Source organism: Urocitellus parryii, chromosome 1 (assembly GCF_045843805.1).
Source record: "Urocitellus parryii isolate mUroPar1 chromosome 1, mUroPar1.hap1, whole genome shotgun sequence".
NCBI classification, from domain to species: Eukaryota; Metazoa; Chordata; class Mammalia; order Rodentia; family Sciuridae; genus Urocitellus; species Urocitellus parryii.
The window spans coordinates 218,934,515-219,078,693 of NC_135531.1; the positions used below are offsets into that span (position 1 = coordinate 218,934,515).

Below are 144,179 nucleotides of genomic sequence, written 5' to 3' on the forward strand. Positions count from 1 at the left end.
CTCACGCAGGAGATGCAAGGGCTCTACCACTGAGCTACAACCCCAGGCCTAATTGCTGTTTTATACAGGTTTTTATTTTTAATCTTGTACTATTTACTTTATTTTCACTTTTTTTCCCCCACACAAACTTTACTTTCCACCTTTATTTGAAATTCCTTCTTTTTCCTTTCTTCCAAAGTGGTCTGGGACAGTCACTTCAAGTGCACAGATAATCCTCATTGGGCAGCACAAGAACTCATCCTGACAATCTTCATTATGGGGAAAAACAACAACAAAAATAATAATAATAATAATAGCCAAAGCATTCATCATCCAGGAATCTGAATGATGAATGCTTTCTTTTTACCTTTTACTTGAATTATTTATATTGATTGAATGACTTCCTGCCTTTGCAAATAAAAAACATGAACAGAAGCACTATCAATTTTTAAATTTTTTTTCTAGTTGTAGATGGACACAATATCTTTATTTTTATTTATTTATTTTTATATGATTTTAGGATACTTGCTTAAAAGATATTTTTAAAATGAAATCACTGAAATTTGCAAAGTTTTAATGTTTAGTGCTTCTTTGCTGGAAGCTTCAGGCTCCCTCGCTGAACATTGCTGAAAGCTTCATCTGTGTATACACTGGAGGTTTTCCCCCTTCATAGTTCCCAGCCCTCTAGTGGTAGTTATACTAATGTCACTTTGTAGTCCCTGAACAGGAAATGCCTGTTTTTACTTCAGTTACCAGAATCCTTTCACAGGAAGTTAGGTGTGGTCTTTGAAGGAGAATTTGAAAAAAAAAAAAAATCTTTTTTTTTCTTTTCTTTTTTTTTTTTTTAAGCATGATGGAATTTTAGCTGCAGTCTCCTTGGTTCCAGCTTATCAGTCCCAAACTCTGAGTATAAAAGATTCTTCAGGGGTAATGTTTTAAATTCTTATTATGCTTATTCTCTACAATGCTTCTCTACCTTTACAGGAGAATCCTTGGGGAAATTTGCAGGGAGACCACTTTCATTTTTAAGCTTTTGGCAGCATGTTTTAGCATGTCTTTTCTATTAGAGCATCCAGGCATGAGAGTTTTCTCCCTTGAGTGTGCAAGGACCAGCTTATTGCCTATACCTATTGGTAGGCATAAGGGTCTCCGGTGATAAGTGAGGAAAATGAGGGATGTTTTGGAGGTACTGTGATACTGGGAGGGCAGTCTGATAGTTGGTGCCTGAAAGGTTCTTGTCAACTTCAAAAAAATATATGACAACTATATAGTAGCTTATGATCAGCAGTCCCTCTTTTCTCTGGCATATACTGGAGAAATGAATTGAATTGATATATTTTACTCTTAGAAAATGCATCTCATGTGTTTCAGTGGAGACTTTCATTTGTATAGTATTATGGTTAAAATGGTTTTATATTTTTAAAAAGGAGAAAAATAGTTTAAGTGATTTTTTTTTTCTGTACAGTTGGCATTCATAAGCCAAGGTTTGGGTTGTATTGTTTAAATAGCATAGAAACTCTTGTCTTTGGTTAAAGAAATTTCATTTGGAATGATTGCTGTGTTCTGCTGAGTAGTCTATTTTAGTCTAGTAAAAGATGGTTTGAATCCCAGTAAAACTCCATTTATCTTATCACAAAGACCATATAACAGGAGTTTGCTTAAAAGATATTTTCAACTTATTATTTTTTTCAATTCCAAATTCTGAAATGGATAGTCAGACCACTATGCTAGATTTTTGTAAAATGGGATCTATTTGAAAAAAAAAAGGGGGGGGGGGGTTACCTTTACCATATTTCCTAAGGTACTGCATATTTGTTAATTTAAAAAAAGAATCACACTAGCTAGCAGCAGGTTGCTAAGCCAGGGGGCCAAGCTACAGACCTCTGAGGTGTGTGACTTCCTGCCAGGTTTGGCAGGAACTGGGTCCCTTCCTGTGCAGCTTGCTAGCAGTTCCAAACACAATCGGGCATCCCCATTCCCTTGCTCTCAGGCAGTATCTGTGTTTCCACAGCCTGGCATTTCAGGATTTTTAGATTTTTTTTTTTAACCTGATGTAATGATTTTGAATAAACTCTCAAAGGTGCAAAAGTGGGCCAAAATAAAAGTGGAAAAATTTAAGAGGGACATTCAGGATCCTCACACAGCTCCATTTCTACAATTCTGTGGTTTTTCCTCTCTTATTTTGTTCCTGACATATTTTCAAAAAAAAAAAAAATTGAAAAAGATGGCTGCCAAAATATTCACACAAGTGAAAAAGCAAGCACAAACCAGTATCCTCCATTTCCAAGCTCTGAATTGGGGTTTTCCCCCCAAGTAGTGTAATCACTTAAAACATTTCGGGAATGAAAGATTAGATGACTTCATAGACACCTACTGAATGTGCATGACAGATCTCTGTGTAAGCAAATGAACGCATGCATAAGGTTCCCTGAATGCTAAACACAGCTCCCTTTGTAAAGTACTATGGCTTTTGGTTTGCATACTTGATATCAGTGCTCAGTGTCATATAACTGCCACAATAACCTTTTATCCTAATGGTCATTGCTTTTTTCCCTCCCTGTTTCTATAGCACTTTCTCATGCAAGGAGCTAAACAGTGATTAAAGAAGCAGGATGAAAAGATGGCACAGTCAGTGCTGGTACCACCAGGACCTGACAGCTTCCGCTTCTTTACCAGGGAATCCCTTGCTGCCATTGAACAACGAATTGCAGAAGAGAAAGCTAAGAGACCCAAACAGGAGCGCAAGGATGAGGATGATGAAAATGGCCCAAAGCCAAATAGTGACTTGGAAGCAGGAAAATCCCTTCCATTTATTTATGGAGACATTCCTCCAGAGATGGTGTCAGTGCCTCTGGAGGACTTGGACCCCTACTATATCAATAAGAAAGTGAGTTTCTAGTCCAGTTGTCTTTATTGCCCTATTGCCTGTTTCTGGGCTGGTCCCATGGATTATGGCAAACATTGTTTGACCTCCTCCTGTCTGTCTAAAGTATTTGTAAGTTGCTGGGTGGGCCTGATCCAGTAATGGACCAAGTATCCCAGAAATCTTTGGGAAACATTCATGTGAACCTGCATTCTGGGGACAGGCAGAGAACTGAAGAGGCATTGGGGGAATTGAGGAAGAGCAAATGCCAAATCACCTTCATGAATGCTAATTATATGTAAAATTGAGTGCAAATCAACCCTGGTTCTCTGGCAATGTGATATCAGCTTGATGTGAAAAGTGGCAAGTAGGAGTATATTTTAAATACATTTTTTTTATATTTCCAAGAACAGTATCTAAATTCCCTTTTATGATCTTCAGCTCTACACAAGGCACTTCAGTCTTCCGCAGGTTTAATTATGATTTCATGCCATAGACATTCTCCTTTCCATGCTTCTCCACAGAAGAAATAATCACAGGTGATATATAAGTGCCAGAAAGTGTTAGCCAAGAACATGGCCTGGAAAAACCTTGAAGTCCTCATAAGAAAATTATCTAAACCAAAGTAATTAAACCCTTTTTTTCTGTTTCCTGTGAATTTTACATGCAGTTTTAAAATACTGATGTTAAAACTTAATAAAGATGCCAAGAATTCCTATGGCACTGACAACAAATTTACTGCACATTCTTTAAATTATCATGCCACTTATTAAATTAGGAGAGTTTATAGTGCTCAGAAAAGAAAAACTCTATCATCTTGCCACATGTTGGCAATTAGTGTACTAGTACATTATTTTGTTGGGCAATGTTTTCACATATGGTTTCACCTTTCCCTTAAAATATCCTTAATATATATTCTAATTTTTTTTTCTGTGTGTATGTGTGTGTCTTCTTTTGCAGACATTTATAGTATTGAATAAAGGGAAAGCAATCTCTCGATTCAGTGCCACCCCAGCCCTGTACATTTTAACTCCCTTCAACCCCATTAGAAAACTAGCAATTAAGATTTTGGTACATTCATATCCTTTTAATAATGGTTGCTTATTATGGTATTTTTTCTTTTCCAAATTATTGAGCTATGAATTTTCTAACTGTATGTGGTTGGCTAGATGCTAGATGCTCTTTCTTTTTCTTTCCTCATACTTGACATCTAGCATGTTGCAAAATGGATTCAGAGGTAAGTAAAGCCCTGTTCCTCAACCTGGGTATTTCTCCTCCCACTTACTACTCCCTTCATTTCTCCTTCACTCCCTTCTGAATTGCTTGCTACATCAAGACTTCAGGCGTTTTTTTTGTTTTTTTTTTAACATATTACCAGGTTCTCCTTTTTGTCTTCACATTTTACAGTGTTATATAATAACTTTCATGCACTAATTTTCTTCACTACTTATACATTTGGAAAATCTAGATACATAATCTGAACTATACAATTTTGCGTCTTTTGATCTGAAGTCTACTGCTTTCTGCTTTTTATTTTGGAATTTGAAAACTTTAAGTTAATAAGGGTTTACAATTTTCTCTATATGCACACTAGCCTTACCAATATTTGTCAAAGTTATTTTCCCAGAAGTATTCCCATTAGTTTCCTCTCTCTCTCATATATATATATATATATATATATATATATATATATTTGTATATTTATATATATACAACTAATATATACATATATATACACTATAACTAATATGCATATATTAGTTGTATTTTCCATTCTTTATATATGTACATATATATATATATATATATATATATATATATAAAGAATATAACTAATATATATATACACATACATATGTATGTATTGTATTCTTCATTTTTTTATTGAAGTATTTACTTCCTAGAAATGGAATTGATAACACCCTGATGACAGACAGAAATGCATTTACTCCTTGAAGTCAAATGTAGTAGTTAGGAATAAAAGGTTTTTTTTTATTCTAGGCCAGGGGCAATTGTCTGGCTGAAAGCAGCCCTGGAAAAGCCCATGGAGCAAAAGCTTAGAAGACTGGGGCTATACCAGGCAGTGCCATTGACAGGAAGCACACAGAAGCCTTGGGATGAGTGGTTTGTGTCAGAACCAGAGGTGAGGCAGGGGAAACTCTTTTCCTCAGATAGGGCAATTGTTGGTATTCTTTCTTCTTTAGAAAGAGTCATGGCTTGGGAATCCCAGGACCTGGTCAGCTCAGAGCCTAGTTATAAGGCTTGCAGCATAAAAACCTACTATCATTATCAGGCACAGAAAATATTTTGAGTCAGATAGGTAGGAAACTTACAACATGGGATAAGTCACATATGGGATACTTTCACAGTACTGGATGGAGAGGATATAAAACATATCCCAGGCTCGCCTGAGCGCAAAGCAAACAATAGATTTAAAAGAAGGACATAAAGAAAGGCTGCGTTTTGCTCTACTGCAGCCCTATCTCCAAGTTTTGTAGAAGCATCAACACATTTTCATTTGGTATTTTAGATTGAAAATTTATGGTGTGTTACCTTAAGCAATAATGTTTCTTTATCTCTGTTTTAAGAGAATCCAGTTAGAAAACAGTGTCCATTAGAAATGAAAGATAAAGTTGGGATTTATATTTGGGTCTCCTGAATTATAAATGATGATCTCTTATTATATCTCAAGTGCAATGAAGAATTCTATCCATAAATTAGTCATTATACTTTGAATAGTTATATTTTAATTATTATTATGTACTTATAATGAATATGCAAAACTATATGGAAAACTCAGATTCAGCCCACAGCCCTGTTCATATGGTAGGTACTGGGAGAATATGTATTCAATAAATAAATGACTAATAAATTAGAGGTTAGAGAACACAAAAACATGTGGAGGAAAAAAGCAGAAGACTTGAATGGATCAGAAAAATTCCTTTTGTCCTCTACCAATGATGAAATGGAATTAAGAAAGCCCATACAAATGAAAAATAGAGACTTTTTTGAAAGATGCTTATAGAGATATCATGTATTTCTTTGAAAATCTCATAAAAACTCAAAAGAAAATATTCCTAGGATATTATGAATCCTAACTTAAGACCCTCTGGAACACAGGGCTTCATGGTAGAGGGCACAGACAGCTTTAGAAGTTCTGATGGAACAAGCTGGGCACTGAGGACAAAGTTTCTGCCAGGAGCACTCTAAAATGCTAGGTACAATTTTAATTTGAATGTTTTCCATAAGGAAGCATTCAATCTTTCATGGTAAATTTGGTAAGAGGTCTGTAGAGATGCAAGTTGAATTGTGAAAGTAACCAGGTAAATCTGTTAGATGGGTTAGGCTGTGATGTTTATTCTCCTAGAGACTGTGTGGTATATAACCACAGTTTCTTCCAAGGTAGACATTTAGACTTTCTCAAATCTCTAATTGCCTGAATGAAACTATTATATTTCAGATGTCTCACCTTGGAGTACAGATAAAAGAAAAGGCAGGTGGGCTAACAGTCTTAGACAGACAAATTCATCAGTTAGCTAGTGAACTCAGATATATATAACATTGAAGTTTTTGACCGATTTTCACAATTACATTGTTATCTATGCCTCACAATGCAAACCCTAGATTCAAACCTTGGTTTTCCGACTTCAAGTACAGCATTTTTTTTTTTTTTTGCTGTATTTTAAAAATGCTTGTAAATGGTTGCAGGAATCTGTGGTGGACTTTGGTGGAGACAATAACAGTGGCAAAATGTCAGAAATTTTAGATTTATTTTTCAAGAAAGGCTGACAGGATTTGCTAAGCAATTGAATGTGGAGAATAATGGAATAAGACTATTTAAGGGTTACACTAAGTGTTTAGTCTGGTCAAGAAGGAAAAATGGATTTACTGTTGATTGAGCTTGGGACAGCTTTGGAGTTGGAGTAATTTGGTGGGTAAAATCAAGAACTTGGTTTTGAACATCTTATTTTTGAGACACTTGCTAGACATTTAGTGGAAGAGTTGAAGAGTTAGACGTGTTTGCAAATCTGGAGCTCAGGAAATTGTTAAGCAGGAGTTAAAACTTTGGAAGATGTCAGTTTATGAATATTTCTTTAAAGTCACTGCACTGGATTAGGTCACAAAAGATCTGAGACACTTCAAATCACATGATTAACATAAAATTGCCTATCATTCACCAAATGTTAGAAAAATGAAAATCAAATGTTAGAAAAATGAAAATCATTGAAAACCTACATTCAGATCCTTCTGAGATTTACTTATCAGTTCTATGATGTTGAGCATTACTGTTTGCTTGCTTGCTTGCTTGCTTTCTTCTTCTTCTTTTTTTTTTTTTTTTTTTTTTGTACCAGTGATTGAACCCAGGGCACTTAACCACTGAGCCACATTTGCAGCTCTTTTTATTTTATTTTGAGATAGGACCTCATTAAGTAGCTGAGACTAGCTTTGAATTTGTGATCCTCCTGCCTCAGGCTCCCAAGCTGCTGGATTACAGTCATGTGCCACCACACCTGGCAAGCATTACTCTTTTTAATCTCTGTTTTCCATCTATAAATGATGATCATAGTTTATAAATCAATAATAATAAAATGTATGACAAATACCTCAACCTAGGATCCATGACTAGCACTCAGCACTTAGTGGATACTTGACAAAGGGTAACTATGACCACCACTGTTAGTAGTAGTAATAATTCTAGAAGTAACTTTTGTAAAGATTAGCAAGAAATCTTTCATATTGCTTAAGGAATTCCATACAGAATTCTATACAAATTACTGCTCAGCTCCACCTTATCCTTGCAAATGAAAAGCTCTTATAGCACCAAAAGTGGGAGCTTTACATGACCAAAACGCTCTGTAAGCATCCTCAACTCTCATTCTTCAGATGAGAGATGAGGCCCAGAGATGTTTAGTTCCTCCCTAAGTCTACATTATCCATCAGTAGCAGGGCTAAAACTTCAGACCCAATCCTCTGACTCTCAGCCCTTTGCATTCTTTATTCATCAGAAGAAAACTACTTTTTAATCTGTTAAACATAATATATCAAGGACATTGCAAAGTGTATATCTGCACATTTCAAAGGTTCTTTTCAGTGGCTCCAACTTACTAAACTTAGATGATACTTATAAAAAAATATTTCAACTGATAAATTTCCAAACAAATAACTATACAGGTCTATAGGAAAGGAAATGTTACAACTTAATGATTTTTCCTTCTTTTTGTTTTCAATATTCAAAGGTTCTCCTAGTTTTCTACCAGCAAAGAGGCATTTGCTAATATTAAAATTAAACAACTCAAGAGTGAACTGTATATATGTGAGATCTATTCAGTATTTTTCCTGGTTCATAAATAGGTACAGATATCTAGAAAAACACCTATCCTAATTCTGCTTAATTCTCCATTTTTAGTTCAGAAAAACTCTCATATAAATCTACTCTCTATGTCTTGTTTATATATAAATTAAAGATTTCTATGGATAATATTCATCATTACAAAGTTCTTATACAGATGAGCTGGGGATATAGCTCAGTTGGTAGAGTGCTTGTCTCTCATGCACAAAGCCCTGGGTTCAATCTGTAGCACCACAAACAAACAAACAACAACAACAACAAAGAAAAAACAATTCTTGTACAGAGCAGCACTCTGCCCTTCCTTAAGAATAACAGAAATATTCTATATTTTATGTCCAATAAACGAATGATTATTGGTAATAAAAATAGTTATTATCTTAGCAGACAATGACCATATCCCATAAGAAGAGTAATAGTGCTGTTATTCATATTTACTTATGAAAACTGAGCCTCCAAAAACTAAGCAGCTTGCTGAAGCCCTCCTGGCTGCTAAGAGCTGTCTGTGACCAACAGAGTTCACGCTGCCTCACAGACAGAGGGCAGGCCTGCCAGCGGTCCACATCAAAGCTCACAATCACTTTCAGCATAAACACAAAGGTCTTCCTCATTATATGCACACAGAAAAAATTTCACATTTTCAACTGGAAAGTTAGTATTCATCAGTAGGGTAACATGCTTTTACTAATACCTAGTATACAGAAATTAGTAGAAAAAAAGACTTTTTTTCTAATGTTTTTATAGGGTTAATCTGCCTGCTTTATTTTATAAAGCCAAGCTCTTAAGAAAGTATTATTCCAAGATAAATTGCTCTTTTGAAAAATGCACTCCAGCTTATGGCGGTGGCTTTAGATTTGGAAAATAATATAGGATTATGCATTTTTCTACCCATTGTAGCCCTTTGAAGTCTGCCTTTCCGGTGCAGTTTCTATATTAACATGGTATCACCACTACTAAATTCATACCTATATTTTTGCATTTGAATAACTGTGTGTCTAACTAAAACTATACTTTTTTCAGTCACCCATCAAAATTCAGGAGAAAGTATGTGACTGGTGAAATAAGTAATAATAAATTAACAATTATTAATAAAGTTAATGAATTTAGAAACTTTCTATTTAGATATACTTATGATACCCAAGGTGTACATACTTGACTCTAGCTCTCTCCTCTCTTATTTTAAGAGGAAGGAAGATACTCAAGTCCCGCAGCCTGCTGGGCTGATGAGATAAGCTGGGTTTAAAGGAGCTGGCTACAGCAATAACTAAGAAAACAGAGAAGAGACTACATAAAACACGATCATGAATTTCTAAGAATAAGAGCAGGACAGCTCTGCGACCTTAAGGGTCAACTCCACACTGGACAGCACTGGAAAATGAGCAAGAGAGCAAGCGCACCCACAACCCCTCTATTTATTAGGGAAAAGACATTCGATAGAATATTCCACCCAAATAAGGCAAGGGATAGGGTTTCGAAAGGTGGAGTCTTGCTTTGTAATGTCTTGTAGTCAGCAGATGGATGGACATCTTGGCAAGTCACACCCACCTCAGGTGCTGTGTGGGATCACAGGCAGAGCAAGAGGAAAGGCATACTTAAGTCACACCTCCCAATCAGTGTGCAATGCCCGACCAGTCCCCTCACATCATGCTCAAATTCGCATAGCTCATACACACAACCCATGGATGGCTCATGACACGCAAGTTCATTTTTGAGTGTGGGTCAGAATTTTTAAACTAAAGTGTTTATTTACCTCTTGCATTTATAATGATGCAATGTGAAAAATAACTGGTTTAGAGCATAATACCCTATTATCTATGACTTCCTAAAAATAATCATTATTCAATTAGTAATTAGTATTGAAATATACTTTAACTTATTAAATGCAATTAAATTCTACTCTTATGAATAGTATTTATAAGAAACAAAGCTATAGTTGAGTCCATATGTAATATAAATCTCATGAGAATGTCCACCTTATGTTTATTTCTATGTCCTACCTTTTTATAAAAATCAGACACCTTTATGTACAAAATATGTGAGATTTGTCATGAGGGGTATATTTTAAGGTACTACAGGGATATGTAACTAGTAGATATAAACAAAAGAGGCATTATTGTGAACAACTTTCTACTGAAAGTGTCTTTTTATCTCAGTGCTAAAGCAAAAACATGGATTGGCCAGAGTGAAGCAGAGACCATTTCCAGGGAGTGGAAATAGCGAGACCTTAGTATGCAAAGGGCCAAACAAAAACAAACAAACAAAATAACCTCATAACATTTATACACAAATTACAAAATAATTGGGATTAAGATAATACAATTAAGAGAAAAGAAGTTGAAAATGAAGTCTACAGGGAACAGAATTCTTAGAATCTTGACTATATGTGAGGATATTTGATCCTCATTCTAAGAATAGTGTAGAGCTATGAAAATGATCCAGATTACATTTCCAAAGGTCATTTGGGGATAATGTGCAGAATAGATTAAAAGGAGCCAAATATAGATTCATTGTAGAGTAAACTACTATAATGTAGATGGACTATTAGACTTGATTTTAGTCTTGATGGACACTTGGAACATGCAGTGATGTGGGGATGGACAATAGTGAACTAACTAGGGAGACAGCAGGCAGAATTGACAATATTGGGTTGGATGCATAGTCTTAAGGAGAGAGAAAGATCCAAGACTGCTCCTAGGTGCCTGGCTAGATCATGAGACATTTTGTAATATCCATAGTACCCAAGGTATTTAGAGGTATTTAGTCAGAGCAAAGGGATAAGATGAAAATATTTTTAGTTCCATTTTAGACCTTGGGTAAAAGTGCAATTGTCATGTAGACAACTGAGACAAATGAAGTGTCACGTGGAAAGAAGTCTTTCATATTGGTAGGCATGTGAATGGTACCTGAAGCTATGTTTGCTGAGGAGCTCTACTAGGATGGGGATGGCAGGATAGGAAAGATGGCTTGGATATTCTGTTTTGTTGTTTTTTTTTTTTTTTTTCAGAAAGGGAAATGCAACTTTCATGTTTTTCCTGTAGCATGAAGAAACTTAGGAACTTGAAAGCAAAGGGAAGAAAACTTAATGAAAATGGGAGGGATGATCCTTATTGAGTATCACTGGAAACCAAGTCCAATAAAAACTCAAAATTATCCTTTGTTTTTTAGTGACAAAACATGGAGATGTTTTTCATCTTTAGAAAAAAAAAAGCTGGCAGGCTGAGTATGTGATAGATACATATGGAAAAGAAAGATCAACAGCTCTTTTAAGAAGTGTGGCTGTGAAAAGGAGAAGAGTGGCTGGCATGTAAGCAGTTGAAGAGGGTTGTGGATTATAGGGATGATCTCCCTCTCCTCCAGGATAGGAGGGACATAAGCAAATTTGTGTTGGTAGGAAGAGGCCAATAAAGTGGTAGCCACTAAAGGTAACAGAAGGAAGAAGTAAGAGGTTGCTGACATAGTCTGGAAAGGTGGAAGGTGTTCAGGGTATGGATGGGGGGATAGAAAACTTCCCCACTGTACCCGGAAGGAGCTGAGGATACCCAGTGTACAGAGGTTTATCAGTTTGGGGATGGGAAATGGAGTTCTATGCCAGATTTTATCTCTGTAAAGTAAGAAATGAGACCTTGAGCTTGCAATGCAGAGGAAAGCAAGAAGAGGGTTGCTGATTGAAGAAAAGTGTAGAATGCTCAAAATTATCTCTGTAGGTAGTAAGAGGTAGGGCCCAGTAGTGGAATACATGGCTGCTGAGGACCCCCTAAAGCTAGTGACTATGCATTTAGAATGGTGACCATCTGCCAAGGAGGATTATATGTTTCCTGGCAGGGCCAGTCAAGCCAGCAGGCACAGAGGAACCTCTGGTTTTACCTACTAATAGTAAAGCATCTTTAATTTTATCGTATCTTTTGTTCATTTTTAGCAATAAAGGAAAACTGTGTTTCTTCTTTGAAATGGTGTTTTCTGTGTTCTCTAGATTGTAGTGCCCTCACGTGGCTGATCCACATCAATCAGTTATAACCATTTTCATGTGGATGCCTTTGAACAAGCTGAGAATTAAGCAAGGCCTTATAACAGTGTTACTGAAAACAAAAATCAATTATTAGTTTGAAGAAAGTTGCAAAGAAACTTTCTTTCTATATTAATACAGCACTGCCTACTAACTGTCCTATTGTGTCGCAAGTGGATGTTGTTGATATTTTGTGATGTTTAAGCAACATGATGATTTACAATAAGAACAGGGTGATGGGCTGGGGATATAGCTCAGTTGGTAGAATACTTGCTTTGCCTGCACAAAACCCTGGGTTTGATCTTGATCCTCAGCCTCCCCCCCCCCAAAAAAAAAAAAGAAACAGAGTGAGGAGGGATGTGAATAGTATTTAGTCCTTCCCTGGGATTTTTATAATTGTGTCAAAATTCACACTAATATAGTTTGCTGTATTATATAATTGAAAATGATTTTTTGTGCTTTATATAAAAGTCTTTTCACTTATGGGACTACTGAATATTTTCTTACTTTTTTTGCTGTTTTATTAATATAAAGAAAAGTGAAGAGCATTGGCTATACCAACATAGGCAAAGTGGGATAAAATGAAACAAACCATATATTATAAGCAGTATTCTCTATTATCCAGGAAATGAGGAAAGCAAAATGTTGAGCATCTACTATGTATCAGGTGCATGAAATATTAGAAAATTTGACATATTTTTACTAATTTGATTCTTGTAACAATCTTGTGAAATGGTTATTATTATTTTTTTTTACTTTCAACAATATCATATGTCAGTTAAGACTCAGGGAACTTCATAAGTAATTTCTCCTTAGTTACAAACTCAAGTAATGCACACTAATAACAGCCACTTTCACACACAATTTGGAATATTATGAGCAATTTCAGTATATTAGCATTCAGCAAGTACCTTATTATAACACATTTTTTTTCAGTATGACCCTTAGAATCAAGTTATAACACATTTAATTCATTACTTGAATACTTTTGTTGAATTTTTTCCAAGGTTTACTTACATGCTAAACTTGCAATTCTATTATTTAGTTGAGTCTGTTTCTTTGAAAACTTATATTGATGAATAAGTCACCAATGGACTCATTTCTCAACATTTAATCTTTTTAATATCTAAATTCATATACATAGTACCAAGTAAGTTGATGGTTTGGGCTAAAGTGCTCTACAAATGGATTACAGAATGAATTACAGAAATGTAAAAAAAAAATGATAGAATAATGAGTATAAAAAATAAGCATGGAAACTTTATCCTTCATGTGGTGAGGACATGATAATGCATGAAATTGAAATGTTTCTATCAGTCTTTATCTTCCTTGACAATTTTCTACTTTTTTCAATGTGCTCATTATGTGCACAATTCTTACCAACTGTGTATTTATGACCATGAGTAACCCTCCAGACTGGACAAAGAATGTGGAGTAAGTAGAAATTTTTAAAATATCTTTCAATGTTGACAACTCTTTGTTTCATGTTGTGGCTTTAATATCTTTTGACATTTTCAGTTTCTTTAACAAATCATGCCAACTACTCTAAATCAGACACAAACTCAAGTTCATTTCAATCATCAATTCTCTCTAGGACAAAGATTGCAGAGGCTTTTACAGTTACTCAAACTACTGCACTGGGTTGACTGTTAATATTTGTAGCCATTTATCTTCCTTGTGAGTTTTATATTCTGTTAAACATTACCAAATATTACTAGTATCTACTAATAAAAATTATGTTTAGCTTATATATTTCTTTTCTCATGCTTTACAGTTTTATGTTTTAGTAATATATATTTTGTGGTCCTTAATGGTGCATATTCTATGAAACACATATGTTCCATTTATTTTGGGAATAATATATATTTGCTTATATCAGATTGAAAGTCAGTATATTTCTGGTAACATCATCATATAATATGATTTTTTTGATTCTTAATATTAATTAATATAAAAAGAATGATATTCATTTAGTTATAGTCAATAAGAATGTCTTTCAGAATTTAATGCTACTTTTTGCCTTAAGCCCTAACAAAGCTCCATATCAGAGGGAGACCAATGTGAAAGCCTCTGTTTTATTTGTTGGTTAAGTCAGCTTTAAGATATGTACACATTGAGTGTGGCATGTAGCTCAGATCTCATAGAGAATATGCTTAGCATGCATGAAGCCCCAAATCCAATCCCTATCACCTAAAAAATTTTTTTTTAAAAAAGTATATTCATGTAAATTGCATAAGATCAAAAGACATTTAATGCAAGTTTGACGATTTTCTCTCAGGTACACCTTTACAGGAATTTATACTTTTGAGTCACTTATTAAAATACTCGCGAGGGGCTTTTGTTTAGAAGATTTTACATTTCTCCGGGATCCATGGAATTGGTTGGATTTCACAGTCATTACTTTTGCGTAAGTATCTTCATATATTTTCTTTCCTGGAAGAGTAAATCACTGGTGGGAGTTTACATTTTATTTCTGCTTACTGGCATCCCCTAGAAAATTGAAATTGTCCTTAGTTACCTTATGATTTTAGAATATTTTTCTTCCAATCAAATTATTCAGTTTGGAGAAATTAGGAACCATCATAATAAATTCTGTGGCTTTGGTTTCACTGAGCACTGTAAAAAAAAAATGATGTTACATCTCCCAAATAATAGAGATTAGGATCAATGACAATGCCATTTCTCTCTTAATTGGGAAATTTTATGGCAACAATCATCGAAGTTGAAAATGGTCTTGATTGAAGACCAAGGTAGACTTAGATTTCCCGAAATTCTGAATAACTCTGATTTAATTCTACAGGTATGTAACAGAATTTGTAAACCTAGGCAATGTTTCAGCTCTTCGAACTTTCAGAGTCTTGAGAGCTTTGAAAACTATTTCTGTAATCCCAGGTAAGAAGAAACTGGTATAAGGTGGTAGGCTCCTTATATCTCCAACTGTTTCTTGTGTTCTGTCATTGTGTTTGTGTGTGAACTCCCTATTGCAGATATGTGACAGAGTTTGTGGACCTGGGCAATGTCTCAGCGTTGAGAACATTCAGAGTTCTCCGAGCATTGAAAACTATTTCAGTCATTCCAGGTGAGAGCTAGGTTAAACACTGAGGCTGACTTTAGCTGCACTGGTGCTACCATCACTGCTTTCCTTCAGCAGGAGCCTTGTTGCTTGGTGCATATGGCAAATAACTTTGTAAAAAGCAAGAATTGGTACATCATGGTTTGGATGGATTTGATTCTGTGCTTTTTACTAGTTGCTTTCTTTTCAACTATTCTAAATCAGCCTTTGAGTTTAACAAGTTTTGCATGAGGCATTTGCAGTATCAGGCTACCTGGTTTGCATTATGTAACATCAAGCTTTTCGCAATAGAAGCTAAACTACGAGAATTCAGACTGATGCAAATTTGACCATGTAGGCCCCAAACTGGCAATATTTTTAAGTGCAGATAAATGAAAGAGCAAGGGATAGCATGAGTGCTGCATGGGGCTCAGTTTTCAGATGTCTTCCTTTTTTTTAAACCCACATTCAAGTTTTCAGATTCACAAATTTACAATCTCATAATTCAGTGACATCAAGATTTCTCACTATTCTATTCCTATAGACGTTTTCAAACCAATAATGGGTTAGAGAGTAAGACATCTGCAAATAAAAAGCAAAATATTTACATAAGGTTGAGTTTAAGCATGAATAACAAATTCATTTCTTTTGCTCTAAGAAGTGTTTGGAAACACACATTTGGTTCGTTTCCATTCACAGTTCTCTAATGAACATACAAGTTCTGCTTTCATTCATTTTCACCAGCTAGCAGGCTTTTCATGAAATGTTATTCAGTCACAAGCATTACACTAATATTGTTGGCATTCTGCATGACATTTTTATTTTCCAGGACAAGCTCATGATATTTTTATTGGTAAAATAGCTATTGAATAGTGCATTAAAATTCCTCCCTCTGGCTTTATTTGTAGGCCTGAAGACCATTGTGGGAGCCCTGATCCAGTCGGTGAAGAAGCTCTCAGATGTCATGATCCTGACTGTGTTCTGCCTCAGCGTGTTTGCACTGATAGGCCTGCAGCTCTTCATGGGCAACCTGAGGAATAAATGTTTGCAATGGCCCCCAGATAATTCTTCCTTTGAAATAAATATCACTTCCTTCTTTAATAACTCATTGGATGGGAATGGTACCATTTTCAATAGGACAGTGAGCATGTTTAACTGGGATGAATATATTGAGGATAAAAGTAAGATATACTCTCTTACCATTAAGTTGTTTAGTTCTTGAAATATTAAATACCATGTATGGTGGGAATTATCTCACATTTGATGGGAACAATGTGACTTTGACTAATTTAAGACAATTTACTTCATGTAGTAGGGAAATCCAATCCTTTTTCTATAAGAAAATTGCATTTGAAAATGTGTTGTCTTTTTCTAAACCACTGTGGTAAACAGTTCCATACTATGCTAAAAAAAAGGTCTGGAGTTTCAGACATCTTAATAAATGAGTAATATGAACCATTCAGTGTATTATGCTAATATGGATTATTAAGATCACTGGGGAAAATAATTTGGACCTATTTGATTGACTCAACACATACATTGAGAACATATGATGTAACTGGAAGTAGAGAAACCACTCACCAAGAAGAAGCCAGAACTTGTACACAAATTCAAAAGTTAAGCAACCTGGTTCAGTCATTCACTTATTGATATTTCATTACATTCCTTTGGTGTCAATCATTGTATTATAGTTGTTTAATCAGTGTAATTTATTTTAAGCACAGACATCAGAATAATCTTAAGATGCCATATAGTTCAGCATTTTTTCTTATGATTGAGACCATCCTCTCTGTCCTTTGGTAGGCCTTGCCCCTTCCTCTCCATGTAATATTAGGCCAGCCAAATTCCACTGGTCTCTTGATTATCCATACTCCACTGAGATATTTATTCTGAGATATCCTACATGGTATACATGTATAGTAGGATCATAAGAAATTATATCCCTTCTCACATTATAGTGCTGTTTTAAAAGTTAACATTCTTATAAAGATTTATATTTGAGAGAAAAAAATTATTGGATAAATGAATAAATCTAAAAACCATCAATTAATTATGAGATTTCCCATTTATTAATATATAATAATAGAATAATGACAAGATTTGCCCATAAATCTTTTCTTTATTTCTGGTTGTTTCCCTTAGATGAATTTCTATTAATAATATTTTGGAAGGGTGACAGGATATAACCAGATTAAGACTATACACATATAGCATCAAGTTGCTTTTCTGAGAGATCATACCATACTATATCCTCAACAGAAGTATCCATCTTACAGAATTCTCACTACTATTAATTATTATTGTATTTTAAAATCATTGGGTAGAAGGAAAAATGGACAATACTACTCTTTTGTTGTTGTTATTCCTCAATTATTAATTTAGAGAATTAAAATATGTTTAATAGTATCAATAAGAATTTAAATATTTCCTATAATGTGAATCATCTGTTGATTTTTTTATCAAGTATTTTTGGGAAATTCATATGGGATTTTTAATTTACCCAGTATATTAAAATTTTATGTTTTATTTTGACAAGTGTATTCTTAACTTGTTTTCCATCTCATGGGTTGTTTTTGTTGTTGTTGTTTTGGTTTGGTTTGGATTTTTTTTTTTTTTTTTTGGAGTACCAGGGATTGAACACAGGGCACTCAACCACTAAGCCACATCCCCAGCCCTATTTTGTATTTTATTTAGAGACAGAGTCTCACTGAGTTGCTTAGCTCCTCACTTTTGCTGAGGCTGGTTTTAAACTCACAATCCTCCTGCCTCTGGCTCCTGAGCCACCGGGATTACAGGTGTGTGCCACTGCGCCCAGGACTTATAGCTTTCTTTTTTTTTTTTTCATATGTCATTAGTTGTTGATGGACCTTTATTTTATTCATTTATTTATTATGTGATGCTGAGAATCAAACACAGTGCCTCACACATGCTAGGAAAGTGCTCTACCACTGAACCACAACCATAGCCCCTGTAGCTTATTTTTGATGCCTAAGTGATATTACATTTTAAAAGGCAGTCAAATAAACAAATTATTGTCATTTTTTTCTGTTTTGTATTTAGAAAATACCTGTTGATTAAGACATGAAAATAATCACCTAAATATTATACAAATAAAAGTCATGTATATTTTTGCTATCATATTTAGTGAACTTATCTTTAAATCTATAAACACCTAGAATTATTTTTAATATTTATTTTGATGTGAGAGTCTAATTTTTTTTTACAAAATATGACACAGATCTACCTACATCATCTATTAGAATAATCCTTGAATAAAGGACCTAAATATTAATATAACGAATTTGGGAAGTTCATATATGTATGTGTTTGTTTATATACATGTTTTCATGTTTTTATTTGTGAATATATAAATCATTTTCATATGTATGTTTGCTGAGCTCATCTCTTATAAAAATATTTTCATTTCTTAAAAAATAAAAATTAGATACGATAGACATGTATTTCAAAAGATAAAACCTTTGCTTTATACATTTGAAAGACAGAAATCAAGCAAAAACCCAGAACAGAATATTTTGAGAAGGAACAAATACTAAGCCCATTTCTCACAAGAAATTAAGTAAAACTGGGTGGGCGAAAAAAGTTTGAAGCTATTTTGTGTCCAGGCAAAAAGTATCCTAAAGTAAAGATTTATTTGCTTGTAAACACTTAGAAGCAGGGTTTCCCTCTCTCTCATTTTGTAACAAAAATCAACCTAACTTCTCAGTTTTGTTTTCCAGTGCCCCAAATAGTTTGAGTTTCCATTTACAATAAATAATGACATGAGAATGCTATCAGAGTTATTCCTTTGGAAAAGTTTCTTTCTAAAATAAGTTTTCTAAACACATATTTGATCAAAAATGTTATATAATTACGTTTGTTTAGTTCTTTCGAAAATCTTTTATTATTTTATCTACCTTGTTGTGATTGAAAACATTTGTAGGCTTTGTTACCTACGTACAATGTAATACTAAAGTGTTCTAAAGTCTTTTTAATGATTCTCTCTATTCTTTACTCTTCAAATAGGTCACTTTTATTTTCTGGAAGGGCAAAATGATGCGCTGCTGTGTGGCAATAGCTCAGATGCGGGGTAAGTTGTGCTTCCTATTGATTCTCAGCCCTCGCTGCTCCTTCAGCCTCAATAACCTATCACCTCCCACCATCCAGCCCCACACACTCCTCATTCAAAGCACTGCATAAATTCCACTTCACGCTGGCTCTCAGAATAGCCAAGATAAGTGTGGATTCTCACCTCCTTCACACACTCATATACAACAATTATTTTTCCATACTAGGTCACATCTAATCTTCCAAGTTAGCTCAATTGAAAATAGAGAGAAAAGGAGTGCATATACATAAGCGGCTTAAGTTAATAGAATTCATAAGCACATACTTGTAGACGTGTGACATTTTATTTATGCTAATGTGCTCTCCATGGCTTAAAATGCAAAATCTCTGAAGATAATGTCAATATCTGAGACTTGGTAACTAAATGTCTAGCATATTTTAACAAAGTGCAAAAAAAACAAAGACCACAGTGTGGAGTTTCCTCATAGATTTGTGCCTCCTCTAATCTTCTTTTTTTTTTTCTTATGATAAATGGGCATAATTATATACCCCACACTCACTTCTGCCTCAAGACATTTTTGGTGAATGTCAACTTTCCCTGTAGACTTTTTTTTTTTAATCTGGTCCTGACTTCTAGTTGCAGAAGATTAATTAATCAGGATATGATTGCTTTTATATGGAGATGTGATAAATATAACTTGACAGTTATGAATCACAACAGAACCCACAAAATAAACTTAACAGATTGTTATGATAAATCAGTTTGCATGATGAAGGGTCGAGTGCTGGGTAAGGTTAGAGGAACAGGCTTTCTCTAGAGTCTATCGAATAGACTGGCATCCCTAGGAACAGAAAAATCATTCAGTGGGCTTGCAGCTGCTGACCTCTTCTCCTTGCTCTAACCTAACTATAGCCAGTGTCCCGAAGGATACATCTGTGTGAAGGCTGGCCGGAACCCCAACTATGGCTATACAAGCTTTGACACCTTCAGCTGGGCCTTCTTGTCCCTATTCCGTCTTATGACTCAAGACTTCTGGGAAAATCTTTATCAACTGGTGAGAACAGACATAATGATTCTTCTGGGAAGCATGAAGCATGAAATACAGAGATTAAGAGAATCGCTGTGTAATGTTTTATTGCTTCAGAGTGAGAATTTGTAACATCCTATAAAAAATTTATTAAAATGTCTCTTCCCTTTTTGCAGACACTGCGTGCTGCTGGGAAAACATACATGATATTTTTTGTGCTGGTCATTTTCTTGGGCTCATTCTACCTAATAAATTTGATCCTGGCTGTGGTGGCCATGGCCTACGAGGAACAGAATCAGGCCACAATGGAAGAAGCAGAACAGAAGGAGGCAGAATTTCAGCAGATGCTTGAACAGTTAAAAAAGCAGCAAGAAGAAGCTCAGGTATAGTTAGCAAGCATGGGGACCTTCTGTTTCCATCTCAATTCTCTGACCTAAGTGTTAGTTAAAGTCAGTGGCATGATGGTTGACATTAGAGACCTGTCATGTGGCTATTAGCTTAGCCCTTTGTTTTGGTGATTACTGGCAATACTGAAGGCAGAAAACCATAAAGAAGTATAACTAAACACTTTTTTGCCTCACCATGAGAAAATTATCAAAACCCTCATTAACTCAAGCTCATAAAGTAGGTGGACCTACATACCCTCAATCAGACTATTTTCTTAACCTTCCAGGGAAGAACTCAGTTTCAGTCATTTCTTCTTGATAGTGTCACTACAATTGGGAAGTTCAGAAAATAATAGTCAAACTAAGAAGAGTAAATTGGGAAGTTCAGAAAATAAAAGTCAAACTAAGAAGAGTATTTCATAGAGACTGGAAAGCAAAGATTATTCAATGTTTGTTCTCCTGCACATGAAGTGTGTAAATACAGGTTTATGGGTTAATAAGAAATTGCTAAAACACTAACATTTTTATATCATACATCCTTTAACTTGGAAATGAGTCTTCAAAATGAGGCAAGTATTTCTCCTAAGTATTATTTGCCTGACTAATGGCATCAACCCATCCAGTTGCCTTATTTTGCTTTTCTTGAATATTGACTGCAATTGCCTTTTGTCTCCAATTATCCTTAAATATGCCCTAAAAGCCACAGAAGGAAGGTATGCTGAGGCAGTAGCAACCACCTCAGTTGTATATTTTTCAGAAACTGTACTATGAGAATTTATAGATAAACACAGACACCAAAATCCAGGACTCCCTAATACCTAATCTGTAATATACCTGTGTTGTTCATTTCCTACTGAAATTCTCAATACAAACAGAAAGTAAAAAGTTCATTAAAATTAAATACTCAACTGAGTTAAATTCAATAATTCAGTCTAGCACTAAAGTCCTTGCCAAGTCGAGGTGTGATGCAAGGCAAATGATTATCGGGCTTAAACAGGAAAACTTACACTTAATTCTTCCTTCTTATAATATTGCTTAAATCAAAAAAAAAGATGGGATGCCATATGAGTGTCTTGTTCATTTTGTAGGTAACTGGTTCACCTAGTGTGCAGCCAGAGCTGGAAGGCTGTCCTCATCCATGCTCATAACTTTCATGTGTATGCCAATTTTGTTCTTTGATCTAATGCACAAGGACTGTTTTTCAAAAGAGCAAGTGGAGAACTGTTTTTAAGGACCATATTCACTGTATTAAAGACAAATGAAGCAGCCGATTATTTAAATGTTCATCTGCTCTGGCCATTTGCTTTGTGCCCTTCTAGGCAGCAGCTGTAGCCGCATCTGCTGAATCCAGAGACTTCAGTGGTGCAGGTGGGATTGGAGTTTTCTCCGAGAGTTCTTCCGTGGCATCGAAGTTGAGCTCCAAGAGTGAAAAAGAGCTGAAAAACAGAAGAAAGAAAAAGAAGCAGAAGGAACAGTCTGGAGAAGAAGAGAAGGAAGATGGAGTCCGAAAGTCAGAATCTGAAGACAGCATAAGAAGAAAAGGCTTCCGGTTTTCCTTGGAAGGAAGTAGGCTGACATATGAAAAGAGATTTTCTTCTCCACACCAGGTAAAACATATTAGATGATATCAATCGCACTTTCATAATAAGACTTTTCAAAGAATATGCCAAGATTTGGTGGAGAAAAAGCTGCCTTTCCTCTGGATGGCACAAATGCTTTCAGAATGGTAATGACTATCAAGTGTTTTGGCTGTTGCCTCACAGATGTGAGTTTTACCACATTTTTGGAATCCCAGGAAGGGATTTTTAGATCCCACTGGGTTGGGAAGGTTTATGGTTTTGAGGTTTGTTGAAGACTTAAACATCTCTGGGCAGTTTTCCACAGAGGAATTATCAGCAGATGGTTCCCCTGCCTCTTGTGCCTGGACTCAGTGAACTGTGGGTTTTATGAGTGGCAGGGCCTCAGAAGTGTACCAGGGATACTTTCAGACCATCTGTGCAGTTTGTCTCATCCATGTGCAAACTTGACATGCTGGGTGCATTCTTCATGACCTTGTTTCAAAGGGAACTGAAGCCCACTTTTGCTAGAAGTGTAGTCAGAATTCTTAGGCAGAAATGCACAGAGGAAGGTTTATGACACTAAATAAACAGTGATGCTTAATTGTACTTGATTTTCCATGTCTGATGTTAAACATAAGACTTGCATTCAAAGAACATGCAGATTTATGTACTGCAGCATATACATCACCAGATGCCTCAGGCTTATGCACCCACACAGGCTCTTGAAAACTTAAAATTTAGGATCCTTTAAAATTACCGAGAGAATTCCCAGGAACACACAATTCCTCAGATGACAATTTCACCAGAAGTAAAACCTTAATGTCCATATAGTAACAATAAAAATTACAGCAACATTGATGATGATTCTAATGTTACTATTTGCCCATAGTATTGCTACTTGCAATATAACTTTGTTTGAATCTCCTTATGACAACCCAGGCAGGTACTGAATTAATTTTCATGCCAAAATTTCAGATACAAAGAGAACGAGAGGGTGTGTGCTTTGTTAAGTGCCTATTTTAAGTGCGCATTCTTTTTACACTATTCTAATGCTAACTGCTCTGGTGCTTTGTATTATTATTAGTATTGTTATTATTTTTACTTTTTTTCTTTTCTTTTTTCCAGTCTGGGGATAGAACCTGGGGCCTTGTGCATGTAGGCCCTACCTCTGAACTACAATCCCAATCTGCATGGTATTTTTTCACTGTAGTTTTGGTTCAATGAAGTTAAATAGCTGCCCAATGTCATATAGTTATGAAGGGTTGAGGTACTATTCAAACTTGGCCTGACTCTGAAAGCCTTGAATGTTCCACTTTATCAGGCAGCCTATAACAAATATTTTTTAAAATTTTTTTTTATTGGTTGTTCAAAACATTACAAAGCTCTTGACATATCATATTTCATACATTAGATTCAAGTGATTCTGCAATCTGTATTGGGGTAAAAATGGGAGTTCATGACCCACTTGAACAAATATTTTTAAACTGATAAGGATATTTATAATCTAATTTCATTCAAAAGATACACATACCTAGCATTACACTTGCATTTTGTATGGTTTTAAAATAAATACATCCTTTGTAGGTCAGCTTCATTCGTTCCAAATCCAATTAGCATTATGGGGTGAGGTAAATAGGGTTTAATTAAAATTTAAAATAGAATGTATTTTTAATTATACTGAAACATTCACTAGTTCTCTGTCATTGCCTTTTCTCAACCGTTGTCATTCTATTAGAAGAAATATTAATCAATAAATATGAATCCCTTAAAATTAAAAATCTCTTTTTTGAAGCACTGGTTATTTTGTAAAAAAAAAAAAAAGGATAAGGGGGAACAAAAGGAAGAATAGAAGGTAGAGAAAAAAGAAGAGAGGAAGGGAGAGAGGAAAGGCAGATTATTTTGGCCTGGGTTTAATCATAACCTAAATTTGTCTAAATTATATCCTAAGTTAGCCTAAATTAGAAACTTAATAATTGATAATATAAATAGTTGCCCAGAGATTCTCTTCAATTTTCAGTATTTCAAATGCAATGGAACTAATTCCAGGAAAAATCGTGAAGCCTGAGAAGGATAGTCTCTGTTCCTCCCCTTTCTGCAAATGTCGCTCTCTAAGATAATCTTTCCCCAATACTGTCTTTTCCATACTGTGGCATGCCTACTTCCCAGCTACTTTGTCATTACAAGTGATCACCAACTTATAAAACATGACATTTATTTCTTAAGCAGTCTCACAAACAACTGGCTAAGAAAAGGAAGATAGAGAGAAAAGGTCAAAGGGATGGGGTAATGAGAAGAAGACAGAAAGAAAACCTCAAAATAACACTAACCCTACTTTGCATGCCTGAAGGCAATATTTAAACGATCAAGCCAGGTAGAGGTGCTTAACCTAGGTACAGCAATGAAGGGCCCTTAGCTTTAATTAAGCTTTTCAAAGGTCTAAGACTCGAAAATATCAAGAACTACCATTTTGTCATGACATGATGGAAAAGAGATGATGTTCATAATCATTTCTGCTTTCATACTGAAAAAAAAATACCCAATGTAGGCTTTTACTGCAAGATTACAATTTTCTCACTAGAGTAGGTGGAAATATGAAATATTTCTTATGCTTCAATTTGATTTGTTCATGTGGGAGTGGGGGGAAAAGAAAGTCAAGAGTGCACATTCTAATCAAGTCTCACAATAATCTGAATAATTTTTTCAAAGCCTTTTAAAGATAGAGGCTTTGAAGTTATTATTTCCTTCCCTATTTGTGATAAATCGGGCATTTTGCTTTCTAGAGATTCATTGGTACAGAGAGTTTTTCTTACTGGTCATCTTTTACTTGTGGAACAGCATTTGATTACATTTACGAAATTAATGTAAGAATTAGAAATTGATGCTAACAGAAGGAGTGCAACCATTTAGCATATCTGTTGCATGTAAATATGCTCTTGTACAATTTAAATAACCTTTGAATCTTGAGAAATATTGTGTGCACTTTAATAATGTATTTATTTCCAAACTTCTGTAATTCTCATTGTTTGGAGTACTTGTAGTTAAAATATAATCTCTTACTAAAGTGATACCTATAAATAATTTCTTTTTTATTTGTAATTGCCAAGCATTTCTTCTGCTGTTGATTTGAGCTAACATGACCATTAGGTCACAAATCGTGTCACTATAATATCCTCACAGCTAATTCAAATACCTGTGAAGAGAGAGAAAAAAGACATGCAAGAAATTATGTGGTCTAGGAGATTCTTTAAAATAGCCACTTGTATAAAAGCAATAAAGGAAAAAATGATTCTTAACAATAAAGTTGATAATAGGATGAAAAAACATAGGAACAAGAAAAGGAAAAAAAAAACTTCTGTAGGGGGAAAAGGTACATCTTCATAGATGTGCTTCTTTCTGTAAATAATGAGTAAGATCTCATAAGGAAGCTTCTAGCATTTATAGACTTTGTTGAGAAATAAATGATTGCCTAAAAAGAAAATTTAAAGCATATTCATTGGTCAGGGAATGTAAAAATGACAGTAGTTATGATTTTAATAACAAAACTAAATGATCATTTTAGTTGTCTATATCCTGTGGAGAGGAAAAGATTGAGCTAATCATTTTTACTGATGACATTAATATTCTTTCTATCAATATTCACAGAAACCCAACTCAATTTGGCTTAGGCAAAAAAAAGACAATTTTTAGATCATGTAAATAGTCCATGAGTATCTCTAGGCATCCAGGATCTCCAAACCATATTGAGACCAAGATTTTTCCCCATATCTCAATCCTGGTCCCTCCCGGATGGTGCCAAGAAAACACCCTTTAGCACCAATTATATCCCATATTTTTGGCAACTTCAGTTGAAAAGGCACCTCTTTCCTAACAGTTGTAAAAGAAAGGAATGGCTGTTAACAGGTCAAGCAGGACCTGGTGCTCCTCTTTAAACCACTCTGTGTACAAGGTATACAAAATGTACTAATTGGCAAAGCCGGGATACTGTCCTACTACTGGATCAAGAAACTGGGATTAGTGTCTCCCAAGTTAAATGGTTTGAGAGTTGAGCATTTTTTGAGACAGGCGGGGCACTGTCAACAAAAGAGAAGAGTATATTGGCAAAGAAAAATTAGTGTTTCATAGAGTGAGGTTACAAAAGGTAGACAAGTAAATACAGGAAGTAGTTCATTCTCCTTAATGTGGCTATAACTAAGAAACAAAATAAACGTTGTGATGAAATTGACAAGGTCACCATTTAGAATATTGTAAGTGATTGTTATCAGATTCTTAGTGAAAACCAGGTTTTTGTAAATATGGTGCTCTTCAGATTTCTTGAGACAGGAGAGTGAAAATCAGGGAATGAATCATACAGTTATTTCAGCTTGATTTGTTTAATTTATTCATGAAGATCATTATAAAATATGCAAAGGGAAGGGAAGAAGCTGCTCCTTGTACTATATTTAAACAGATCTACTAGCAAGATGGATTTTATTTTCCTCTGTGGGAAGATCTGCATCAGGGTGTGGTCACTTGTGAGTTCTTACTGAATATATTTTTGGCTTCAAAATCTCTCGATGTAGGTGCATATTTAGTTGCTTTTCACTCAATTGTTAAGTGAAATTAGCATCTAGAAGAGAGTCTAGCAAAAATTGCTGTTCTGAGTGTTGATAATAACACTAGACATTATCAGGGCAATACTTTCAATATACTAAAATACAGGAAAAGTAGAAGAAAATGAGAAAGCTTAGGAAAAAATAAAGGAAAGGAGAAAGAGCAAAACAAAAGTGAACCTAGCAGAAAGTGCTGGAATGCTACTAGCAGTTACCATAGGAGCCTGTGGTTACATCTGTCCAGTAACTCAGATAGGTCAGCGTCCACAAAAGAATGAGGCAAGTCATGTTTTCAGGATGCCAGCTCTTGATTTTACTCATCTGCTTTTATCTCTTTGCTTATTGTTCACAGTCGTTATTGAGCATCCGAGGCTCCCTTTTCTCTCCAAGACGCAACAGCAGGGCAAGCCTTTTCAGCTTCAGAGGTCGCACTAAGGATGTTGGCTCTGAGAATGACTTTGCTGATGATGAGCACAGCACCTTTGAGGACAATGACAGCAGAAGAGACTCTCTGTTTGTGCCACATAGGCATGGAGAGCGGCGCCACAGCAATGTCAGCCAGGCCAGCCGTGCCTCCAGGGTGCTCCCCATCCTGCCCATGAATGGGAAGATGCACAGTGCAGTGGACTGCAATGGAGTGGTCTCTCTGGTGGGGGGCCCTTCTGCCCTCACTTCTCCAGCTGGGCAGCTTCTGCCGGAGGTGAGGCCAACTAAATCTGCAACTGATGGGAGCAATGCAGTGGGCTGGTGCAGGCAGGAGTGTTGTTGTTGTTGTTTTTAAAGAGAGAGAGAGAGAGAGAGAGAGAGAGAATTTTAATATTTATTTTTTAGTTTTCAGCGGACACAACATCTTTGTATGTGGTGCTGAGGATGGAACCCAGGCCGCACGCATGCCAGGCGAGCGCGCTACAGCTTGAGCCACATCCCCAGGCCTGTTTTTTTTTTTTTGTTTTGTTTTGTTTTGTTTTTTGGTTTTTTTTAGATCTAAGAATTTTCCTGAATCTAATGTTCACAAGCCAGGAGTTGGTTTTATCAAGCTGAGAACTTTTCTTATCAAGTTGTCCTACACATACTTTTTTTTTTTTAACACATTAACTAGAAACATAAAACAGGTCTATGGACTTAATTTTGAAGTGTTTCTTCATCTTGATTATAATTTGAAACTTACCAAAAAGTGAAACAACAATTTATCAAGCAAAATGTTTCATTGATATAATTGAATTGATTGCAAGAAAGTTAATATGGACAACTTACATAAATATTTTTCTCAGGGATTTTGCCATCATTGTGAAGAAGAGAATTTGAAATTTTTGCTTGAAGCAAATACTAGTACTAAATAGATCAGTATATCCTAGAGCAGCTTTCTCTCTCTTTGTAGGTCAAAGTGGTAACATCTTAGCATCTGCTCAAATGGCCTTGGCCATTGTAAATTTGCTTCAGTAAAAGTAGTTCCTCAAAAAGTACTTGGTTATGAATCATATAATATAATTTTTAGACCAGATATTACTGTCATGAATTACTTTGGTAAACAAAGTGACTCTAAATCTAATGCATGGAAAAGTATTTCAGCTAAATACTAGACAGTTATCAGGATATTACTAGCATTTCCTTCATAAAACATCACACTTTTAATGCTGGTATTACCTGAAATTTCATTTACAAGCAGGAGCTCCTGGGTTAAATCCCCAGCACTTCAAAAATCAAACATACACTCTGGCAATATCATTTGATTATATTTTCCAGTTCTCAGAATCATATTAAAAATCTTTGCATGATTTTTTAATATAACTTCATTTATTATATTAGATTAGCTCTTTGAAGCCACTTTAAAACAATATGAAGTTAGTTTTCAGTTACCTCTTAGATGAGTTTCTTGCTTTGAATTATAAAAATAGCCACTGATCTTCACTTTTTATGTGTGGCTTTTCCCTGCCCCTTTCTCCCAGGGAAATTGTTCAAGCAACCAGGAGTAAGAGCAAACCATGAGAAAAGTAGATATTTGTAGTGAAGGGAAGAGGAAATGTCAGCTTTTGCTAAAAAATAGCTGTCACCAACAATGTGCCAGACACGGTCCCAAACACTTTACACATGTGAATTCATTTGATGCTTCACGATAGTTATTAATATCATCCCCATTATACAGAGGAGGAAAACAAGGCCTGTGCATGGTGGAACTAAGATTTCACCCCAAGTATGCTGGTTACTGAATCTACATTCTATCCAGATTAAAATATTACCTTCCATTGAATTTTCTTAATGGAAAAAAAATGGCCAAGTATACAAACACTTTCTTTCAACTAGAGTTTCTCAAAATATACTTCACTCTCAGACTAGTTAGAGATGAATCTTTTAAGATGCTCCTTAAAAATGGACATTCCTGGACCCACCCAGACCTACTCAGATTGAAACACTGAGGTGAACAAGGTTTGACTATCTTTCTCCCAATAAGGATCCCACATGGCTCTTATGCATAACAAACCTGACCATCACTGATCTTCATAAATATTTATTGAGAAAAAAGCCTTCACAATTTCTCTCCACAAAGGAGGATGTCAGTTTGTTGGAACCAGCTGGTATTCATCAGTAATCATCATAAATCTCCTGTCCTATCAGAGACGATGGAGTCAATCTCTGAAGGCAGAGTTGGGGCCAGTTTGAAGCAAAGCCTACCGCAATCCCTGTGCTGCCCGCCTCCTCCTCCATCATTCACTTCTGCAGTCAGGTGTTCAGGGTAGGAACTGCACTGCTGCACAAGATAATCTGAGTATGCCCACAAATGAAGCAGGCCCTGGGGCTGCAGAGGGAAGGGGAGGGCAGAAAATAAACAGCTGTGGTCAAATGGCACCTTCCAGAGGACAGGCTTCCCTGATCTTCACACATAAATTCAATTGAGACAATTTAACTAAAGAATTACCTCAGTGATGTCATTAAAGGTTTTGAATATATCATTAAATCCTAGACAGGGAGCTAGGGTGGTGGCTCAGGGGTAGAGTGCTTGCCTAGCATGTGTGAGGCACTGGGTACAATTCTCAACAATGCATATAATAAATAAAGGTCCATTGACAACTAAATATATATATATTTTTTAAAAAACCAAACAGATTTTGAGTTCTATATATGATTTTGTTTTGTTTTTGTTTGGTACAACAGATTTAAATCAGGGTCACTAGGCCATTGAGCCACATCCCTAGCCTTATTTGTATTTTATTTAGAGACAGGGTCTCACTGAGTTGATTAGTGCCTCTCGGTTGCTTCAGGTTTAGGAGATGCTGGAATTACAGGCATGCACCACCATAGCCAGCTACATATGGTTTTGAGTAGAGTAAAAAAGAACAAATAACCTTCATATGACCATTTTTTAAAAAACTTTCTCTGACAGTGCAAAATACTTTAAATTCTGAGAATCTCCCTTTTGATTTGAAACTTAGTATTTTCATAGAGGGTATATGTCTTTTTTCATTAGTTTCACTTATTTTTTTACCTTAAAATTAATTTTAGAGTAACCTGTGTGGATAATTATTGCCATTAGTGACAATCATATCAGTTGGGAAACTTTGGTTTTGAATATACGTGAACTAGAGGTGTTCAGGTTAATAAAGATAAAAAATAAAGTTAATTGTTCTTATCAAAATAAGGCCAAAATAGATGAATAACACTCAAATTTCTCTTTTAGAAATATTAGAAATATTAAAAATACTCAGAGAACTGAAAATGACTCCTTTATTATTAATACACCCTGAAATGTATTTGAAATGCTTAAGTTTTGCCTTTTGTCCTGTGATAGTTAATTTCATTGTTTGAACTCCTGAATTAGAAATTAATTTCTGCCCTTTTTGAAATCCCAGTGAGCTTATTTTATAATAGGAAAGTTTGAAATTATTACATCATTTCTATAAAAATAATAAAAATTCAAGGTTCCCAAACTGATGCCATTTTTTAATAAAAGGGATGGGTCATTTGTGGATTCAGTTGATTTGTAAATGTATCACCAAAGTTATAGACAAGTTAAAATTTAATGTTCCTATATTGGGAAATATTACCTATTTCTAATAAACAAAAGCATTTTACTTCTGGAATGTTTTTTTTTCCTCACACATTAAACCAAATGAAAATATGTCTATAAAGAAGTAATGACTAGACCTGGGAATAAATTAAAGAAAAACATGTTTCAGACTGAACTCCTCAGTTGAATTAGTTGGAAGTACCAAAAGATTATCTACCCAAAAGAAAACATCATACTTCTAGGAGAATATTCCAGAATGGAGGAACAGAAAAATTCACCTAAATATCCCAGAAAGCTTAGCATCTGGTGAACCTTCAAACACTCCCTAAGAATGATAATTCAAGCAATATCATCATGAGCTATTTATGACTGAGAAAACATGGTGAAAATTTAATTAAGTAGCATCTGTTATAAGAATGTGTTAGTTTTTGCTACCCTCAATAATAATTGTGGGTTGAGAATATAGCTCAATTGGCAGAGTTCTTGCCTTGAATGCATAAAGCACTGGGTTCAATACCTAGCACCACAAAAAAAAAAAAAAGGTGATTTTGTCTGAAATTTTATTTTTAGGGCACGACTACTGAAACAGAAATAAGGAAGAGACGATCCAGTTCTTACCATGTTTCCATGGATTTGTTGGAAGATCCTAATTCAAGACAAAGAGCAATGAGTTTAGCCAGTATTTTGACCAATACCATGGAAGGTATGTCAGAAGTCTTACACCATAGCTATGTGGTGGTATTTTAACAATGATGAAAAACCACTTCCTTAAATTCCAAGAAAATACTCCCCAACTTGTTTTCCATATCATCACTATTTCTTTTGCTAAGTAAAAGTAAAATCCATGAGCAACACATGGATTCTACTATCTCATAGATTTTTACATTTAGCCTCTAAGAAGCTGCTGCAAATTCAAGGTATATTTGGAATGCTACTTTCAAAGATTAAACTCTAAACTCTTGAAACATGTTGTGTGCATGACATTGAAATGAGTATAATGATAAATGGGTATCATTATGATGATGCTAACCTGCTGAAATTGTATTAACTTCTTAACACAGTTATAAAATCCATTGATCTAACCAGAAATATAAATGAAAAAAATGCAAATTAAGGTTTGACATTAACCTCATTGAAGGAAAGCATTCAAAATTTTGTAATCCTGCTTTTACAAAACTCTCTTTGACCAGAGCATAAAAATGCATTAGCATTTTCTTTAGTTACAGATTTTATCTAGGTAGTTAAAATAATGTTTAGATATCTGGATTGCATAATACCACATGAAGGGGAGCAACACAATTTGTAATTAATTCTTGGCTCTGCCACATGTTAAATGTGTTACTTTATGACTCAAATTATGATTTCCTCATTAGTGAAATGTAGATAATGATGGTTAGGCATAAAGTTATAGTAGGATTAAGTAAGGCACCCTATATAAAGCACCTATGTACTTGGCATGTGGAAGAAAGTCAATAAATATCATTGCTATTCGTTGTTATATTGTGTTGTTTTTGCTAATTCACATGTCTTTGCCTTTCCATATTACAAATGAATTCAAACAGTGACTGTCAACTTCAACTACTTGGAAAATAGTTTCATATAAAATAAGTTCTGTCCTTTCACTTTTCCCGCCTTTTCCCTTCCCTCCTTATTTTCCCTCCCTACTGTGATGTAAAATATATTCTATCCCTCCTTCTTTTGAACTCCCCTTGCACCCCTTCTCACATGTGTGAAAGTATATTTGTGATGTGTGTGTGTGTGTGTGTGTGTGTGTGTGTGTATAAAAAGAGAAAAAGAAAAGGAGAAAGAGACTGAGAGAGTTCCAAATGCACACGCATTTCTTGTTTATTACACTTTCTCTTGAGATTGGGTAGATCCCTGGAATAATTCTCTTCCAGTCTGAATGCAAAGATCCCATGATATCAGTACCTAAAACCTAAAAGTTACAGCCACAAAACCTCACAGTGTAGATGACTGTACACCTCACAGACAAAACATTAATACAAGACCCAGTTTTCATAATGTCCTAATGCAGTAGCAGAAATCTTTTCTCTGATTTCAATGGAATATTAAACTCTAGTCATTCTTCCCCAACCTCGCCTGCGTTAGCTTGCACTCCCTCTTCCCCCCCAGCTGCCAGTAGCTTGCTCCTCCCTATCCCTCCAGGTAAATCTTTTGAAGATTCTCTGGTCTTCTGCTCCTTGCCATAGCAAAACCACTGAGAGGAAGCTGCCAGTGGTTCTGCTACAGATGTCAGCAGCATGTCTGCTCCCTAAAGCAGGAAGTAGAGAAGGAGACAGGGTAAGTCTAAATCAACAGTCATACTTTGCACTTATCATAGCATTAAGTTTGAGCTAACATAAGAAATTATTCAGAAAGCATCAAACCACCACAAGATTGGACTTATCCATTCATTAAAGTACTAAGTTCCAAATGATCATACCCACATCCTTCTCCAAGGAAATGTGTCTCAGGGCTTGGTGTTTCTCAGGATGGAAAGAATGTTCCAGGAACAAGTATAACTTAGGAAGGAACAGAGTGAGACTCTTTAGGTTTGATTATCTACAGATCTTCTGACTTTGTGTTTTTGTGAGACAGTGGCTACATTTTACTCTGTTTTCTTCAGTTTCATACAATGAAAGGATGACTTTTCTTTACTCAATTATACCTAAGGAATGTGGCATTGGTCAAGGTTGGCAGTAGCAATACTTAGCACAGAATGCATTCTAGAGCTGACATAAATATGGTACGTTTTTGTTGCTAATAATGATAAGGAGGTTTCTTGGTTGATACAGTCTGTTTATTTGATGATTGCTTCTTCTAAGATTTAGTTCACCTTTCCTTCTTACAAACCAGGCTTACTGATCACGTGGCAACTTTTGTTTTCCTTATTTTTAACTACAGCCAAATCTTCATTGTCCAGGGTAATAAACAACCTCATGGTAAATGAAGCTGTGCAGGATGAGCAAAAATGACTTATTTGCTTTTTAAGCTTCATTTTTTTCTTCTTTTTTTTTTGCTTTTTAAAAAAATTTGTTCTTATTAGTTATACATGACAGAAAAATGTACTTCAATACATCATACATAGATGGAGTATAATTTCTCATTCTTCTGGTTGTACATGATGTGGAATCCCATCATTGTATAGTTATGTATCCACATAGGGCAATAATGTCTGATTAATTCAACTATCCTTCCTACCACCATACCCTTCCCCTCCTTTCACTCTCCTCTACCTAATCTAAAGGTTAGATTATTATTCTAACTATTCTTCACAAGCCTCAACTCCCTTATTGTGAATTAGCATCCACATATCAGAGAAACATTTGGCCTTTTTTTTTTTTTTTGAGATTGGCTTATTTCGCTTAGCATGATATTCTCCAACTTTATCCATTTACCAGCAAATGCCATAATTTCATTCTTCTTTAAGACTGACTCTATATATATATATATATATATATATATATATATATCACATTTTCTTTATTTCTTTTTTTAAAAATGCAAAACCACATAGAAAAATTTCCTGGTCACACCTTTGTGAAGGATTTATGAGGGTGAATTAGAAGCACCAGAGGAATGAAATCGAGCCAGCAAAAGGTACAAATTTAGCTGTAGATGATTCTCAGTGTGGTAACCCACACAGGAATAATGGAGAGGTGGCTGTAGTTGTCTCCTGAGTACTTTGCTTTTTTTCAAAATGTAAAATTCTTTTTTTTTTGGAATGAATAATTGAATGATTTTATTTTAGTGCTCACACAACTTTGCTCCAGTTTCTCCTAGTGTCACGATGAATAATACTGGCTGAATTTTTCTTTTTGAAATTTTCTCTGATTCATTTCATTTTTCTGTGCTATTCCTGTTTGCTTCTCTTTTTCTACTAAGTGGCAGCTAGCATATAAAAGTAACTTATTCTGATGGTACAGAGGCAAAGTGAGATTTTTGTAATTTTCCTTTTATTATTTATCATAAATTATTTTCATGTTACCTTTGGTGTAAACACAAGGTTTGGGGGGAGTCTTCAAATCATCTACAATTTAATTAATGCATAGCAATTATATGTATATTTTTCTCTGATTTAAAACTCAAATACTCTTTATTATTTTCCAAATTACACATAAAAAGAAACAGAAATAAACTGTTCACTTGAAGAATGTCAGTATCCAAAGAGACAATTTTTACTTTAGGGACATGGTAGTATTAATTAGTAGCAAATGTTTGTCATCAAGATAAGAAAATAATTACTGTAGTGATGATTCTCTATTTCACATATTGGTTCCTTCCTTACAAAATGTAGTCCATAGTAAACTGTGGCAGGATGGAGGTCTAGATGCCATAACAGTGACACTAAAGGTTAAAAACAAGAGTTAACTGGATGGAAAAAGAAGAAATCTTCACAATATCAGTGTGGGAACTGATGGTCCCATGTTTGGCAGAGCAAGTAATGGGGTATGCAACAGTGAAATTGGCAGAGGGCAAATCCCCCACCCACTGGTTAGTTCATTAAGAGATCATCTTATCAAAGGAAGACAGTATATATTGTTCCACTTTCTAATTCTCCAAAGTTATTTGCCATTGTTTACCAAAATTTACAATTTTGAGAATTCCTTAAAGATCTGTGCATTTCTTCCTTCTCCCTCCTATTATTTAGTTAAAATTCTTCTTGAGAACGTAGTTTTTTCCCCTAAAATTTTACTATGAAATTTCATGTCACAGGTTTGATATATAGTTTCAATACAATAAAATAAAAGCATACCATAAAACTTTATGAATTCTATGTATATTCTTTCTAAAATCCTGTTGTAATTTTTGACAGTACACAAATCCCACTTTGTGAAATGTTGATTTAAACTAACAATGGGGATGGCAGTTTCTTAGATTCCATATTTCCTCTTCTTTTGTGTCCTCTAGTTAAATTGAGAATTGTGGAAAGAAGAAATCTTGCTGAGTTTAATATGACAGCTGCATCAAATGAGTTTTTGTGAGACACTTTAACAGAGAATAAAGACACTGACAAAATCATCTCAATAGAAACCCCTAAAATATGTCTAATCCAAGAAACTGAGATTCAGCATGACTGAGTAAGGTTTATAGGACATCGACTGAAAAGAAGTTTCAATAACATATATGCCTCTTGATCTGTCTGGTACACGATGAACTTTAAGTGTAGTTAACGTAAGTCATACTGTTCTGGAAGACTTGAAGACAGTTGCCAAGCAGTTTAATGTTGCAAATGGAATCTTGAAAACTATGGTTAGCCATAAAAACTTTGGAAAACTGATTAGCCCTTCTCTGCCCACTCTTGTTAGATTGCAAACCCATTATAAATTTTTTCTTGCTTCACCATGAGATTAACCAATTAAACATTTCAACACCTTTGAATTTCTCAAAAAGTTATTTCAAGTTTAACCCAAAGACTATTTAATAAAAAGTAAACACTTTTCATGAGAATTTTAACTTTTTTTCTTCCAGAACTTGAAGAATCCAGACAGAAATGCCCACCCTGCTGGTATAAATTTGCTAACATGTGTTTGATTTGGGACTGCTGTAAACCATGGTTAAAGGTGAAACACCTCGTCAACCTCGTTGTGATGGACCCATTTGTAGACCTGGCAATCACCATTTGCATTGTCTTAAACACGCTCTTCATGGCCATGGAGCACTATCCCATGACGGAGCAGTTCAGCAGCGTGCTATCTGTCGGGAACCTGGTAAGACACTGAGGGTTCCTCTTCACACTGAAATAGTTCATGGCTGCCTTGGTGGATGTAGGTTCTTGGTAAAGAATGCTAGACTTTTGTTACTCAGTTAACTCAAATCAAATATCCACTTACTGGCCACATTTATCTGCACAACAAAAGTTTAACATTCTTTCTTTTAATAATAAAAATATATTATTATAGGTAAACATAATGCAAAAGATTCAGAGATTTTGTGAACAGTTTTGATTTAAAATTTAAGTTATGAATTCATTAGGTAATTGTGAATTATGGAGGCCATTGATCTATGATGATAGAATCCTGACACATTTCTCGGGTTTTAAGAACAAAAACTTTGCAAAACAAATATAATAATAATTTTGAAATAATTATGAAACATCATTTTTAAATACCTGAAGAGGAAATCTCTCATGGTGGTTGCTATTTCCATTTTAGTTTCTGCTATAATTCTAGAATTTGTAAATGATAGGTTTTACATTAGCTTTCACTTAGCAATAGAAATGAAAGTAGAAAGGTCTTATACAAAGAAATCAAAGAAGTAAAAACATAAAGCAAAAGTATATTGGTACTACTATAAAGTGATTATTACCTTCTCATCACCACACAGCATGATAATGAGCATTTAGACAGGTTGTATGTAAATAGTGAACAATGTAATCTAAGTTAGAGTATATAGCATTTGAGTTAAACACTATGCATTTTAATAATTTAAATTTCATTCTTTTTTGAGCTAGGTCTTCACTAATGATAAAGTTAACGTATGTTGGCCACTTACTTTTTATCAGGCACTACATTCCCACAAAGCCAGTCCTAAGGTAGCAGATACTATGATTGATTGTCTATATTTTTCAATCAAGAAAACTGTGCCGATGATAAATTACTAGAGCATCGGACAGTCTGAAGGCTCTACAGAGATCCCAAAGGCTATTTCAGAGCATACTGTAAGCTATGGCCACAAATCATAGAAACTTAAAGTAGGAAAGGACAGTCATGTTATTTAGTTCAAATTTTCACCTATATAGGAATCTAAAAAATGGGAATGTGATATGAAAAAGGTTTATGGAGGTGAATATCAGAACACAAATGAGTTAAGCACAAATAAGGGAATTCATTACCTTAAGTAACTGAAGTTTATTTGGAATTAACTCCAGATTCTAACCTGACTAGATTCCAGTTCTTTATCACTGCCATTGGGAATCTGCTTCTTGACCCATCTCTTCCCAGATGTTTCTTTTATCTTTGCCTGGATATCTCCTACTGTATTCAAGATGCTACTGAGTTTATTGTACCCATACAAGTCCCTGAACAGGAAGATTGTAGCTCCCAACTAGCAACTTTAACTAAGATCCAAGAAGTAAATATCATCAACCATGTGATAGTTACATGACCATTTCTAAGCCAATCAATTGCTCTAATTGTAGGATTAAAATGTCATATCTGGACAAATCAGAATAACTTCTTATCACTGAATAGTAAATGAGTGGCACTATCAGGCAGAAAATTGGGATACGATTATGAGAAGAAAGAAAGGTGGGTGCTGGAAAGACATAAACAATAGATGGGAAGTTAAAATTAGAACTTCTCAGAAATATTAAGAATGGCAGGATTTGCATTTGAGGTGAATCATGGAATACTAGAAAATATAAACACAGGATGCAATTTCTTCTGAAGTGCACATGGAAGCTTCCCTTGTATGTTAGGTGACAAAATAAACATCAATAAACTTAAAAAGCTATAAAACTATTGAAAAGTACTTTTTGATAAATAAATGAAATAAAATGTTAGAAATCAATAACAAAAATAATGGCAGAAAATTTATTATTATTTTTGGTGGTGGTGCTGGAGATTGAACCCAGGATCTGTGTATGGGTGGTAAGCATTCTACCAACTGAGCTATATCCTAGCCCCAAATACAATTTATTCTTAAGTGACCAATGGATTAAAAAATTCATCATAAAAGAAATAAGAAAACACTTTAAGATAGAGGAAAATGAAAACACGTCAAACTGAAATTAATCGGGCAACTAAACAGTGTTTCAAAAGATATATACTGTAAATGTCCATGGTAAAAAAGATGATTTCTTAAATCATAAATATATCCTTTCCCCTGAAGTGATTAGACTATGGATTAGAAGAATCACCTTTTACCATGGACATTTTGAGCATAAATGAAGAGCAAAGTGAACCCAAAATTTGCATAGAGATTAAAACAATAAATAGAAAAAAAACAGAGGAAATGAACAAACTGAAAGGTTAGTTCTTTGAAATGATGAGCAGAATTCATAAGTCTTTATCTAGACTAACCAGAAAAAAAAGGAAACTCAAATACTAAATCAGGAATAAAGACAGTATATCAGCATAGACCATATGGAAATCAAAAGAAGAATAAGGAAAAGTGTAAACTACTGTAGGCCAACAAATTAGATACCAAGACAAAATGAGTTGTTCCAGTTCCTTACATATTCTGGATATTAACCACTAAAAGATGTGTACATTATGCAGAGTTTCCCCCATCTTCTAAGTTGTCTCTTGACTGTGTGATTGTTTTATTGCTGTGCAGACATCTTGTAGTTTGATGTATCTCACCTCTTTTCACTTTTGTTTCCTGTGCTTTTGAGGTCTTATTCAAAAAATCCTTGCCCATTCCAATGCCCTTAAATATTTGTTTATGCTTCTTTATAGTGGTTTTATGATTTCTGGTCTTAAATTAAGTCTTTAAATTTTAAATTCATCTGGAGTTGTTTTGTGTATGATTAAAAACTAACTAGTGGTTCAATTTCATTCTTCATTCTTTTGCATGTGGATACTCAATTGTCTAATCACTATGTTTTTGTTTTTTTTTTTTTTTTGGTCCTAGGGGTTGAACTCAGGGACACTCAACCACTGAGCCACATCTCCGCCCTCCCCCTTTTTTGTATGTTTGTGTGTATTTTTATTTAGAAACAGGATCTCAGTGAGTTGCTTAGTTGCTTAGTGCCTTTCTCTTGCTGAGGTTTTGAACTGGAATTTCCTCTTGTTTCAACCTCACAAGCTGTTGGGATTACAGGCGTGTGCCACCGTGCCCAGCTTCAAAATTGTCATATTTGAAGAGACTGTTATTTACCCAGCATTTCTCAAAACAACACTCAAATGCCCAACAAGTATATGAAAAATGTTCAACATCATTAATAATCAGGGAAATGCAATTCAAAACCACAATGAGATATCATCTTACTGAAAGTAGAATGATTATTACCAAAGAGACAAAAGACAAAAACTGCTGTCAAGGATATGCAGAAAAGGAATCTTTATAGACTGCTGGCAGTAATAGAAATTAGGATAGTGATTATGGAAAATATTATGGAAGTTCCTCTAAAAAATAACAATCCCACTACTGTACATTTATCCAAACACTTTGAAAATAGTATAAATAGTATGTCAAATAAACATCTGTACTCTCATGTTTATTGTAGCATTATTCTAAGTAGTTGAGAAAAGGAAACCAAAATTTCCATCAAATTATCATGAGATAAAGAGAATATTGTACATATACATAGTGAAATGCTACTCATCCATTAAAAAGAACAAAATTCTGTCATTTCCAACAGCATGGATGGAACTTGAAGTCATTAAAGTAAGTGAAATTAGCTGAGCCCAAAAAGACAATACTATAGCATCTTATTCATATACACAATCTAAAAAATTGATCTTACAGAAATTGAGAGTAGAATGGAAGTTCCAAGAAACTGAGGAAAGGTGAAAGGAGAGAGAGTTATAGGGTGGTCAATAGTTACTAAATTATAGATTTTTTAAAAACCTAGAATAAAGAATTTTAAGTATTTTCATCACATAATAAATGTTGAAGAAGATAGCTATGCTTACCTTGAATTAAATATTATACAATACACAGAAATTGAAATGTCATGTACTACATAAAAACATACAATTTCCTATGTCAATTAAAAAGATATTTTTATTAAAAGCATAATATATTTGGAAATAAAGTCCTAAAAAGAAAATATGAATAGATATTTAACATGTAAAAATTGAATTAATAACCAAAGGAAAGTCTGAGCCAATATAGTTTCACTGGTGAATTGTAGCAAATGTTTAATGAAGACTTAAAATCAAAATCAATTTTTAAAAAACTGTCCAAAACCCAGCTACCTGTGAGGCTGAGGCAGTAGGATCACAAGTTCAAAGCCAGCCTCAGCAACTTATTGACACCCTGTCTCAAAATAAAATATAAAAAGGGCGGAGATGTGGGTCAGTGGTTAAGGGTCCTTAAGTTCAATCCTTGGTACAAAAAAAAAACTGTTCATAAAACAAAAGAAAAGTAATATTTATCAACTCATTTTATGAAGCTCAAATAACCTGATATAAAAACCTGACAAAAAAAAATTGAAAAGAAAGAAAGCTATTGACCAGTCTTACCCAATTGAACATAGATAGAAAGATCCTCAAAAAAATTCTAGGACAGCAATCACACAATGTATTTGGGTTGTTGGAGTGAACCAAGTGGAATTTATCTCAGAAATGCAAAATTGGAGCAACACAGAAATTGTTAATAAAATGTACCTTATTACTTCTTTTAAAAAATGCAATCATTTCAACAGAAGCAGAAATCACATTTAATAAAATGTCAGTTGCATGATAAAAAAAAATACTCAACAAAATTAACATATAAGGGAACTTTACCAATTTGACAAAAGCCATCTAAAAAGACCCCACACTTAGCATCAGAGTAAATAGTAAAACTGAAAAATACTTTCACTTTGAGATCAGGAACAAGACAAGTATGTCTCCTCTAGTCATTTCTCTTCAACACTGTACTGAAGGTTTATTTATTTATTTATTTATTTATTTATTTATTTATTTTACTTGGTGCGGGGTTTGAACCCAGGGCCTTGTGTATGCAATGTAAGCACTCTACTAACTGAGCTATATCCCCAGCCCTACTAAAAGTTTTAATCAGGGGGAAAAAAATTAAAGAATGACATCCAGATTGGAAAGAAAGATGTAAAACCATTTGCAACCTTCTCTTTTATTGAAAAAAATCTTCCTGACAATACACACAAACACAAATATAACTAAAAAAAACTAATAAATGAATCTAGCAGAGTTGCAAAATAGGAATAAAATCAAGAGACAAAATCCAATTATGTTTCTATACAGCAGTAATGAATAATCTGAAAATGAAATTAACAAAATTCTATTTATAATAGCATCAAAAACAATAAAATGCCTAGGAATTAATTCAACAAAATAAGTACAAGACTTGTACATTAAAACTACAAAATATTGTTGAAAGAAATTTTAAAAATACAAATAAATGGAAAGATGTTGCATATTCATCAATTAGGAGACAGTACTGTTAAGATAGTCATGTTCACTAAATCTACCTGGAAATTTAATGCAATCCTCAAAATCCTAGCTACTTAATTTGCAGAAGTTGACAAAGTGATTGCAAATCTCATATGGAAATGCCAATGGGTCATGTGCCAAAACAATCAACACAGAAGGGCCAAGTTGGAGAATTCAAACTTAAAAACATTAAAACTTACTCCAAAGCTAATGTTAAAACTTATTCCTACCTTTTCTTCTATTGGGCACAGGATCTCTGCTCTAATGCCTAAGTCCTTGATGCAGTTTGAATTGGATTTTGTGCAGGGTGAGAGATAGGGTTTAATTTCAAAGCTAAATTAAGCAAGAAAATTTGGTACTGGCATAAAAATAGATGTAGAGTTCAGTGGAATAGAATTGAGATTTCATTAGAAACTCCCTTACATTTTTTTGCATTAGAAACTCCCTTACATTTTTGTTCAATTTGTTTTCAACAAGGGTGCCAAAGCAATACAATTGAACAAAGAAGTGTTAAGTAATTGATGTGGAGTGAGTTAATATCCATACACAAAGTAATGGAATTGAACTCTTACCTAAGAACATACACAAAAATGGACAGTGAATGAGTCATTGACCTAAATGTAAATGCTAAAACTCTAAACAATGAGGAGGAAATTTAAAATTAAATCTTCATGACCTATGATTAATGAATTCTTAGTTTTGATATCAAAAACATAAGCAACAAAATAAAATTAATAAAATGGACTTCATCAAAATCAGTAATGTTTGTTCTGCTAATAAAATTATCAATAGAATAAAAAGATAGAACATGGAATAGGATATATTTGCAAATAATGTATCTGATAAGAATTTGTACACATATTTGTATAACTCAGAAAAAGGTATATAATTCAATTTAAGAATAAACAAAAGGATTTGAATAGACATTTTGGCAAAAAATAAGACATATACAAATGCCCAATAAACACACAAAATATAGTCAACACCATTATTCCTTAGGCAAAGGCAAATCAAAATCACAAGGAAAACCATGTGCAGTGGCGCACACCTGTAATCCTATCTGTTTGGGAGGCCAACGCAAAAGGATCAGAAGTGTAAAGTCAGCCTGCAAAATGTGGGAGATCCTGCTCAAAAAGAAAAAAATAATTTGTGCCTGGGGTTATGGCTCAGCGGTAGAGCACTTGCCTCGCATATATGAGGCACTGGATTTGATTCTTAGCACAGCATAAAAATAAATAAAATAAAGATAGATAGAACACAGATAGATAGATATAAAAGAAACAACAATTTGTAGTCCCATCAGCAATGTATGAGTGAACCTTTCCCCACATCCTAGCCAACATTTTTTGTTGCTTGTATTCTTGATAATTGCCATTCTGACTGAAGTGAGATGAAATTTCAATGTACTTTTGATTTGCATTTTCCTAATTGCTAGAGATGTTGAACATTTTTTTCATATATTTGTTGATCAAACGTATTTCGTCTTCTGTAAAGTGTCTGTTCAGGACCTTAGCCCATTTATTGACTGGGTTACTTGTTTTTGTTTTTTTTTTAAGTATTAATCCTGGAGATTAATGCTCCAAGGTGCAGCTGGCAAAGATTTTCTCCCACTCTGTAGGCACTCTCTTCACATTCTTGATTGTTTCCTTTGCTGTGAAGAAGCTTTTCAGTTTGATTCCATCCCACTATTGATTCTTGATTTTATTTTTTGTGCTTTAGGAATCTTGTTAAAGAAGTCTTGTTATAGAAGTTGACATGATGTAGATTTGGGCATACCTTTTCTTCTATTGGGCACAAGATCTCTGTTCTAATGCCAAAGTTCTTGATCCACTTTGAATTAGGTTTTGTGCAGGGTGAGAGACAGGGGTTTAATTTCATTTTGCTACTAAAGAATTTCTGGTTTTTCCAGCACCATTTGTTGAAGAGGTGATCTTTTCTCCAGTATATGTTTTTGGTGCCTCTGTCTAGTATGAGATAACTGTATTTATTTGGGTTTGTCTCTATGTCTTCTATTTTGTATCATTGGTCTATATGTATGTTTTGGTGTCAATACTATGCTGTTTTTGTTTCTATAGCTCTGTAGTATAATTTAAGGTCCTCGGTTTATACCCAAAGGACTTAAAATCAGCATACTACAGAGACACAGCCACATCAATGTTTATAGTAGCTCAATTCACAATAGCTAAACTATGGAACCAATCTAGGTGTCCTTCAACAAATGACTGGATAAAGAATATGTGGTATATATACACAATGGAATCTTATTGAGCCATACAGAAGAATGAAATTATGGTATTTGCTGATAAATGGATGGAGTTGGAGAATATCATGCTAAATGAAATAAGCTAATCCCCCAAAACCAAAGGCTGAATGTTTTCTTTGATATGTAAATGCTAATTCACAATAAGGAGGGGTAGTTTAGGGAAAAATAGAAGTACTTTGGATTAGATAAAGGGGAATAAAGGGAAGGGAGGTTATTGGGAATAGGAAAGATAGTAGAATGAATTGGACATTACTATCCTATGTGCATATATGATTACATAACTGATGTAATTCCACATCAGGTACAAACAGAAGAATGAGAGCTTATATTCCATATATGTATAATATGTCAAAATATATTCTATCTACTATCATATATAACTAATTATAACAAATGAAAATATTTTTTTAAAAAAAAGGAAACATCAGATACCCACTATGAGATCTCACCTCATCCCCTAGGAAGGTGATTTTCAGAAAAATACACTAGAACTATTATTAGCAAGGATGTATAAAAAATGAAATGCTCATAAATTTCTCTTGGAAACATAAAAATGATATATCCACTTTAAAAAACAATATAACTGTTTCCTACAATGTGAGAAAAAGAGTTACCCTATGACCCAGAGATTACACTTGTGGGTATACAAGTGAATTAAAAACATTTCTACATGAATAATTTTTTGTGAACAGATAATAAAAATAGTAATAATAAAACTTAGAAGCAACTCAAATGTTCATAATAATAGAAATGACTCAGATGTCAATCAACTAAGAAATGGATAAACAATACATGGTATTTTCTTGTGATGGAAAACTTTTCAACATAAAAAAGAATTAACTATTGCTATCTACTACAACATGGATGAATCTTGAATACATTACAATAAGTGTACAAACTCAGTTGCAGGATGTCACATATTTTGCCACTGCATTCATATACAATGTCCAAAGCAAGCAGATCCATAGAGACAAGGTATATTAGTGGTTACCAGGTGGTCATGATTGGGGTTATTGGAACTAAATGCTGATGGTATGGTATGTGATTTATTTTTGAGATGATAAAAATCAGTCTTAAATTCAACAATTTTCATGGCTGTACAACTCTGTGAACATCCTACAAGTCACTGAATTATAAACTACCTAATATCCACCATTTATTCTTCTAATGACCAGTTAATGGATGCTCAAGTTCATTCCAGAATTTATGTTCCTGTTACAGTAAACATTCTTGTACATATCACCCGTCCTAACATCACATCAATTTCTTTAGTATGAATTCCCTACATTGAAGTATTCTTGGTATTGAACATATTCATGCCACATAAAAATTAGATGGTATGTGAATAAATAGAAAAATGTAACTCATGGTTGAGACAAAAAAAGCAGTCAATAGAAATAGGTGTGGAAGTAACTTGTTAGAATAAGCAAAAGGATTCTGGAGGCGCTATTGGAAATATGTTGAACAATTTAAAAGAAAATATGGTCATAAAGAATTAATAGAGAATATAAACAGAAAAATGAAAACTAAAAAGGATACTCTAGACATTTTTTAATTAATAAGTTCAAATTTTAAGATTAAAAAAATCATGGGATGGATGTGGCTGAGGTTGTGGCTCAGTGGTAGAGCACTTGCCTTGCATGTGTGAGGCACTGGGTTCAATTCTCTGCACGGCATATAAGTAAATGAATAAAATAAAGGTCTATCAACAACTAGAAATTACATATAGAAAAATACGGGATGGGTTTGAAATAAAAATACAGATTTCAGAAGAAAATTTTTGGTAGGCATGGTAGTGCCCACCCATAATCCGAATGACTCAAGAGACTAATGCAGGAGGTTGCAAGTTTGAGGACAGCCTCAGCATCTTAGTGAGACTCTGTCTAAAGATAAAAAATAGACAATGGGATAGGGATATAGCTGGGGATTTAGATCAGCTGTAAAGTGTCCTTGGGATTGAGAAGAAGAAATGGTTGTTAAATTTAAAGCAAATCAACAGAAACTCAATTTAATGATTATTAGAAATGAATAAACTTGATGGCCATTAGAAATGAATGAATATTGGGAAATATAAAAGAGTGTCTTTTTATAAATTTCTTCATAAGACAACTTATTGTTGCAAAGTTAAAACATATGTAAGTGTAAAACATGAAAAAACGAGAACATTTCATATAAAATGGCACAACATTAACGTTACAGAGAAAATTACAGGACAGCATCCCTTATAAACATAGAGGGAAAAATCATTAGCAAAATATTAATACAATCTAACAATAAATAGAAAGTTTATTAATTATGAAAAGTGAGGTTTATCTCAGAAAAACAATATTTATTGAACATTTGAAAAGTGATTAATTGACTATGTTAAGAGAACAAAGCCACACAAGTTTGCACATACTTATAATCCCAGCTACCTGGAAAGCTGAGACAGGAAAAAGGGCTGGGGGTATAACTGTGAAAGAGAGAGGGGGAAAAAAGAAGGAAAGAAAGAAAGAGAGGGAGGGAGAAGGTGGGGACTAGTAGGGGAAGGAAAAATATAACAGAATATTGATAGTTGCAGAAAAGGCATTTGAAAAAATTAGACATTTGTGATAAAAAATAAACTTCAGTAAATTAGGAGTAGAAAGTACCTTTCTTAAATTAATAAAAGACATATAAGAAAACCTACAGCTACAATGTAATTCTGCAACCTGTACACTCAAAAAATGTGAAATTATATCCCATCTGATTCAAATGTATCATATGTCAAGATCATTATACTGTCATGTGTAACTAATTAAAGCAAATTTAAAAAATGGAAAAAAAAGAAAATCCACAGCTAACATTTTGCTTATTATTAAAATGTTGAATAGAAACCCTAAGAAAATTTGGATACTTGATCCAAAAAGGGGCCAATTTTTGAGGCAGGACATCAATTTTGGCTATTTCTAGTCAACATTGCACTAGAAGTCCTGCAGAGTATACTAGAGCGTAATACTAGATACTAGAGTGTAATAGGGGAGAAAACACAAACAAAATATATAAAAGTTGAAATGTGAGAAGATATTTTTATTTCATCAACATGATTATGTGTGTACAAAAGTTGCAATGAATCTGCAAAACAATTATGGTGTCTAAACAGCAAATTTAAATATTTATTTAAAATGTCAAATCTACTTAGTAATAATCTTGCAAGTCATTTCAAGACATCTGCACTAAAAACTACAAGAAATAACTGAAAGTAATTTTTAAAGATTTAAATAAGCAGAACATATATGCTGTGTTCACGAAATAGATTAAATATTGCTGGGTGCAGTGGTGGACGCCTATAATCCCAGCAGCTCAGGAGGCTGAAGCAGGGATCATGAGTTCAAAGACAGCCCCAGCAAAAGTGAGGCACTAAGCAACTCAGTGAGACCCTGTCCTTAATAAAATACAAAAATGGGCTGGAGATGTGGCTCAGTGGTTAAACACCCCTAGGTTCAATTCCTGGTACCCCCCCAAAAAAAAAGATTAAATATTAAATTCAAAATTGTTGATATCATATTATTAAGAAATCAGTTCTACTCAAATTTGTCTATCAATTCAACCTGATCATAATTAAAATCTTGGCAGGTTCTTTTTGTACAAGTTGATGGACTGAATTTAAATTTTATATGGAAATGCATAGGACTTTAAATTGCCAAAATAATGCTGACAAAAGAATAACAAAGACTTAACAAACATGACTCAAAGCCTTATTATGAAGCTACATTAATTTAGAATATTTGGTATTGACATACTCTAATATATCAATGAAACATACATTTATAAATAGATTCAAACTCTATCTCAGTTTTGAGTAAAACACCAAAGATATTAAAATAGAAAAAAAAAGAGGTTTTAGCAAAAAATTTCTGGAACACTTAGATAAATATATAATATTTTTATAATAAAAATAAACCTCATTTCCAATCTCACATAATATACAAAAATTGATAATGGATGGTAGCCTAAGCATAAAATTTAAAACAACAGAGTTTCTAAAATAAAACACAAGAGAACATTTAGAGAAGTTGAGATAGGCCAATATTTATGGAAAAGAGACCAAAAATTGCTATATATTATCTAAGTGAATATTCAAATATAAAATATCCAAACAATGAGGTTCTATTGAACAACAAAGAAGAGTAAATTATCAATATATACATAGTTATGTATTTATGTACCCATGGGTGCATTTCAATTTGAAGTATTCAAGGGTATTTTGGAAAAAAAATACTAAAACTCTTGGATTTCTGAGTTTTCCATCTAAGTACAAAGAGATTCATTTACTGATTTAGAAAATAATCAGAAGAGAAGCAAGGATGTGCATACAAAGCAATAAGGTGAATTTTGGACTTGTTGAATTTGAGCTATCTGTGAGATAGTCATCCAAATGGAAGTATTGAATAATCAGAGAAGTGTCACCTGCAGCTTTGGAGATATTCTTGAAGAGAATAATAGACCTCAAAATGCAAGCTTATTATAAAAATGTAATTTATTATAAAAGGTACAATTAGAGTAAAATTGTCTTGAGATCTTTGAAGAATTTCAATATTAAATAATTTGTTCCAGGAAAAAAAAAAAGCAACTGAGAAGCATCCAGGAAGGAATAGATTAAGGGTACCAAGGACAGAAAAATATTTCAAGGAACAAGAAACAGAAAACAATGTCAAAAGCTTCTAAAAGAACAAGTTAAACTATTAAAATTTCCATTAGATTTGTGGCAATGAGTTTATGTTGGTGAAGTTAGTTAAAGCAATTTATGTTCATTGGTAGATTGTTACAGGGGAAAGCAGACTACTTCAATTTAACAAAGTTTAGCCAAGCACAAATAGAGAGGTTCTAGAAATGAGAAGCATTCCAGATGGGCGATGTTATGGAACTCACCACCCAGCCACATGCCGTTTATATTTAAAGCCAGAGAAAAGAAAGTGGCACACAGAAACAACCTGTTTGTCTACAGCAGGCATTTGCCTTATATGATAATGTTTTGGCAGCTTTTAGCCTCTGATGGGTTGGAAGTCAGCTGCTATGACTGGTAAGATGCTGGTAGCTTGGTTACAAGGGTATATTCTTAGGTGAAGTTACCTTTGTTTAAAAATCAAGCTATCCAGTTTAGAATTCATTAGGTATGGAGGACCACTTTGAGCCAAACTCTTGAGTTAGTTAAGTGTAAGCTGAAGAGTCCAACTAATGAGTTTAGACAAGAACATTTGGCTATTAGAAGATGATAGTTGGCATCAACTGGAAAGGGAAATGGAGTACAAGTAGAATTTATCTGATGACAATGATGATATTTTTAAGGTGAGGAAGGACTGAGAAGCTGTGCTTCCACAAAGTCCCAACAGGAAGCAGCCAGTAGCAGGAAGAGGTTGAAACTATCCCTCAATTGAGAAACTGGATTCTCTGGGAAGTCTGAAGAGGCACATAGCACAATTGGGAAAAATAGTTCAGAACAGGGGCACTTCTTTCACTTTAACAAGGAGGAAAAAGCATGGATATGCATGTAATCAGTTTTATAGATAAAGGGAAATGAAAATTTCAGGTTGTCCAACTTCCATTAGTTCTAAGAAGCAAACACAGAGTGTGGAATAAGAACATTGTTGAAAATAAATGGAGGAGAAAGAAGGCTTGAAATAAATGTACATTCTGGAAATAGAGAGTGGAAAATGCTGTCACCCTTTTGCCAGCTAAAGGAACTTTTAAAACATCTTTAACATGTATTGGGTTAGTAATGCCCATGTTTATTACAGTTTACATGAATCCTCCATAGGACCAGCTTAATCTGCAGGGCCAAGAGAGAGGACCAATCCATTGTGCTTGGTGCCTAAAATCTGCACTGCTAGGTAAACATCTGGTGAGTTTTTGGAAGACTGGAGAGATCACAGGCAGAGCCAAGCAGTGGATCACAATAAATCAACTGCACCTTCTATTTGCAAAGAAGAGTATTAATTGTATCTTTATCCATGTACACTTTATCACTTGATAAACCTTAACTATAATCAACAATTAAATACTCATTTGAACACAAATCATTTGAAAGTACCAATTTGTTGGTCCCAAACCAAGTTTTAAAATTCAGAATTTAATTTTGATGTGTTGGGAGTAAATGAAATTGCTCAAGAATAATTTGTGTGTCAAGAGTATACAGTTCTGTAATCAACTACATTTCTCATTCAGGTCTTCACTGGGATCTTCACAGCAGAAATGTTTCTCAAGATCATTGCTATGGATCCATATTATTACTTTCAAGAAGGCTGGAATATTTTTGATGGTTTTATTGTGAGCCTTAGTTTAATGGAACTTGGTTTGGCAAATGTGGAAGGATTGTCAGTTCTCCGATCATTCCGACTGGTAAACTAACTCAGAAGGGTTGATAATTTTTATTTCTCTAAATAATTAGTCTTCATTCTTATTTACTAATAATTTTAGGATTTGTACAATTCTAATATTTTAATACACTCATGAAAAACCAAATTGCCTCATCACCAGATTGGAATTTCTTCTTCGTTGAAGTTTTGATAAGTAAATTTTATTTACTTATTTATTTATTTTTAACACAATACCTTTATTTTATTTATTTTTATGTGGTGCTGAGGATCGAACCCAGGGCCTCGCACATGATAGACCAGTGCTCTAATGCTGAGCCACAACCCCAGCCCCAAATTTTATTTATTTTTGAGAAATAGATTCTGTTTAGTTTATTCAAGTCAACAGTCAACAGTTCCCCCCTTCATAATCAAATGGCAAGTCTAACTGGGAGGTAGAAAGAGGAAGTTGCCATAATCCCAAGTCACAATTAAATACCACTGTTGTCAACTCAGTTATCTGAGGTTTGTGTACAGGTATAAGTCTTCATTTAGATACAGGATGAGTTCCCCTTTCTGCAGGCCTCAGCAATTACAGAGCAACTCATAGCCAAGAGTTGGAACAAGGAACAGTGCATAAAGGAGAGGATTACAGAATTAGCTCTGTACCTTTGTTCCTTCAGCCATATCAGAAAATTATCAAATCCACTCTTTGCTAATTTTAAAGATGCATCTTTTATTTGGTCCTTGCTATTCAAAGATATTTTTTGATCTTTTAAAATCAAGAGACTTATTTCCATCAAAAGTTTGATATGTTTTATTGTGCTATTGTTTTGAGTTGGTTTTAACTTTTTGTGATTTATTTTCAGATAACAGAGATTATATATAGTTACTAAAGACAAGTTCTAGATGATTTATCTTATGCTTATTATCCTCAAGACATTGTTGTGAAATTTTTAGAATTTTATTATATGATAAATAATATGAGCAACTACTTTAAAAAGATGTTTAGTAAACCTTCATGATAATGTGATGCAGTTTAGGGGAAAAGGGAGTGTATGTCATTACCACATCTTACTTAGTATGTTAGGCTCTTTTGCATAAATTTATTCTCTGGGAATAAATTAAACACTTTGGTGCTTATATTTGCTCCTTTGGGTCACTTAGATGCCATTAAATAATGCACTACTCTCAGCCTGACATTTATTGAAGCATCAGAAATAAAATACTGCTGTTGTTTAAATGGTACTTGAGAGGCCACTGCATGCTAATACAACCAAAGTGTCAAGCACAGTGGCAGAGAGACACACTACAATGAGTTGATTAATTAAGTCACTGAAGACATCAGATTGAAAACTGCAACTTTTTACTAAGTCCATGTATTTCTCCTTTAAATATAATATATCTTAAAAAATATTGCCTAATATTACAACAAACTAAAGGTATAGTTAGATTAAAATAATGTTAATACTCAAAAGATCAGTTGATTTTTCTCTCACCATATGCAATTTAAGCGTTAATATTATTTGCACTTGTGCACTTCAGTATAATATTTTAAGTATACTGAAAACTATATTGACTTTGAGCTTTTAAACAATTGGAGCTCCTACTTCCCTGAAATTGAATCTCTGCTATTTAGCCACCATTAATCTTAAATATCTTAGTTCCTTTAAGAAAAAGATATATTTCATATGCTCATGTAGGATTCTTATTATTAAAATGCTGATTCAAAAGCCATGTAACATAATTATTTTATTTACAACATGTATATTTCAGAATTAAAAATATCCCTATGGTATCAAATACCTGCTACATTTGCTAGATAATACTTTGACACTTAAATAATCCATCAATCTACAATTGAGACAGTCACCCTGTAGATTTCAGCTGGAAACAAAACCACAGATGCTTCAGAAATGTAGGTCATTCAAAGTTATGCAATGTACTATATAAATATTACACAGTGCATTCCATCTTTATGCATATCTATAAAGCATTCATTAAAAATGAGTAAATAAATAAATAAAGGTAAGACCAGTAGAATAGAGGAAAGGAAAGAGGGAGATGCAGGAGGGAAGGGAAAGAGGAGGCAGTGGGGACTGAAATGAACAAATTAAATTCTATGCTTGTATAATTATGTCAAAATGAACCCAACTATTATGAAAAAATAAAATGCACTAATAAAAGCACTTTTAGAAAAAAAGATAAAAGACAAATTTTGTGGCTTTTGTATCATTTTCTGTAAATTGTAGTGTGAACCAAAACCAAAAAAATAAAATTACAATCTGAATTTCTTGCTGTAAAAAGAAAAAGGGGGAAAAAAAGAAGCAAATAAATAAATGTAGGTCATTAACAGCCCTTTTTTCTTTTTTTCCAGCTCAGAGTTTTCAAGTTGGCAAAGTCTTGGCCAACTTTGAATATGCTTATAAAGATCATTGGCAATTCTGTGGGGGCACTGGGAAACCTCACCTTGGTGTTGGCCATTATTGTTTTCATTTTTGCTGTGGTCGGCATGCAGCTCTTTGGAAAGAGCTACAAAGAATGTGTCTGCAAGATTTCCAATGATTGTGAACTCCCACGCTGGCACATGCACGATTTCTTCCACTCTTTCCTGATTGTGTTCCGTGTGCTGTGTGGAGAGTGGATAGAGACCATGTGGGACTGTATGGAGGTTGCTGGCCAAACCATGTGCCTTACTGTCTTCATGATGGTCATGGTAATTGGAAACCTCGTGGTATGTACTAAAAACGTTTTCCTTACTTTCAGTATAAGATTATGTAATCATGAAAAAGTACACTAAACTGGTGAACATTTTGCATTATCTTTGTGAATTGTTTCTGTGTCAAAGTTATTTCCTATTTTCTATTATTCATGATTGCAAGAGCCATGCATTATTTAGATGTCTTTAATTCACACAGACCCTCAAAATGCCTCTTGAACCAACATTGGTCTTCCTCGCTGTTCCTCTTACTATTGGAAGGGAAGGTCTAGGGCTTTTATCTTTCAGTTCTTGTACTAAAGTATAGAAGTGTCATTATGAATTCATTTTATTTCTAAGTAGGAACAAAAATATCTTTTGAACATGTTTAAATTCAAGTTTCCTACAAATTAAAATTTTAAAAAATATTAATCATATCAGTTTTTTAAAGTATACAGGTTATTTGGAATGTAGAAATTGTAGTTTGAATCAGTAACATTGAACCAAGAAACATAGATTGTCACTTCTATACAAAATTGACCATGCCCAGCACCACTGACCCATCTTGGACATGTGAGAAAGGTAAAAGGAAGATCAATATGACACAGTATTATGACATTTACTCTAACAGGAATTAAAAATAGAAATTTATCTTTGATGTTTGAAATGTGGAAATGAAAGCTGTCTACCAGATTCACAAAGTGGAAACATTGCTTAATATTAGCATGGAACTCCATCAAAGAGTTTGGACCTGAAATATCTTTAATTATGATGTAAAGTTGGTTTGGTAGGGAGAAAGGTGATCACTCTAAACCAGGGAAAAGTATACCTAGTGGTTTGGGACAGGATAGTATACATGTGGGAAGGAGCCTTTCTTAGGCTTTAAGTAAAGGAATCATGCTGCTTTGCTTGAGGAGGAGTCAAACCAATGTAACAGGAAAAGAACTATATGACCATTATTTTAACCTATAGACTTATTTTCATTCAAATAAAAAAAAACAACTTTCAATTCCCCAAAGGAAAATATACGAATAGGGTAAAAATGCAAAATATTAATTTCTATTCATTGCCATATTTCAGAATCTTTATCTTAAATAATCCTGATTTTTGTTTTGTTTTTTTCGTTTTTTGAGGATCAAATCTAGGGCCTCATGTATGTTAGATGAGTTCTCAATCACTGAGTTAATCCCGGGCCCTGATCTGTGTATGAAATATCAAGAAACATGCACAGTGTATAATTCAGAAATATGAATGGTGGTTTAAAACATCAAATATTGTTTCTGTGGGTTGGGAATTTAGGAGCAATTTATCTATATGATTCTGGCTCACAATCAATTATGAGGTTGCTGTGAAGGTGTTGACTGAGGCTATCATCATCTTGACTGGAGCTTCTGGGTCAGCTTGTAAGAAGGCTCAGTCTTATGGCTAGGGGCAGGTGGTCTCAGTTCATTGTTGGCTGTTGATTGAAGATCTCAGTTACTCTCTACATGGGCCTCTTGATAGGAATGTTGAATATTCTTACAACATCACCACTGGTTTCTCCCAAAGCAGACAGAAGAGAGAAGGCAAAGTGTAGGTCTTCTTTGTGTTCTAATCTTGAAAGTCATTCTCCATAACCTCTGCTGTGCTCTGTTCGTTAGAAGAAGCTCACACTTCAGAAGAAATTAGTCTCCATTTTTTGAAGAGAAGAGTATCAGGTAATTTGTAGATACATTTTAAAGCCACAGCCATCCCCCAAACAACAAACATTTTGCTTTTAGGAAAGTATAAAATTCTATAGAGCAGAAATAAATGGTTAAATGGAACAGAAACAAATCAAAAGTCATAGCTGTGTTATGGATTTGATTTCATTTCTTCTATGTATCTGGCATACATTGGAGAAGAGAAGGAAAAGGCAGAACAGAGTCCTTTATGACAGCAAGGAACTATTGGACTGCAACAGGGAATTCGGAGTGGGAATAGTAAAAAATAAGCTAGGGCCAGATTGTGTAGAGTCTAATTTACGAAATGGCTGACTGTGCATAATAAAGTGGATTTTCCTTTAGGCAATTCAAAACTACAGATGGCTTTTTATCAGGAATTGAAAATGAGCTAAGATATTTTGATAAGAATAATGTAGCTAGAGAATGCAGAGTGGGTTTAAAGAGAAAGAAACTTACCATATCACATATCATCTATTAGTTTACTGAAATAAAACATCTCTCTAATATGTAATTGAATAGAGAATTCAAGTACATAAATAATTTCAGAAAGTATCAAGTGTTTATATATATAGATGACATTTAATATTAATTTGTATTGCTGTAACACATAAAAATAATTATTTTTATGTAGTCACAAAAATTTAAATTTTATGCCTCTAAGAGAAAAAATTAAAGACTCTCCTTTCTTTTCCATTATCAGTTTTAAAATGTTATTGTGATGTTCTGGATACATTTATGGAGTAGCTATTATGCCTCTAAGAGAAAAAATTAAAGACTCTCCTTTCTTTTCCATTATCAGTTTTAAAATGTTATTGTGATGTTCTGGATACATTTATGGAGTAGCTAAGATGATAATGTCCAACCTGTTTACCACTGTTAACGATTTTTTTCATATCATACTTCCTTAAGTAAGATGGAATAAACTGATACACTGCCTCTTACAATTCTTCCCATTTTTACTGGAAAGAGGGAAAGGTCACTCAAAAAGAAGCTGGTGTAACTTCTTTTTAACATGTCAACTGCCTGACAAGGTTCCACCACAGTATCTGTGAATAATCAATGCCAGGCCTCCTCTACAGGCAAGAGAGAGGTGGGGCCACAGTCTGCACTTCCCCAGGATTTTTAGGAGCCATTCTTTGTTTCCTGGCACTGTGGCTAGAGATCCTTTGATAGATGAAAGGCAAGTGCTATAGAGAGAGAAGGTGACTTTTTGAAGGCTGCTAGTTCTAGAAGTAGTGGATAGTATTTTCTCTAAGTGAAGATGGAGCAATAGCAGGCAGGCAGGATTAAGGTCAGGAGCTACTCTCAAAAGGTGGGAGTCAGAATGGAGAAATCAGCGGGTGGGGATGTGGCTCAAGCGGTAGCGCGCTTGCCTGGCATGCGCTCGGCGGGTGCTGGGTTCAATCCTCAGTGCCGCATACAAATAAAATAAAGATGTTGTGTCCGCCAAAAACTATAAAATAAATATTAAAAAATTCTCTCTCTCAATCTCTCTCTCTCTCTCTCTCTCTCTTAAAAAAATGGAGAAATCATTAATATGTGTAATACATTTCAATCTGGCAGCAGTGGAAACATTTTCCTTCTGAGAGACTAAATTGGGGGAACATATGAGAAAGTTCATTCCACTCAGTGATTAGTCCTCTATCCATGCACCTTTGTGAAACAGAATTCAGGATTTCAATTCCTGAGTGAGCTTGTCTAACTCTGTTCCCTTAGGTTACTGTTGATCACACCAAACTCCTGGGCCAGCTGTTACATATATAGCTTTCAATAATGAAGGAGGTCTAAACAAAGAGAGTAGCTTGACTCACACAAAATTTTATTTTTAAGAAAATAAGGTAGATAATTGTAGAGAGTCTGTTGGATAATAGTAACAATGATAGTAATAGCTAAACTTTCCCATGTATTCACTGTGAGCTAGAAACTGTGCTGAGAGCCATAGGGATTATTTCTTTGAATTCTTATATCAATCCCATAAACAGGTGTTGAGACAATTATAATATTTATTTTACAGGTAAAGAAACTGTCCTTAGATGGCTTATGTTACTTTTCTAGCAGTAGAAATTTGATTGTTACTCAGCATCCTAAATCTAAAAGATGTGTTCCACTGTTATATCAAGTAAAACTGTGGTTAAATCAAGTAAATTTGTGGAACTAATGGTGTCAAGAAGGTGTTTGCAAGAAAAATTTTAGGACAACATCAATGCAGATGGACTGCTTTTCAAAGGAGGGAGGGAACTTTCTTAAATATGTGAAAGAAAAGTTGTAGGTTGGAGGAACTTTTATTTTTTCCTGACAATGAAATAACATTAAATTATCAATTTATAACAGATCATAGAAGCAATTAGAAAATTGATGGCAAGCTTTATGATAGTGACATAAGTGTGGTAGGAGTTCAGAGAAAGTAAATATCAAGGGATAGGGATGTAACTCTGTGGTAGAGCAATTGCTGAGCATGCATGAGGTCTGGGTTTTATCTCCAGCATTGAAAGGGAAAGGGTGGGGTGGAATAGCATTGAGTGCACATGGAATATTGTTTCCTTGTTGATTTTGCAAACACAGCAATTAAGAATGAAGATTTCAGAATTAGATTATCAAATCCTTTTCACAGACCAGATCCCAAAACTCAGGGAGATAAGGATAATTTTTCTAACTATAAAAAACTACTTATTTATTCCTCCCGTGCTCCCCCTCCCTACCCCACTATGAGTCAGCCTCTTTATATCAGAGAAAACATTTGGCATTGTTTTGGGGGGATTGGCTATCTTCACTTAGCATTATCTTCTCCAATGCCATCCATTTACCTGCAAATGCCATGATTTTATTCTCTTTTATAGCAAGGATGGTGGAATGTGTTAGACATCATTATCCAAAGTACAAGACATGAATTGGTGTCAACATACTTTATAAACAACCACAGATATGAAAAATTGTGCTGTATATGTGTAATAAGAATTGTAATGCATTCTGCTGTCATTTTTTTTAAATCAATTAAAAAAAGAACACCTTTAACGCAATTTAAAAAATCTACTTATTAACTGTGATCTTGGACAAGTCACCTAAAGTAGACAGAAGCCTCAGTTTTCTCATCTATAAAACAGTGATAATAATAATTACTAATTCATGAGACTGTTGTGAGAAATAAATCATAGGAAAATAAAAATGCCTAGCACAAGGACTGGTACTTATTAAGATCTCAGTAAAAAGCAGCTTTTACAAAACACTCTTATGTGCTCTAGAACCTAACTCTAAGACACATTTACATGTATAGATGTATCAAAGCATCATAACTTTACCCTAAAAATGTTACAGGTCTGGGGTCTTCTAGGAAACTAAGGCAATTTGAAACCCTTCCCTCTTCAAACCCTGAATCTTACAGTCAAGTCAGAAAGATTTCAGACATGTTGCTCAAGAGTAGCAAGCATGAGTTTACTGAAGGAATAGGGAAAGGGTACACTCTCAAGGGAGACAGTAGGTCTTCTCAGAGAGGAGGGGGACAATTTTATTGGGGGTCCTAGAGAAGTTTCCAGTGAGTTCTGCCCAGTTCTTGACTTTTTACTGACAGCAAGATGACATCAGATGTTAAGTCCCCACTCCCTTTACAACTTTAGGTCATGTGGCCCATACTGACCGGTTCTAATTGGATATTTAATTATAAATTCTTACAGATTTTATCCTTAGAAAAATTATCCTTATCTCCCTGAGATCTGGTCTGTGAAAAGGATCAGAAAAGTCTTCTTCTTCAGGGTAACTTGGGTTCCTTCTTTTTGAAACATTATTTTGGGCCTGCATTTCTCCTGGATATAACTACTTTGCTGAGAAATGTGACATATCCTGTCCACTTAAGCCAGGCAGGGTTGTGATTAAATTGCTTCTTGGAAAAGAAAGCATGCGGGGGTCAGCACAGTTGGCCTACTTTATGGAATTATTCCCTTAACCTGTGTTCTCATCATTCACATCTGTCTGTCCCCTATCATAAATATGTACAACAATTGCATATTAATCAAAATAAAATAAAACATAAAAAAAGAACCCACTGTTGGACATCAGTGTAGAATGATTGATTGATATGGATCAATACCTAATAGACAAGGACAGTATATTAACAAACCTTTGAAAATTAAATCTAGAAAATACTTATGGCACCACATTTCAGTGTTCTAATGAATAAAAGTAAAAATTTAGCATTTAGTTTTATTTTTCTTCTCTCTCTCTTTTTTTTTTTTTTTTTTTTTTTGGTCCAACTAAGAGATTCAAAGACAAGTCATGGTAAAACATAATTTTATTGGCAAATTCCAGAAGTAAAGGAGCAAGTTTTAGTATAATTATCAGGAGCCATTGAATAGCAATTGACAGATGGCTTAGTATAGACTCTAAAAGTTGCACGTAGTTCTTATGAGATCTTACACACTTTGACATACATTTTCATTGGAATTTCACTGAAACCTTTCTCAGGATTTCTATTTTGTACTGCTAATTTCTGCATTTGGTCCCCTTACTGCTCCATGTTCCATTTTTTCTGTATGGTTAAATACATACAGGACTCATGGGCATTGCCAATCAAATCCTGACTGGAGGGGAAAAAAAAGATATATATATGTATGTCAGGCTCGTGCCCCTGGAAATGCCTGATTCCTTAGTAAATTCTCTCATTTTGAGTTTACACAGTGGATTTATTCCCACTAATATTTTAATTTGCCAGGCACAGTGGTGCATGCCTGTAATCCCAGTGGCTCAGGAGGCTGAGGCAGAAGGCTTGTGTGTTCAAGGCCAGCCTCAGCAACAGTGGGGCACTAAATAACTCAGTGAGACCCTGTCTCTAAATAAAATACAAAATAGTGCTGGGTATGTGGCTCAGTGGCTAGGTGTCCCTGAGTTCAATCCCAGGCACCCCTTACCCCAGCCATTTATTTTTTCATTTACTCAAGTCAGTGCTGTTTATTTTGGAGTTACATAACAACACTTCAACTCCACAATCCTTAATTCATTATTACCATCATTATTATAATCATTTCTTTTTTTTTCTTCTTTTTTTGGTTTTAAGTATTGAACTAGGCACTTGCACATGCCTGGCAAGTTCTCTACCAACTGAGCTACATCCCATTTCTTTATAGTATTCCTAACTGTGTTATAAATATTTTGGCTATGATTTCCTAAATCAAAAATTAGGACTTTTGATCTAGCCATAAATACATTTTTTTCTAATTTAGCAACTTATCTAGGTGAAAAAAATGGTACAAAGTCACAAAAAAACAAATCATATTTAAGTACATTGGAATAGTTTTTGGTTTTAGGGATACATTTTATATTAAATTATCAATGTCCTAGGAAATCCAGCTGACATGGTCAAAATACCTACCGTCCCTAATAAATCTAGACACTGTGTTGTTGCCTAGATTTCTCCTTGGGAACTGAATTGAATATAGAAGTTTCATGCAAGAATGGCTTCTGTGATTTTCAACTACTCAAAAGGAAATAGTACTAATGGTATTATTTTATAATGGCCAGGTATTTTTTATTACATTTACTATTTTTCATAGTTTATCATAAACTAGATTAAATGCCTAACATAAAATAAGGTGGAAGAACAATCTGAAAAACTTAAAATGTTGAAGCAGCAGAGTCTTGTGATCACCTCTTTTCCTGCTATTTCAGGTTCTGAATCTCTTCCTGGCCTTGCTCCTGAGCTCCTTCAGTTCTGACAATCTTGCAGCCACTGATGATGATAACGAAATGAACAACCTCCAGATTGCTGTGGGAAGAATGCAGAAAGGAATTGATTTTGTTAAAAGAAAAATACGTGAATTCATTGAGAAAGCCTTTGTTAGGAAGCAGAAAGCTTTAGATGAAATTAAACCTCTTGAAGATCTAAATAACAAAAAAGACAGCTGTATTTCCAACCATACCACTATAGAAATAGGCAAAGACCTCAATTATCTCAAAGACGGAAACGGAACAACTAGTGGCATAGGCAGCAGTGTAGAAAAGTATGTCGTTGATGAGAGTGACTACATGTCATTCATAAACAATCCCAGCCTCACTGTGACAGTGCCCATTGCTGTTGGAGAATCTGACTTTGAAAATTTAAATACTGAGGAGTTCAGCAGTGAGTCAGATATGGAGGAAAGCAAAGAGGTAGGAATTTTTAAATATGGGGATATTTTGGTATTAAGCATTTCTTTTTCATTAAAACCATTAGATATTTTTAATTGTGTGTTCCTTCTTACAAGAAAACATAAACTATGTATTGGTACATTTCCTATGGCAAAATGACAATTGATAAATTAATGATAGATTAAAATATAGCTAAAGAAATGATAGACTGCCTCGGTTTCTCAAATACTCAATTTTTTGAATACTTGATAATATGTGAATAATACCAATTTCTATTTTAAGATAAATTTAGATTCATAAAAATGTTTCAATTTATGTGTGTTCTTCCTTATAACTCACCCACATTAGTAGTTTTTGTATATACTGGAAAAATACTTGATGAAAGATAGTTCCAGTTCTCATCTTGTTATATTTTTGCCTCTGTTGAAATATGCCTTTCATGGAAAACTGCCTGGGATCTTGACTTGATATTTACTCATAGTTTTCTGTTTCCTGAAGCAAATGATTTTTTTTCTTTTTAAGGAAAAGAAGTTTGTGATAAGGAATCATGGTAAACATATTTTAACCCTACTGAATCCAGTGCATGCTGTTTAAACAAACAAGTATTGATGCATTATAAAATGTAGAATTCTGAATTTACTCTCAGTAAAAGTCTTCGTAGTTTAAAGTATTCCTTGATTTACAAGAGTGTTAATACCAGAATATGTTTTGATTTGCTTTGCTTTGTTATTCACCTACAGGTTTGTAAGAGTAGGAGATAAATATAAGAAAGAATTTAAAATCTTAATATTTAATTGTTTAATTATACCAAAATGAAGATAAGATTCCCAGTAATTAACATAGACCTACAAAAATAATAGGTCAAGACCAAAGATTGGCTTCTTCCTTATTTTAATTGTTTATCAAGGAAGCAAGCTAAAGGCTTCTCTTACTATTCTTATTCTAAGAAAGAAAATGTGTCTCAGAGCCTGAGACACTGAAACATAAAATTTAAGTAGTTTAGCACAGTCATGATAATTATGAAGCATTAATAGTATGAAGAAAACTATATTTCAAAGAAGAGAATTTTAGATATTTTAGTCTACATTTCTGTATTTATTTGATAAAATTGCTGAGTATATGGTATTTTCCATTCTTGTTTATAAAGTTGATAGTATTGCTAATTCAAGAGTTAGGTGGAAGTAGATGTTCAGCATGAAATTCTGGCAATGTTTAAATATAAGTACTGAAAACTAAGGAATAAATAACAGAGCCATAGTTATCAGTTTCACAAAATAACTGATGAGATTTAAGAGGGAAGGGGTAAAACCTTAGAGCCCAGAGAAAAGAATTGCTATAATTCGATGAAATAAGATTTTTACTAATTAGACTATTATTTAAATAGTAATATCTTAAACCTTTTTAATAAAATTTCAGGCTGGGAATATAGCTCAGTTGGTAGACTGCTTGCCTTGCATGCACAAGGCCCTTGGTTCAATTCCCAGCACCACAAAAAAAAAAAAAAAAAGGATGAACATAACTAGTTGAGTTATATTGAAAGTATGGTGCCTAATTTCTCATACTGTGTACTTCTAGAAGTGGAAGTCAGCAATTAGAAAAGAGAATTGGGTTATTCAAATTTTAATGTAGCTCTTTATCATTATTTTGCTGTTGTATCTAATAGTGGATAGTCCCTTGTACTAGAGAAATTATATTTTTATTTACACATGTGTGTAAGTTTAGGGTGTCACATAAAGTAAGATTAAATTATAAAGAGTCAAATGTTGAGGCCATAATTTAGTTTTATCTTTTAGCTAAGTTTTCGTGCCTTTTGGAGTATAGTTAACTTATATCCAGTATCCCTAATTTTTAAAGAATTTTGAAGTTTTATACTCTGAAGTAGCATGCATTTGGCCTCACCTCAAACCATTAAGTTTGACACAGGAATGTCCAATACAGTGGGGGTTATAATAGGAAAATCCATTCTCTTTCTAGTTTTTCTGTTGACTATTAAGCTGTTTGTATTGTTTTCTGTTTGATTGGCACTAACTCTGTTTCAGTTAAGTACTCCAAAATAGTATCATGGACTCGGAGTTTTGGAAAGAACTGATCTGCCCATTGGAAGTAAAGGAAACTATTTAACTGGGTTCTGAAGTCCTTTCAATATCTTCCCATAACAGAGATTGTCATTTTAGTGTTGAAGTTTATTATTTGAAGAATAGTCACTTTAATCAAATTTTCTAGATATAAATTCATAAATGAATAAGAATTAGGATCAGTCTGTAAAGAGAATATACAGAGGTTTTGATCTTTCAGAATTTTATCTGGTAGCTGTACTAGAAAGCAAAAGAGAATTGAAATGATTTTCCAAGAATTTTGAACACTCATTCTGAAATACCTTCTTAGCGTCTATCTTCTAGTCATTTTTGTTTGTTCATTTTTTTAAATTGGTGAGTTGGGATTGGGTTGTTTAGTATCATACATAGAATAGTTTTTAAAAAATGGCCTGAAGCTTCTTACTATTCCTTTCTAAATGATTTTTTTAAACTAAAAGGAAAAATGAAATACTTTTTGTTTTTGGAATCTAAATGCATTTCTTTTTCTAGGGTAGACTGAGTGGGCTTAGAGTTTGGGGGTGTTTAAGTTCTCTTCCATGCCTTTACCAAATTTGTGGAGTTCTTTGTTAGCTTTCTAAAGATTCTCTGCAGTATACAATGTAAAATTCATGTCATAATCAAGTATGTTTTAACTCTTACTATGTTTTTTAACTTTATTTAATGCTATTCCTTTTGTGATTTTGAAAGGCTGATTTTCCTTTTAGAGATTTTAATCATGTTGAAGCCGTGTTTGATAATTTTTCAAAGTATAATATGGTACTGTCTATGGTGACCTTCACTGCTTACCATTCTTACTTCTCACAGGGGTAAAATCAAGCTGGAACCATCAGGAACGCAGCTCTGGTGTTTTATAACCAGCCAGAGGCTCGTGCCACCACTTTTACCCAGGTTACCCAAGCAAGTTGTATATATATAAATACAATCAATGTCTAAATGACTTTTGACTGGCCTGCATGTTACTCAGCTATGTTCCTTGCCCATCCATTGGCAGTAAAATAAAAACATGCACAGCTGCTCTTATGCTGAGTCATACAAAGCATGGTCAGGCAAGTCTGACAATCCTAACTTTAAAAAAAATTAGCTGCTTAATTTTCTTATATAGATACTAATAGAAATTATATTTGATGAAATTAACATTGCATGCCTTTATGGATTATTTAATTTCTGTGTTTGGTTACAGAATTTTGAATATGCTAAGAGCCTAAAGGAGAAATGTAGGTGGTGTTTGAAAAACTCTTGCAGACAACCTTTCTCTCCCCTACTTAAAAAAAATATTTAATCTTTTTTCCTATTTAAACATTGCCCCAGTGAGGGTACATTTTTCATAATTCTGTGTTTAGTGTAATATTGTTTTTCTGAAGGGTAATCTGCAAATTAAAGCAATTCATTATTCATGTGCAAACTTCTGAAAGGATGTTCTAATGTGATAATAATATATATAATTGGAATGTTATGTTTATGTTTTGGCTGCTAGCAGCATGAGTATAATTTTTATCTGCTTCATTTTAGGGAAAAGGGCATCACTTTATTTAGCAATTGACCAAAATTATTTTGCATTTAGAATATAATTGCCTTGGAGATTCTGTTTATATTTACTCCTAAAATTCCTACACCAAAAAAAGGAGTGTATTTGGTACATCAAAAATACAACAAAAATACCCAAAATAGACATCTATCTTTAGATGTTATTCTCACTCTGAATATAGGTCTGGAGTCTACCTTCTTCGTCTTTTGACTCCTCTGTCCATTGTGAATTGTTTTTTTTTTTCCTAACTTCTATCTAACTGGGCAATTTTCTCCTCAGTTTATTATTGAAATGTATCACATTCTACAGACTCTTATATAGGAGGAGAATCGTGAGCTCTTGGTCCTTCCACCTCTTTAAAATGAACAGATGTTCCTTACCATGTGAACATAGCGATAACTCTCAAACTGTTGTGAGGGCTCTGTTATATGCACCATTTATTTTCTTCTGTTAAAATCAGTTTTGTGCACAAGTATGATAATCAAATTGTTCTATTCAATTCAATGGGTCATTAAGAAATATTAATTAAATACTTTGCCACTTAGAGCCAGTTTACTCTCTTGCTGCTATGAAAACTATTAAATAATCCTAATATAAAAGTGGCTTTTTCAAAGGAGCAATGACATGCCACAATTATACTTTATTTTACTCTCTGGCACTCCAGATTCATGAAAGATAAGGCCTTATATATTAAGGAAAAGTATCATATAATATAGGATCCAAGATGTATAACTATTCACACTAAACACAATTCCACATAAATATGCACTGGGAATAGAGAGAATATTTTCCCTATTGTGTATTAATTTTTCAGAAAAGCATGAGATTTTAGCTTATTAGGATAGTGACTTGTTTTTCTCAGTGTCTTGGAAAGACATAAGTTTAGTTTCTTTATTCTCTGAATATCTCATTTTCCAAATTCCTATATAAAAAAGTATTTGAGGGAAAGTGATGATCAAGTATATTATCTACTAGTCTATGTAGCAAACAGGTGGAATAAGTACAGTAGTATACAATCTAAGCAGGAACTGGTTTATTTATTCCCATCCTTCACACTATTATAATTTTCAATTTCCTTTAAAAACAAATCTCTGATTGTCCCTTAGGAAACATTGTTCATGCCTTGAAGTGATATACTAAATTCTAATACCAGGGATAGGAAGGGGTCAAAAATGTGTAGGGACCATCTGAGTAAGCATGTTGGGATGACTTCAATGGGAACTCAGCTGTGATTTTATCCAGGAAATAAACAGTCCTCATGAGAAACATTTTCAATAAGATAGTGATTAAATGGAAGAAAAGGCTCGAAATATCTTTAATGTTAGAACAAAGTAGTCCAAACACAAAATCTTTGGGGTACTTGTAATCTACTGAGGGATAGATAGACTATCATGACATAAATGTTTCTTTTTTTGTTTGTTTGTTTGCCATTTCAAGTATATAATTTAGAGTCTTGCTATTTGTTATTTAAAATGTTTTATAACTAACGTATTCATTATAAACACTAAATGATTTTTTGAATAATGCAGCATAATGAGAATAATACTTTTGATTTTGCCATCTTCCTCATTTAAAAAGATGGCATCAACAGTTCCTTTCTAATGGTAATGAGTCACTTTGGTCAAGCAAGCCATCACTTCCATTCTTCCAGTGTTAAAATTTTTCGTGTTAGATGTTTAAAATAGTAACTTATAATTGATGTGGAAAATAAAAGTTTAAGTGTAGTATTTTTAAAAATAAAATGAAATATTGTGTCTTGATGTTTACCTATTGGATATTAAGCAATATATGATCCTAGCTTGCTTAATTTGTATGACTGTCATTACTCTGCACTTAGAAGAATCAAAGAATCCCATGAGACTTCCATCTAAAAAAATTAGTATTTCTACATGAGTGTAAATGATTGCCAATTCTTTTCATAACAAGTAAAATTGGCTATTCCTGTATATTCTCATTACTATTCTGACATTGGGGTATTCTTAGTTTTCATTAAAGCTTAAGTAAGAAAGGGTTACTCTCATAGTATCATCCAGTCCTGTTGTTACCTGATAAACAAATATAGGTAAGTGAAAAAAGAAACTAAACATCCAAATTTTACCAAAGGGAAGTATAAAACTTGTCAAACTAGGTCTACTTGTGGCCAAATCATATATTGGTTTATTAGACATGTAACATTTTGCAGAGAATGATGCCCAGATTGGCGCTCTTACAGGCAAGCTGTATTAGAAAATTTTTCTTTAAGTGCACAAGTTGTAACAGTTCCATGTAGTGACACACACATCAGACAGTTCTAATGGGTGAATTTGCACTGCAGTTAGGTTGATCATGATTATGAACTTATCTGAAGCTGAAGATGTTTATATCCTTAATTTGATTCATTTGGATTTTTGTGGACTGTTTAAATATTTTAACTATTTTAATCAACACGTTTTAATATGATTATGTGATTTAACAAAAGTCATTGATTGATATCAAAAAAAGCCTTTATAAATCAGAATTTCTGTCCTATATTTCAGGATTACAGATTAAAGTAAACATTTGTTTATGAAATATTTCAATGTGTACCTATCTCTATTCTATTTGAATAGACATCAGAGCTACAAAATTAACTAGAATTAATACTGATTTTTGGTTATGAAACATGAAAATCAATAGTATCATAGGCACTACCTTGAACCCACAATGTTTAATTACATATCCAGTCTATTAAATGTTTTAAATTGATAAAGATTGGGTTTACTTCTGAAGCATCAAGATATTCTCTGAGGGCATAGATAACATAGAATCCACCCACTGATTCACCATGACTTTAACAACATGATTAAACCCTCATTTTCTTAACTAAATAGATACTGGACTCACTAATGTTAGACATTAAAGTGAAGTTTAGATTTTTCATCTTTGTAAATTAAGTATCGGAAGAGTCCAGAAATACAAGAAATACAATGATGGATCCTAAGCTGCTCCACTTCTTGGAAAGATGAGAAAGGATGAGATTACCTGTCCTGAAAGAGGTCCTATTCACCCCTGCAGACCATGTACATAAAACAGAGAAAACAATGTTAAAATGATTCAATAGTAGTTTTTCTGACTCCAAAGTTAAGTTGAAGTTCACTCCACAAACTTAGCTCAGTCTCAATTATTGGCAACCTGGTTTTGCAACAACATTCACTATCCTAAGAGTAGTTAATTAGTTAATCATTGCTTACCCTGCAATTAAGAGAGACTATTATTTGTATTCCCTTGAATGTGAAAATGTTAGAAAGGGGTAAAAGTAGTTAATGGTTAAATAAGAGTTTCTGCCCTGATTGTTCATTGATTTATATGACAAGCATGTATTACATAACAGACATTGGTGAGAGATACAATGATGACAAAAACATAAACTTTGCTTCAGAAAGTTAGGTCTATAAAGATATATCTTCCAGAAACACAAAATACATTTAAGTTACACTTTTTTAAAAGTAATAACCTGACCATTAAAAAGATATAAGTAGTTTGCTTCAGGAAAAAAAATGTATTGAGTACTTCTTATCAGTGCACTAAAATGAAAGGAAACAATGTTCATTCTCTAATTTTTAATATGATTTAAATAAGAGGAAGCACTGAAGTTCCCTTTATCTTTAGGCTTTCCAGAAATGACACCTAAAAAGAAACTTTTTAACTAACTTCTAGGGAAGTCTCATTTTCAGGTCTGTATAAAATCTTTGATTAACATTCCTTAATTTTAACCTTGGATCAAACTATTGGATGAATTCTTAATTTGGACAATCTATTAAACACAGATGATTGACCTAGTGATTTGTTCATTCATTCACTAATCAATAAAAAGCATATTGGCAATTAAGAGTCTGCTCCTAGTATTAAATTATATTCCTTGTATTATCCATAGGGCCTAGAGTGCATGTTTCCTGCCCCCAAACATCTGATAAGTATGTTAGGGAGACCAGAATCTATCAGTCTGAAAAAATTGGACCCTTTATCAAAGGTCAAAATGCAAAATAGACCACAAAAGAATCATGCAGGATCTAGGATGCACCTTTCATGGTGAAGATGGGTGGGAGAAATGAGGATTCCAGATTTGTTTGGTAGATTTCATGAAAGGAAATAAGAGTGATTGTTACAAAATAGTGAAGGGGAATAGCAGTGATGACTCAGGCCTTCCTGAAGTCATTTAACATAATAGCAACCCAGCTCTGTGGCAGTAGGAGTGACCACGGTTGTTCCTGGGATCCCATGGAAACCTTTTAAAATTTTAAACCAAGATTTCCTGTAATACTTTGGTAACTGCCCCTTATCACTACTGAGAGCTAGCCTACCTTCTGTTAGAAAGTCTTTCACTCAGATATTCAGTAATCCATTCATTTTTAACAATATGGACTGAGCACTTATATCCTACTCAGCCCTGAGGTAGGCTCTGATGGTCATTGGCCAACATCAGTAGAGCATGTGGAGAGTCCTGAATATGGCTCCTTCCCTGGACCCACTTCAAGCTGTCCCTATTCTGTTTGCAGTGTTATCCTAATTATTAAAAGGAGAATTTTCCCATCCCCATTGTGCTGTCTGTAGTTAGTTCAGATGTGACTAAGCTTCAATTTGTTTGATTACCTGTGTTATATTACAACATCATGCAAATGACAGGATCTGAATTATCAGATCCATAGTAGGTAACAGCTTCATATGAATTAGATGTGTTAAAACACAGGGATATTTTAGTAACTTCTTGCTCAATTACATGCGTATAAATTCAACTCTACTTATTTAAGACAGTTTAACCGAAAGAGAAGGATATGAATCAGAATAAGTCTAAAATGTTAGAATATTCATAATAAATGTTCTTATTTTGATGTTTCATCTTAGAACAAAATAGATCAAATTTTAATGACAAAGGTATTATGATCAATTGCCTAGTATTTTGCTATGCCTACCAAGTAGAAAATCAATCTTCTAGCAACTTATATAATCTTTGATTTACCTATTCTGGAAAAATATAAAAATAATCAAAAAACTAATTCTAAGATGGCAGGAGAATCTAATATTTATGCACCTTTCATTAGTTTCATTAAACTACCTGAGGCAAAAACATTTTTAATCTTATTAGATGTAAATATTTTTACTTGGTCAGAGCCAATATGTTAAGGAAATATTTTATGTAAAGTTATTTTCATAAAATAAAGGAACCATCTTCCTAGAGGAAAATCCACATAATCCTTAGTCCAAATGTAGGTTGAATCTTTTCAGTACTGACTACAGCATCCATTTTAATCTAGTTTAACATACTTCAGTGTGCATTTTATCATGTGCTTATTTCATCCTCTGTATAAAGTAGCTCTTTTCAGCTCAGCCATTTCTAATGTTATGCACTAATGGTAATAACATTGTAACAGGTTCAAGAATGCTGTGGCCAAAACTACTCTGATTCCGTGTGGCACTCACACCTGGCTCTGCATCTTTCTAAAGACCAGGATCCCTTCATTTATTATACTGATCCCAAGAGTGGTCTGACCTGGCTAAAGTTTATTGCATTTCAAAATTTAAGTCAACTTCTGTCTACTATCTTATTCTTTTGGTGATTCTTTATTTAACCAAAGGAAAAAAGAAAGAAAAACAACAACCACCAAAGATTCATTTCTGCCTGTACTAACAGGACAGGTAAGAGTGCCAGAGTAACAAGTAGTTTCCAAATGCACAATGAATCGCAGGAGTGCATTGGCCAAAGAGAATGCAAAATATCAGCTCTTGCTATCTAGCTAACAACGTGCTGCTCTTTTCGGAATTAGAAAATAATAGAATATATTTAATAACAATCAGTAGTAAAAGTTTTCATGTCAATGAAAAGTGGATAAATTTAGATTGTTGCTGTTTATGTGCATTTGATCAAATCTTTTCTGTATTTGACATGAAAATACACTCCTGCAGCTTTTGTTGGTTGGGTCACAATTTTAGAATTAAACAACTATGTCACTTACAAACTAATTTGCAAATCAATATTTCAGAATCTGTATACATGGACTTCAAAGTTATTTAGCATCATATTTTCTTGAAAAAATGTATACTATAGTGCTGTATCTAATCTTGTGACCCCCCACTTGTATCAAAGCAGACTGGCAATATATTTAAGTTACTTTTAAATTACAGATCAAGAAAATGCATATGGAAGACGTGGGGGGCGGGGCAGCACCCCTTATGAATTTTTATACTTAGATTACAGAAAAAATTTAAAAGCTTTTTTTTTTTTCTCTGTGGGATTGATTTTCAGAAGCTCAATGCAACCAGTTCATCTGAAGGCAGCACAGTCGATATAGGAGCCCCCGCTGAGGGAGAGCAGCCTGAGGCGGAACCGGAAGAGTCTCTGGAACCGGAAGCTTGCTTCACGGAAGGTCTGTAAGGCATTGGGCGCCTGGCTGTTGTCTTTCTGTCCGGGTTTCCTCACCCGCTTACCTCTCTATCTACCTGTTAATTTGCACATTCTTTGCTTTTTCTGTATCAAAACAACGGCAGTTTTTAAGAAACAGGTTTAACTTACATAATTAGGTGCTTTTTTTTTTTTTTTATTTCTGAGGATCCTGTTCACCTTGGAGGTATCTTGATAACTGGCTTTTCTGTAGTCATCTAAAGTATCTCATGGGAGACAACACCAAACCATACATATATTTCTTTAGGGTTAGAGATTTTTTTAAAAAGAAAGTGAAAGTGGTAATTTGTCTTTTGACTGTTTGGTCATAGGATAGTGTATGCTAATTGATGTATGTACATGTCAATCCGTTCTTTAATTTTTTTAAAAAAAATATTTCTGGTTGTAGATGGATACAAAACCTTTATTTTATTTATTTACTTTTATATGGTTCTGAGAATTGAATCCAATGCCTCACACATGCTAGGCAAGCAATCTACTACTGAGCTATACAACCCTAGCCCTCAATCTGTTCTTAAGTAATAGTTCCCTGTGCTACTCAAGATCAAAATTTTTCTTACTATTTGTTAACAAAAACAATAGATCATAAAAATGCTGAAATGAGCTTCAAGTTATATGATATTGGGCAACATGTCATTAGAATAATCTCAAAAAGTATTTTCTGAAGAAAGATAAAATTATGTTATTTGAGGTATGAATCTGTTATCTGTTATAATAATGCTGTGTAGCAAACCAACTACTACCATTTGGCTCTAAGATACTTTCCTAGTCTTAACTTCTAGTTCTTTCTGTGAAGCTCTCAGAATGTCCTGTCACTAAATTTTGCTTATATTACTTCTTCATTCTTACAGCTTCATGTTCTGGACATGATTCTCATGTATCTTTTAAGATCTAGCCACAACTCCACACATCTTCCATAAGGTTTAGAAATTAAACTTCATTGATGAACATTTATGAACTTTTTATCTTGTGATAATTGTTGCTTTCCATAACTATAGAAGCTGTAGACAAATCACCCCTAGTTAAAATGCATCTTCTTTTACAGCAAGGGTGTCTTATATGTCATAGTATTATAGTACTATAATTTCTTCAATTTGATTTTTTTAATAAAGCTAATATTCAGTAAATATTTAGGAACCTTTGCTCTAGTAGTCCACAAATTATACAAATTATGCAAACATGCTTATTATGTTGGTTCTGCTAATGGTCAGAATTAAAGCAACCCAAATATCCAGTAATAGTGGAATAGTTATATAAATTTTAGTAATACTATTTAGAGTAATATTATGGAATATTTCTTAAGTATACTTGCTTATGATAAAATGGGAAATATTTAAATATACCATTAAATGAACAGATTTTAAAATTCATATATGTATAATTTCCATGTAGAATAGAATTATACTCAATACAAGAACAGGATGGAATTACCAACTTTAAGTAATATTACTTTTCTTCCTGTCATTCTACTTTTATATTTTTATAACGTAATATAATCCACTATAATGGTCCTAGAAACATAAAAATAAATATTTATTCAATGAAGAGTAAAAAGCCATATAGACTGTTTTGATTCCTATAAATAAAATCATCTTAAAAAGTAGTTATTTATAATATAGGGGAATAATAGAGATGCATGTTCCACCAACACAAAGATACATAATCAAAGAGTGAATGTTTCTTCATTTACTCTCACGTATTTTAGATTGTGTACGGAAGTTCAAGTGCTGTCAGATAAGCATAGAGGAAGGCAAAGGGAAACTCTGGTGGAACCTGAGGAAAACATGCTATAAGATCGTGGAGCACAACTGGTTTGAAACGTTCATCGTCTTCATGATTCTGCTCAGCAGTGGGGCTCTGGTAGGTGGTACATAATCTGCTCCTTCACCTTTTCCCTGAAGACCTTTCCCTTTCCCTCCAATGAACCTCATGTTGCACTCTTTAGAATAAGATATTTTTGAGAATGAAAGACAATACATATGATGTGTTTAGCACAGCATGAGAAGCCCAGTAAAGAGCAACTGTCATTGCTTTGTCTGGAGTAATCCTCAGATGGAATTAAACCCAGGTTAGTATGGTATCTTATGATAATTAAAGATTTTTAGCAACAGTTCATCTATTAAGAATGTGTGTGTAGATATAATGGGCAAGTGTCAGCTAAATACCAAACTCCTTAACATAAGCTCCATGCTTCATGGAACTCAACTGTCTTGTTCACATGGATTCACTACTTGCCAACCATGGTGAAAGGCAAAGAGTGAGCTAACTCAATCACTGAGGAATAGCAACTTGAGAGCATTGCAAACCTAATGTCACTTACTGGAATGGCCAGTTTGGTCAAAATGCTGACCGATATAATGAAAACAATGTGACTCATTTTCCCATTTGATGATATAAATATCATTGCATTTCCTTTGCTTTTCAATTACTTACTAGAATGTTCAATGAGTTGATTTTATTATGAAGATAACTGCATTGTATCTGGAGGCCTCTAAGCTCATTTCTGTTTTAACCAAAAATCCTGCATCCTTCCATGTTCTTTGTCCAGAAGACCAGCCTTGAATTTTAATGCCAAGGAGAGAGGAACCTGTAAAGTCTTATCAGTGGCTGACTAGTGATTATACTCAGTTCAGGCTCACCAAATTGCACAAACATGCTGGCACCATGACTTGTTTCTAGGAGCTTCCAGCCACAAGCTGAGCTCCAGAGCTCTCAGGCCCTTGTGTTGAGCCCTGATCATAAGCCTCTTTTGTCCTTGATCCAGGCCACCATGTCACCTTGCTAGTTTTCCTTATAAGAGGATTGAGCTGGATAAATTGTCTTTTCATTCTACAAAGCCAAGGGGCTCCTGCAGTTGAGTTCCCTACCTTTTCCCAAGAACTCTACAAAATGAGGACAGAGCATATATGCCCATGCGGGGGTGGGGGTGGGGGGTAAGTAAAAGATAATAATCCCTTTTCTTTTCCAGAGGCCCATTATTTGTATCACTGTGAGGGCACATTTCAGTGATTGCACTGAAGAAAACAGATCTACACCCAAATGACTTTCTGCCTCTTAAAATTTTAAGCTCTTTTGGGATACTCTAATACCAAAATTTAATTATTTGAATTCCTCAGGGGATCGAAATGTCCATTCAGTAGTCACTTGTGTCCAGATAGCCATAAAGTAAATGTAGCCCTAAGAAGCACTAACCCATCCTGCCTTGGGTACCCCATGAAATGTTTGCATATTTGTCTTTCCCTTATACATAAATTAGAGACTCTTTATGCAATGAAACTGTCTTCCCTTTACAGGCCTTTGAGGATATATATATTGAGCAGCGAAAAACCATTAAGACCATGTTAGAATATGCTGACAAGGTTTTCACTTATATATTCATCCTGGAAATGCTTCTAAAGTGGGTTGCATATGGATTTCAAATGTATTTTACCAATGCCTGGTGCTGGCTAGACTTCCTGATTGTTGATGTGAGTATTCTGCAGTCTCTTATTTCTTTCCGTGGCAGCTGATAGTAGGTACTAGTCCTGACAATGGTGGCTGTCTTGTAGTGGTCACTCAGTAAGTCCTGCATTGGCTGAAATATAAATGATACTTTCTACTTTCCCAGTGGAAGGATGCCTAAAATATTTATTGCCAACTAAAGTATGTATACTTTCTGGACAGAAAAATCAAATGCCACATTATTTTCTTATTGGTTTAGGTTCAAATTTATATTTGAAATTCTAAGTTATTCAAAATTATATATTAATTATGGAATTTTTCTTTTTCACTCTCACATTTCACAAAATAGAAATATTTAAATTCTTACCAAGCATCTTTGTCATTAGTATCTTTATCATGAAAAGGGCCTGTTGAAAAGTGTTTGTCAAACAAATGGAATATTAACTCCAAGGAAATTTGAAAGTCCAAAAAGCAAGAGATACCACTTGATTTTTGTGTTGATAGAAACAGATTCACTATCAACCAGTTATTTAAATGTTTATTATACTACATTGGTGTTGAAATAACAGAAGGTGGGAAGCCAGAATACAGAAGAGTTTTAAAATAATTGAATATGAGACAAATTACTACTAAATGTAACATATGTGTACATGCAGAATTACATTAATGTCATCTGAAAATAAAAAAGACTATAAGTAACATTTAAAAGTATATATGTTTGAACACTGTGAATAATGAAAAAATGTACTAAAACTATAGCCATTTATTTATTTGAATAATGGGATTATGCATGATACTAGAACTTTTTGCTACTTAGCTTGTGGTTGTGATAGTTTGACAGATTGTTAATAAAATACCTAATACTTAAAATATCTATATAAAGATAAGTCACAAAATCCACACTACTTGAATAGAGGAATATTTTTAAGAGAAATTTAGGTTTCCTGAAGTTCATACTCATATTTCCTAATATATATCAATATCCTACTATTTTTGACTTAGGAAAACTATTATGAGTATATATGAAACTGATTATTACTGTTTTTAAATAAAATATGTATATTGCTCATCTATTCTATTATGGAAGCTATAAATATAACTAAGTCATTTTTCTCATCCTGAAGGACTCTCAGTCTAACAGTAAGGACAGATAGGTATTCAGTGACATATTGGCACCTGTATTAGAAGTGCAATTTGCTTCACTTGAAAGAAGAGGAAAGGCATCATGAGGGAATTGGAGTGTAGGTTGGAATTTGAGAGATGAGAACATCAGCAGGTTCAGATGAGGGAGGGACACCAAGTGTTAAAATACTGATGTATGACGTGTAGGGCCAGTTCAAGAAACAAGTCCTTGCGGGTAGGCATAGACTGCCAGGAAATAAGAGAAAACTGTTTGTTGGTTTTGTCACTGAATGACAAGGTAACAAAAGTTAGAGAAGAGTATGAAGAGACCCAAGATGCTATCCAAGAAATTTGGACTCATGTTTCAGTAAAGAGTAAGCCATTGAAGAATGACATACAGGGAAGTGACAAGACCAGCTTGGTCTTTTAGGGAGAGAAATTGGTTCGGGTGTGAATAATGGAGTAGAAAGGGAATCATTTAGAAATCAAAAGACAAATTAGAAGACTGCTACAGTGTCTGAATGTGTCTCCTTTTCAAACCTAACAATACAAATTACATTAAAATTGCATATTTTACAACCTCTTTTAGTCAGCTGATAAATATTTCCCATGTTCAGAATATTTTTCATGTTAACTTTTATCTTTCATTCTTTAATGTATGCTATCTCTTTTTGGTTCTGTCTTCAGAGAAGGTAAAGTACTGTAGGTCCTCATTTCCTATATACAGAAAATCCTCACAGTTCATAATTCACTTACTTTGTTTTTTCTACTTGTGAAGAGGATTATTAATCCTAAAACATCTGATTTTAGGGAAATTAAATAAACCAGTTGAAATAAAATTTTGTAGCTAATTTTTTTTCTAAATTTGGAGATTTCACTTTCAGATAGCATTGCAAAATTGGTTTAAGTAAATCAAGATTTTGTAACAATATTCTATGTGCTTTACTTATTACTATTAAACATGCTTTTACAAATATATATTAATATAATTTTAAAATTATACTGCACATTTGTTTCTGTTTGTCTGCTTTTGGAATGCTGATGTGCTTCCTGATGAAATACATTTCTTGACATGTAATTTAATGAATTTTCTATATATTGTCAAAGGAAATCAGACATTTCTGTGCTACCTAAAACTGGTTTTCTTTTTCTTTTTAGCTCAGTATTTCAAAATTTTAATCAACTTCATTAGTCGTCTGTATGAATGACTAAAAGAAACATTTTTCTTGTAATCTTTTTGTTATACTAATATCTCAATTTATTTTATTTTACTTCACTAATTTTATTTGATCTATTTAATTATGCTTCTCAAAATGTGGTTTATGGATCAGTATTTTGAACCTTACCCAGGAACTTGGAGAAATGCAAATTCTCAGGCCCCACTCCAAACCTACTCAGACTGTGCCAGCTGTCAGTATTTTTAATGAGCCCCTGGGTGATTTTGAAATTGACTGAAGCTTGAGAACCACTGGATTATTGCACAGAGAAAGGTTTATCTATATAGCCAAATGTGTAGATGTTTTGCCTGTAATAAGAACATTGTGTTGTTTTCTCTGTGTAGGTGTCATTGGTTAGCCTAACTGCAAATGCCTTGGGCTACTCTGAACTTGGTGCCATCAAATCCCTCAGAACACTCAGAGCTCTGAGGCCATTGAGAGCCCTATCCCGGTTTGAAGGAATGAGGGTAAGACTGATTACTTTAGAATTGGATAAAATTATAGTTGAACTTATCTTCTTTTTACATTAGAAATGACAAATCCAAAGAGGATTTCTAAGTTCTACATGCACATTGACATAATCAATCAGTCAATGTTTATCAGATGTCCATAGTACCTGCCATTTTTAAAGACACAAAATATAATGCCTGAATGTTTCCTAAGATTTAGATTCTCACTCTGTGAGAAATCTCTTATTTTGGGTACACTGCTCATCTGAATTAAGATTTGCAGGGCTGGGGATATAGCTCAGTTGGTGAGTGCACAAGGTTCAATCCCCAGAACCACCAAAAGAAAAAAAAAAAAATATATATATATATATATATATATATATATTAGCTCTTTTTATTCCCCTTATAAATGTTCTAGCAAACCTACTTGCTATCATTTAAAACTACCACACAATTGCTTAAAACTACCACACAATTGCTTATCTTTTTTCACTGTTCCATGTGATGTATTTTGAGCCTTTTGAAGCCTGAATCTGGCCTTTTTCAAACACAGGCTAAATGAAGTCTAAAAAGTAGGTCAGCTGTGGAAATCTGAAACTCACTTAGTAAGGTGATACAAAGGAACAGGGAGGAATTTGTGCTGATGTTTGGCATCCCAAGGGACACAAAACCTAAGACCACAGCCCTACCATCTAAAAAATGATGCTGCCCTGTCTCTATAGTTTAGTTGTTAAGAAGAAAGCTGCAGAAAATGATGCTTTTTGTGATATTTGAATATAGTTACTTAGACTTTATCTGAATATTGCAAACACAATCAGAGATGAATGTTGTGTTTAGGGGTGTGTGTATGTGTGTGTGTGTGTGTGTGTGTGTGTGTATGCATAGTTATATAGAAAGTAATTGTTACATGTTATATTCTTTTCAATATAAAATCATTATTTTTCCATAGTAGGTTTAACTCTTTCAGTAATGGAAAAATTTTCATATTTCCTATGTATAATTTGTCCCCAGATATTTTATTTTACTCTCAAATTTTGGTAGTAAATTGTATTGTTTGCATTTACATTTTTTATGCTCACATGATGATCTTACTTATATATCCACAGTCTTAATTATTCTTTGCATTTTTAGTTAGTTCCATTTCTTGATGAATATCTGCTACACATATATTCTTCTTCTCAAGAAAACGTCCTACCATGTAAATTCACTTTTTACCCTTTGAATAATAACTTCAAAATTCTTAGCTGACTACCAGATATTTCTACCCAACATTCAACTTTGAGAACAGATATATTTTCTATAATTTAACTGTTACACTTGTTGTCATGTTTAAAAGTAAGTAAAAATAATACTAATTGTTGGATGTTCACTTTTTTTGTCCCTCTCATCCTGTGCCAGGTTGTTGTAAATGCTCTTTTAGGAGCCATTCCATCTATAATGAATGTACTTCTGGTCTGTCTGATTTTTTGGCTAATATTCAGTATCATGGGAGTGAATCTCTTTGCTGGCAAGTTTTACCATTGCATTAACTACACCACAGGAGAGATGTTTGATGTAAGCGTGGTCAACAACTTCAGTGAATGTAAAGCTCTCATAGAAAGCAATCAAACTGCCAGATGGAAAAACGTGAAAGTGAACTTTGATAATGTGGGACTTGGATATCTTTCTCTGCTTCAAGTAGTAAGTCACCATTTTATTATTACCAGTGTTGTAAAATGAAAATGAGTATAAAATTTTTCTTCTCCACAATGAGATATCAACTCACTGCTGTTAGAATGATTATTATCAAAAAGAAGAAATATAACAAGTGTTGGCGAGTATTTGGAAAAACCCTTGCACAGAGTTAGTGGGAATGAAAATTAGCATGGCCATTTTGGAAAACAGTATGCAAAATTATAAAAGAGCTACCATATGATCTATAAATCACATTACTGGGTATAAGTCCAAAACAAATGTCAAATCAGAATGTGAAAAAAGACACACTCCTATCTTTTTCACATACAAATTTCATATTGCAAATAGAAATATACTGATTACTCTTGCAGCATTATCACAATAGGAAACTCTGGAATCAACCTAAGTGTTCATCAGTGGATGAACGTATAAAGAAAATGTGACATACATACACAAACACTCACACACACAATGGAATACTATTCAGCCTCATAAAGAAAAAAATCTTGTCATTTGTAACAGCACGGATGAACCTATTAACTAAAATAATCCAGACACAGAGAAAGGAAATACCACATGATCTCACTTATATGTGGAATCTGAGCAACAGAATAGGATGGTGGTTAACAGGGGCTGAGAGTGGAGAGAAGAAATGTTGAGCAAAAGACGAAACATTTCACTTCAACAGGAGAAATCAGTTCTAGAGATCTATTGTCCTGCATGACCACTATAAGTAATAGCAATGTAGGATATACTTGAATATCACTAAGAGTATATTTTAAGTTCTAAACACAATACTGATATGTATATACCAACTAATAGATACCAATATATTTATATCAATAACACAATATTGATAATGTGTATACCAACACTTCTCCCTGACCTTATTTTCCCTGATCCTCTCCTTCTTGACCTCTACTCCCTAATCTCACTTTCTCTTGAATCACCTCTATATAAGCTCCCTGTTTCTGCTGATGGGCAGTATTATCACAGCCTATGGGACAGGAGTTCTCTGTGTTTCTTATTTGCTAGCAAAGCCATAAACATTATTTTTCCTTTTCTCAAGAAAAAAAAATTACTAATTACATAATGGCACATGTTCCTAAATATCACATTGTACCATATAAATAAAAATAATTTTATGCCAGTTTAAAAATAAATAAAAATTTAAAAGCTACTAATACAAAAATACATTTAACTTTAAGGATACTACATAGGTGCAATTAACAATATAAAAAGAAAAAGGAAGGAAATTACTTTTTAGTATATGAAAATACTTCCACATTCCCATCTTCCTAGATTCCATGAATGCTGACTTCACTTATCTGCAACATGTTGAAAATAAGTTAGCTCTACAAAATTTATAATATTTCAGACATGCATTAAGTAGACAGACACTAGTTCATTTTTACTGGGTTTCCATCTGTGTTCCCACTGTTTTCCACCATCTCATCTGACAAAGTAGAGGCGCTTTTCTGGGATAGGGGGTTGGAGAGGTGTGCATGTGGCTAAGGGGAAGAATGGAAGATTTCTGGATACCTTCTCAGGTACCAGACAGTAAGTAACTAGACCTTATCAAGTCTTCACCTATCAAAACTTCACCAATACCATAACCAAATTCCCTACCTTCACACCTTTGTTCCAACTCTCCTTTTCTGCTCGTCTTCTTGTCTGCTAATTGAACACTTTCAGATACGAAGACTGCTGTCTTACAAATGATAATCTTTCTATCTATGAATTCTGCCAAAAATTCATAAGAATTCATTGAGCCCTTCAAATGTGCATAGTATGTTATATCTACTTGCTCCTGGAGGCAATCCACATAAACAATCTTCAATATTAAAGGAATACTCAGAAGGCTATAGTCTGTGGCACTAAAGAACTGAAAATAAAATCCAATCTTTTGTTTTCAGTATTACTATTTCCACAACAATAGAAAAAAAAATATTGATCAAAGTTACTCCATTTTTCCCATGCCCCCCCCATTATGGATCAGTATCCACTTATGAGAGAGAACATTCAGCCTTTGGTTTTTGGGGGATTGGCTTACTTCATGATATTCTGCAGCTCCATCCATTTACCTGCAAATGCCATAATTTTATTCTCTTTTAATGTTGAGTAATATTCCATTGTGTATATATATACCACAGTTTCTTTATCCATTCATCTACTGAAGGGCATCTAGGTTGGTTCCACAGTTTAGCTATGAATTGAGCTGCTATAAACATTGATGTGGCTATGTTAGTATGCCAATTTTAAGTTCTTTTGATTGGGCAAAGGGGAGGGAAATGTGGGGAGAGGGCATGGGAGCAGGAAAGATGTGGAATGAGTTGGACATCAATACCCTAGGTACATGCATGACTGAACATATCATGCAAAGCTGTATCTTGTACAACCAAAGAAATGAAAAGTTATGCTGCAGTTGTGTACAATGAATCAAAATGCATTCTGTTGTCATATATACCTAATTAAAATAAATAAATTAATTTAAAGAGAACATTATATTAAAGCTCAAGAATATTAAAACCAAAATCAATACTCTATAAATCTGTAGAAAAAAGAATGTAACTTACACAGGGTAAAGCATCAGATTGAAACTGATTTTCAACAGCAAAACTGCCTACAAGAAGACAATGGAATAATGTCTATAGTATACTGGTTTAAAATCCCTTATCTATTGCATAACCCAAATAGTTTTAAAATAGAAAGTTTTGAGAGTGTAACAACACAATTTATTTGTAAAATATAACCATGTGTAAGATAAAAAAAGAATAAAAATATGGAAAGCAGTAAATTGTAGTTAAATATGTTTGCTTTCTGATTAGGAAAGTTCTTCTCATATACTAGTTGTTTCAAAATATTCAGCGATATTAAGGATATTGTCAAGAATAAATTCCTAAGATTGGTTGTCAGTGATAATTCTATGTAAGAAAAGAATAAGAAAAGAAAGCATAAGAGCAAATAATGCAGTGTTATTTTGAATTTGTTTCTTACTGGTGGTACTCTTAAAATATTCATACCAAGTCAAAAGTTGTTGATTATGATAGATGTCATAGAAAAACAAAAAGTTGAAGTATTTTCAGTGTACATATTATAAAACATTGCCCAAAGAGTTTAAATAGTAGCCTCAAAGTATTTTACATACATATATTAGAAAAAATCTTAACTACTTTGATACTCTTTTCTCTTTTAAAATTATATATAAAATAGTGTACATATTCATGGTTGCCATGTGATATTTTAATACACGTATATACTGAGTAATGTTCAATTCAAAGTACATATATCTTCTACTTAAAACATAGTATTTCTTTGTGGTAAAAAAACATTCAGAATCTTTCTATCTAGCTTTTTAGAATTTTTTTATAACTTATTTTATAAAATCATAACATGGGGAAAACTAAATATTATGATTTTTTTTACAGGCTACATTTAAAGGATGGATGGATATAATGTATGCAGCTGTTGATTCACGAAATGTAAGTCTATTTAGAGGGAAAATTGTTTAGTCTGATAAAATCATTATTTCTATTGTTGTAATTTACTTATTTTAATAAAATAAAACTATGTATAAAGCTATAAATCTATTTATAGAGCTCAAATATATTATAAAAATATATTTAATTATATTAAAATATTTAATGTCACATTATTTCTTCCTTGATGAGTTTTTTTTCCTCTACCCATTGTGATTTCTCTTTACTTTTTTATTAAATATTTATTTAGTTATAGATGGACACAGTACCTTTATTTTTATGTGGTGCTGAGGATCAAACCCAGGGCCTCGGACATGCTAGTCAAGCACACTACCCCTGAGTCACTACCCCAGTCCCTTCTCTCTGCTCTTTATGGTGCTGGGTATTAAACCTAGGACCTCTCACATGCTAGACAAACATTCTACCACTGAACTATATCCCCAGCCCTCATTGTGAATTTTTTAACACTGTTATAGTATTTAGCGTGGCAATTGACACTTACTAATGTACTGACTATATTTGTACCATAAAGCATTTTATTTTTGGCTTATAGTCTACCTTATACACCTCAGTACCTTTGAAATTTTTTGCACAATTAATTTCTCCCTATTCAACAAGAAAGGAAATTATGGTTTAGAAAAAGAGATTGATTGCTGGTTTGGTAGAACAAGTCCGTTAAGCTCAAAATTCCATTTATCTGGTATCAACAACTGGCTTTCTGAATGAAAACTTTCTGATTTTTTTTTAAATTTCAGAGGCAGTGAACACTGAAAGCCCTGCACTGTATTATGAACCTGATATGGATTTTTTTAATTTAATTTATTACTGCTTTCTATGCAATTGAACACTTTCAGATAGGAAAATGCAAATTTAAAACAAGATGAGACAGTACCTACATACCTTCCATATTGGCAGTACTAAAAAGTGTGATGATATAGAGTGCCCCTGAGTTCAATCCCCAGTACCACTCCCCACCCTCCAAAAAGAAAACCCTACAGTAATTTGTTCACATGTATAGGATAATCCATTTATAAGAATACACAGAAGAAACTCAAATGAACAAATATTATATGGTGATGGAAATGTATGAATACAGCCATTTTCAACCATATAGAGAAATCATAATATATAACATTCAACTAGAGAAACTAAACACATACTATGATTTCATTCATACAAAGTTCAGAAATTGATGAAAGTGAACTTACTACTCAAGAATGCATGCTTAGGTGTTAACTGTAAAGAAAAATAAAAGAAAATAATTGCCATAAAAGTCATGATAATGATTACTTCTGGCAAGGATGGTAGAACTTATATTTTAAAAGGATATACAGGGTTTCTGAGATTCTGACAATGTCCTAGATTATGGATTTTACTTCATAGACATGTATTATATTTTATATCTGTGTGATGCAATTTTCCATATGAGTATTGTGTTTAATTATAAAATACTCAAAAATATCAGTGCTATGCACACAGACACATAAATCAACATCTCATTAAGTTGTTCTGATATTATTTAGTTTACTCTATTTCTTTAGAAAAGTTAGGTTGGTCATAATCCTCTAAGTTGATTTCATAACACAGTAGATCATAATCAATGAATGGCTATCTCTGTTAGAAGAGTGTCCTGTGAGATCTGAACTGTAGATTATAGCCAATGTTCTTGGTTCAACAACTACAATGTGTTTTCCTAACCAAGAGTATCTATACAAGAGGGAGCACCATTGTTATAAAAACAGTGCTCAATGAACAGAATGAATCAAGAGTCTCATTTTTAGGAACGAATAATCCTGCAAAATATATCTACATGGACTATATAATAATGATCTAGCCTACCTAAAAAAATGTATAATATATACTAAATCCTTATACTTAGCAATTATTATTGACCAGGCTCTGAACTTTTCATATATGAACATATTTAACTTTCACAGCTACCCTGTAAAGTTTTGAGTTGTATTATTTTCATTTCACAGATGAGGAAACTAGGCGGAGAATGTAAATGCTAATAATTTTAAAATAGAATAATCTAGACTTTAGACTTTCTTCTATAGGAGGAGAAAATCCTCAATTTGCATGCTGTGTTGAGACCTTTGTTTGCTAAAGAAAAATGCATTCATAATCTAGAAATTTACCTTGTGAAATTGCTTATAATTATGTATACTTTTCTATGAATTATTTTATTCTCAACTCAGCGAATAGTCTTACAGGGTTCTTCAACCAATATTTTACATTTAAAGGTTCATTAAATCTGCTTATAGAATTGAAAAATTTATGGATGTACTTTTTATTAAACAAGTATTAAATCTAAAGCTTATCATTTTTCATATTTTTTAGGTAGAATTGCAACCCAAGTATGAAGACAATCTATACATGTATCTTTATTTTGTCATTTTTATTATTTTTGGTTCATTCTTTACTCTGAATCTGTTCATTGGTGTCATCATAGATAACTTCAACCAACAGAAAAAGAAGATAAGTATAATAAACTTTTCTCTTTGCTCGAAGATGTAAACTAAATGGATTGCACTATTTCCTTCAGGTTCCCAAATGCAATCACTAAGAGAAACAAACATAAGTCAGAATTATTTTAAGATTAATAATCTGCAAGTTTTTAAAATGACTGATAATTCAGATAGATTTTTAATGTGTCCAGCATGTGAATATGACCTAGTATGGCATAATTTATATGTCAAAATATGCATCTCCCCTAATAGAGATATTAGGGACATTTGAAGAAAATATGGGTGTCAATTTCATGTGATTATTGAGTTGCATTTGATAGCTGGCAAAGAACATGGTTTTAATGAGTTTTGTTTTTATTTCTTTACTTTGGAGGTCAAGACATTTTTATGACAGAGGAACAGAAGAAATACTACAATGCAATGAAAAAACTGGGCTCAAAGAAACCACAAAAACCCATACCTCGTCCTGCTGTAAGAACAGTATACTTTTATCCCAGGTTCACTTTTGCAACAAAAATTGAGAGAAAGTAGTATTTTTGTGAACTTGCCACACAATAATTTTACCTTAATAATGTGACTAAGCAGGCTAAATAGCCTGAATATTTGTATATTTATGACCTGCATATTTTATACGTTTATAATATGTATGTAAACATATGCATCTTAACTATAAATAAACATTTTAGTCTTAAATAGTAGTAGTAGCACACAGAACTGAAGTCATTAAGGAGATCCTTATAATGTAGAAAAGAACAAACATGCAAACACATACATAAAGTGGAAATAGTGAATGGTCTCTGACTTCAGTAGGAACTTATTGGCGTACTTGATAGATCTCAGGCCCTATTTTCTGCAGACTATTAGTGTGTGAAATAGTTTCACAGGTTTTTTTTTTCTACTTAAAAAATAGCAAGCTGTGCATGGTGGCACATGTCTGTAATCTTAGCAACTTGGGTGGCTGAGGCAGAAGGATTGCAAGTTCAAGGCCAGCCTCGGAAACTTAGCAAGGCCCTAAGCAATTTGGCAAGATCCTTTCTCAAAATGAAAAACGATGAGGGGTCTGGGCATGTAGCCCAGTGATAAAGTGCTCCTGGGTTTAAGTCCCAGTACCAACCAATAAATAACCAAATATCATATTTTCCCTTGCTACCCTGACCAAAAATTGGAGGATACCTTGTTTTTAATAATTTTTTATGGCTCTTCCAATTGTCATTTGCCAATGACTGATGCTTCTATTTGGCTGCTTCAGGGAACTGCTGTCAGGAGAGTCCTTGAGTTCTTTCATCACCTCTGGAGGAATAGCTAAGATATTAAATCTCAGGTCTCCTTCCCCAAGGTGCACATAGTGTAAGGCAATCTAACACTATCCAACAATCCTGGCTTCGTGAATCAAATGTGACCATATAAACCTAGCCATAATCAAATATTCAGTTTGTAGACCTGCCACTAGCTCAAAGAAAGTGAATAGTTACATTGGACAAAATATAAGGAATGTACAGTTTGAGCATAGTCATTGAGAAATGATATAATTTGAATGAATGCAAAGAAAAAAATAGAGGACAAATATATGAAAAAATGTATACTTCAGGGTCCTTCAAATTAAAAAAAAAGTCCTTCTCCTTTTCTCCTTTATGGAGAGAAAATATTTTTTAATTAGTGAATAGTAGACAGTTTTCTGGGTTAGATGAGACAAGATGACCACATGTGTCTGAAGAAATAGTTTTTAATTGAGCAAGTGCAATGTAGTTAAGCGATCGGCATAATAATGTGAAGAAAAAGACATTTTTTAGAGAGCTTTACACACAGACTGGTATGGGAATAATTCTAGGCCATAGCCTAGAAAATAAACACATCTATGTAAACATCAATCTGTAATCTGGGTCATACCAACAGGATTGGAACACACGAGCTAACTGGGTCAAGAAGAAGACTCAATGGGATGAGATAGCTGTGCATCCTAGGAAACAAAATATGGTGTATAAATAAGAGAATCTAAAATGGTTGGCATTTTACAAAATTATTGGTTCTGTGGATATAAATTGGAATCTTTAAAAATGTTTAGAAGTAATATTTAGGTGTCATGAAATGTCCAGATTGAGACTAGAATTTTGAAGTTGTCAGAACAGAATTTGGTTGAGTTTTGAAAAACAGATCCATTTTTTAAAATTTGTTCTAATTAGTTATACATGATGGTAGAATGCATTTGGACACATCACATGTAAATGGAGTATAATTTTCATTCTTCTGGTTGTACATGGTGTAGAATCACACTGGTCACATAACCATATGTGTACATAGGGTAATAATGTTCGATTCATTCTACTATCATCCTACCCCCATATCCCCTTCCCTCCTTTCACTCCCCTCTGTTTAATTCAGAGTACCTCTATTATTCCCTAGCCCCCTGCCTTATTATGAATTGGAAACCACACATCATAGAAAATATTTGGCCCTTGTTTTGGAGGGATTGGCTTATTTCACTTAGTATGATATTCTCCAACTCCATCCATTTATCTGCAAATGACATAATTTCATTATCCTTTAAGGCTAAGTAATATTCCATTGTGTATACATACACATTTTCTTTATCTCTTCATCTGTTGAAGGGCATTTAGGTTGGTTCCATAGTTTGGCTATTGTGAATTGAGCTGCTATAAACATTGATGTGGCTGCATCACTGTAGCCATTTTTGAAAAATAATTAGAAAAGACAAAAGTCCTGAGCATTAATCCTTGAGCACTTCTCCAAGTTATAGGGAAAAGTAAATCAATGAGAGAATGAGAGTGATTAAACAGTGCATATCTTTAAAAAAAAAAACAAGCAAGAAAGATTTTCCATTAAATAACACATAGGCTTACCTGAGTAGTGGATGCATGTGAAAATATCAATGCATTTAGATAAAATATTATCAGTGATAGTTTGGAAAGTTAGGAAATAATCTGATAAAATCCATCTATTCATTCATTCATTAACTATTCATGCACTATGCTAAGAATTTTGATTAAAATATTCAACAGTCTACAGTCCAGCTAATTCAAAAGATAATAATCATATAGTGACATTAACAAATGGAAATATCCAAGAAGGAGCAGATACATGGAGCTCTGAATATAGATAAGAGGCAAGGGTTGATTAGGGAAGTTAAGGCTTTACCAATGTTATGCATTAGCTGAGGATCCATGAGAAAGTATGATAGGAAAAATGGGATGTGAAAAGCCCTATAGAAGGGGTTCTTTTGGGACATTTTGATAACTACAAGTAGGAGGGATCAGGCTTTATAGGAATTCTCTTTATCCTAAGAGCATTAGTAAAATATCAGTTTACAGTTTAGTTTTTGCAATGATCACTCAAGCTGTTCTACAGAGACAGGTATGTGCATGTTGGAGACAAGTTTTGGAGTTATTTCAAAGATGGTAGGTAGCCTGAGGCAGAGTGAAAGAATGAAAAATGGAGATGAGTGAAAGTAGATGGATTTGTGAGCTATCACCAACGTGGAATTAGAAGGCGTGTATATTAACTGAATATGGGAAAGACAATAGGAAAACAAGAATGTTGAGTTTTTGCCCTGCACGCTGGTTGAACAGTGGTGTCATATGAGAAACAAGAGTGTTGAGAAACTGAAGATGGTAGTTTGCATCATTTGGCAACCAAATAGAGATAAAGAGAGAAAATGTGAATATTTAGAAGAAGTAGTAAAAATGAAGATTTCTTAAGATTGAGAGATTGGGTTTGAAGCACAGTAAAAGGAATCTGGAGAAGAACATATTGAAGAGTGAGAAAAAACAAACATGGAATAAAGTTGGACAGACTGTGGGTCAAAAACATAATACTCTAGGTTAGAGTGAATTTTGACTATCACAAAAAAGTGTGGAAATCAAGATAATGTGATATGAATAAAGAAGTACAAGTTTTTCTTTGATGTTGCCAAGAACGAAAAGGAGAAGGAAAGGAAGGAGGGTAGGGAAATGGGAAATTTCTGAGAAGGTTAGAATGATCCTGTGAACAATGAGGGATGAAAGATTGTTACTTGATGTTTAGGACCAAGATGAAGTTGGGGAACATATTCTTTGTTGGGGAAGAGTTCAAGGTTATACATTTTTTTCCCCAGCATATTCTGCACCATAGGATTTAAATTGGAGATAGCACATAGTGAGTCATGATTGGAGTTGAACATTGTCATCCTATTTGAAAACTTATGGGCAGGGAATCTAAGGAACTTTTTATTGATCTTGATAATATGAAAATTTTGGATTTTAAGGTAGTTTAAAATTATTACACCCTAAATGCTACTTGCTGTGAGACAAAAATGACAATTTGGACCTTGAAAGTCTCCAAATAAATGAAAGAGAGAAAACCAAAATTAAATAAGTGCCAACCAGGGGCTAGGGTTGTGGCTCAGTGGTAGAGTGCTTTCCTTGCACGTGTGAGGCACTGGGTTCCATCCTCAGCACCACATAAAAGTTAATTAATTAGTTAATCAAATAAAGGTATTCTGTCCATCTACAACTAAAAAAAAATTTTTTTAAGTGCCAACCATTTGAAAGCAGTATGGAGATTCCTTGAAAAGCTGGGAATGGAACCACCATTTGACCCAGCTATCCCACTCCTCTGTCTATAATCAAAGGACTTAAAAACAGCATACTACAGGGATACAGCCACATCAGTGTTTACAGCAACACAATTCACAATAGCTAAAATGTGCAACTAACCTAGATGCCCTTCAGTAGATGAATGGATAAAGAAAATGTGGTATATATACACAATGGAATATTACTCAGCAAAAAAGAGAATAAAATTATGGCATTTGCAGGTAAATGGATGGAGTCGGAGAATATAATGTTAAGAGAACTTATCCAATCCCAAAAAACCAAATGCCAAATGTTTTCTCTAATATAAGGAGGCTGATTCATAGTGGGGTTTGGAGGCGGAGCATGGGAGGATTAGACAAACTCTAGATAGTGCAAAGAGTTCGGAGGGGAATGGAGGGGGTATAGAGGTAAAAAAGATGGTGGAATGAAATGGGTATCATTACCCTAACTACACATATGAAGACACAAATGGTGTGAATATACTTTGTATATAACCAGAGATATGAAAAATGTGCTCTATATGTGTAATATGAATTGTAATGCATTCTGCTGTCCTATATAACAAATTAGAATGAAAAAAATTTAAAAAGTAAAGTATTGAAATATTACATCATAAATTTTATGATAGATGAAAAAACAAAGTTTTCTGAAAGCATAGAGTGCTTAAAATTTAAAACTGCACTATAAGTTCATGGGCAGAGAAGTGACAGTATTTGTTTAGATGGGAGACAGGTAAACAAGATAAAATGATACTATAGAATCAGCAAATTTTAATAAGAGTGTAGAAATAAGGGGAATACAGTATTTTCAAAGCTAAACTAGAGTAAGTAAGAAATAAGAAGGGACTGTAGGAAATTGAATTAGACACATTTATTGGGTGGAAAGAGGCCCTGAGAGGACTGTCTCAGGTGAAACAATAGAAGTCCAGTCCAGAACACCAAATATGAATTCAAAGAAAAAAGCAAAATAGAACAGGTGTTGTTTGATACCCAATATTTCTATTGGAGGTAATGGAAGCCTTGCAGCAGAAGATGGTAGAGTACTGGAATGGAGAATCCAGAACAATGAAAGTGTCAGGTTCTGGGCAAGCTATAGATATATCAGTGTGCCAAGGTATCAATGTATTGGTAGAAGTCATTCCAGTTGAGAAGATAAAGACAGCCCCCAGAAGTTGTCAGGACCTACCCCTGTAGTGTCTAAAATAGTAAGGAGATACAGGCAAAATAGAATAAAACAGGATCCAGTGATCAGAACTGGACTACAAGTTAAGGATATAATTTTATAAGATCCAAATTGACTAGGACAATATCTGAATTATAAATTATACCTTTTTCTTTTCTTTTTTTTTCTTTTTTTTTTTTTTGGTGTGTGCTGCTAGGGATTGAACCCAGGGTCCCCCACATGTTAGGCAAGTGCTCTTCCTCTGTGCTACTACATCCCATCCTGAACTATACACTTTTTTAAAGATATTTTAATTCTTACAGAAGAGTTGCCCCAGATAATCTTTGCAAAGATTTTCTTGTGTGAAGGGAAAGCATCTTACATTATAACCAAAGATAACTTATCAAAAGTGAGGAATTAACCTTGGTACAGTTCCATGGTGCAGAATACAGAATTTGATCCAATTTCATCAGTTTTCCACTAATGTAAAAAACATTTTCTTAAGCTATAATATTAAGAAAAAGACCCAATAAAAATAAATTTTAAAAACTATAATATTAAAATGTTATATAGAGAGGAAAGATGTCAAAACAAGAATAAATTATAGAAAATTCTAAAGATGTACTTATTTATTAGATCTTTAAGGTACTTTTAACACCTATTCCCCAGCACATGGAATAAAAATATTTGTTATAGTTACAAATATTTACTGACTGTCTTTCATACACATAATATATGCACCAAGATCATAATAATTGGTGTTTAACATACAGCCAGTTTATAAAATTTGTATCATGAGTAGTGTATATAAACTAATTCATGTGAAAAGAATTAGATATTTCAATATACAGAGTTATCTATTACATATACAGTAAATATGATTTGGTTTATAGAAGCTACATTTTCATATTGCTGTGAGATAAGTTGAATTAGATTTTATTAAAGTTTCTGAGTGAATTATTTATTTTATTTGTTTCAGAACAAATTCCAAGGAATGGTGTTTGATTTTGTAACCAAACAAGTCTTTGACATCAGCATCATGATCCTCATCTGCCTCAACATGGTCACCATGATGGTGGAAACTGATGATCAGAGTCAAGAAATGACAAATATTCTATACTGGATTAACCTGGTGTTCATCGTTCTGTTCACTGGAGAATGTGTGCTAAAACTAATCTCCCTTCGTTACTACTATTTTACCATTGGATGGAATATTTTTGATTTTGTGGTGGTCATTCTCTCCATTGTAGGTAAGGAGAGAATTCAATTAGGAATTTAATAGTGAAAAATTTGTGTTTCAAAACTTCAGAGGTGTTTTTCACTAATTTTTTCATTCATTTCAAAATTTCATTTGTATTCCAATAGTCTGTTCTTCAGTTTGTTATTTATCCAATTTTGTCTATGCATGAAGTGATGTGTTAATTTTTTAAAATGTTCAGCTTTCATTTATCACCTTGTCCCATTTCAGAAGACAATAACTACAACTTGTTGTAATACTCTTGTGCCCAGTAATATTCCTGTGGTATAGATAAGTTTTGGTTTGAATAAACTAAGATACACATTTACAGATAAATCATTGAAAGTGGTCAAATAGTTCATAAATATGATGTCATTGGTAATTGAAATAGTGTATGTATAAATTAATATACATGATTACACATATAAACATAATGCTATATTTGAATCATATATTTTTCTATGATTTTGAACATTTCTTTTCAAAAATAGATATTATGTTCAAAAAATCTGATTCATTATCATCAAAGTATACTAAATTCTTATGTGTAAAATACTCAGTGAGATAATAGAAATCATTTTAGAAGATTTTAGACAAGACTCAGTCTATTTGAGAAAAGGAACTTATACAAGAAAGTAAACTAGTGTACAGCATAACTCATTTTATTTCATTTTTCATGGGTTTTTTAAAACAAATTAATGGTTCGTGGCAACTCTGCATCAAGTAAGCATATTGGCACTATTTTTCTAACAGCTCAGATAATCATTAACATTATTTTTAAAAAGTATTTTAATAAAGGTGTATGTATATGTTTCAGAAACATTGTTACTGTACACTTAATAAGCCACAGAGTAGAATAATCATAAACTTTTAGATGACCAGAAAATCAAGGAATTCATGTGACTCACTTTATTGTTGTATTTGCTTTATTGTGCTTATCTGGAACCAACACTGCAATATCTCCACAGTATGTCTGTATTCCTATTTACACTACTTTCTCTAATAGAATAGAGCATTATAACAATGTGCAATTCAATGTAGTCCTCATAATAATGACATGAGGTAATAATATAGTCATTAAAAGATGAGGAATATAAAAAAGTTGACCTTTTAGAAGTTGAGAATCGAATAGTGTTTACCAAAGGACAGGGACAGTATGGAGGAGGGCAGATGGGAAGGGCTTATCAATGAGGATTATTGTTTTTTGGCAGTGTTGGGGATTAAACCCAGGACTTAGTGCTTGCTAGGAAAACTCTCTACCACTCACAACACCCCAAGCCAGGAATAAGTTATAGTTAGGTAAGAGTATAAAGTGTTGGTGTGCTACCACACAGTATGGTGACTATAGATTATAAAAATGCATGTTATATTTTAAAAAGCTAAAAAGAAAGATTTTTACTCTTTTCTCTATTAATGTAAATGTTCAAGGATAGAGGTTTAGGGTAATTTTAACATTACACAATGTAACATATATTGGGACATCACATGGTACCCCATAAATATGTGCATTTTTGCTTTTGAAAGCAATACAATTTTGCTTTAATAGATGATATTTCAGAGTCAAACAGATCTGACCTGGGATTCCCTATTTGTGCTTATCAGCTCTGTGAACTAAGACAAGTTATATCAGCTCTCCAATTCCTGGTTCTCTAAGAAATATTTTTGTAAAGTATTATTGCAAGGATTAAATCAGGTTATGTAAATAAATATATTTATCACTCTGCCTAGCATGAAGGAAATACTCAGTAAAGGTTACCTTTAACAACAGTAAGTTGAAATTATCACCATTTCATACTGTATTACACCAAAAGCTAGGATTCGGTTTCCAGTGTGTCTTTCTCCAAAGCCAGGATTTTCTCTCTGTTCTCAAATATAACAAGATCACTCTCCCTATCTCAGAAGGACAAGAACTCTCATGTTCCTAATCAGAAATCTTATTTTGTCTTTTACTACTTACACAAGTAAAAGGACTAGTTCTATGTTGGCTACTGTCTATAACATCTTTAGACTTTCAGTGGTTGACTCATTATTTTAATAGGTGCTTTTTTTTTATTGTTGGTCGTTCAAAACATTACATAGTTCTTAATACATCATATTTCACAGTTTGATTCAAGTGGGTTATGAACTCCCAATTTTACCCCGTATACAGATTGCTGTATCACATCAGTTACCCTTCCATTGATTAACAAATTGCCTTTCTAGTGTCTGATGCATTCTGCTGTCTGTCCTATTCTCTACTATCCCCCCTCCCCTCCCCTCCCCTCCCCTTTTCTCTCTCTACCCCTTCTACTGTAAATCATTTCTTCGATTTGTATTATCTTGTGTTACCCCTCCTTTCCTCTTATATGTCATTTTGTATAACCCTGAGGATCGCCTTCCATTTCCATGCGGTTTCCCTTCTCACTCCCTTTCCCTCCCACCTCTCATCCCTGTTTAATGTAAATCTTCTTCTCAAACTTTCGTCCCTACCCTGTCCTTGTTTACTCCCCTTATATCAAAGGGGTCATTTGGTATTTATTTTTTAAAGATTGACTAGCTTCACTTAGCATAATCTGCTCTAATGCCATCCATTTCCCTCCAAATTCTATGATTTTGTCATTTCTTAATGCAGAGTAATACTCCATTGTGTATAAATGCCACATTTTTTTTATCCATTCATCTATTGAAGGGCATCTAGGCTGATTCCACAATCTTGCTATCGTGAATTGTGCTGCTATGAACATCGATGTAGCAGTGTCCCTGTAGCATGCTCTTATTAGGTCTTTGGGGAATAGACCGAGAAGGGGAATAGCTGGGTCAAATGGTGGTTCCATTCCCAGCTTTAATAGGTGCTTTTTGATCAGGGAATATTGACCATTAGGTATCTTCATTTAATATAAAGTCTTTAATGTTATAAAAACAAAATACCAATTCCATTTTACTGAACAACTACTGAATAAATATATATATATTGAATTATATGTGCATGTATGTATAGCTAACTCTTACAATAATTTTTATAAAACCCAATAAGTGTTCATCTTACAATGTAAATTTTTGTTTTCTGATATTATTAACACTGTTTTTGTTGGTTAATGATTTTCCACAGGAATGTTTCTTGCTGAGCTGATAGAAAAATATTTTGTGTCCCCAACCCTGTTTCGAGTGATCCGTCTTGCCAGGATTGGCCGAATCCTACGTCTGATCAAAGGGGCTAAGGGAATCCGCACACTGCTCTTTGCTTTGATGATGTCCCTTCCTGCCTTGTTTAACATCGGCCTCCTACTCTTCCTGGTCATGTTCATCTATGCCATCTTTGGAATGTCTAACTTTGCCTACGTTAAGAGGGAAGTTGGAATTGATGACATGTTCAATTTTGAGACCTTTGGCAACAGCATGATCTGCCTGTTCCAAATCACCACCTCTGCTGGCTGGGATGGATTGCTGGCACCTATTCTCAACAGTGGACCTCCAGACTGTGACCCTGAAAAAGATCACCCTGGAAGTTCAGTTAAGGGAGACTGTGGAAACCCCTCTGTTGGGATTTTCTTTTTTGTCAGTTACATCATCATATCCTTTCTGGTCGTGGTGAACATGTACATCGCTGTCATCCTGGAGAACTTCAGTGTTGCTACTGAAGAAAGTGCAGAGCCCCTGAGTGAAGATGACTTTGAGATGTTCTATGAGGTTTGGGAGAAGTTTGATCCTGATGCAACCCAGTTCATAGAGTTCGCCAAGCTCTCTGATTTTGCAGATGCTCTAGATCCTCCTCTTCTCATAGCAAAACCAAACAAAGTCCAGCTCATTGCTATGGACCTGCCGATGGTCAGTGGAGACCGGATCCATTGCCTCGACATTTTATTTGCTTTTACAAAGCGCGTTTTGGGTGAGAGTGGAGAAATGGATGCCCTTCGAATACAGATGGAAGAGCGTTTCATGGCATCAAACCCCTCCAAAGTCTCTTATGAGCCCATCACGACCACTTTGAAACGCAAGCAAGAGGAGGTGTCTGCTATTGTTATCCAGAGAGCTTACAGACGCTACATCCTGAAGCAGAAAGTTAAAAAGGTTTCATCTATCTATAAGAAAGACAAAGGCAAAGAAGGTGATGGAACACCTATCAAAGAAGAAATCCTCATTGACAAACTAAATGAGAATTCTACTCCAGAGAAAACCGATATGACACCTTCCACCACTTCTCCCCCTTCCTACGATAGTGTGACAAAACCGGAGAAAGAAAAATTTGAAAAAGACAAATCAGAAAAGGAAGACAAAGGGAAAGATATCAGGGAAAGTAAAAAGTAAAAATAAACAAAGAATATACTCCATTTTGTGATCAATTGTTTACAGCCTGTGATGGTGATGTATTTGTGTCAACAGGACTCCCACAGGAGGTCTATGCCAAACTGACTGTTTTTACAAATGTATACTTAAGGTCAGTGCCTATAACAAGACAGGGACCTCTGTTTAGCAAACTGGGACTCAATAAATCAGAGAAATAGCATCGAAAGGAGGTTTCTGTTTTCACAACCAGCTGACACTGCTGAAGAGCAGAGAGTAATGGCTACTCAGACTATAGGAACCAATTGAAGGGGGGAGGGAAGTTAAATTTTTATGTGAATTTAACATGTGACACTTGATAACAGTAATCGTCACCACTGTTTGTTTTAACTGCCACACCTGCCATATTTTTACAAATGTGTGCTGTGAATGATCACCTTTTTTTTTTTTTTTCGATTCACAGGTTGTTTACTATTATACGTGACTATTTTTGTAAATGGGTTTATGTTTGGGGAGAGGGATTAAAGGGAGGGAATTATACATTTCTCTATCATATAACTGGATATATTTTAAATGAAGGCATGCTGCAATTCTCATTCACACATAAAAAGAAAATCACATCACAAAAGGAAAGAGTTTACTTCTTGTTTCAGGATGTTTTTAGATTTTTGAGGTGCTTAAATAGCTATTCATATTTTTAAGGTGTTTCATCCAGAAAAATTTTAATGTGCCTGTAAATGTTCCACAGAATCACAAGCATTGAAGAGTTGTTTTATTTTTACATAATCCATTATATGTACATGTATATATGTATATATGTATATGTGCGTGTATATACATATATATGTATACACACATGCACACACAGAGACACATACATACCATTACATAGTCACTCAGAGTCCCAGCAGCATGACTATTAACAATTTTGATAAGTGTCCTTTGGCATAAAAGAAAAACATCCTGTCAGTCCTTTCTAAGAAACCTGAATTGACCAAAAAGCATCCCACCACCACTTTATTAAATTGATTCCGCTTTTTCCTGCAGTATTGTTTAGCCATCTTCTGCTCTTGGTAAGGTTGACATAATATATGTCAATTTAAAAAAATAAAAGTCTGCTTTGTAAATAGTAATTTTACCCAGTGGTGCATGTTTGAGCAAACAAAAATGATGATTTAAGCACAGTATTTATTGCATCAAATATGTACCACAGTAAGTATAGTTTGCAAGCTTTCAACAGGTAATATGATGTAATTGGTTCCATTATAGTTTGAAGCTGTCACTGCTGCATGTTTCTCTTGCCGATGCTGCTGTATCTTATTCCTTCCACTGTTCAGAAGTCTAATATGGGAAGCCATATGTCAGTGGTGAAGTGAAGCAAATTGTTCTATCAAGACCTCATTCTTCATGTCGTTGAGCAATAGGTTGCAGCAAACAACGAAGAGCTTCTTGCTTTTTCTTCTTCCAATCTTAATTGAACACTCTGGTGAAAAGCCTGACTGTACGAACATGTTGCAAGCTGCTTAGATCTGTTGAAAATATATGGTTAGAGTTTTCTAAGAAAATATAAATACTGTAAAAAGTTCATTTTATTTTATTTTTCAGCCTTTTGTACATAAAAGGAGAAATTAAAAGTATCTTCAGGTTGATGTCACAGTCACTATTTTCAGTTTCTGTTCCCAGCACTTTTAATTAAAGCACTTCACAAAATAAGAAACAAGGACTAAGATGCAGTGTAGGTTTCTGCTTTTCTATTAGTACTGTATGTAAACTTGCACACATTTCAATGTGAAAAACAATTCTCAGACTGAGTCTAATGTTTATTTGCTTTCAAATAGTAATGCCTTATCATTGAAAGAGGCTTAAGGAAAGATCAGTTGGTATTCTTGGCATTGCTTGAATTGGATGTTTCCACCTAGTCTTTTTATTCAGTAACCATCAGTCTTTTCCAATGTTCGTTTACACAGATAGATCTAATCTCACTGCTCCATATAGCACTAGCACTGTATCAGATGTGATATGGGATCCAAGCATTTTTTTTCTTCACAAAACCAGGTAGTGAAATTATATTACCAGTTACAGCAAAACATTTTGTGTTTCACAAGCAACATTAAACGTAGATTCTTTATACTAAAGCTATTGACTTGTAGTGTGTTGGTGAAATGCATGCAGGAAAATGCTATTACCATAAAGAACGGTAAACCACATTACAATCAAGCCAAAAGAATAAAGGTTCTGCTTTTGTTTTTGTATTTAATTGTTTTGTCTCTGTTTCTATCTTTGAAATGCCACTTAAAGGTAAATTTCTATCATGTAAAAATGATCTATCAGAAAAAATAATGTAAAGAATACACATTAAATATAATAATTCATCTTTAAATTTTTTCATGGAATGGAAAATTAAGAAGAGTGTATTGGATATCTAGTTTTAATATTGGCCAAAAACATAGAAATGGTATCAGGTAGAGTAGTGGAAAGTTACAAAAATTAATAAAAAATTGACTAATATTTTAAGTTGTGATCCTTTCTCCTTCCTGCCTACCTCTTGTTTTGCTTTGCTTTCCACTTTTCCATTTCAGTTCCTTTGTTATTTATTCTCTTTTTAAGTCTTTTTAAAATTTTTTTTGTAGTTGTAGATGGACAGAATGCCTTTATTTTATTTGTTTATTTTTATGTGGTGCTGAAGATCAAACCCAGTGCCTCACACATGCTAAGCACTCTCTGAGCTGCAGTCCTAGCCCAGTGTTATTTATTCTTGATCTACTCTTCTGTATATTCTTCCTTCCTTCCCTTGGGTCCTTAGCATTTTACATTCATTATATCCTTCTGGTTTCTTTCCTAGTCACCAAACATCTTATTTATTATAATCTGTGGACAATGACTCCATGCACTTAGGCACATGATTATTTGCTGTCACTCGGTAACTTCTATACATTGTCTATATATTTGTTTTTACAATTTCCTTAGCAAAAATTCTTAGAAACTTTTCAACTCAACTGCTCGTGATATATATATATATATATATATATATATATATATATATATACAATTCACAGATTAGATTTCATTTTCCCATTTAATTATGCACAATTGGGAACTGTTACTCAATTCTGACTACATATTAGAATTATTTAAGAAGTTTATTTTTTAAATGCCAATGTATGGATGAATGCCACAGCAACTGAATTCATATCTCTGGAGATGACATTAAGCAACTAATATTGTTAAGGCTCTTCACTGATACTGATTCATACTAAAAGTTGAGGACCAATGAGTTAGGGTCCTCCTTGCCCAACAGTAAAACAATATTCTACTGTAAGTAAGTGATACTGATGCACTTTTATCAGAAGTTCTCCACTAGGACTGTGTTTGGTAGAAAAGGAATTAGAATGACGTAGGGAACTTTTTCAAATCACACACACACACCCACACATACTATATGGGACCCCAACCATCCTTGTATACAAAGTGGCTTGAAGATGGGCATAATCTAGAAAACACTATCAAATCATAAAACCAGTCCTGGGTGAATCTTACACGCTCTGTTGCAGTGGAACCATTAAATTGGACCAATAGGAAGTAACTCAAAGTTATCAGCCAAATAAAAAAAAATAGATTCCATTTTTCATTACTAACTTTTATATAGACAGAATAGGCTCCCATTCTCAACTTCTCCATTCTTGGGACACTTCTCATAGAAATCAACTCTTTTCCTGACTTCTGTATAATATAGGCCAGAACACAACCAGATGGGAGATGAGAGGGAAACAAAAATGCCCAGAAAGTGAGTGAAGGATGTCTAAGAAATGGGAAAGGTGTTTTATAAATTATCTCCTAAACAAAGTCTGTTGTTAATACCTGCAGCAATGGTGGGGCAGGAGGAAGGAAAGAATTTCGAGGGAAGAAATTTTTTCTTAGTTACTAACATGACAAGTCTGCAGGAAAAAACATATTTCTCCTCCTTTTTTTTTTTTTAAGAAAAACACTTGTGTAAAAGAGGAAGAAGACATGATGCAATTAACTGTTATGATAGTGGATTCAGATTGGGTTTTTCCTTCACTTGTCAAAATAAGTTCTGAGAGTCTACTATATATTAAGTTTGTGATAGAAGCTGAGAGATCAAAGATGAAACTTAACAACCTACAGGAAAATGAACCCGGACTGAAGAACCTGGAAAGCCCCACTAAAGCATGTGTTGGCAAGGTGACCTGCTACCTTTGAGCAGTAGATTAATAGCGACTCAGGTACATTTGTGCCAAGTATTGAGGCAACCTTGCCCATTCTGCACTTAGTATTTTTCAGCTATCTCATTTCCCCACCTCTTTATTTTGGATTTCTGTTTTTCTACCACTTAATATAGCATACATATTTTTAAAGATTTTAGAGTTGTTCTTTTTTTAAATTCAGTGTGATATTCTTTTAATTACTTTTAATTTTATTGGTTCTTTTTAGCTATACATGACAGTAGAATCCATTTTGCTATAATTACATGGAATATATCTTATTCTGATTCAAATATAAAGACAGGGAGCCAAAATTTGTTCAAGTTACAAATTATTCCTTGAAATCACAACCAAAGTCAAAGATCTCTTTCTCTCACAGAATTTAATAAAGACTCACTCTAGAGTCTCACCAACAGTTCTGAGCATTTCCAGGCTTCACACAATAAAGCACACCATCATGTTCCACATTATTTCCTCCAAGATCCATATTCTTTTTTGTTGTTGTTCTTTTCAGATATTCATGACAATAGAGTGGATTTTGACATATTATACATACATGCAGCATAACTTCCATTCTTGTGGTTGTATGTGATATAGAGTTTTACTGGTAATGTATTCATATATGAACATAGGAAAGTATGTCCAATTAATTCTACTGGATTTCCTATCCTATCCTTTTTTTTTTTTTTTTTTTTTTTTTTGCTACTGGGAATTGAACTCAGGGGCACTCAACCACTGAGCCCCAGCCCCAGCCCTATTTTGTATTTTATTTAAAGAGAGAGTCTCACTGAGTTGGTTAACACCTCACCTTTGCTGAGGCTGGCTTTGAACTCATGATCCTCCTGTCTCAGCCTCCTGAACCACTGGGATTACAGGTGTGTGCCACTGCACCTGGCTCTTATTTTCTATTCTTTCCCTCCTTACACTCCTGTGTTGTGGGTTAGCATCCACATGTAAGAGAGAACATTTGGCCTTTGGTATTTGGGGATTGCCTTATTTCACTTAGCATGATAGTCTCCAGTTCCATTCATTTACCAGCAAATGCCATAATTTTATTGTTCCTTGTGGCTGAGTAGTTTTCCATTTTGCACATATACCACATTTTCTTTATCTACTCATCGATTGAAGGACACCTAGGTTGGTTCCATAGTATAGCTATTGTGAATTGAGCTGCTATAAACATTGATGCAGTTGCATCACTATAGTATACTGATTTTAAGTCCTTTAGGTATAAACCAAGGAGTAGGATAACCGGGTCAAATAGTGGCTCCATTCCAACGTTTCTGAGGAAACTTCACACTGCTTTCTATAGCTGTTGCAGTCCCAACAGCAGTCCCATGGATGTACATTTTTCCCCACATCCCCGCCAACATTTATTTTTACTTATATTCTTGATAACTGCCATTCTGACTAGAATGAGGTAGAATCTCAATGTAGTTTTAATTTGCATTTCATTAATTTGATAGAGATGTTGAATATTTTTTCATATATTTGTTGACTGTATTTCTTCTTTTATGAAGAGTCTGTTCCTTTGCCCATTTGTTGATTGGGTTATTTGGAAGTATTTGGGGTGTTAAGTTTTTTGAGTTCTTTATATATCCTAAAGATTAATGCTGTTGCTGAGGCACAGGTGGCAAAGATTTTCTCCCATTCTGTAGGCTCTCTCTTTGATGTGATATTTTCTGTTAGTAGCCTATCTTAATCTACATGAGGTTACTGTATTCATGGGTATATTTGATTTTACTTTTATCACCTTATTTTATGCTTTCTATTTTTTCACATTTTTCCTTATATTTCTTCTCCCCTCTTGTCCTCTTTTACATCAATTGTATTTATTTTTCTTTCCCACATTTCTACTGGTTTGAAAATTACAGAGTATCTTCTTCTGTTCTCTGTTCATTCTTTATTTAAAAAAAAAACAATTTTCCATCCACCTCTTTATTAATGATTATTCTTACATGTCAATCATAGTGAATTATCATCAATATTTGTACTCTCATTTGGGACAATAAATTTCCTAGACAATTACATATCATTGTCCACCTAGTGTACATTTTTTTACTACTATTGTAACTTTATTTGACTGACACACAGCAATGCAAATGGTGATTTCATTGCAAATTTGTAAAAGCAATGCTTATTTAGATTTACTAACATGTTAATTAATTCCTTTCCTCAAATTTACTTCTTTCATTCACCTTTTAATTTTGTGGTCTATTTCCTTCTTTAAATATATCTCTTAGAGATTTTATGAAATCTAAGGGAACAAACTGACTCGTTTTTACTTTTTCTGAAAATGTTTTGTTCTTCAGGGGCATTTTTGATAGATTATCTTAAAATATAATTTTTGCATGTTTTATTTTTGGGGGGGATTTAACTCAGGGACACTGGACCACTAAGCCATATCCCCAACTATTTTTTGTATTTTATTTAGACACAGGGTCACATTGGGTTGTTTATCACCTTGCTTTTGCTGAGACTGGCTTTGAATTTACAATCCTGCTGCACCCTCCAGAGCCACTGGGATTACATGCAAGCACCACCAAGCCCTGCTGCATGTTTTAATTTTTAAAGTTTAGTTAGGAAATTATTTGTGTTAATTTGACTCAGAATTAATGCTAAACTAGTAATTTGAATATGCATAAGTCTAATCAATGTTTAATTCAGAACATTTCAGGAAATTTTTAGGATTTTAGAACTTACAAATATTTTCATATTCTATTTTTCTATTTTCCCCATCTGGAACTCCTGAGTGAAGGAGTAAAAGATTTGAATTTTCTGAATCTTTTGTTCCATGTTTCAATCTCTTTTTTTTTTTTTTTAACCTCTTAGTGCTTTTTCTAGATAATTTGTTTGGTGTTGATATTAGGATAGTGCTAGTTTTAAAATCTTCTTTCAGGAAGTATTCATTCCTGAAAGAATTTCTGTAAGATTGGAATTATTTCTCCCTTAAATATTGATAGAATTCACAAGTAATGACATCTGGAAGTTGAGTCTTGTTTGTGGAAACATTTTTAATTAAAGATACCAATTTTATTAATAGATATAGGACTAAATTCTCTTGTTTTCTCTTAGTTTTAATGAATGGTATTTTTTCCAAGAATTTGTTCATATATTTTATTGAATGTACCATGTAACTTGTCCATGTTATTCCCATGTTATGTTTTTGAATTCTGTAGTATTTCTAGTCATATCTTATTTTTCATTTCTGAAACTGATTATTTTCATTTACCTTCTTTTGTTGATTAGCCTGCCTAAGGATTCTTTAATTTAATTAATAGGCTCAAAAATCAGCTTTTGGTTTGTGGATTTTGTATCTACTGTTTTTCAATGTTTAGTTGTATTGATTTCTGCTTTTTCCAATCTTTCCAAAGTCAGTTTCCTTTTCTTTTATGACTGCACTGGCTGGACACCCATGAAACATTGAAGAGGAAAGATTATATGAGCTTTGTCTTGCTTCTGTTCTGAATAGGTAGAAGGTGTTAATTATTCACTATTAAATATGGTGTTTGGTATAGGATTGTTTTTTATAGATGCCCATCATCATCTTGAAGAGAATCCCTTCATTTCCTAATTTTCTGAGAATTTTTAAAATCATGAACACTAAATTCTACTCACTTTTTTCTACATTTTAATGAATCATATTTTTTCCTGTGTTCTGATATTGTGGAAAATATCACTGATTGATTTCATTATATTAATTCTAATTATGTTCCTGGAATTGAATACAACTTGGTCATTTGCAACTTCTGATATTTCTGTATTTGATTTTCCAATATTCTGTTTCATATTTTTACATTTTGGTGCAAGACATTTTTCGTTTTATAAAGTGTCCAATAGGTTTTGACATTGAAATTATGCTAACATCTTAAAACGAGTTGGGAAAAGTTTTCTCCCTTTTTTCTAATGCAGAATTTATGTTATTTTCCCCCCTTAATTATTTGGATAATGAACTATTTACACCTGCTGGGCTTGAGTTGCTTTTGTGTACAGATTTGTAATTACATATTTCTTTGATAAATAGAGATCCATTCAGATTTATGTCTCTTACATCTTGGTTTCAATAACTTGATAATATTTCAAGTTTATTCACACAAAGTTGTTTATAACTTCATGTTCTCTTTTAAAATTCTGTAGGATCTGATGTTGAAATCATCTCTTTTTAGTTATTAGGTCTGTTAGAAGCAACCTTTGCCTGTTTAATTCTCCTCTACTGATCTTTTCTATGCATTACTTTCTTCACTTTAATATTTATCATTTTCTTCCTTCATTTTCTTTGATTTCAGTTTGCCATTTATTTTCTAGGTAGTTTAAATGGCTGTGTAATTCATCAATTTTAAGCCATTATTTTTATTTTAAATAATTATAGTTACTGCGATTTCTTTCCACAAATAACTTTATCAAACAGCCCTCCACAAACTTGTATTTTATTACAAGTTAGTTTAAAATATTCTCTCACTCCTGTTTTGATTTCTTCATATTCTAATATGTAGTAGAATATCTCTTGATTTCCAAATACTTGAGGGATTTTTCTAGGTAAGTTGATTTTATTTCTAATTTAATTTCTCTTATTTGGAATAATATACTCTGCCTAATTTTAATCACATTTGGCGGAATTGCTTTGTAACTCAGTATCTATCAAATGTGACATATTCTATGTGCAGTTAAAAATCAGTGCATATTCAATTGCTCAGTGCAATAGTCTTTATTTGCTAAGTAGATCAAGTTTGTTAAACATATCATTCAGAACACATCCTTAATAACTGATTTTGACTGTCTTTTTCTGTCATCTACTAAATGGAACATGGGAAAAATATACCAATTTGATTGTGGATTTATTTTATTTTCCCTATTCATTCAGTTAGCTTTGCTATCTATATATTTTGATTTTTATTTGGCTATTTTGTATCTATTAAGTGCCTAAAATTTAAAATTCCTGCCTTTTCCTAGTAGATTGAGTCTAATTGTTATTCTGAAATAATCCTCTTTATTTCTGATAATGATTGCTTGTGTTCACTGATCTAATGCAATGGTTTTGGCTGGAGATTGCCTAGCATACCTTCTTTCCTTCTTTTATTTTTAAAGTTTCTATAACCTCGTAGTCAGTATCAAATATTGATGAGTTTCATTTTGTGTCCAGTCTGTGAATCTAATGATGCACAAACTCTCTCTCTCTCTCTCTCTCACACACACACACACACACACACACACACACACACACACACACACCTATATTGGATTTAAATGTAGGACTTCTTTGAATTCTTCATATTATTCATCTTCACACAGTTATTCTATTGATTGTAGCCACCCCAGCAATTGCCATGTGCTTCCATGACTTATTAAATTAAAAAAACAAAAACAAATCAGTATTTTACAGCTTTCTGAATATTCCTAAGATATGAGAACATTTTTATTCCACTTCTTTACTTTCATCTCTTATGTGTTTTTTGTTTGTTTGTTTGTTTTGGTACCAGGAATTGAAAAGGACATCCACCCACTGAGCCAACAGCCCCAGCTCTATTTTGTATTTTATTGAGAGACAGGATCTCACTGAGTTGCTCAGCACCTGGCTGTTGCTGAGGCTGGCTTTGAACTTTTGAACTCTCAGTCCTCCCATCTCAGCTTTCCCAGCTGCTGGGATTACAGGCATGCATCACCATGCCCAGCTCTTGTGTTATTATTATCAATGAATTTTCATTTTACATGTAGTTTAAAGTTACCTTGATACAGTCAATATTCACTTAAATTTCCCCCAAACATTTAGCTTTTGGTTCATCCTTGCAATTCCTTCCTTACCTGCGAAACATTTTTTCTTCTGACAAAAACTCCCTCTAGTATTTCCTTTGAGTCTGTTCTTTTGAAATTCTCAAGCTTAGTTTGTCAAAAAGTATCTCTCATTTTCAAGTTTGAAGGATACTTTCACTGGAGAAACTTACCTTGAAAGTAAAATTTGGGCTGAAGTTGTGGCTCAGTGGTAGAGGGTAGAGCGCTTGCCTAACACACCTGAGACACTGGGTTTGATTTCCAGCATCACATAAAATAAATTAATTAATTAAATAAACTTACAGAAGAAAAGAAAATGCAATAGGGGACAACTCACACTTTATCATAATAAACCAAACATATGTACACAATTTCTAATTTGATAAATCTCACAGTATTTATTAGAACCAATTTTAAGGTGTTAATCAGAACTATCATCTTGTGCCCAATTCTAAAAGACCTCCTATAAAGAATAGGCAGTATTAGAATGATTCATGATTGGGTTCATAATTTTGCCACTCTTTTCCCATACTAACAAGTACTCTCCTAAAAGCCTTGCCAATGTTTTAGATTATTTATATTCTGATGTGTCTCTGTCGGCCTATTTTGGCAGTTCCTTTAACATTTAAATATGGAATTACCATAAGACCCAACAATTCTACTCCTAGCTATGTGCTCAAGAGAAACAGAAACTTATACAAAAAAAATATTCATAGCAGTATTACTCATAATAGAAAAAACTTAGGAACATTTCAAATGCCTCTCTATAAATGAATATATAAATTTTGGCATGTCTATGCAAATGGGAAATTCATCCATTTAAAGGAATAAGGTATTGACACATCCTATAACTGAGATGAACCTCAAAAACAATATAAATGAAAGAAGCAAGAGACAAAAGGTCACATACTATGTAATTTATTTTATATTATATACCCAGAATAAGCACATCAGTAGACAATGCAAATTAAATATTTTCAAGGGACAAGAAAATGACAAAACATAAAATTACTATTTAATGGTTAAGGGAGTTTAAATGGAGTGATGAAAGTTCTGAAACTAAAAAAAGCTGATGGTTGCACAACATGGCAAATACACTAAAAAAATCACTGAACTGTACATTTTTAAATGGTTAGGTTACATGAATTTCACCTCAGTGAAAAATTTATGGGCAAAAAAAAAATTAGTAACCGTTATTTCATCCTTCTCCACTAGGTGGCAATGCTTCCATTAGGAAACATCTAGTATTCATTTTCCAGGGTGATAGGAGGGGGGTTTGTTTGCAAATTCATTTTGCAGCTTATTTTGTTCTTAGTTTATGTGAAAAACAATGGAAGCTAATGTGCATTTTAGAAATTACTGGAAAAACAATGGTTTACATCTGACTGTATCTCCAAAAAGAAACTGTAAGTTTCTGTTTTTAGATTTCTTTCCTTGAGTGTAGATCTCATATTTCAAAAATTACACCCACATAAACAAATTATGAAACTAAAGAAATGGCTAATAGAAAGCATTTCAGAGACTCATGTAAAACTGAACATCATGCCCGATTACTCATATCTATAGGGAGTTCCAAGTAATATTTTCATTATCACTACAGGTAACTGAGGGAGTCTTGAAAGTATCCATCTGTATTTTTATGAGCACAATATAATTTGGTTGTTTGACTTAGGTAGTACTGTAAACTATTTCTCCAATTCATGAAATGATTCAACATTTAATAAAGCTACATTCATTGAAGTTCTATTGGTAATAAAGTAACTATATCCTCCTATCTCTAAATTTCTTGACCAGGGGTTTAAAGAGAATAACACAGGAAAAGCCATTCATCCATCCATGTGGCATATTTATTTTCAGCTCCAAGTCCACACAGTTCCTGCAGTGGGTATGTCCTCCTGCCACTATCCACAACAAAATTCCAAAGTAGCAGAGAAAAATTAACCAAAGGAAACGGTCCCCAAAGTAAACCTGAATCAAAGCACTCTGATTAGAACCATATACTTATACCACTGTAATGCAGTTCTTGGTCACCAATCATCATTTTCCAATAGGAAGGAAAGCTTTTTTTCAGGAATAAGCTGACAGGCCATAAAGACCACACTCTGAGAGAAACCAGAAAACAATACTAGTAAATCCTTCATGAAACTGTTCTTGCAGACAGTTGAGGACAAGACTCAACATGGGACCTGGCAAAAGAGTTCCAAGATAATAATAAATATAGACTTAATCCTGGGTTTTTATTTAGGAAGATCTGGATGCTTATTAGAAACTACACTGGATCCCAGAAAGCTCTATATAGACTTTCCTAAGGTAATAGAGAACCACAGATATAGCAGGTCAAAACACATATTCTCCATAGTTTCTGTGAGGCAGGAGTATAGGCACAGTTCACCTGGTTTCTGGCAATCAAGGTGTTGGCCAGGGATGGGGATCTCCTGAGGTTCAGAGTCCTCTTCCAAGTTCATGAGGTTGTTGGTGGAATTCAGCTCCTCACAGCTATGAAACCCACTAAGGCTTGTTTCTTCAAGACCAGCAGGAAAAAGGAGGTTTTGCTGCTGCTTCAAGTCTCTGAGTTTAGGGAAGACCTAATCTGTCTTTTAAAAGACTCACTTGGTTAGGTAAGGCAAACCTGGATACTCTCCTTTCAAATAACTCAAGCTCACTGGGTACCTTAATTGCATTTGCACAATCACTTCACCTTTGTCATGGTATTTGGGTGGAAGTCAGTCCCTAGCTTTGACTAAATTCACGTGGAAGGGATCACCCTAGGTTGTTATGACTTGTTTGGGGTGGGGGTAGGGTTACATGAAGGTGTGTCTGCCACACAGGCAATTAACTGAACTAGATGAGCCCTGGCTATTCTAATCAAAATTACATTGTCCGCCAGGCAAGTGCCTGAAATCCCAGCAGCTGGGAAAGCTGAGATGGGAGGATTACGAGTTCAAAGCCAGCCTCAGCAACAGTGAGGTGCTGAGCAACTCAGTGAGACTCTTCTTTAAATAAAATACAAAATAGAGCTGGGGATATTAGCTCAGTGGTTGAGTGTTCTGAGTTCAATCCCCAGTACCAAAAAAAAAAAAAAAAAAAAAATTACATTGTCTACAGAGAAGAGGACAAGAAGAAAACACCTTTGCAACATTTTTCATCCAAGGCTTATTTCTGTGTGGGAGGCTACATGTGTCACACAAGCAACAAATAAACCAGTCATCACTTCATTCCTTCAGGCTGTCCTGGGAGAGGTGTCTCTGAAGAATGGGTGAGGAGTTTCCAGGGAATAGGGGTAGCTGGACCCAGACCCAGTAGATGCTGGGCTTAGGTGATAGAAAAGAATTTGAGCATTCTCCAGTCAGAGGCATCCACAGAGGGTTATTTAAGAAGTAAATGAACTTTAAAGAGAATATGCGTAACCTCAGAGAGATGCCTTTTGGATAAAGCAAGGAATACACATTCAGTGAAGATACACACCATCTTGAGAGAGATGTGATATAGGGGTTCCTGGCTCTTCTGTTAAAGGAAACTTGATGAGTGGTGGGTTGGGGAAGGTAGGTAGGAATCACATCAGTCTGCTTGCTGATCTCCAGTGTTTTATGGTAGTCTGGTCAAACTCAGGATCCTTGGGCTGATGTATTCTTCATTATCTGATCAATAGATAATGTTGAAATAGCCCCTAAATTATAGGTTTCTTAAAATGTCTTTTCTCAATCAGTTTATTGGTGGGTTATTGAACAGTACAAGATTAGATTTACAGATTTCTCAGGAATTTTGGAGTGACAGCCCTAAGAAAGAGGCTGGCTTAGGAAGTGAACAGTGCTAGGGGTCAGACAGATGTGAATGGAACAAACACAAAGTTAAGGGAAGAATTCTATAAAATGGGCCCACTGGGAATACCCCCACATGCTTTCTTTTCTAAGAAGCAATTTACCTGCTGCCCTGGCTGGTTTAAGTGGACAGGATATGTCACATTCCTCAGCAAACTACTCTTCACTGCAGAAATGCAGACCCAGAATGTGTTGATAAGAGGAACCCAAGTTACCTTGAAGGGGAAACCTTTTCTGACTCTTTTCACAGACAAGATTCTGCAACTCAGGGAGATAAGGATATTTCCTCCTAACCATAAAATCTCTAAGAATGTATGGTTAAAAATCCAATTCCAGCTGGGCACCGTGGCACATACCTGTAATCTCAGTGGCTCAGGAGGCTGAGGCACAAGGATTGAGAGTTTAAAGCCAGTCTCAGCAATTTAGCGTGGCCCTAAGCAACTCAACAAGGCCCCCTGTCTCTAAATAAAATACAAAACAAGGGCTGGGGATGTGGCTCAGTGATTAAGCACCCCTAGGTTCAATCCTCCCATGGGAAAAAAAAAAAAAAAAAGAAGAAGAATCCAATTAGAACTAGTCAGCATGAGTCAAGGTGACCTAGAGTTGCAATGGCACTGGGGACTTGAAAGTCTCAAATCATCCTGCTATCAGTCAAAAGTCAAGAAATGGACCTGGCAGGACTCACTGGAAACTTCTCTGGGATCCTCAATAAAACTGGGTTGCATGAGAGGCCCATTGTTCCTCTCCTCTGTTGAGAGGGCTCACCCTCTCACTTGAAAGCTTCCCCATTCCCTTTTTCAGTCCCTTCAATAAACTCATTTCTATTACTCTGAGTGACATGTCTGAAACCTTGTGACTTGATCTCAAGAATGGGGTTTGAAGTGGGGTCTTGGATTGCCTCAGTTTCTCAGAAGTCCCCCACTCTGTAACAACAGGTCTGGAAAAGTAGTAGAACTTCTGAATAAAAATTGTATTTCCTTGTGCTTCCTTGATGTCTTCTTTCTATTTTTCTTTCTTTTTTGGGGGGAGGGGGAGGCAGAACCAGAGACTGCACTCAGGGGCACTCAACCACTGAGCCACATTCCCAGCTCTATTTTGTATTTTATTTAGAGACAGGGTCTCACTGAGTTGTTTAGCGCCTTGCTTTTGCTGAGGCTGGCTTTGAACTTTCAATCCTCCTGCTTCAGCTTCCCTAGCCGCTGAGATTACAGGCATATGCCACTGCGCCCAGCTGTTTTTATTTCTTCTATCTTACCTCAATGCCACATACTTATTTGTACTCCGAATAAAATTCCCTTTCCCCATCAGACAGTACCTAAACATTGACTTATTATTTTTACTTGTATAGAGAATTTCCATTAGAAAAATGTAATCTGTATTTTAAAAAGTAAAATTAAATTATTATTAAGCTAATAGAAAAATCAAGTAGAAACTCTTAGTCATAGTTTTTAAATTTTGTTTTTTTGTGTGTTTTTTTTTTCCTAGTCATAGTTATGACTAGCTTTCTTACTCAGAATCTGAGCAACTCTTGGGGTGTTTCTGTTTTGTTTTGTTTTGTTTTAAAAAGATTTTCTTATTTAAGAAAATGCATAATGAGATCATTCTCACATCACTTAACTTTGCAAACAAGTTTCCTCAAGGTGGTACTGAAATGAGCTAGCAGCTAAATTCTGGTTACTGTGTTAGCACACAAAGAAGTGATTATGTCATACAATCCCACTGAAAAATCAAAATCTCAAGCAGGAAAGAGAGAGAAGGAGAGAGGTCCTCAAATGTAAGCCACAAAGTGATGGAGAAGTAACAAGTAAAATATTGTCCTTAAAACAGTATTAAGTCTGAAGAGTCTTGTAAGAGGTAGTGAAGATCTTGGAGAGAGACTTTGGAGAACGTTTGCAGGGTAAACCACACTGCAGGCAAATTTTAAATCCTGCTGACAAGATCTTGCATAATTTTTTAGTCTAGAGTAGTAATGTGTGCCATCTGGAATAACTATCTGAAAGTGAAATCTAATTCTTACTAGAGGACCATTTAGTAGCCCTGATTTAATCAACTAGTAGAAGTTACTAAAAACTATAAAACAATCAGGTCAATCAGTCAGTGAGGGGTTGCTTAAGGCCTGTTGCATGCCAGGTTGTTACTAGACAGTGTGCAAAAGACTTAAATTGGTATGGATTTGGATCTAGCAATAAAGGGGTCAGCATGTTCAGGAAGTCTTACAACCAAACACAATCCAATTATCACTCGATTGTTCCACGACATAATGACTTATCATAATTGCCTCACTATAGACTAAAATTGACATTCCTGTGTTTCCACAAGTGGGAGGGTACTTAGGAATCCAAACTGGCCACCTTTGGTATGCGGACTAACCATAGAGACATGGTTATATTTTGGTGCCCTTTAAACACTTTAATTTCAGTTGTTCAAAAATAATCACCCATCTGTGTCAAAATTAGGGATGATGACTGCATGTTATGCCACTACCTCCTCCGTGCATAGTGTAGTACTAGGCGTATAGAAGGTATTCATTAAATATTGCTATAAAGTTGAGTGAAAAAAAAAAAACCTGTTTATAGACTTTCTGGAGGGTTTTGGGAGAACTTGATCTTAATAGCAGTCTGTGCAGCCCTAACACCTTTTCCATTAAGAGTTTCCCTCCCCCCCCGCCCCCCCTCCGAATACCACAGACCTGGCAAACATTCTTCCACTGGGTGACCATACCCTCCTGGTCTCAGTTGGTTGGACCGGGGAAAGAGACCTGAACCAAGCTGCATTAATGAGATTCTCTACTTTAAAAGTCTGAATTGAAGACACAGAGACTGGGGATTGCAAATTGGGGTAATTAAAGCCACGTCTGGAAAGACCTCTGTTCTTCCTAAGGCCTGAAACTTCAACATATCTTTGGATTCTGTGAAACATTTTTTCAATTCCCTTTTCACTCATTTGTTTTTGTTTGCTTGAGCTACTTTGAAGATTATATTTCTTTCAACCAAGGATGCCTTAAATAAGGCCATCAATATGTTTTTAAAATGTGCTAGAGACCAAGAAAAGATAAGTGAGACAGCTGCAGGTGATTCACTTTATTTTCTCATTCTTCTCCATGAATGAAATAAAAAAAAAATTAAAGCTTTTAAAGCTATAGAATACCTTTCTCTACCCTCACCTTACAGTCTTTCAGGGATACAACAGGTTTAAACCCACATAAATTGAAGTTCTGAGAAATGTTTTTATACTGACAGCAGTCCCCCACCCCCCACCACACACACACACACACACACACACACACACACAGAAACCCAATTCTCGGAAGAAAAAGTTCAACATAAAAGTAAGTGACATGTGGCTGGGCACAGTGGCACATGCCTGTAATCCCAGTGGCTTGGGAGGGTAAGGCAGGAGGATCACAAGTTCAAAGCCAGCTTCAGCAATGGCGAGGCACCAAGGAACTCAGTGAGACCCTGTCTCTAAAGAAAATACAAAATAGGGCTGCAAATGTGGCTCAATGGTCGAGTGCCCCTGAGTTCAATCCCCAGTACCACCCCTCCCAAATAAAAGTAAGTGACATGTGCATCGTAAAGATCATAGAGAGATTCAGTATCACTGAATGATTTTGTTGAGCATTCAATATAGGTTTTCAATTTATAAGTCATAGATTACAAATTGTCTCTAGCTGTTCAGAGATAACAAAACACTAAATTAACCTACATAAAGACTTAGTAAAACATAATAAAGTTTTCCCTTTAATGTAATATTTTTTTTCACAATCATAAAACTTTGAGAATAATAAAGAAGGGTTATACAATATAATTTTTTAAACTTTTTATTAGATAGTATTATTTTTAAATTTCCTTAGCACCTTTAAAAAAACACCTGAAACTGCTTTACTTTTCTCTTGAACATTTTCAGTATACTTTTCAATGTTTAAAATATTTCAAAGAAGTTTTGGTTTGGGGCTGTTTTTTGTTTGTTTGTTTATTTGTTTTTTGTACTGGGGATTGAACCTGGGGGCACTTAACTACCAAACCACAGCTTCAGCCCTTACAAAAAAAAAAAAAAGTTTTATTTTGAGACAGGGTCTTGCCAAGTTGCTTAAGGCCTTGCTAAATTGTTGAGGCTGGCCTAGAACTTCTGCAGGCTTCAGCCTTCCAAGTCTCTGGGATTACAGGCGTGTCCCACCACACCCAGTAAACCACATGTATTTTAAAGTACATATGCTGAGAATCGCGTGCTTTAGAGAGTACACATTGATTATATGGGGCTGAATTTTGCTCTTTCTTGCTAAACAAATATAGTTACAAATAAACTAGAGGGAATACTTAAAAATGAACAATTGTATGAACCGTGTTTTGCGTTATTGCGATTGGTAGGAGGTCATTGGCATAAGGACTACTGCTGCAGCAGGAGCACACCCCTCCTGCTGCATATTGTCCTCCATATTGCTGTGGACTTCGTGGATCAGTTGCCCATTAATACTCAACTCTCAGTGTCAGCAGTACTCCCTGTAGTCACTGCTCCCGTGCTTTTTCTGGCCACACTTTAGGGCCACACTCAGGAGTGATTTAAATCTCCTGTTGTCACTCATCTCTCATGCTAAACTCAATAGTGAAAGTGGCAATGTACACACTCACAGATGTAAACTGGCACTGAGCCCAAACTTCAGTCTGAGATCTTGTCACTGTTAGGTAATCTTCTGGGTACACAGATGGTGCTCACTCAGCAGCTTACAGGCTGAGGAGGCAGAGTCCTGTGGCGAAGCTTGACTTCCTGCTATGAATAGGTAAGGGTATCTCTTCCAATTAGGTAATGCAAAACATGATGGAAACACACTGTTCCCTACAAAATCTAGGTCAGACATCATGTCCTCTATATAGCCTTCCTGGTGTCTCATTTCCTAAAACACCAATACCTAATGTATCATCCTTGACCACCTGTAAACTGTGTTTCTGCACAAGTCAGCCCTCCTGCTGACAGTGTCCTTCAGCCACATACACTTCAATTGAGATACAGGGAAACTCTGTGGATGCTGTATGTTTGTAGCTTCAAAGCACAGTGAAAGACAGAGAGCGAGAAAGAGAGACAGACAGATAGACATGGAAAGGAACAGGGACCCAGGATAGATGATAGCTTAAACCAATGAGAAGACAAATGGTTAGAGAAGAGAAACAAACACAGAATGACTTTTAGAACAAAAGGTGGAGAGATTTGCTATCATCCTATAATCTTCTTTTATCTTCTGGCAATATTTACTAGTTATCAGTGTAAACTTTCATAGAAATTTATTATGAGCCTTCTTTCTACTGTATTCTTTAAAATTCTTCTTTCAGAATCATCTCCACCCCTCACTTAGGAAGAATAATAATGATGATAATAATATTAATTATTTTATAATGTATTTAATTCTATTATAACATATAAGAGTACTTATCATTTTTATTATTGCTAATCCAAGTCTTACTACCACTCTTCCAAGCAATTTACATGGATTGTCTCATTTATCTCTGACATCAAAAATATAAATATAAAGTTCTCCACATTTCAGAGAAACTGAAGTACAGTGAGATTGCGTATCTTGCCTAATATCACAGAGCTAGTCTTTGAATGTAGGCTATATGACTCCAGCTCTTACTGAAATGTGTCATATGTATAAGTTTTACTCATCTCCCTTTTGCCAAAGTAATTTCTTAACTCAGTCAATGGCTTCATCTAACCAGAGAGTCAAAGTATTTTTTTTTTTTTTTAAGTAGGGGAATACTGGAATTGAACCAGGTCTTCATGCACGCTAGGTGATCTATCTACCATTGGGGCCCTTTTAAATTTTATTTTGAGACAGGGTCTTATTAAATTACCTTGGGTGGATGTAAACTTGCAATCCTCCTGCCTCAGCCTTACAAGTAGTTGGGATCATAGGCATTTGCTGCCTCTCCCAGCTTCAAAATACTTCCCCCCACCACACACACACACACACACACACACACACACACACACACACATACACACACACTGTGGTGTTAGAGATCAAATCCAGGGCTTTGCGAATATTAGGCAATTGTTCTATCACTAAGTTACAGTCTCAAACTCCAAGTGCTCCTAATGCATTCTTACTCTCCTGCAACCTCAACAGCCAGCATTTTTCTTCAGGTTGAACTCTCCTAGGGCAAGGAAGTCGTTGTGTTGAATGTCTTCAAAACAATTTGAACTTCTTGAAATGTAAACATAGCAGCTGGCTTCTGAATTTATTTGTTGACTCATTTAGCAAAATATTTAAATAAGCATTTGCTTTATATTCCAACTTCATTATGAATGAACCAGTTGCTCCTTCACTTGCTCTGTTTGCCCCTAAATCCAGCCTGTCTTCTTCGGACTGTCTATTAAAAGTGAATTCTGGGGATGGAGGTATAGTTCAGTTGGTAGAATATTTGCCTAGCATGCACAAGGCTCTGGGTTCAATCCCCAGCACCATTATACATACACACACACACACACACACACACACACACACACACATACTGGTGCCGTAGCTCAGTGGTAGAGCACTTGCCTGGCACATGGGAGGCACTGGGTTTGATCCTCAGCACCACATAAAAAAATTTAAAATAAAGGTATCGTATCCACCTAAACTTAAAAAAAAAAAAGTAATTTCTGAGGCAAGTCTTAAATATATGGTCACTAAAGAACCTGGATATGAGAAATAATCCATAGGTTTCAGGATTGAGCACATTTAAAGGAGATTGTAATACTGAGTTAGAAAAGAATATCCAATTAATACAGGCAACTTGTCAAAATAAGAGCACATAGCTTCAACCTCTGCGGGTGGCAGTCAGCCCAAGAGCAGTCTGTCTGTGTAAGGCATAGAGCTGAGGCCATGTCTCTTTGGTGTTTCTGGCCATTCCTCTGTACTGAACAGGCTGGTCACATAGTAATCTAACTTCAGGGAGTGTGAGGCAGCTTAGCAGAGGCAACTAGGACCTGAGGGAGCCAGTGGGATTAACTGGACCCTCCATAAACCCTTAGAGCCAGAAATACAGCTTTTGAGGGAAGTAGTGATTTTTGTCTGCCTCAGCAGCTCTCCTCAAATTTATACTGGGTGGATCCCCTGAACATATGTTTGTGTTCTAGGGAAGAGCAAAGTGGAAATAAAAAAGAAAGCACCCGCATCTGTGAAATGATGGGTATAAGAAATAGTGCTGAAAGATGCCCCTACATATATTACAAGCCCACTTCACATATCCCCCGCCTGCCCCGCCCCCAGCCACTTCACAATGCCACCATTGCCTGATTTTGGTCCTGATAGAATGTCTCCAGCGCTACCTGGGAGCACACCCAGGGGAGCAACTGCAGAGCTACAGTGACTGCAAGCACAATGTGAAGGAGACAGTGCCAGGGCACTGCTGAGAGAGGGCTTGGCGATCCGGCATGTTAAATTGACTGCCAAATGTCCAGCTGTCTTCCCGTCCCTTCCTTCCATTCTAATAAAAAGCTGCACAAACATGAAGAAAGGTCAGGTGTCTGCATAAGAACAAGGGTAAAATATAAATTTTTAAAATGATCCTTAGTGGATCTTCCCTGGACATTCCCTATCCAATGACATGGATCATGTGTGTGAGCCTGATGGATGTATTTTACACAATTTTCCGAATTAGGATTGTTGAGTTCAGAAGTAACACTCAGTCTGCTTTCATCCCTCTGAAACCTGTGATGGGGGAAGAGTGAGCCTGGACTCCCAGAAACAAGGGGGTGAGGGAAAGGCAGGCGAAAATGTGAGGATCCCTGATTTTAAATTTGAGTGGATTTCCAAAAGAAAGCAAGGGAAAGACTCCAAAATAAAACACACGGGAAAGAAGAAAGAGAAAGAGGCCATGCAGAGTTTTGAGAATGAATAGGCTCCTAGGAGGGAGGGCAAGTTTTTAAAGGACATATGTTTTGTGTTTAACCTTTATTAACTAACATTAAAAACTCTGATGCGGGTGTACAATATTACATTTCATGTTCATGCTTAAAGAATGGCTGTTGGTAAAAAATAAAATCAGCTTTCATTTTTTTCTAATAAATAAATAAATGGGAAGGCTCTCACAAAAGGTGGCATGCAGTAATGCAGTAAAGTAAAAGCAGTCAGCCAGCTGTGAAGGGGAACTGTGAAGTGCTTGGGTATGGGAAAGCGGGTGGCCAGAGGTGTAAGGAGCCCTTAGTGTCTCCGTATTTCCTTTGTCCTGATGGAAATTCATCTGGAGATCTTTGAAGGCCATGGTCAAATAGCAGGGGCAAATTCATATGTGGCCTGTGTCTCAAGACATCAAATTAGATGTGTCAACATCAGTGATGTTGACTCACCACCAGCCCCAAAGTCATAATTATGAGGCCAGAGATCTCTCTAAAAAATAAATATTGAAAAATTCTCTCTCATCTCTCTTTCTCTCTCTTAAAAACGAGAAAGAGGGTGAAATTTTTAATATTTATTTTTTAGTTCTCAGCGGACACTACATCTTTGTTTGAATGTGGTGCTGAGGATCGAACCTGGGCCGCACGCATGCCAGGCAAGTGCTACCACTTGAGCCACATCCCCAACCCCCATGTAATCTTTTAGTGGGCTGTAGTTATAAATCACCAATAAAAACTTACAAACTTCAGCATCATAGTTATGTCAATGGATCCTTTGGGATCACATTTGGTTTTGCTATGTTTAACTAAACCAAAGTAAAAAAACCAATTAACTTATAAAAAATACTGAATTAATTTTCCTTTTGTAGAGAATGTGCTCTATATTGGCTAAAAACCTCTCTCTCTCTCTCTCTCTCTCTCTCTCTCTCTCTCTCTCTCTTTCCTTATCTGCACTAAGTTTTTCTGTTTGAGAGTGAATTAAAAATAATAATAAAACTTTCTAGTATATATCCCCTCTTTGAAAAAGAAACATTCTCTCTGACTGGCTTTATGCATTCTACTTCACTGGAGACCAAATAGAAATAAGTAGACAAAGCTATTTAAATGAACCTGTGTTAGCAATTAGTCTTAATTGAAAGTTGTTTAACAGCTTTTAGAATGTAGCCCTGAGGCTGTTACCTCTCTAGGAGAGCTTAACAGCTCTAGACCCAGGTTTCACTGAAAGCTCTGAATAGCCAAGTTTTAAAGTTGTTTTTTTTTTTTTAATTTTTTGTTTTAATTTCTAAACTAAAAATACAAGGCAGCAAAATGAATAGTGTAATCAACTGAGAAATTTTCACGTCTTATTTCAGGAATTTTTCTTGCCTGATTATCCTAAGTGATACTATAAAAAGGATGGTTATAGTTTATATTGTAATAATATTGTTAAAGAGCTCTTCTTTAATATTTGGTTATAACAATAATAATATTTAAAGAACTCATATCTATAGGGTATCCACTATTTAAAACTGCAAAACTAAAGGAGGTAGAGTGGCATATTTTAACACTCTGTTTATCTGTACTAATAAATTCCTGGCATTTGAAGTTACACAAAGTGCTCTGATGTAAGTACTCGTAGTAATAAATTTGCTTGTGTAAATTGTTACTAAAATGTACTGCAATTTATTGGTCTTTTGCATTTTTTTCAATTTTATCATCCATACAAGAATTCACATGGACATTCTAATATTGTTATAATCTCATTTACATATCTTAGATGGCTCTTGTTTTTCAAATGTTCCAAGAGATCTTATTATTAAGACTGATTAATAATAGATGTTTAGTGAAAAGTTTGTGAGTAATCCTTCAATATCTTACCTAGATTCCTCTCTCATTGGCTTAGTTCAAAGCGACTGCTTTTTCTGATGGTCTCTCTCTCTCTCTCTTTTTTTTTTTCCTTAAAGAGAGAGAGAATTTTTTTAATATTTATTTTTTAGTTTTCGGCGGACACAACATCTCTGTTTGTATGTGGTGCTGAGGATCGAACCCGGGCCTCATGCCAGGCAAGTGCGCTACTGCTTGAGCCACATCCCCAGCCCCTGATGGTCTCTTTTGTTCTTTCTGCAATTTAATACACTTATACTTCCATGTCTGCTTTTTCTGAAGAAAAAACTCTATATTTCCCTTGTGGAAAAGATTTTAATATTTATTTCTTTTAGTTTTACACAATACCTTTGTTTTTATTTATTTATTTTTTATGTGGTGCTGAGGATCAAACCCAGGGTCTCGCACCAGATAGGTGAGCCACTGAAAAACCACTGAGCCACTAAAAAACCAGCCTCTACCTCAGAGCAAAGCCTTTCCAAGGAAGGGGGCATGACCCTTGTCCTTGGAAAGACCCACAGAGCACTCCTAGGCACATACCCACCCTGCTGAGTTGTTTATCTACAAATAACAAGAGAGATCTTCAGAGCCAGGGGTCCCAGACTCAGTCAGGCTAGGTGGGGACCCATAGCAACCCCCTAGCAACCACCAATCAGCATGAGACCAGGAAAATACCTGGGATGCCAGATGACCCCCCCAGTAGTTTATGGTGGTTGATAACATGTTGGGAAACCATGTAGTTTAGCATGAACACCCCTCTTGGCTTAAATTAATCAGTTCAAAGGAATCCCCCTCTTGTACTAACCAATCACCCTTACTCAACTTGTTCCTGCCAGTGAATGTGCTAATCATGTTTTAGAGTTGTTTTATGATTATCCCGTGGTGTGTGATGATTTGCTAAGAGATGCTATGATGTATATGGGGTCCCTGCCTTCCCCAAAGAGTGTATAAAACTGCTGCAAATGCTAGGATCGGGGCTTCTCAGCGTCACCAGTTGCTGTACGAACTTGGAGGACCAAGCTAGCTCTCAATAAACACCTCTTTGCTGCTTAAATCCATCTCAGTCTCTGGTGGTCTTTTGGGGGTCCAGAATTCGAGCATAACAATAGGTAAAAATAGAAAGAGACACACTCCTCTATTATTTATTGATTTGGTGGGTGAATATTAGATATTGTCTGAGTTTCAGCACCCCTGAGTAGGTGTATAAAGATTAGCTTAACCCCTCCCCAATTGTCGTTGTGTCTACTCCCTCAAAAGAAACATCTAGTTTTCTCATATTAATAAACATACTGAAAGATGAGAGATAGCAATCTCAAGATTAGCATCTGGGAATTCACTGATGTGAGCAGAGGAAGCAATAAAACATAAATGTAGCGTCAGTGATTTGTTAACAAGGCAGACCCCAGACAATTCCTTTATGGAGAAAAGTCTTGAGGACTCAGTTGCATAGACAAGTAGAAGCAGATTCTGAATTGAGATTTGGGAGCATCAGCAGAGAACAGTGTGCCAGCTCCTCATCAAGTTGGCTTCTGCATCTTTCATATAAAGAGAGCGGGACTGAAAATCCACCCATGTCTTGTAGGCCAGGTGTTTGGCCACTGGGCAACAGACAAGTCATGAAACAGGAGTCACACAGTTTTAGGGCTGTAGGGTAGCAGAAAAGACAATTCAACTGAAGTCGTACAACTTTAGAGATTTCTTTTTTGTGTTTTCTCTTTTGTGTGTGTGTGCGTGCGCGTGCTACTAGGGATCAGATCCAGGGGCACTCTACCACTGAGCTATACTCCCAGCTCTTTTTTTTTTTTTTTTTAAGAGAGAGAGAGCATTTGTTTTAATATGTATTTTCAGTGAACACAACATCTTTATTTTATTTTTATGTGGTGCTGAGGATCCAACCCAGCGCCCCATGCATGCCAGGCGAGCGTGTTACCCTTTGAGCCACATCCCCAGCCCACTCCCAGCTCTTTTAATTTTTTTATTTTGAGACAGAGTCTCCTTAAGTTGCCCATCCTGACCTTGAACTTGGTTCTTCTTGCCTCAGCCTCCCAAGAAGCTGGGATTACAATGTGCACCACTGTACCTGGCAGGTTTAGAGATTTTTATAACAGTAGGTAGGTAATACTTGCAGAGAAACAGTGATGCCTACTCCATCCAATAAAGAAGCAAGAAAGTCTGACAACAAAGTATTAAAGTATTACAGAATAGAGAGCAGCATCTGTTGGGGACTCCCATACAAGTTAGACAGTAGCTATGCCAGCAGTGGTTGGGAGCTCATTTGAAACGCGAAACCTCACAGAAATATTTGTGGAGAGGAATATTTCTGAGGTTAGAGACCATGGAGGAGTGGCAGGAATAAGAACTGAAAATATTTTGGTAGCTGTGGTGATCAATCATGTGGTTAACTTGAGGATATCCTGGTTTTAGCACTGAAACTTTCACATCCTGGGACACCCTCATTCTTGGGCAAAGGTTTGATCACTCTAGTTACAACTCCACTCTGATCCAATTTGTGGTATATTTTGATTAGACTTGAGGGAATTTGAAGCATATACTTTCTGAATTACATATACTTATAAAAGGTTTTCTTAGTTAAAAATTCTAGAAGTAGAATTGCTAGGTCAAAGATTATGCTTAATTTTATAATATTTTGCATCTAATTTCAAATTGTAATAGAAAAATTATATAACTGCTACCAGATGTTAATTCAGAAATAGATATATCAATGCAATTATATTTGTCCAAAATTCAGAAGTAGATACAAACATATATAGGCATTTAGAATAGAAAGGAGATAATATTTTGTACAAGTTGGTAATGTAGTTTATTTAATGCATGTTGTTGGGAAGCTGTCTGGTTATTTTAGAAAATAAAATAGAATTCAATGTACTTCCTTATACAGAAAAAATTTCAGATATTTCAAAATTCAAATATTAAAAATAAAATCATGAACATATAGAACTAACAAGTTATACTTTTTGGTATTAGCTTTAAATGTTTTTGTTCAAAGTAAAAATAATTCCAGAAACCCAATATGAATGCTCACACTCTTGAATACACACACACACACACACACACACATTTTAAAGGTATGGATATTCAAGCAAATAAATCATAAGTAAATTCACAAGAAAAATAAAAGGAGGAAAATGTTTTCAATATAAATAACAAATAATTTCTTTGAAACAACTGACAGTTCACAGAAAACAAAATATAAACTACCAATAAATGTTTGGCATCATTAATGCTGAAAAGAAGGAAAATTAAAACAATATAGTTTATTTTAACACATAATATTGTCAAAGATGAAAAGATTTTGTACTATCCAGTCTAGTATGGATTTGGGAAAAGAGATTTTTTGCAAGGTTCCTGTAAATTGAAACATTTTGGGGTGACAATCATAGTATTTGTGACATTTTAAATTAACATAACCCTTTTAATCAGCAAATCTGTAACCAGTTTAATCCTATAAGTTTATTCACTCAAATATTCAAAGATTCATGTAGAAGAATATTCACTACTTCATTATAATAACAAAGAACTTGAAATAAGTTTGATGTTCATTGGTAGAACTCTGGTTAACTAGGGGTTTGTTAACTACCTAATATGGTACAGTGCAGCTGTTGATAGAATGGAGCAGATTTGTACTTTAAAAAGTGGATAGTTGAAGCCAGGCACAGTGAATGGTACATGCCTATAATCTCAGTGGCTAGGGAGGCTGAGTCAGGAAGATCTCAAGTTCAAAGCCAGTCTCATCAACTTAGTGAGAACTTATCTCTAAATAAAATACAAAAAATGGGCTGGGGATTTGGCTCAGTGATTTAAGCACCACTGGTTTAAATCCCAGGTACAAAAAAAAAAAGAAGAAGAATTGATATAATTGAGAAAAGAAAGAGGAATATGATTAATATCAGTTTATTTGCATAAAAATGTATAGGCCAAAGTAAATATTCTGGAATCATATACATGAAATTGTTGAGAATCATTGCCACTGGCAAGTAGAAATAAATGCTAGAGCTCAGGGGTGGAAATAACCTCTTAATTCATACTCTCCTATATAATTTTAGTTTTGCCATCAGCCTAGTTTTCAAACATAACATTATTAATAATGTTTTTTAAGAAGATGTACTAATCTGTCATTCAACTTGTTCTTCTGTTTTTACATGACCTTTCTAATTAGAGTGGCTATTTCTAGAATGGCTTCATTTGGACTGGCTTAAATTGAACTTTGGGACAGAAGAAAGAACATTGGCCTGTTCCTGGGTGTGATGTTCATTCTGTTTGCCTCTACTTCTGTGAATTTTCTCTAAGTTATTAAAAATACAAAGTATGTGCCATAACCTTTATTCTAGAATAAACCTCTTAAACTTGGCATGGGGTGGAGGGGCTTCTCCTACCTCCACCATGTCCATTTTTTTTTTTTTTTGGCTTTTTACTACTGAGGAACCAAATCATTAAAAAGTGACTTGGATTGGATGGGTAGTGCTCTGTTGGTCAGGGACAGAAACTCAAGCTACCTACAGTGTTTAGATTTATTCAAAGGGTATATGTGGCCAATAAGGGGATCTACAGGAATCCAGGAGCCACCAACTGGCTGAGGCTCAGTGACATGGAACATATAGAATCATCTGCACAATATGATAGTTCTTATGGGAGGGGTTCTCTTGCTCTACTCATCTCAAATCAGCTTACTGATCTATCTCACTTGTTGTGTCTTCTGCTCTTCCTATCTTCATCTCACTCATGGCTGTCATGGGCCTTGTACACATGGCCTCCTGGATGTCTTCTCAGCCACTGCTTCCACATTTGCTTCTGAGAATTCTCTCTTGTTTCCTAGTTTAAATTCTAGGAATCTAGTTGGCCTACCCACGTAACTATGCTTGGAACGTTTTGTGTCAGACCACTTTACATGGTTGTCCTTGAGATAGGTACTCATCATGTATATATAATAAAGGACCTGGGATTATAAAACTCACTTACCCTAACTTGGGGCCAATGTGTTAAAAACATTTCTAGTCAAAATGAGAGAAATATTTTAGATTCTTGGCTAAGTGGCATAAAAAGATCTCTGCAAGGAACTGTGTAACTTTCATACTGATAAGAAAATGACATGTCTGCTGTTACTAGATTTCTCATTTAGCCATGTATTCAGGTAAAATAATAAAAATCCAATCATATCTGATAGGATATTGGCTGAAAACAGCAATTATCAAAAAGGCTATGAAATATTATTTACCCTTTTTATTTGCTGGTTTATGCATATTTTACAAATTATGCAATAAACTAGCACATTAATACATTAGTAATTATTAAGTAAGGATATGTTTAAAAACATAACTGATATTGTTTATAATTAAACATTATAAGCTACTCATTAGACTAAAGCTTTATGAGGGCCCTTTGTTTTTCACATTCTTTGCTTAGCACCTAACACTTAAGCCATATTCAGAATCTCTCATGAACCAGATTATACACTATTTTCTTTATTATATACCACAATTCTGAAGAACCACATATTTTGAAATGGTGTAATCTGCTACAATAATCAATGACTTCAGCAGAAGTAATAGGTATGACCAAATTAGTGCACCCATCCTGTATAGCTAGCCATATTATGCCCAAGGAGTGTGCACAAGTCACAACATGTATGGGAATGAAAGAGCATCACACAAGAAGAATGCAAACAGCCATGGAAGCCATCCAATACTGATAATTTCTTGTTCTACATAAACAAATTGATAGCAGAAATTATAATTAGGCATCTGATTGTGATGGAATTATGGGAGATAATCATAGGTAACCGGAGTGTTAACATTGATGAACTGAAATTCAGGAACTATTTCAGGGAGGCACCAAAAAGATGAAATCTTACAGGGAAAAAAAAAATAAAGTTGAGAAACAAAAATGGGTAGATAGGTAACAGAGGAAGAAAGGCGGTGCAGAGTTCATGAATGAAGATAAATAGGAGATCAGACCTGGGAAGTTAGGTACTGACTTGTGTAGAAGCACAAGAACAACCTGTTATTTTCATTAAACTGCCATTCTCTAAGAGATTAAATCCAATTGGAAAAAGTTTGTGTCAGTTAGATATTTTAGAAATACTAAATTCTATTTTCCTCATTAAAATCTTTGGATTCATCATGATTATGCTATAGAAATAATTGTACTACATTAGCAATAATTCAGATAAGAAAAAAGCGATGGAAGCCAATATATACAGTTAGATAGACAGAAATTTGCTATTATTAAAAGGATAAAATCCTTGGATTCTTTTCAAAGAATCCTCATAAAATGTTCCCAAGCTACTTTTTGAAGCTTTTCGTTTATTTTGTTTCAAAATATCTTGGAGTCAAGCCATTCTCAATTCTAAATAAATCTTTACTCATCCAAGACATGCATATTTAAGCCTCTATATTTCAGTGTCTTTGTACTTGGTCTCTGTAGAACAATAGATATTTGGCTGGCCTTTTCCCACCTGTAGCCTCTAAATTGTTGGAATTTCTTAAATGATAGGAATGTTTTGTTGAACCTTGAGATTTTATACTAATGAAGTGACTCATGGTGAAACCTATTCATTTTATGCTAATGAGATGATTCAGTGGGAAAATCAGGAAGACTGACTATATCATTAGAGGGTTGGAACTTTGATGCACCTGATATCAGGTCAACATCTGGGGAACAGAAAGAGGATGGAGATTTATTTCAATCATGTGGTCAGTCATTCAATCGTCCCTGTGTAATGATAATCCCATAAAAATTCTGGACAGCAAAGCTCAGATGAATCCCAGCCTACCAATACATCATGTATTGCCAGGCATCAATATGCTAGGAGGGGTGACCCATCCTGACTCCACAATGGGAAGGGAAATGGAAACTTCACATTTGGGACCCTCACCTGCTTTGCCTAATTTCATTTTTTTTTATCCTTTTTCTGCGATAACACTATAATTACAAGTACAGTACTTTTTTTGAGTTCTGTGAGTTGCTTCAAATGAGAAGAATGACATTGAACCTGAGAGGGTTCAGAAATTATAGCTAGCAGGTGAGAAGTACTGGTGGCCTGGGGACCACTGCAGAAGCACTCTCATTATCCTGTATCTTCCTATTATTTTAGTACATTTATTCTAACACAGTGGTTCCCAAGGTGTTTTTTTGTTTTGTTTTGTTTTGTTTTGGGCTTCAAGACCATCTTGAAAGTCTGGAGGAAAACAAAAAACATTTGTTTATATATGATGTATTTATTGTATTAGAAATTAAATCAATTGTATTAGAAATTGCCAGGTGTGGTGGCTCATGCCTGTAATCCCAGCAGCTAAGGAGGCTGAGGAAGGAGGATCAGAATTCAAAGCTAGCCTCAGCAATGGTGAAGCGCTAAGCAACTCTGTGAGACCCTGTCTCTAAAGAAAATACAAAATAGGGCTGAGGATGTGGCTCAGTGGTAGGGTGCCCTTGAGTTCAATCTCTGGTATAAGAAAGAAAGAGAGAGAGAGAGAGAGAGAGAGAGAGAGAGAAGGAAGAAAGAAAGAAAGAAATTAAAACTGAGATAGTTTTAAAATACTTATTTAAAAATCTATTCAAAATAAAAACAATAAACTAAAAACATTTTAGTAACTATTTTCCAAAACCAGTGAGAAAAAATGGCATTGGTTTATATTTTTGCAAATCTCTTTAATGTCTGGCTTAATCAAAGAAAACTAAATTCTTACTTTTGTTTCTATATTTAAAGCACTGAAATATGTTGTTTTGGTCGAATTGTATAAAGAAAAAATGGCTTCATACATATCGTTGCAAAAGGGAACATGTTAATGACCATTGAATATTATGGTAGATATTCTTCATTAATACTATTCCAAAATTCGACAAGGGTAGTTTTGCAAATGTTAGTTGCAATTTGAAATTTGGAATGACATTAATGAAATCTTTGTACTCTGCTACATTAAAATCTATTGGTCTTTCTTGCATCTTGAATGTATGTTTTACCAATACATTATTTTGTAACATCATGCGTTGGTCATTTATATTCATTCACTAGTATGTACATCTCCCAAATGTTGACATATTTCATTAGATATTATACAAATCACATTTGTTAATGTCACTGTCTATCTCAGAAAAATCTTTAAATGTTGGAAAGCTCTCAAGTAAATGGTAACGGAAACCAATTTTAAAATTCTAATTTTTACTTGAAAGCTCAGCTTTTATCATTGGCAACAAATACTGTTAGTTTTCTTTGAAATGACAGACTCATTTCTTTCATATTCAAGAAACTGCCTGCCAAATAACCATGACTGAAAAACCATAGTTTGTCTGCCAGTCATTCTTTCAAGTAAAAAATGGCTTTCCATGGTGGGGTGGGGGGATGGCTTGCTTAGCTCCTGGCTAAAACAATCACACATGTGCTTTCCCCTAAGACAATCATCACACTTTGGTATTAAGAAGAAGGGGGTTTATTCATCCTAACCACTTAGTCAAAAGAATATGTGTACATGTACTCAAAGGTTACGACAATAAAAATTAAGTTTTATTGTTTTGCTACAGACAAAATGAAAATAGCTAGCTCCTTCTTCTTTCTTTCTTTCTTTCCTTTCTTCTTGCTGCAACTGTGTGACAGTAAAAATACAATTATCAAAAGTACAGAACAATTAAGTGCCACTGACAAGATGAAATACCAGCAGTTTCATCCACTATAGTTTCTATATTGCCTATGCAAATGTCAAACACAGTGGGGAAAGGCAAATAATGTCTCAGTGTAATTATGAAGAGATTTTGAACTTGTGGACCCTCTGAAAAGGTCTTTTGAGCCCACAAAGGTCTGTGGCCCACACTTGGAAGACCATGGATCAAATACAATTCCCTGTAGCCTAATGGTGCTTACACTATAATGTATACATTATATATGTGGTGCATACCTGTAATTCCAGCAACTCAGGAGGCTGAGACAGGAGGATGGCAAGTTCATGGTCAGCCTAAGCATCTTTGTGAGACCATCAGCAACTTAGTGTGATGCTGTGCCAAAATAAAAAAAATTAAAAGAGTTGGAGATATGGCTCACTGGTAAAGCAACCCTGAGTTCAATACCCAGTGCGCGCGCACGCGCGCGCGCGCGCGAGAGAGAGAGAGAGAGAGAGAGAGAAAATGTAGTCATAAAAGATTGTCTCTAATTCCAGAGTAACTACTTTTGTGCCTGAAAGCAGTGGAAGATGTTTCTGAGGCACACTCTAGCAAGTTCCCCATCATTGAGCCCTACACTGAGGTTCAGCTTTTCCATGGCAACCTGATTAATAAGTGATGTTCTCTGATGTTTTTTTTTCTTCTTTACAAAAGCTTTCTTTAAAAAGGAAGTGTGGAGAGTAATTATTAAACATTTCATTCCACTTACATTTTCAAGCTCTTTGCCCCCCAAATATCTGCTTATTTCACTTATTAATCACTGTGATTAATAAGTGAATCATAGCATAGTATTTCTCACAGTAACTATTTTTTTTCCCTCTAACAAGCTGATCAAATGGAGAAAAGCATAACACCTACCATCAAAAGCCACAATGAGCTCTCCCTCTTCTCGTGGCTTCAATAAAGAAATTGATGGATGTCAAAAAAAAAAAAAAAGACACCATGAAAGGAAGTGCCTTACCACATTTGAGTGTGCTATTTTCTGTGCATGGAATACTCTCCCCCTTTCCTGACAGGTAAAACTTGCTTGTCATTCAATCTTCTGTCACTATAAGAAATACCTGAGATAGACAAATGATAAAACTGGTTCACAGTTTTGGAGGTTCCAGCCCCCTCACTAGTTAGTTCTGTTGCTTTGGACCTGTGGTAAGGCAGAGTATCATGATGAAGCAAAACCACTTACCTCATGTCCAGGACGCAAAGAGAGGAAGAGGAAGCTGAGGTCCCATAACATCCTTCAAGGCACACATCCAATGACTGAAGGGTCTCTTCCCTCTTACAGCTTCTACCACCTCCCAAATAGCACTACCCTGGATCAAGCCTTTAACACATGGACTTGGCGGAGGAACATTCAAGACCTAAAGTAGGGTGAGCCCCATTTCTAATTTCACTTTCTTCTATGGCCTTTCAGTTTTTCCCATACTCAAGATAAATTATGCTTTCATCTCTTTCCACTGTCATTTATACATACCCTTACTCTACCTCTTACCACAGTGAATCTTTACTTAAATCTTCATCGATAGGATTATACCATTTCCAACTTTGGGATCACAACACCTGACACAATGCCTGGGACAGAGTATATGAAATATAACCTTTTGGGTCATTAGTTTTTAAAATGCAACATGATTATCCCATTGAGAGACTCAATGTAATTTTATCTTCTGATTATCAATTAAGATACCTACCCCAGTACAATATTAACACCTAAGAGAGACTACAGATTTTTACAAATGCTATGTAACTCCTGCCTGGGGTAAATGCAAAGAAATAGTGAAGCACCAAGGGAAAAAAATAATAAAAGTCTATTTAAATCACCAATGTTTTCCATGAAAGGATGCATTCATAACAAGAACAGATCAACTCCTTTCTACTCAAAGTGTGTTCCTTGAACCATCCCACCAACATCATGGGAACCTGTCAGAAATGTACAACCTCAGATCCTGCTCTCAAAAATCCATGTTTTAACAAAATCCCCAGGAGACCTATATAACTACTAATTATTGAAAAGCACAGTTCTAACTTCTTAACAATCACTTTTATTCATTTCTCATATTTTAAAAAATACCATAATCACATCTGCTCCCATATCTCTGATTCTATTGCTTTGTGATTCTAAATTTCTGTTGATGGGTAACAAAGATTTCTGGGAAGGAAAACAAGTCCTTGCCTTACCCCTACCCACCTATAAAGGAAGGAAGGACAGTAAAGATGAGAAGAAAATAATCCTGGGAAGGATGTGGCATAATAAAAGCAGCAGAATGTGGGAATGGTTTGCTCTGGCACATGGCTTTTGTTATTTGACCAGTGAAAATAGAATAAATTTTATTTTTCTCCTTTTTAGTAGCTGTTTGCTCTTGAAAGAAACTGATTACGTGAGAATCCAGATTACACAGATTTGAGGTTTTGAAAATTGTATTAACTAAACTACTAAGTCATTGTTAGTGATCAACTCATGTGAATTCAGAAAAACACTTTGAAGTCTCTGATCTTAGAATGAACTATTGATGTACTATAATTATTTTGTTCCACCTCACTCATGTGTGATATGGTTTAGTGACTCATGAGTCTTTAAAAAGAAGCTGTTTTTCTTGAAGCTTAATAAACTGTTTGTTCATGGTTCTAACTCACTACACTGAGCAAAATAGTAAATTTCATTAAGTCAGGTACAGATGATCTTAAAAGCCTAAGGTGTAGGTTTTTCACAAAAGCGTTGTTTTCCTTGCATATACTCATAGCATATCACTTTATGTTTAATCTTACCACATTTGAGGCAATCCAAATTGATATTAACATGAACGTTGTTTCCAGACAAGAATGAGCATGGCTCTAACAACTGGAAGTCAAAGGTTAAGGCAGGAGCAGATCCAGTGTCTGATTTTTATTGAAATTCAACCGAGTCTTATTCTTCCTTAATATCTATCAATTTTTTATGAATTTCTCTGGTGTTAATTATGTTTAAACAAAGTTTCAGGACATATGGAAACCCTTTTGAAGATTTTTAATCAAGGCAGAAAAATGTATTCTACTGTTTTTAAGTTGCAGACTTTCATCTACAAAATCATATAATGATGGAAACATCCATTTTCAAAATGTTCTTTCAACAGCCTGTGTTTCTTTCAGAAAGAGAGTTATTAGTTTTTATTGATCAACATAGTAGATTATTCTTCTTAGTTAGGTTAGGAAAGAGCTTGCATAGGGAGTAGGAACTGTCAGTTCTGCCCTTTTCAGGTGGCTCACTGTGGTCACATTATTTGTAGTACCTTCAATCAATGGCAGTTATTTTTACACAACTAGTCCATTTTCTGAAGGCTTAAATCACTAAAACAGAGGGGGAAAAATCCATAAGTTCACCCAAATGAGTCCAGTTACCTGCTCTCTGGCATAATAATGTTGGTGTCAACCCCTCCTCAAGGTTGAAGACACTCTTACCTCCACAGCAGGTGGCATATAAGTGCTCCTGATTGTAGATGTATTGTGAAAGCCAGGATCTGAATAAAGATTAATATTTTCAAGCATTAAACAAAAAAAATAAGAATTCTAGAATTTTCTTCCTCCATTTTCAAAAGGTGTCCTGAACGTTTCATTTTGAAGATTGATGTCTTAAGAACCTCTGAGTCCTGGTAGTTCTTGATAATATTTCAGATTCCTAGGTCGCACCCAGACCTGTTGAATCTGAATGACTGAAGCAAAGGTAATCAGGAGTTTTAAAGCAAATTTCACAGATCATTACTGTACATCACAAAGCGACAACATGCCCAGAATCAGTAGTTCCCAAAGTAGAGAAAATACTTGCATCAAGACCAACTTGGGGGCTAGGGTTGTGGCTCAGTGGTAGAGCGCTTGCCTAGCACGTGTGAGGCCCTGGGTTTGATTCTTAGCACCACATATAAATAAATAAAACAAAGGTCTATTGACAACACACACACACACACACACACACACACACACACACACATGCACACATTAAAACCAACTTGGATCATTTGTCAAAAATATCCAGATACTGGGTTCCATCTAAAACCAATTAGAGCCAAATGTCTAGGTTTCAGAATTTTGTGTTTTTGAAGTAATTTCTCAAGTGATTTCTCATACAGGGTCAGATATAGAAAAGAGTGTATATTGTTGAAATGAACTTAATAATAAGAACTGACTTTTTTCTTTTTCTTTTTAAGATTCTGTTGCTTGCCAGGCGCAGTAGGGAGGCTGAGATAGGAGAGTTCAAAGGCAGCCGCAGCAATGATGAGGTGCTAAGCAACTCAGTGAGACTCTGTCTCTAAATAAAATACAAAATAGGGCTGTGGATGTGGCTCAGTGGTTGAGTACCCCTGAGTTCAATCCCCTGTACCCAAATAAACAAACAAAAAGATTCTGTTGCTTAACAAGCCTTTAGAATTCTTTTGAGTTTCATGACTTAAATTCATGGTTCTTAAGATGTGAAACCTGGGCCAGCAGCAACAGCATTACCTGAAATCTTCAAATACAACACATTCTGAGACCCCATCCTCACTGACTAAATCAAATTGGGGTGGGGAGGGCTCAGCCATCTGTGTTTTGACAGTTTTGCATGTAATTCTGAGGCCAGTTTAAGATTGAGAGTACTGGTTTGGGTCAAAAAATAAAAATAACTTATTTTGTCTTTCTTTCATCAGGGAGAAATTTTATTTAAAAATTTTTATATTTAAGAGCTAATGTAATGCCTTAAAGATGTATTTGTGACAAGGAACAGCACAGCACATTTCCTTTTTGTTGTGTGCTTCAGATGTAGGCAAGAACAGCAACATTTTAAACATTTGCAGTGGAGAAGTCTGAGATCAGAAATGAGGAAATCTTTTAAGGTTAAATTCTCTCAAATACTTCCTCTTGAAAACCTTGTGCCAGTTCGTGACTTCCAGGCAGATGTTTTCCATTATACTGCTACTGGGTTCTGACAGAATCTCTGTGGTTTGCTGTTGCCATGACAACCACTTTTTTTTTTTTTTTTTTTTTTTTTTTGTCTACAGAGAATAGTATACAGCTCAAAGGTGTATGTTTTCTGTTAGTAATGGAAATGTTGATCCACCAAAGGAATTGATTAGGTGGACAATTGTACATTTGATAAATCAGCAAAAAATTTGAAAGATCATATTTATTGTACATGCTTTATCCATTGGACAGTATCCTATTTCTACTAAATTTTCTAGACAAATAAAGATCTGATTTTAAACCATGCCAATCTTTAAAATTATAAAAAGCTAAGGCAGTGTTTTATTATGATTATAAGCCATATTTTTCATGTAGAAGGAAAATATTTTAGAGAAATACAAGTTTTAGTGATTCTTATTTATGGCTTTACATTTATTTGATCCTATGTCCTTTGGTCACTTACTATAAAAATGAAAGCAAGTATTAATTTGCAAGGCAATAATAATTTAATAACATTGTAGACTTGAAAACTGTGTATGTAGCATCTAATTGTTTGTAATTTCATTTGGGAACTTGTTATCTAGGGTATCATTAGATTTTACAAACACAAAAATAGTATGGCGTACGTTTTTAGAATTAAGGTCCTTTGAAAAATGAAGCAATTATCATTTTTAAATTAAATCAGGAGAAAGCTTTTATTTTTTTCCCTACACTAATATATGTTTGGACATGATAATTTTTCTTTCAAGTATTATCCATAACATACTGAAGTCATGTTCTGGTTGGTTTATGGCCTGTGTGAGAATGGAAATCTTTCGAACAGAGGTATTTTAAATTACAGCAATTATTTTCAGTACTGAGTCCCGTGAAGTCTGGGTCAAAGTACAATGTATATCCAGTAGGCTATGAAATTTAACTCCATTTCTTCTGCTATTGCAATGATTTGGAGGTGTTCCATTTTCATTTGTTTTTACAATCTTTAATATTTTTGTCTTGGAATAATTTTGATTAAATATAATTAATCATGTACATTCACCTCACTGATAGGCAGTTTTTCTTTTTTAGACAATTCTTATCTTTAAAATTGCATCATTAATGATTATAACTCAGGGAAATTTTGAAAATATATATTTTTTTCTTTTTTGATTATGTTGGAAAAATATCAAGTTATTTTTATTCTATCATTGGCAACCTTCTCAGAATTACAGACCCTGACACTGTGCATATGGTACAGTTTCAGGGTCTGTAATTTGTTTTCCCACATCTTTTTCCTTGCCTTAGTGTTATATATATTTGTATAATTTCCCTATTGTAGATTATACTTTTCTGGGGTTCATTATTACTTCTTTGGTTTATCTTTGTATTCCTTGTAGTATCTAATACACCACATGGATACTCAATAAATGTTTACTATAATCAAATGAAATAAAGTATTGTATTCCCTGATTAATTCAAATTCCAAGGCTGCAAAGTGTAAGCCTAATCTTCAGACGTTGTTTACAGGTTACATACAAAATATTCTTAGAATTCAAAATGAATGGATGCTAATCTTAAGGTACTATTTTGTGCAATATTGAATTTTTTCAAATATTCCAAAATTAATACGGGTAATTTTATAATCTGAAAGCAAACAATCTGAAGTATAAAAAGTGCAATTAAAATGAAATTTGTTGGGCTAGGGATGTAGCTCAGTTGGTAGCATGCTTGCCTTGCATGCAAAAGGCCTTGGGCTCAATCCCCAGCACCACACACACACACACACACACACACAAAATGAGATTAGTCTGCCTTACATTTTTCTCCATTTCACATCACTTGGTAAATATAAGAAAGGTGTTTGTGTATTTTTCTTATTGTTTACACTATCTGAAATATGGATCAAATTTTGAAAGAAATAAACCTTATCCAAGAGAAATTTTTACATGTACACTCAGAGAGGAGGCTCAGAATCCCTTCTTTTTTCATTTTGTTCTTTTCCTTCCTATTCACATTCCACCCTCTCCTTTTTCTATGTGTTGCATTTTCACACAGGGGAAAAAAAAAAAAAAACACAAGATTTCAGAGCTCGAAGGGACTTATAGGGTTCCTAGAACACAGATTACAGTCTCTAGTGCTCGAGGGTCATGCAAGGATAGGTGAAGTTGGTGTGCTGGGAACTGTGATGTCTTAGAGAACACAGTCCTGTTCCAAAGAGGCAGGAAAGTCTCAGCTCTAGCTAATTATTGCTAAAGGAGAATGGATCTATCTCTGACATTTTTTTTTTCAAGAGAATCCAGATATGTATATCATGATTCCTTTTCTTTTGTAATTAAATGGCCCATTTTTTTTAGAAAATTGGTCAATTTTTAAATGTTGATGGCACACACACACAAGAAAAGAGTATTGTTTGTCAAATAAAACATATCTTCAGGCCGAAATTAGCCCATGACCTGTTAATCTTTAAAAATATGAAGACATTAAACTTTTGTTTTACAGGCAAGGAAACTTAAGTCCTGATATAAAAGTTTGCCTAAACCTCCTGGATATTAGACTAACATTCCAGTGCTTTCAACCACAAATGCTGATGACTTGATGTTGTTATTTCCTTAATAGAGAACAAAGTTTGAAAACATGTCCTCTGTAAGGATCACCCGGGAGTATCTGGGAACTATTTCATACCTGATCACAGAAGGATCACATTTGAAGGCATTTGTGTTTGTGGGCCAGAAAGTGGCAAAAAGGTTTTGCTTGTGTTGGTGATGTTTTCTGACAAATGAGAGTTAGATAGAATGTCTAATTTGGTTCATTGCACTTTTTTCAAAAGCCCATGTTCTTGTATGCAGACTATAGCAAGCTTCAAACCTCAAAATGGTTTTGCTTATTGTGGGAAATTGGTATATTCTGTATTATTTCTGCTTGATTATCATTTGGATGAATGTCATCAAAATTTCATATAATTAAGAGAGATTAAAAAATGATCTAATTTTATTAGGAGGCTAAACTCTTTTATTGTGTTTATATTATTACATTGCATTTTGTTTTCTCCATTTAGAATATCCTTTCTTTAAAGGTGCAAGAAACCTTCAGTAGACCTGGGGTAGTGTGAACTAGGCTATTTTTAGGAGGAACAGTGTTTCTTTTTCTTAAGGTCTGGGCCACTGATGTGATTTAATATTCACATATCTCAGCATTAACTTTTGCTTGTTTGACAAACTATGGAGATTGAAAACTGGATCAACCAGACAAGAGATGCTGGTATGCTGCAAAGTTGAGGTAGGCCTAAGTCACAAAATACACTCAAATATGCTCTAAAGACGACTCCTATATCAGTAATTCTCATCCCAGACCATCTTGGAAATCTAAAAAGATAGCAGTGCCCAATCTCCAGGGCCAGAGAATCTGATTTAATTGATATGAAGTGGGCAGTAGGCACAAAAGCATCTTATCCCAGTCCATCTCCACATAGTAATAATAGCACATAGCATAACAATGGTACAATAAATTCCTCTTAGATTCCTGCACCAATTCCTACACTGCATCCCAGGATATGCAAAGTCAGTATCTAGAAAAGGACAATCTGCTTCAGTCCCATACTGATATGCTGACTACTGAAGGGGCACCTAGAGCCTTGGTTAGTTGTATATGAAGTGTCAAAGCTGGTTCATATTATGATTACCATTCAGGAGTCATGCTTCCTGTTCATTGCTGTGGCTCCCAGATAAATTGTTATGTGTCTGTAAGTCTAAAGACCCTTCAAGTCTCTGGGGGCTCAAAGGTATAAAGTGAGGGAAACAAGAGCATTGATGAAGCCAAGTACCACTTGCTTGACATGGTCAGGGAACTGGTCACAGTAAAGCCACCTAACAGAGTATGTGAGAGCACTCCAGAAATAGCACAATAAATTCTACACAGCATAGATGAGTATAGCTTTTTTTTAAATATTTTTTTCAGATGTAGATGGACACAATATTTTTCTTTCTTTCTTTTTTTATTTTTTAATGTGGTGCAGATGATCGAACCCAGTGCCTCACATACACTAGGCAAGTGCTCTACCACTGAGCCTCAACCCCAGCCTTTCGAATAATCTTTGAAACCCATCTTAAAGTTATATTTTCATACAAAATACTAGTCTCATCTAAATGAAATGTTTACTTGCAATAAGAGGAATTATGGAGCCAGAAGAGGATGCTGGAGATTATAGGGATACTCATAGAACCTACACACCTATACAGGATGCCTTGTAATGGCTTAAGAACTGGCTGTCAAAGCAATGCCTGAAAACCCAGATTAGGCCCAAAGAGAAAGGGTAAATTCACTGGTATAGGCTTGAAGTGATGATTTGGGGAAACATATCTGTCCTCTACTTTAGTGATTTCTCCCTGACTAGACTTGGTCCTAGGGGGTTACAGTTCTTAGTGTTCGTTTCTTTAAGTTCACCAACACAATCGCACAATCCCCTACAAATCGAATCAATATTGGTTCTAGAAAGTGCCATCTAATGGACTCAACCCTCATCCTCTACTTCCTCCTTGAGGTCCACCCTGATAGACAAGTTTTTTTAACCTCAAAAGAGCAAAATTCTTATTATCCTTATATATAGGATAACTTGCCATGCACCTCCTCCTCCAACGAAGGCTAATCTGAGGGATTCCATAGTAATTTTCTGTCCCAATAGTTAAAGATTTCTCTATGGAAGAGACAAAATATACATATATAGATTTATTTACATTTATGCTCTGAGCATTTTCATAATTCATACTTAATCCTCTGAACACCTTCAGGTTGAGTTTTATAGAGCAGAAATAACTAACATTTATGAATGTGGGTATTTCAGTATTAACTTCAAAATAATTTGTCCAGAGAGCATAAAACTTCAAATTCAGTATTTCCCAAATTATTTTCTGCAGAACAGTGTTTCTATGATTTAATGGTTGCCACACACACTTGTGTACATCTATAAATACACAAACACATACACACACGGAGGATTTACTGGTTTGGAAAGTGCTGTCTTAAACAAATGTAAACTGGCTTATTTATTCTAAAACTGCTAAAGTTTGTGCCAATCAACACTAAGACGATCTATTTTAACATACGTTCAAAATTTATTCAACCATCAATCCATTTTGGAGGACCATGTGATAGGTCTGGTGTGTTACAAAAAAGAACTCCAGAAAATGTGTTCAACGTGAAGAACGGGAAAGCCATGAACTTTCAAATGCCCCATGGATTTTGAATTCTACCTCTCATCTGTGTGACCGAGGGAAAGCGACTTTATTTCTTCAGTAGAAACTGGATAAGTAATACCCGTCTCACAAAGTTTCTCTGAAATTAGAAGAGATGAATTTGACAAAGACCTTGGAACACAGAGGTCCTCAACATATCAATAATCCTGAATTCACTGGATCCCTTCACTTCTTAGTTTCTTCTGATGGCCCTTTGTGTATATAAACATGCTTATATGACCCTAACTAATAAGGTTTAACATATGGATCTTGTTCTACTTCACTAAATTATTTACTATAAATATGTTTATATTGACATAGTCCATATAACTTAGTTAGCTACTATTCCTTGGTATCCAAGGCCATCTTTATTAGACAATCACTTATGGTCAAACATTTGAGTTATTTTCAAATTTTCCCTTTTATAAACAGCTTTGTATGAGCAGCTTGGAACAAATTACTTGTTTGCCTTTAGATTATTTTCAAGGAGTCTATTCTCCAAAGTGAAATTACTAGGTCAAAGGGGGAAATAAAAATACATACAGCTTTTGTCACAAGTAGTGCTGCAGAAAATTTGAACCGATTTACAATGTCACTTAAAATATACAAGCCTACCTTTTTACCCTAACACGTCATCAGTAGATCTTTATTGCTTTTGCTAGTTGACTGGGTGCACACTGCCACCATAACTTTGCTTTAAGCAATTTTTATTTCATTTTCAGAATGCTGTGGGTTTTTTTAGTATGCTTATTTGCTGTCTTTACTTTGTGTGCAAGCTATTCATTCTATACCTTTTCAATTTACTCACTAGAATACTAATTTCCAGAAAGTACAATCTCCCCCAACCTCATGTTTTAAGGAAAATACCATAATATATCATAATTGCTTCTTTAGGGTGACTAGAAAGTTTTGTCATGTGACTCTCACTCTTTCCTTCTTCTACTTATACTCCATCATCTCATCTTCTGAATTTCTTAGAGCTTAGTGGGTCTTAATATTTTTTAAAGAAGATTTTTTTTTGTTGTCAGTGGACCTTTATTTTATTTATTTATATGTGGTGCTGAGGATCGAACCCAGTGCCTCACACATGCTAGGCAAGTGCTCTACCACTAAGCCACAAATCCTGCCCCTTAACATTTTTAATAAAAGAGGAATGCTACCAAATAAATATCCAGTGATTAACTCTGTTCATGGCCAAGAGTGTTTATGGTTTGAAAGTTTTATTTTGTTTTGAAGCCACAATCTTAAACTTGCATCAGTAATCTATACCCAAGGGCAAGCCTTTATAAAGGACTTGATAATTTTCAATTTAAAATGTATATTAAAGTATGTAAGGTCATTTCAGATGACCTGTTCTGTGTACAGTATTTTTTTCCCCATTAACAAGGGTACTTGGCCATTGTCTATTCCATTCTTCAGGAGCAATACTGACTTTAACAACAGGTTCTGTGTCAGTCATCTGTGGCATAGCAATGAGTTACAGTTCCTGCTAGTGTACTCTTCTTGATCTAGACTTCAGTAGTGGTAACTAATGATCTGTTTGGAATCCAAGGACCAACCTACTGCCTAGATTTTGCCTTCATTGACATACTACAGGAATAGTTGTCTATTTCCCTAAACTAAAACTTATTAGCGGGGGAAGAGTTTTTCTTTGACCTGCTGCCTGACTGTAGACAGTTCCTTCCTGTCTCCCTCATCCTTAGGAACTTAAGAATGACTTTATCGATTACTAATAGATGAAAAGCTAGCATTCATAATCCAAAGTCTGAAGCTCTGCCATTGTTTTTCAGAGAAAAGACTGCTGGGAAAATATGCCTGTAGAAGAACAGACATCTTGAGGACTGTGTACTGAAAGGAGAGAAGCAAGAAAGGAAACCATGATAAGAATAATAACTGGCAGTCTTCTGCAGGAACAGTTCACTAGATGTCACCCCACAGTTGAATTGATTAGTATTTTTTGACAGAACACACTAGCAGGAAAGGTACCTTCAGTTTCCTGATGAAGAACTCGTATTTCGACACACGCCTAAATAGGTGATATATCTGCGTATAGACAACGATTTCAAGTCATAAATCTAACTTTTCAGCAAAGGAATTTAATGTCCATTCAGTTTTGACATTTGAGTAGTGATGTATTATGCTGAGCTATTATTATGTAATTTTATATTATGTGTACTTAGTATGTAAATGAAAGCAAAGGAAAAAATGTAGAAAAAAAATCACCTTACTTCCAGAAATAAAATTTAAACATTTTTACATATTCCTTTAGAATTTTTTGTTTATTTCCTTACTTGTGTTAATGGCAAATGAAGGTAGGGGAGCTTTACCACAGAGTTAAATTCCAGGCCCTTTTTATTTTCTTTTAAGACATGGTGCCTACTAAGGTTCCCAGGCTGATCTTAAAACTTGCAATCTTCTCAACACAGCCTCCCAAGTAGCTGGGATTACAAGCATGTACCACGGTGCCTGTTGTAGAATTCTTTTTATACATGGACATGTACACTAGAATGTTAGATTTTGTGTGTGTGTGTGTGTGTGTGTGTGTGTGTGTGTGTGTTTGTGTGTGTGTGGTGCTGGATTGAACCCAGGGCCTTGTTCATGTGAGGCAAGCACTCTACCAGCTAGTTCTACCCCAGCCCCAAAATGTTAGCTTATTAAGTACATATTATTAACTCTTTCCATGTCAACATATAATTTTTTACTGCAAATATATAATGTTATTTACATCGTATTACTAGTGTTTTATTATTTATTAACCAGTTTTTTTATTGTAGATAAATGATTTTTATTTTCTTCCATTATTCTTTCTTTCTTTTTTTATTATTAGTTGCTCAAAACATTACAATGATCATGACATATCATACATTTGATTCAAGTGGGGTATGAATTCTTTTTTTTCCATGTGTACAGATTGCAGTATCACATTGGTTTTACAGCCACGTTTATACATACAGCCATATTAGTATCTATTGTATTCTGCTACCCTTCCTATTCCCCCCTCCCTCCCTTCCCCTCCCATCACCTCTCTCTACTCACTCTATGACACTTTTCTCTCTCTCTTTTTTTTTCTTCCTCACACCATCTTATATGTAATTTTGCATAACAATGGGGGTCTCCTTCCATCTCCTGTGTGATTCCCCTTCTCTCTCCCATTCCCATGCGTCTCTCATCCCTATTTAATGGTAATCTTCTTCCTCCATGCTCTTCCTCCCTGCTCTGTTTTGAGTCGCCCCCCCCTTATATCAAAGAAGACATTTGGCACTCCTTAGGGATTGGCTAGCTTCACTCAGCATAATCTGCTCTAATGCCATCCATTTTCCTGCAAATGCCATGATTTTGTTATTTTTTAGTGCTGAGTAATATTCCATTGTGCATAAATTCCACATTTTTTTTATCCATTCATCTATTGAAGGGCATCTGGGTTGGTTCCACAATTTAGCTATTGTGAATTGTGCTGCTATGAACATTGATGTAGCTATGTCCCTGTAATATGCTCTTTTAAGGTCTTTGGAAATAGTCCGAGAAGGGTAATAGTGGGTCAAATGGTGGTTCCATTCCCATATTTCCCAGGAATCTCCATACTGCTTTCCAAATTGGCTGCACCAATTTGCAGTCCCACCAGCAATGTACATCCCCACATCCTCACCAGCACCTGTTATTGTTTGACTTCATAATGGCTACCATTCTTACTGGAGTGAGATGTTATCTTAGAGTTGTTTTAATTTGCATTTCTCTGATTGCTAGAGATGGTGAGCATTTTTTTGTGTATTTGTTGCTTGATTGTATATCCTCCTCTGAGAAGTGTCTGTTCAGATCCTTGGCCTATTTGTTGATTGTATTAACCAGTTTTATATAGTTAAACATTGATATTATAGACTTTGAGATTCTAAAATGTTGGAAAAAGAAGGGAGCTTCAGTGTACTTTTCAATGTTTTATATTAATCTGTACAATATCATAAAATCTTAATTAAACCATTTTAACATTTTCCTTTGAAGTAATTTTGACAGAATTTTAAAAAATCTGACTGTAATGCAAGTATTTCATATAAAAATCTGTTTACCAAGATTTTCAAGCTAACAACCTCTCTAATCTACCCATGTTCATGGAAGAAATTATCCACATTTTATAAACTAAAATATACTTATAGGAATAAAACTGTGTATTTAGTCTTTATTCCAAAAGCAGATTACATGAAAGAGTGTTTTGTATTCAATTATGTTTTGAAACACCTTTTGATTTATTTATTTTCTCTCATCATGTTTTCCTTCTTTCTTTTCTTTTCTTTTTTTTTTTTTTTTTTTGGTGGTAGGGATTGAATCCAGGGCCCGCCCCATGGACGCTAAATGTGCATCCTAACCACGGAGCTAAAGCCCCAGTCCCAGAACACCTTTTTCTACATCTGGCATAGAGTAAGAAAATGGACACCTAATGATGAATAAGAGTTCCTGTCCTCAAGGAGTGCCTAAGGCCAAGCAACCAACTAAGCTGTTTCCTGACATTTTGATGAAATTCCTGAGGAAAGAATGATAAAAAGTTTCATAGACTTTCTCTTTTATATGCATCCAAGGGCCAGAGTAGGAACTCAATATCGATTATTGCAGCCTCCTAAAACTACGTATTTATAAACTAAAATCAGCATGCTACTAATTTTTACTGAAGAACCTATATCAATATTTTATTATTTATTCTTTTGGCAAATATTATTTTTAAAATATCTGGCATTTATTTAAAATCGCCATATGCAGGTACACTAATAAGTATGAATGTGAGTATACATATATAAATATATAAATATGATCTTTCTAAAACAACTCTACAAAGAAGATATTATTGCTAATTCCAACATACTAAAGTAGAAACTGAGCCTTATGGAGATTACATGATAAAGACAGGTCTGGAATCAAGACTGTGGGATCCAGAGCCCAGGCTTTTAATTCTTACTAGATGTTGAGGATTGAGTGATGAGCACATTCAAAACTTCCCTGGGCCTCATGTAACACACACATGGTCTAGTTATGGAGAAGATGTTAATTAAATCATCACAAATATATAGAGAATGGGGGGCGATGGCATTAATTCCAATAGTTTGGGAGGCTGAGACAGGAGGATAGCAATTTCAAAGCCAGGCTCAGCAACAGCGAGGTGCTGAGCAACTCAGTGAGACTCTGTCTCCAAATAAAATACAAGAATGAGGATGTGGCTAGGTGGCCAAGTGCCCCTGATTTCAACCCCCAGTACACCTCATGCTAATAATAATAATAATAATAATAATAATAATAATAACACGAATAGTAATAGATTCTTTAAAATGGAAGTTCAGGATATCAGGACAAATATAAAATGGAGAAAATGGTATAATCTAACAGGATGGTTTAGTTCATTCAGGCTACAACATACTATTAATTGGGTAGCTTATAAATAAGAAATATTAACTTCTTACAGTTCTTGAATCTGAGAAGTTCAATGTCAAGGTCTCCATCAAATTTAATGGCTGATGAGCATTTTCTGCTGTATATTTGTTACCTTCTTGTGGACTTACATCATTGAAGAAAGAGATGAGTGAGTTCTCTCTAGATCTTTTTCATAAAGGCATAAGTCTCATCCATAAAGCTTCAGCCCTTATGACCTAATCATTTCCAAGGACCCTACCACTTAATACCATCACTTTGAGGGGTAGAATTTCAGCATATGAATTTGG

General features: G+C 34.5%; 1 protein-coding gene and 1 non-coding gene across 6 annotated transcripts; both read left to right on the top strand.

Moving 5' to 3' along the window:
• The first annotated feature begins 2,599 nt into the window (after nucleotides 1-2,599).
• On the top strand, nucleotides 2,600-96,183 carry LOC113198410 (sodium channel protein type 2 subunit alpha). Of its 5 annotated transcripts, none has more exons than XM_026411097.2 (26): nucleotides 2,600-2,866; nucleotides 3,803-3,921; nucleotides 13,537-13,626; nucleotides 14,471-14,599; nucleotides 14,993-15,084; nucleotides 16,153-16,425; nucleotides 19,268-19,331; nucleotides 20,223-20,364; nucleotides 20,514-20,720; nucleotides 22,043-22,330; nucleotides 27,224-27,571; nucleotides 31,445-31,577; nucleotides 36,347-36,585; nucleotides 50,384-50,557; nucleotides 52,889-53,245; nucleotides 60,568-61,047; nucleotides 70,907-71,027; nucleotides 72,768-72,922; nucleotides 74,356-74,529; nucleotides 77,187-77,309; nucleotides 78,690-78,971; nucleotides 82,394-82,447; nucleotides 84,785-84,922; nucleotides 85,279-85,383; nucleotides 91,642-91,912; nucleotides 94,988-96,183. In XM_026411097.2, exons 1-26 carry the CDS (start codon nucleotides 2,600-2,602, stop codon nucleotides 96,181-96,183), a joined length of 6,021 nt encoding a protein of 2,006 aa, XP_026266882.2. The 5 variants fall into 5 exon arrangements, with proteins under 5 accessions (XP_026266882.2, XP_026266894.2, XP_026266883.2 ...); XM_026411109.2 differs by having other exon boundaries at nucleotides 27,224-27,424; nucleotides 82,394-82,451; nucleotides 84,789-84,922; XM_026411098.2 differs by lacking the exon at nucleotides 14,993-15,084 and adding an exon at nucleotides 15,180-15,271 and having other exon boundaries at nucleotides 82,394-82,451; nucleotides 84,789-84,922.
• A 20,169-nt stretch (nucleotides 96,184-116,352) lies between these two features.
• Trnaa-agc (transfer RNA alanine (anticodon AGC)) lies at nucleotides 116,353-116,428 on the top strand. The gene has a single exon. It is a non-coding gene; the product is annotated as a tRNA-Ala (tRNA).
• The last annotated feature ends 27,751 nt before the right edge of the window (nucleotides 116,429-144,179 follow it).

Coding starts and splice junctions, on each gene's coding strand:
- LOC113198410 (XM_026411097.2), top strand. CDS start 2,600: ATGGCACAGTCAGTGCTGGTACCACCAGGACCTGACAGCTTCCGCTTC. Junction 50,558..52,888: donor TTCTCCGATCATTCCGACTG/GTAAACTAACTC, acceptor CTTTTTTTCCAG/CTCAGAGTTTTCAAGTTGGC. Junction 82,448..84,784: donor CAGCTGTTGATTCACGAAAT/GTAAGTCTATTT, acceptor CATATTTTTTAG/GTAGAATTGCAACCCAAGTA.